The 103,354-nt window shown below is 44.7% G+C and overlaps 3 protein-coding genes, 1 long non-coding RNA gene and 1 pseudogene across 12 annotated transcripts; 4 read left to right on the top strand and 1 right to left on the bottom strand.

Moving 5' to 3' along the window:
* The first annotated feature begins 653 nt into the window (after nt 1-653).
* Nucleotides 654-2,132, top strand: LOC140851255 (chemocyanin-like; annotated as a pseudogene).
* A 15,480-nt stretch (nt 2,133-17,612) lies between these two features.
* On the top strand, nt 17,613-23,820 carry LOC105050350 (ATP synthase subunit epsilon, mitochondrial). The gene is made up of 2 exons (XM_010930322.4): nt 17,613-17,884; nt 23,545-23,820. The coding sequence occupies exons 1-2, from the start codon at nt 17,686-17,688 to the stop codon at nt 23,571-23,573; spliced, it is 228 nt and encodes a 75-aa protein (XP_010928624.1). The 5' UTR covers nt 17,613-17,685; the 3' UTR covers nt 23,574-23,820.
* Nucleotides 23,821-25,826: 2,006 nt separating this feature from the next.
* LOC105050351 (uncharacterized) lies at nt 25,827-32,216 on the top strand. 7 transcript variants are annotated; one of them, XR_012133921.1, is made up of 4 exons: nt 25,827-26,541; nt 27,856-27,977; nt 29,600-31,067; nt 31,859-32,216. It is a non-coding gene; the product is annotated as an uncharacterized lncRNA (long non-coding RNA). The 7 variants fall into 7 exon arrangements; XR_012133922.1 differs by lacking the exon at nt 31,859-32,216 and having other exon boundaries at nt 25,828-26,541; nt 29,600-30,876; nt 30,915-31,837; XR_012133924.1 differs by lacking the exon at nt 31,859-32,216 and having other exon boundaries at nt 25,829-26,541; nt 29,600-30,074; nt 30,633-31,838.
* Nucleotides 32,217-60,100: 27,884 nt separating this feature from the next.
* LOC105050352 (probable histidine kinase 1) lies at nt 60,101-75,840 on the top strand. Of its 2 annotated transcripts, none has more exons than XM_010930323.4 (13): nt 60,101-60,359; nt 61,397-62,339; nt 62,726-62,782; nt 64,107-64,334; nt 67,853-67,946; nt 68,042-68,248; nt 69,017-69,147; nt 69,772-69,821; nt 70,879-71,204; nt 71,359-71,462; nt 72,839-73,660; nt 75,006-75,185; nt 75,567-75,840. In XM_010930323.4, exons 2-13 carry the CDS (start codon nt 61,632-61,634, stop codon nt 75,690-75,692), a joined length of 3,033 nt encoding a protein of 1,010 aa, XP_010928625.1. In that variant the 5' UTR covers nt 60,101-60,359; nt 61,397-61,631; the 3' UTR covers nt 75,693-75,840. The 2 variants fall into 2 exon arrangements, with proteins under 2 accessions (XP_010928625.1, XP_029122001.1); XM_029266168.2 differs by having other exon boundaries at nt 61,394-62,339.
* Nucleotides 75,841-87,543: 11,703 nt separating this feature from the next.
* LOC105050353 (cell wall integrity protein scw1) lies at nt 87,544-101,800 on the bottom strand. Of its 2 annotated transcripts, none has more exons than XM_010930324.4 (9): nt 101,580-101,800; nt 101,302-101,481; nt 101,137-101,212; nt 98,950-99,079; nt 98,754-98,865; nt 90,746-90,837; nt 90,501-90,570; nt 90,305-90,387; nt 87,544-88,004 (listed from the first exon to the last, which is right to left on the bottom strand). In XM_010930324.4, exons 1-9 carry the CDS (start codon nt 101,697-101,699, stop codon nt 87,899-87,901), a joined length of 969 nt encoding a protein of 322 aa, XP_010928626.1. In that variant the 5' UTR covers nt 101,700-101,800; the 3' UTR covers nt 87,544-87,898. The 2 variants fall into 2 exon arrangements, with proteins under 2 accessions (XP_010928626.1, XP_010928627.1); XM_010930325.4 differs by having other exon boundaries at nt 98,950-99,073.
* Between the last annotated feature and the right edge of the window lie 1,554 nt (nt 101,801-103,354).

The following is a 103,354-nucleotide window of genomic DNA, read 5'->3' as shown; positions in this document are numbered from 1 at the left end:
GCCGCGTACATGCCATGTTGTAGGCAAGACGGGCCCCGACAAGAGAAATTATTGAAATCGCGTGCTCTGGTGCGTGCAACGCACCGCTGTACGCACTGCAATCCCGTTGGCCATCCATCTCACGATGGACGGCCAACAAACCATGGCCGTACATTTGCACGGCACCATATGCTGTGGTGCACTGCAGGATCCGCGCCCGAAAGTATTAGGTGGACCGGATACAGAGACCACGAGCGAGCCGGGTCGTGAGCTAGTGGACAAAAAGTAGAGGCCAGCTGCGGCGTTTGCTTCCACACGCGGCGCAGCATGCATCACCAGCTAGCCGCGAGAAAAAGAAACATTGTGGGTGGTGGCAGTCACACCCACCAGCCAAGGCCATGCCCCGAGGACGAACGCGTCCCGTCGGTGAGATGCGGCAGGTTAGGTTAGGTTCTGGTCAGCAACAACTAGCCGCGTGGACATTTTACGCCTCGGTTCACACAGCCAGTTTTAACCCATCGCCTAAACCTTCCTCCCACCTACGAAAAGGCAAACCCCACCCCGTTTTGGAAATATAAATAGCCTGGTAGGCATAGATCGAGAACCTCATCCTATCGGCTCATCTTTCTGTTAGAAATAGCACTCCCGCACACCACCCATCGCTTACATACATAATCTGAGAGCACCTAGCAACGCAGATCTGCAGGAAAGCGAGCACGCGGATTTGAAGGAGAAGGTGGGGTTGGAGGGGCGACCTGCAGAACACTAAACCCAACGAGCGAAAGGGGATGGGTGGATCAGGAGGCGGCAAAAGAGCGGACTGGGCCTGGATGATGGTCGCCGTGGTGGCGGCCAGCCTTTTGCTGGAGGGCTCAGTGGTCACAGCGGCCACGAGGCACGTGGTGGGCGGCAGCGGCACCGGATGGACCATCCCACCCAACGCCAGCTTCTACGACAAGTGGTCGTCCTCCCAGACCTTCGTCGTGGGCGACACCCTTGGTAAGTGCAGTACTCCTCGTCTCAACTCAACTATCAAAAATAGTTACCGACTGCTGAAACTACCATCGGTGCATAAAACTTTTTTCGCTCTCTCCCACCCTCCCCGGCCGTCAAGGTGATTGACGGAAAGAGGATTTTATAAGGCAGTACTGTCATACTCTGTGTGTGTGTGTGTGATTGATGACGATGATGATGATGGATGGGCCATCAAAGTCACCCAGTATTTTACATGTTTGATTTTGATTGGCCAAACTGATGAAGTGTGTCTTTTGATGACGATGATGGTGATCATAACGGCGGGTTTGTATATATCTGCAGTTTTCAATTTCCCAACGGGGATCCACAACGTGGTCCAACTGCCAAAGTCCAGCTACGATGCCTGCTCGACCAAGGACCAGATCGGCTCCACCCTGTCCACAGGTCCGGCACCGTCACCATCACCTCCTCCGGGGACCATTATTACATCTGCGGCGTCAGCGGCCACTGCTCCGCCGGCCAGAAGCTGGCCATCACCGTTGCCTCGTCGTCTCCGCCGGCCCGCGCCCGCCCCGACGACCAGCGGTCCCACGCCCTCCGGCGCCCCAGCGCCCGCCTCAGCCGGGCCCTCTGGCAGCCCAGTGCCCGCCTCAGCCGGGTCCTCCGGCAGCCCAGCGCCTGCCTCAGCCGGGTCCTCCGGCAACCCGCAGTCGCCGATGGCACCTGGGCCGTCCGGTGGATCTAGCTCCGCTCCACCGGCGCGCCCCTTCATTTTCTCCCTGGCGGTTGCTCTTCTGTCGGTCGCTTCCAGCTACTTGATATCTCTCTAGATACATGACGAGACGGCGGATGGATTAGATGAATAGGGACGAACAGTATACCATTCTTGTTCTGCTGTCGCTGTCGCAGCACGTGGTCTCCTTCCTTCTTCATTCTTCGTATTTACTTTTTCATTTTTTCCGATTTCCCTTTGTAATTCTTGTATTTGTCGTGCGTGTGTGAGACGACCGAATAATCCATACCTGACCTAACCTCTGGGGCATGAGATAATAATATGTGTACGGTGATAATGTTTTACATAACAATAAGCATATAGCTAGCCGCTGTTCCTTTCCTGCCGTCGCAATTGTCGTGGCACGATTTGTTTAGTCTTTATTTAACTAAAGGGCATTACCGCTGATAGCGTCGCCACATGGAGCCTGTTAGATCCGAGATGGGATCTCTGCTCCGATTTCTTATTATTCACAATTCTTTTCTTTCAGAGAGAGTTTTCTTGATGGATTAATCTTTAGGCGGAGAAGAGTACGTCCAATCAGACAGCTCATGAGGCCCCCGGTGAGCCTGCAATTGTTAAATCCCGACAGACCCATGTGGATGCTTTTCTGTGCTGTGTCTGTAGCGTCCGTTCACATGGCCTATCAATGTGGCCGGTGACGAAAAACAAGGGAAAACAGACATCAGTAACGAGCCAGTCCAGTCCAGCCGTCAAATGCGTTTTGCTGGGAAAAAACGATGGCCATCATAAAATCACAGCCATCGTTATCAGCTGCTACAACGGGACTGTGAATAATACACCGCAATAATGGCGTTATCAGACAGATGCTCACAATTAATTATTGTAGGGGGATACCCACCGACCCGACCATCGGAGGGCCCGACCGGCTGGCGGCCCGACCGACCGACCGACTATCGGAGGCCCGACCGGCTGGCGGCCCGACCGACGACCGACTATCGGAGGCCCGACCGGCTGGCAGCCCGACCGACTAAAACCCAACGGCCCGACGGACGACTCTGACTGGCCGATCGTAAGTCGGGCGACAGGCCACGGACGCCATCAGCGGCTAACCGCGGCCATTCCACGGTCCATTCCCGACCGACTAAACCCAGAGGTCCGGTAGCCGACCCACATGAAGCTCGCCGACCGACGGAGGAGTCCGACGCCACTCTGCTGGCCACCGACCTTGGGTCGGCCGACTCCACCAACCACCGTACGGCCGCCAGACGTTGTCAGCTCTGACACGGACATGCGGCACAGTTACCTAGGGGCATTGTCCCGCCGAGAGCCGGGTCAACCCTGGTGATTAGACGGCTACACGGCGACATGACGTTTTCACGGCGGCTCTGACAGCCTACAGTGAGTTGACAGTTCCTCACTTGTCCGCGCCATTAATGATGGCGCCATACCGCGCTCCACTATATATACCGGGGAAGGCAACAGTGCAAGGGTCGATCCGTCCGTCTCTCCCACATACGCAGGCTCGCTCCTCTCTCTCTCTCTCTCCTCTCAGAGCTCTCTGTCTGCATTTCACTGTTGCCCAGTCACCTCTCTGACTTGACCGTCGGAGGGTCCCCGCCGGAGCCGCCTCCGGTCAGTGCGGACTTCCTTTTGCAGGTGCACGCTTCCCGGCGATCGGGCGACGAGGCGATTGGCCGCAACAGATTGGCGCGCCAGGTAGGGGACAGCATGACAAAGACAAGAGCTCAACGATCGAGAGTCACTGGGTCGGCAAGGCGCTCTTCCCGCCGGGAAGAAGCCTCCCCGCCCCACCGGCGGCGGAGCCTAGCTCTCCGCGCCCTGCAGTGACCACGGAGGCCCAGATTGCGGCCATCGTACGGCAGATGACCGTACTGACCGACGCAGTCAAAAGCCTCCAGCAACAACCGGCGGCCCGACCTATGCCTTCCAGGAGCAGCCGCCGACGGCCGCGCCGACCCCTGTCGCCTCCATGCGAGCGCTCTCAACAGCGCTCCCACGGAGAGGAGGAGGGGCGACCACGGCGCGACGACCGACGGTCTCAGCGGCCCTCTCCTTCCCCGTTGGAACGGGCGAGGAAGGAAAAGCGGCCGCGCACACCGTCGGCCTCTCTTTCAGAATCCTCCGGAGGCTCCACTCCCGGGGTCTCCCAGCATCGACGAGCGGACGACTACGAGCGACGGTTCGAGGAGATCGACCGCCGGCTCGCCCAACTGCAGATGGACGGCCAGAAGTCTTCGAACGACGTCGACTTCCAGACCGCCCAGCCTCTCTCTCGACTGGTCCTCGATGAGCCGATTCCCAGTCGGTTCAAAATGCCGAACGTGGAGCCATACGACGGCTCCACCGACCCAGTCGACCACCTCGAGAGCTATAAAGCTCTCATGACATTCAAGGGGCAACCGACGCTCTTTTTTGCATCGGCTTCCCCGCCACACTTCGCAAGGCTGCCAGGGCTTGGTACTCCGGTCTTCGATCGGGCAGTATCCATTCCTTCGCGCAGCTCGAGCACTCGTTCGTGGCCCATTTCAGCACCAGCCGAAAGCCGCCGCGAACGTCGGATAGCCTTTTCTCCCTCAAGCAGGGGGAAAACGAGACGCTCCGACACTTCGTGGCGCGATTCAATGCGGCCACGCTCGAGGTCCGGGACCTCAACGAAGACATGGCGGTTTCAGCCATGAAGCGGGGCCTGAGGTCGTCCCGATTTACTTATTCTCTGGACAAGACCCTCCCCCGAACATACGCCGAGCTACTGGAGCGCGCATACAAGTATATGCGCGCGGACGAAGGAGCGTCCGACCGACGCTTGGTCGAGCCCAGGGGTCCGAAGGAGAAGCGAAGAAAAGGTCGGGAGCCCGCCGAACCAAGCAGGCCCCCGGCCGATAGTCGGCTTTCTCCACCCCGACAGATCCAAAAATCACCCCGCCGACAGACTCCGAGGTCGGTGCGTCCCAGGTATGACTCCTACACTCCTCTCTCCGCTCCCCGTGCGCAGATCTTGATGGAGATCGAAGGGGAAGAATACCTGCGACGGCCTCCGCCTCTGAAGGCAAAGGGCCTCGACCATCGGAAGTACTGCCGGTTCCATCGGAGCCACGGCCACGACACCGAGCGTGCATCCAGTTGAAGGATGAGATCGAAAATCTCATCCGCCGGGGGTATCTCGGCAAGTTTCGAAAGGGTCCGCCGACCCGACCGACTGCCGATCGACGCCCCCAGCCGACTGAAGAGGCACCGATTAACCAGCCGACGGCTGGAGTCATCAACATGATCTCCAAGCGGCTGGGATCGGGGACGTCTACAGGGGGGAGCCGACGAAAAAGCCGCGCCGGACGACGTGATTACCTTCTCAGAAGACGACGTTCGGGGCATCCAGACTCCCCACGACGACGCTGTTGTTGTGTCGGCGACAATAGCCAATTATGATGTAAAACGAATTTTTGTTGATAATGGAAGTTCGACAAATGTTTTGTTTTACTCGACCTTTTCCCGAATGCGACTACCGACTGATCGACTTAGTGGGTCTCCACGCCCTTGATCGGCTTTGCCGGAGACACCGTCACGACAGAAGGAGAAATCACCCTGCCCGTGACGGTCGGTACCGAACCACGGCAAAGCACAGTCTCCCTCATTTTCGCGGTCGTCCAAGTTCCTTCGGCCTACAATGCCATACTCGGGCGACCCGGACTGAACGCCCTCAGGGCGATCGTTTCGACGTACCATCTCCTTGTTCGATTCCCGACCAAAAAGCGGAGTCGGGGAGATGCGCGGAGATTAACAGCTCGCCCGACGATGCTTCCAAATCTCCGCCCAAAGCGACGAGACGAAGGATCCCCTGACAATCGACAAACTGGATCAACGGGAGGAGGAAGAGCGGGGTTCGCCGGCCGAGCAGCTCGAGGCGATCCCGATAGGAGAAAATCCCGACAGAAAAGTTTGGATCGGGTCTCAATTGCCCGACACCGAACGCCACCGACTGGCGGAGCTGCTGACGGCCAATGCCGACATATTCGCATGGTCGGCAGCAGATATGTCGGGCATCCCTCCAGAAACAATTACTCACCGACTCAACATCGACCCGACGATGAAGCCGGTGAGGCAGAAGAAAAGGTCCTTCGCCCCAGAAAGGCAGAAGGCCATTGACGAAGAAGTGGACAAGCTGCTCGAAGCAGGCTTCATTCGGAAATCCACGTATCCCGATTGACTTGCCAATGTCGTCATGGTCAAGAAAGCCAGCGGGAAATGGAGGATCTGCATCGACTATACCGACCTCAACCGAGCATGCCCGAAGGATAGTTTTCCACTCCCGAAGATCGACCAGCTGGTGGATGCGACGTCCGGATTTCGGCTGCTTAGCTTCATGGACGCCTTCGCCGGGTACAATCAGATCCGGATGGCGCCTGAAGACGAGGAGCACACCGCGTTCGTGACCCCCAAGGGCCTCTATTGTTATCGGGTGATGCCCTTTGGATTGAAGAATGCCGGCGCCACCTACCAGCGACTCGTCAATAAGGTCTTCAAAGACCAGATCGGGCGTAACATGGAGGTGTACGTGGACGACATGCTGGTAAAGAGCACGCAGATCCCGGACCATGTTCAGGATCTCGAGGAGACCTTCCGCACCCTTCGACGACACCGAATGAAGCTCAACCCGACCAAATGCGCCTTCGGGGTGACCTCGGGGAAGTTCCTCGGATTCCTCGTTTCTCAGAGAGGGATCGAGGCCAACCCTGAGAAGATAAAGGCGATCCTCGACATGCGTCATCCGAACACCAAGAAGGAGGTCCAACGACTGAACGGAAGAATCGTCGCTCTTAGCCGATTCATTTCCCGATCAGCTGAAAGGTGCCTCCCGTTCTTCAAGACCCTGCGCCAGGCGAACGGTTTCTCTTGGTCGGATGAGTGCGAACAGGCCTTTGAAGACCTGAAAAGGTACTTGGCTTCCCCGCCGCTGCTCGTGAAGCCGCAGGTCGGGGAGACCTTGTATCTCTACTTGGCCACATCTTCTGAGGCGATCAGCTCGGTGCTCGTTCGGGAAAACGAGTGCCGAACCCATCAGCCCATCTACTACACCAGCAAAGTGCTCCACGGCGCCGAAGCAAGATACTCGGAGATGGAAAAGATGGTTTTCGCCCTGACCGTCTCCGCGCAACGGCTCCGACCATACTTCCAGGCCCACGCCATCGTGGTACTCACCAACCAGCCCCTGAGGGCCGTACTGCGCCGACCCGACACATCCGGACGACTCGCTAAGTGGGCAATGAAGCTTAGCGAGTTCGACATTCAGTACCGACCGAGGCCTGCCTTGAAGGCTCAGGTCTTGGCCGACTTCATCGCTGAATGCCCGACGACCGACCGAAGGTCGGGAGCTGAAGGCCCGGGACGAGATTCGGTCTCTGAGCCAGACCCGATCTCCACCTGGGTACTTCACATCGATGGAGCCTCCAACGCTCAGGGAAGCGGGGCCGGGCTCCTGCTCACGAACTCGGATGGGGTAGTCACCGAATACGCCCTCCGGTTCGACTTCAAGGCCTCCAACAATCAAGCTGAATACGAGGCACTCCTCGCGGGCTTGAGGATGGCGAAGGAACTGGGCGTCGACAGCCTCCGGGCATTCTCCGACTCTCAGCTGATCGTGGGGCAGGTCAAGGGCGACTTCGAGGCGCGAGATCCGACCATGATCAAGTATCTTCAGAAGGTAAAGGATCTCGTGGCCCGCTTCGGGCATTTCGAGATCTCCCACATCCCCAGGACGGAGAACGCCCGTGCCGACGCTCTCTCCAGATTGGCAACGTCGGCCTATGATTCTTTGGGTCGGACGTTTGTCGAAAACCTCCAACAGCCGAGCATCGATCGGGTCGAAGAAGTACAGCAGCTAACGTCTGAACCAAGTTGGATGGACCCGATCATCCAGTACCTGTCCGAGGGGACCAGTCCCGAAGATCCCGCGGAGGCCAAGCGACTCCGATGGTCGGCGTCACAATATGTGATCATGGACGGCCGACTCTACAAGAGGTCGTTCTCCCTCCCTCTGCTCAGGTGCTTGGGACCGACCGACGCTGACTACGCCCTCCGAGAGGTTCACGAAGGAATTTGTGGGAATCACTTGGGGGGCAAGTCCTTAGCCTTCAAGGTCTTACGACAGGGCTACTACTGGCCGACCATGAGGAAGGATGCGGCAGAGTTGGTCCGAAGGTGCGAGCCATGTCAGAAGTATGCCAATATTCAGCACCAACCGGCCAGCCAAATCACTCCCATTGTCGCTCCATGGCCCTTCGCTCAGTGGGGAGTCGATATTCTCGGCCCCTTCCCACCGGCGTCGGGCCAAAGGAAGTTCATCGTTGTCGCCATCGACTACTTCACGAAGTGGGTCGAGGCCGAGCCCTTGGCGCAGATCATCGAGCGGAAGATGGAGGACTTCGTCCAAAAGTCCATCATCTTCAGGTTTGGATTGCCGCACACCATCATCACCGACAACGGACGGCAATTCGACAACCAAGACTTCAAGGACTTCTGCGCCAGGTTCCACATCCGTCATCGACTAACTTCAGTCGGGCACCCACAGTCCAACGGTGAGGTTGAGGTGACGAACCGAACCTTGCTCCATGGACTCAAGACCCGACTAAACGAAGCCAAAGGTCTCTGGGTCGACGAGCTGGGCTCCGTCCTGTGGGCTTACCGAACGACCCCCCGCGTCCCAACCGGAGAGTCGCCGTTCAGTTTGGCCTACGGGACAGAAGCCATGATCCCGCTCGAGATTGGCCTGCCCTCTTCAAGGGTCGAGCGGTACCGCGAGCCGGACAACTCCGAAAGCCGGAGGGCCGACCTAGATCTTCTCCCCGAACTGCGAGATGAGGCTCAAATTCGAATGGCCTCCTACCGACAGAGGGTCGCCCGGTACTACAACGCCAAGGTCAGACCAAAGCTCTTTAAACCTGGCGACCTAGTCTTGAGGAAGGCGGAGGTGTCGAAGCCCTTGGACCAAGGGAAGTTGGCTCCCAACTGGGAAGGACCCTACAAGGTTGCTGACACCTTCGGGCCGAGGGCCTACCGACTGGAGACCCTTGAGGGGAAACCCATTCCCCGGACTTGGAACGCCGACAACTTGAAGCTGTATTACCAGTGAATTCTGTAATTCAATTGTTGGAATACAAGTTCAGTTTGAAAAATCGGAGTTCTAACCCTTCGACTACTGATCGGCGCTCAGCCCCGACGCATCGACGCGGACCTGGCACCGACGACACATCGGCCCCTTACACGGACCGATGCATCTACGATGACGGGAGTTCATACTCCTTCTACGGTCGAATTTTCGGGCAGAATCCATCGGCCGACTGGCCGATCGGGCCCCGACCGAAGAAAGGCTAAAAGCCCACGCGGCTATTGCCGCGACTTCCGACCAGGCTACGGCCGGTCGAGGGATATTCGGCTTACCACCGTCTATCACATGATGCGACCTTAGTCGCACCCACTACTCGCCGACCGACCTACGGCCGGCTGAACGACACTCGGCTTGCCACCGTCTGTCGAAGGACATGAAACCCGACGCAAGAGCATGGGGACCCGACTTACTATCATGCCCCCGACACTGCGAAGGGTGGTGACCAACTAAGTGCATCTACGAAGGTCCGGCTGCCGAACCTTTACTAGGTTCGGTCGGCTCTCTACTTGACAGATGCGCCCGAATGGCGACTACAATTATTAGAGAAGTCGGGACACAAGCTACTTCGGAACTGTGCAAGCCGGTTAAGTCCTACCGACTTACCCGAGTTGGCGACTTCTCTAAGTTGGTGACTAGGGTTCGACATTACAGCGACAAGAAACATTACAAACAAGAAGGAAAAGAGAAGACAATTTCATTCATTGATTAAAAGAAATTACAAAGTCGGGCCGAAGCCGATTACATGTATTTTCAAGAAGAAACAAAAGGAAGACAGTCGGCTGGACCGATCATTCGTCCTGGATAATCTCTTCGACCGACGGAGGATCGGGAAGAATCGGCGTCTCGACCATGAGCGGCGCTGGGTCGACGGCAGAAGGATGTCCTTCAGTCGGCAAGGGACCTCCGGTCGGCTCCTGCTCCGGGACGGCTTCCTCCGCCGGGATGACGCCTCCCGACGGGTGGTCGGCCTCCTCTTCGGTTCCCTCCTCTTCGGCGAGTAGCGGGGCGACTCGGCTGACGTCCACCTTCGGGTACAAGGCATGGACGGCATCCCGACCGTCCTCGAACCCGACCCGGTAGGAGGCGAAGCCCGACTCGAGCATCTCCTCCTTGTACCGGTCGGAGGCCCAGAAGTCCTCAACCGCACGATCGGCCGACTCCCTCGTCGACCGTACCTCGTCCTCAGTATGGGCTAGCTCCTCCCTCGCCAACTCCGCCTCGGCCCTGGCAATTTCGGCGTCGATTTGGGCGATGGACAAATCCTCTTCGGTTTCCGCGAGCTTCCCCAGGCTGGCCCGAAGTTGCTCGCGTTCCCCTTGGAGTTCGGAGGTGGCACTGTCCCGTTCGCGTCGAAGACGACGCACGACCCGACCTTTGTGCTTGGCCTCCTTCTTGGCCGACTTCAGTTCGGCCATAAGCCGGGAGACCTCGTCCGTCAACTTGGCCTCCCGGTCGACCGACTCCTGCAGTTGGTCGACCAGCATCGCTCTTTCGGCCTCGGCCGCCGCCGACCTTTCCTTGAAGGCTGCCCGAACGTCGCCGAACCTTCGGTATCCGGCCTCCAACTCGGACATGGTGAAGATCAACTGCCGACGGAAAAAAGCTTTGTCAGAATTATGTGGCAAGCGAAAATTCTTCTAAGGAAAAAGGTGACGCGAAGCTTACCTCCACCATCGACGGGTAGAACCACGACAGCATCTCGGTCACCTGCCGAGACCGCAACGACTGAACGTCGGTAGGGAGGAGGATCCCCTGGCACAACCTCCTCGCAAGGTTGTGGTCGGCCAAGGCCGACGCACCCTCAGGGTAGTATGCGCTGGGGGGCATTGATCTCTCCTCCTCCGAGGGCTCCATCGGGGCTTTCCCCCGATCAGCTGCCCCGACCGACGGGGCTGGCAGCGATGGGACGCTGGAGTTCGACCCGGCGCCCCCTGTTGCGCCAGCGGACGCCTCCGGACGATGTTCGGCTTCCCGAACGACATCCGGCTCCACCCGCGGCGGCGAAACCGCCGACACTCCTTCGGCCACTTCCTCGGTCGGCCTCTCCTCGACTCGGACGGTCGGAGCCGCGAGGGCTATGATCGGCTCCGACCCCTCGGTCGCCGATGCCTCCACGATCGGCGGGACTGGGGCTGGTCTCTTGGAAGGGCGCGAAGGGCCAGCCCCCGACGCTGGCCTCTTCCTCGCGGCGGCAAACTGACGAATTTCGGCGTCGGTCGGCCTCATCCTCGGCGGTGTCCCTGCAAAACCTACCAATGTCAAAGGCCGGACCAGGACTACCCTAAAAGCCGAACAAGAAGAAAAGCTGGGGGATCGGGCGATACCTATTCGGGGGACCAGACTCAGGCCGGCGTCATAGAGAGCTTTCTCGGTAACAAGCTCCCTCTGCTTCGGGACCGACATGTCTTTGAGTCGGTGGAAGTCCTCCCGGTCGTCCACGTCGACCCGACTGTTGTCGTTGGCCTCAGTTCGGGGTACACCCCAGCGAGAAGGAAAGCCCCAAGAGGAGGAAGAGGAAACAAAGAAGAACTGGTTCTTCCATCCATGAATGGACGATGGAAGACCGGTTATGAAGGCCAGACCCTTCCGGGGGTTGAAGAGCCACCACCCTCGGGCTTTAGGGTGGGGTCGGAGCACAAAGAAGGCCCGGAAGAGGGAAACGCGGGGGTCGGTCGGCAGGAGCTGACACAACAGCGCGAAAGAAATGATTAGCCGGACAGAGTTCGGCGCCAGTTGCGCCGGACAGAGTCCGTAGTAATCAAGCAGATTCCGGACGAACTCCGGAATCGGAAGTCGAAGACCCGCACGAAGGTCCTCAACATACAGCGCCAGGTCGCCGGGCGGAGGGTTGTTGACCCGACCGCCGGCCCCTGGAGCAGAGAGCCGAAACTGCTCCGAGATGCGATAGTGCTCCCGAAGCTGATCGACGTTCGGCTCCGAAAGCGAGGAGGCCTCATCTTCCGGAGCCGATCGGGTGTCGTCGGTCGGGTTCCCCGACCGAGCTCCCTGAGTCGGTTTCCTGGTCATTGTGCAGGGACCGAAAGAAGAGAAAGAAGAAAAGAAAGGAAGAAGGGGAAGGAGGACCACGAACCCGATGGACCCTCCGGAAGTAGAGAAGAGCTCTGCCCGCGACGACCGAGAAATCGCCCGGACAGAGTTTCCCCAGCAAATGGCAAATGTGGGTCAGGGTCCGGGAGGTCCTATATATATAGGGCCGACCGACGGCCGAGATGCTCCCGCGCCGACCAAAGTCCTCCAGATGCGCGACGCGTGGCGCCCGCCGGTTGGCTGAGGATTCGGCGCGCTTCGCCCCGGGATGCCCGCACCGCCCTTATTAAATGCCGGAGCGGACGCCGGCCAACCACCATGACACGCGGCGCGCAGGGGTTGGCTCCGCTGTCGGCCGCCCGCGCCGGTCCGCATCCCCGATGGGACGCCTCACCCGCGATCGGCGCCGAATATCCGATCGACTGACGCCGTATCGTCCGGCGCCCGATCTTCTGACACCGACGTGATGACTGACGACGACAGGGCGTGGCGTCTGACACCTGACGCCGGCGCGACTTCTGGCATCGACTAGATGTTCGGATCACTTGGGATTCGTGAGATGTCTGACAACGGATCAGCCGGCGGTACGGTCGGATCTGCACATGCGACAAATCCACTCCCAGTCGCCCGGCCTTGCTACCCGAATGAAGGCATCGGCCAGCTCTCCACCCGACTTAGGAGTGGAGGGGGGCAACTGTTGGGGGATACCGACCGACCGACCGACCGACTATCGGAGGGCCCGACCGGCTGGCGGCCCGACCGACCGACCGACTATCGGAGGGCCCGACCGGCTGGCGGCCCGACCACCGACCGACCGACCGACTATCGGAGGGACCGACCGGCTGGCGGCCCGACCGACTAACCGACGGCCCGACGAACGACTCTGACTGGCCGATCGTAAGTCGGGCGACAGGCCAACGGACGCCATCAGCGGCTAACCGCGGCCATTCCACGGTCCATTCCCGACCGACTAAACCCAGAGGTCCGGTAGCCGACCCACTTGAAGCTCGCCGACCGACGGAGGAGTCCGACGCCACTCTGCTGGCCACCGACCTTGGGTCGGCCGACTCCACCAACCGCCGTACGGCCGCCAGACGTTGTCAGCTCTGACACGGACATGCGGCACAGTTACCTAGGGGCATTGTCCCGCCGAGAGCCGGGTCAACCCTGGTGATTAGACGGCTACACGGCGACATGACGTTTTCACGGCGGCTCTGACAGCCTACAGTGAGTTGACAGTTCCTCACTTGTCCGCGCCATTAATGATGGCGCCATACCGCGCTCCACTATATATACCGGGGAAGGCAACAGTGCAAGGGGTCGATCCGCTCGTCTCTCCCACATACGCAGGCTCGCTCCTCTCTCTCTCTCTCCCTCTCAGAGCTCTCTGTCTGCATTTCACTGTTGCCCAGTCACCTCTCTGACTTGACCGTCGGAGGGTCCCCGCCGGAGCCGCCTCCGGTCAGTGCGGACTTCCTTTTGCAGGTGCACGCTTCCCGGCGATCGGGCAACGAGGCGATTGGCCGCAACAATAGCTTTTTAAAAATCTTGCGTTATTATTGGAATTATTTCATGATCTTTTGAAATGGATATTATTTTCTCGATTATTTTTATTCTGTTGTTTGGAAGGATCCAGCTCATCCTGTACACCAAGCTTCTTAGAACCTTAGGAACCATCCACTTCTCAATTTGTTTTCCTAACATTTCAATAAAAGCCTCTTTTGAACTGGTAGCTCCATCTTTGGAGGATGAACTAGTCGAAGAAGATTTAGATAAAAAATTCATTTTAACTATTATTTAGGATAATCTCTAGACCATCGATGATTTATGCCAGCACCTCAACAACCTTCGCAATGGCTTAACTAGGTAAAATAGCTATGCAACTTGAGGTCATGCAGAGGTTATTCTAGACAATGAGTTTCAACAAAGTTTTTACCTATTTAATCTTATACGGTCTCCCCTCGGGCTCTGATACCACTTAGAATATATATATATATATATATATATATATATATATATATATATATATATATATATATATATATACAATTTGCCAAAAATTATAAATGCATTATTGTATTAAGTGCAAAGAGCAGTGTTCCTCAATGGTGAGCCCTCCTATGAGCAGAACAATTGGCAAAAGATAGAAAATTATAGCAGAGATTTTGAAGTTGGTTGTTATGATAACTCCAAATTTATATACAGAAAGAAATAATACAATAATAAAACTATATTACAAATAGTTGATGTTGCATAGACTTGACTGTGATTCAATTTGTCCAAACTTAAGATCAAGGAGAGTATCTTTGATCTATCCATTGGCATCTAAATGGGTTGAGCTTAGTTTTCCTTTTTGTCTGTTAATATAGTGCTAGAACATCAAATATTGGGGTCAATAAAGATGCTATCATTTGCACTTTATTATATATCTAGAATTAGAAAACATAATCTAAATTTTTAGAGTAATGGCCACTAAAAGTAGAGTTCATAACAAAACAATAGGACCACTATAAGAATCAATATATTTGCTTATATTCTTAATTCATGAAAATTGAGAATACATAAAAATTCTTCTTAGTGTATTTTAGGGATATATTTTATAGTATAATGCCATTGATCTTGGATTCTCATCATATACAAAATAAGTTACTTGTAGATCTCTGGGGATCTTTAGTCATTGGATTATAATCACTAAATATAGTGATCTTAGATCATTGGAATTTACATTACCCTAGAATGAGGATCACCGGTGGGCTTAAATCACCGTAGTAATACCATTTAGGTCACCAAATGCCCCCTTAGCATGGTGTTCTTGCTTAATCACGCTTCTTGCAAATATTTTGTTTGTATATTTTATTTTTTATTCAAATCATGAAATAAAAATTCACAATTTTTTTAGGATTATATAAATCCATATATTTCAATATCTTTTTTTTTTGGTAATATATATATCAATATCTTTTGAAATGTTGGAAGGAACACATAACCCTTTTTTTATTTTTTATTTTTTTAATGAGAGAGTGTAGTAAAATCGGGTGCTCAAATTATTGTAATGGTATTACAATTGAGTTTCCTGAAAATGAGGAAATAATGGAAGTGGAACCAGTTAATTGTTTAAGTTAGGAGTTCGAGGTATTGCAATATAGGGCCAAAGATTGATATGGAGCAACCATATACGTAATTCTGGTTTAAATGCTCTTAAAAATTATTAACTTCATAGTTGTAGTTGTTTAGTTACACTAAAACATTTAAAAAATTTCTTGCAATATGATCAAAAAGATATGTTGTCCAAGCTTTGTTACAACATCGTGCATAAATGCACAAATGCTAGTGAACATACTACCAACTTGTAGAAGCCTTGTATGGTTAAAGTATACATTGAACGTACAATGAATTAGCAAAGATTAACATCAAGGTTAATTTTCTAGAAAGATAAAGAATGCCGACCCTACCGATTAAGATTGTTAGCCGAAGAATAAGATCCTCGAGGATGAGGAATGCCGAGCCAGACTGGTAGAAGAGATCCACTTGTTATCGGTATCAACACAGTAAATAGTTTTAGGAAGAGAATTAACCAGTTGAATGCTTATTTGAGAGTAAATCTGTACAAAGGAACAGTTAATGCATTCTTAGTCAAAAAATCCACTTTATAGCAGACAATACAGAATCATCATTGATTCATTTATAAAAGTATTGTTCATTTTAAACTAAGGAAAAGACTATTTAGGAATTCTTTGATGCATTTGGCTAGTCAAGGGCTTCTGTTATTATTATTATTTTTTTAATGAAACTCATTTAAAGAACCTCAACAAACTGGCTCAAGTTGTGATGCTTGGAATAGACTGAGAAAGACTTATTTACAAGTCTCTAAATAGGCATTAAATTATATTTTGACTCATAAGCTCGCCAAGATGTGCTTGGATTGGAACTCCCTTGTCATCACCGTTGGTGGTTCAACTCGTTTTATCAGGATAGCGAGTGAATGGTATCACCATGAGGCCATTACCTTGTTGATGTTACTTCCAAATTATTAAAAGGAGAAGCAACAATGGTAATAGTTGATATGTAATTGAGACCCGATTAGCATGCTAATTGAATGATTAGATGGTCATCTTGATCATGCAACGATACAACAAACTGTGCTGTTCATGGCGAGCATGGGCTCTACTGGCAACAAGATTATTTGTGCTTGATTCGGCTAAGAAACAAGTTGAGCTCAAACATTCTTTTGATGCTTGATTCATGGATGGGTTCCGCTTGGAAATTTTAGACTTGCAAAAGTGAACAGGAGCTCTAGACTTGAGAATTTGGTTCGTGTGACAAATGATTCAAAATTGAACTTTTCATGTCCAGGGCAATATAAGCTCAAGCTTGATAATGTTTTTTATATGATGGCCAGAAATTAATCAACTTACTAAGCTTCAGCCGTCTACTTTGCACCCTTACAGGAAATACAAGATTTTGCAGCTAAAATTTTGAATTTGTAACTTCTCTTCTCATCACAATTACCTTCAAAAATATTGTTAATGCAGTTTGGGATCAAAATTTTAGGGGTTGTTTGGAATCCTGTGACTGTAGATGTATTGTGGCTCAAAACTACCTCCTTTGGAGGTGAATGTAAATTGTCGTGGGCCGGCCTGAGCTCTGGCCAGGCTTTGCTTAAAATCATCATATTTTCCTTAGGCCTGGGTCCTATTCAGCCAACCCCTCAAGACACCTCCCGCGTCCGAGTTTGGCTCTTGAGAAATTCTTTGTATACTGCCATACGGTCTTGTGGCTGGATTACATACTCATTACTTTTTAATATATAATTTATATTTATATTTTATATTTTTATTTAAAATTTTAAATAATATAAATATTTATTTTTTTTAAAAAAATTATGATATTTTGTATCAATATTATAACATTATGTCTTGAAATTATAATTTTTTATATAAAATATTATAATTTTTTCATAATAATTTTGATATAAATATTTTTATCATTTAAAAATTTTATAATTTTTTTAATAACTAAAATATTCTGTTCTTATGGTATCCTACGAAAAGATTATCACATTTTACGTAAAAAAATTATAATTTTAATACAAAATATTATAATTTTTTTTAAAAATATTTTAATCATTCAAAATTTAAAAAAAATAGAACTATGCGTATTAAATATGTATTGAAAAGTGGTGACTACGTGGCTCAATCAGATAAGACGGTGTACTCCACGTTCGATTTTTTACATCGCAGACGGTGTAGAAAAAATTTCTCTCGGCTCTTATCTCAGTTTTGGACTTCTTCACTATTTTTTAAATATTTTATAAAAATTCTAAACATATTAATTTTTTCAAAAAAAATATTTATATAAATAACTAAATATTATCAATAATCTATAATATATCAAGTTGGCATACCAATAATAATTATCAATTAAATCTATAAATATATAAAACATCAAAAAAAGATCATACAAAAATTCGTTTATTAAATGAATTTATTTTGCAGGCCGGGCTTGAACCAGCTCAGCGGGCGTAAACATTTGGCCGGAGCTTGTCCAAAAGGCAGCACGACAGGTGAACCATCCGGTCGGCGAATAGGTCCCGGTCCGGTCGGTCATGGGCATGAGCGATCACCTCCAACCGGTCGAGCCCTCGCACCAAAATTACGAAATTCCCCTCAGAACTCATCCCATTTTAACTTTTAAGCGACGACGCGAGGGCTTTCGGGAGAGGAAGAAGAGGAGGAGGATTCTTTTCGACGGCGGAGGGTTGACGGCGATGGCTTCAGCAGTGGCCGGATCGAGCGCTGCAGTCCCGTTCTGGAGGGCTGCGGGCATGACGTACATAACCTACTCCAACGTCTGCGCGTCCCTGGTTCGGGGCTGCCTCAAGGAGCCCTACAAGTCGGAGGCTGCAACCCGGGAGAAGGTCCACTTCGCCATCTCAAAGTGGGCCAACGGCAAGCCCGAGAAGCCTAGTGAGTCATCCCCTCCTTTCTCTTTCTTTTTCTGTGTCGTCAGTGATTGAATCTGCTTATATTGGTATTTTTCTACCAAAATTCGTGGAAATGATCCGATGCGTCTTTTTCTGTATATATTTATGTTGATTTATATCGTGTTATTTTTAGATTGTTTTGCTTTAATGTTGATTAGTTTGCTTAGATCGTGTAAATTCTAGGGTTTTGAACCTCAAGGTTAAATCCAGGGAAAGGTGAGGATTTGACGATTTTTAGAGAGTAGAAGAATTTTAGACCTCGGTGATGTTCTGTATTCCAACTCTGGGAGCCTTTCAACAAGTTCTATGTCCAGAGACTACATAGAGCAAGTTACATGTGTGGAATCTACACAATCGGAAGCATAGAGAAAATGAGTAGGTGGACTCATTATTAAATTCAGAATGCTTGGCAATCCACATTTAGCTGTATTCTCGTCCATAGCATGGTTGAGTTGAGGATGTCTATTTTTGGTTCCACACAAACTTGAAACTTTCAGAGGTTGGTTTAAATCATCATTACATACGTTTTTAAAAAGAAAATGCATTTTAAATGAAAAACTACTCCTTTACAATGACATAAACCAATTTAAAAAATGTTGTTTCTTAAAATTCGTTTGCCATACCGTGCCGAACCGGCCGGTACACCCCGTATCGTATCGGACTGACGGGGAACCGGCATGATTCGGCCGATAAATTCGATACACCGGCAGAAGAAAAAAAGAAAAAAAGTGAGAAAGAGAGAGAAAGAGGAGGAGAGGGAGGGAGGTGGGAGCCGTCGGAGGCCAGCTGCGGTCGTTGGAGGGCTTCTGAGCTCTGTATCGCCCGATAGGGCTTTCAAGAGAGTGAGAAAGAGAGAGCCGCTTGGGGGGGAGGAAGGGACCTACCGAACGGACGGTGCCTCCGTCGTGAGGCCTCCGGTGACCGACGAGCCGATGCCGACGGCTTGAGGGCGGTCGAGCGAGCAGAGCCTCTCCGCGGCTCTGCCCCCTTCTTTTTCGAAACAGATGGTCGTTTGTTTCGATTTTTTTTTTTTTTTTTTGGTTTTAAACTCATGCAGTCGGCAACTGGGTTGCCGACTTAAGAGATTTAAAAAAAAAAAAAAACAAAAATCATGAAGCCGGCAAATAGTTTGCCGGCTTCACTTAAAACTATCTTTTTTAAAAAAACTTGCAAAATAGGGGTGACGCCCTGTTTCACGCCCGCAACGCCGCGCGCGCGGACTGCACCCTCCGACGGCTAGTCGGAGGCCGTCCGGCGGCCCCGCTGGCTCCTTCCCCTCCCTCTTTTTCTTTCTTTCTCCTTCTCTCTCTATTTCTCTCTCTTTCTTCTTCCGGTTCGGCTCCGCTTGCCTTTGTCGGTTCGGTATGGTATGAAACTGTACCACCAGCTGGTCGATACGGCCGGCGGTACCGGTTCAGCATACCTTGCTTAAAATAGTTCAAATCAAACTCTGGTTATTTCTATTTACACGGTACATGACATAGTTGTTTGTCTATTTTTAAATGATCCAATAGGCAGATAAGAATTTAGCTTCAAGATTATGTGGTCGATGTAGAAGTATTAAGTGATCAAATTCATTTAGCAAATCATATCCTTTAGGTTGGTTGCTTGGTTTAAAAATACTGTGCGATTTTTGTCGAATTAAAATTTTTTTTTCACTCATGAACGTTTACCAAGGATATATAAGAAAGAAATCATCCATTGAAAGTTGATCTTGGTAAGAAGGAATGTTCATCCAAGTAGTTGCATTGAGATTGGCATTTCTAATTATGGTTGTAGGTAATTAGAAACTCCGAAAAATTTTACAATAATTGAATTTTTGATCTCCATTTCCTTCATATGCTGTCACAAATTAAAAACGTTGGCAATTTTGACGGGTCTCCAGAAAAAACATGGACTGCCAAGGAGGGCTGATATCGCGATAATTTTACACAGTGCATTTGATACTTTTATGAATCTCTCTAATTATTGATCATTCTATATCAATTGGTGGAATTGTGAAGAAAGCCCCTCATCTGATCTTACCATTTGTTTCACTGTCTAGAGGGAAAAACCTCTACATACTTAAAGATGCTGCGTCGATATTGTTCTTTTGAAACATCGAGCCCCATGTACATTTGATCTTTTGAAACACTTGACAGTCTTTAACTTTCTCATTTGGGTTGTACACAATGTCACAACGCTAGAATGACTGAGAAAACAAACTACACTTATTCTTATATAGCCAAACATCTTTTCAGAATATTACTGCTATAATGCCTGAAACTTTTCAATCTCGATCTCAACTCAAAAGGCTTTTGGTTGATAATATTTCCTAAGTTATTTTAATATGCTTGGTCTTGTTTCATAGTTTTAGACCTAGATCCAGCTCATTTAATAACTAAGTTGGACTTTGTATGGATCAATTAAAAATGAGGAACATGACTGGTTGTTTGGCTGGGACAGGGTCAGCCATGATTCTGACCTTGATTTTGGTCCATTTGCTTCAGGGTGCTGGTTGAGGATGGATTTTGGATAACAGATGTCTACCACAAGTGGACTAGGCTCTGGTGGTTAGGGGGGGGAGAGGAAGAGAGAAAGAGAAAGAGAGAAGGGGGCTATTGGAGAGTGGAGGAGCTGCTTTTCAGGTTTTTTGAACTGTTCAGGTTAGCTTGGTCAGATTGGGCTGCAAGCCTGCTACTAGCAGTCCTCATTCTGAGTGGGGTCAATTGTGTCATGTGGAAAATGAAATGACCAAATATAACACGATTAGTTACTTGGATAATTTTTGTACATGGACTTTGAGCTAAAATTCTTGAACGTTATATCCAATTGAGCCTAGTAAGGTCAGGACCTGCACTAGGTCATGTGTTGATCTGACATATATGCAGGTGGGGTTTTACTTAGTCTGGTCCAATTATTTAGATGAACTATCTTGCATCAGTACTCACTGCTTTGCTTGCATAAAAGTGTTCAGATTTGTAAGTCTAGAGAAACATGATTCGCACATTGAAAAAATGACATAGGGTAAATGTGAGAATGTTAAAAAAAAAAAAAAAGAAGAAGAATCATGATTAGCGAGTGTGATCCAGCAAACAAGATAACAGAATTCTCTGAATAGCAAATGAAAAATGGTTTCTATGTTTTCTACCTAACTTGAACTACGGGCACTTGCCTGTTCTCCATTAATCTCATCCCATCAGAGAGCTTTTGTTGAAATGCACACAGACTTGTTATCTTTTTTCTTTTTGTCCTTTTCTGTTGTTATTTGAAAGCAAGACACTTACTATATCCAATAACTTTGTTATCAGCACTATGAATGGGTTCAGGTCAAAAGACATTCAGACAATAAAGCCCCCAACTAACTCTCAGTTTTGCTTAATTTTGGTCAGCTTTCATCTTCATTATCTAGGGGAAAGGTGAGTTTAATTTTCCATTTGAAGGCCCTCACTACTACATAGAAAGCCTTCAGCAAAATTATTCACAAGGTTTGTTGATTGGAATATCATGGTACTTTTTCATCCACCAAATCCATCAACCACCAGATTTCATTTTCTCCATCACAAAAATTTTGCTTTCTTTGTTCCAGCTGTTGTTAGCCTTTAATAAACCCACCTCGAAATAAAATATTTGATTCCTCTCTATTATTGTATTTCAATACTCAGTTTTCACCATTGTTATAGAAATCTTACCTAGAGGTTTAACAAGCTTGCACTTTGAGGTGAGACTAGAAAAGAAAGCCTCTAGCTTTCAACTCAGGTTCACTTTTTTCACTTCTGCGAAACTTACTGCTTCAACTTATTTGCAAGACAAAGAAGCAGCCTTTTTTGCTATCATATCCCTTAAAAAAATTCAGCTTTTAACTTCACCAATTTTTAAATAATGACTATTCTCTTTTATGTCAACTCATTTAATGCATTTTCTGTCTCTACTCTTAGTTTCTCACCAAGTTTTAACACCCTAGCTCTGCTGGATACCTGTGGCATTTTGGCTCATTGATCCTAGATGGAGGCTATCAATCGCGTGGAGAAGCTTATGAGTTGTATAACTAACTACAAAAAACCTATCTTAAGTCATCTAAATTAAATTTTTGATGCTTATGCTTCCAACTACATCAAGGCTTATGCCACATGTTTTGAGGCTAGGGGTGAAAGTGGACTGGTTGTCATCTGTTTGGATCCGTTTTCGTATCTAAATCTATCTGGTTATAGATAGAAATTTTAGCATCCGACTAGTATTCGTATCTGTACTCATATCCATCATAGAAAAATGGTTATGGATAGACAACCACTCAATTTGTATCTGGATATTTGATTCTACTTGTAACCGTGTTTAATTTTATATAGCACTCATGAACTTTTAAGAGAAATATATAATTGTATTAATATGCTATTGACTTGATTTACCATCCATTAAGTAATATATTTGATTCTGTAGTCATAAAGTTCATTTATCTGATTTATATCTGCATTTATAGCTATATTTTTAATATCTGATTTGCATTCATATCCATTTAAAACAAATATGGATATGAATTTTTGCATCCGACTAATATCCGTATCTATATTTATCAAATAAAACAAATATGGATATGGATAAACTGATATTCGATTCGTATCTGATCTGATTTCAATCCTATTTTAGGTTGAACTGCATCTCCTCTGTTTTTCAGCCCTTTTATGTGATTCATATAGAATATGCTAGAAAAGTCGAGTAATTTACCTTCAAACCTGCAATCTCTAACCTTCAGTTTAATTTGTCATTTCCTAATTACTGACCTCCTCTAGCCTATCTTGCTTCTCTACATGATTCTAGACCTGTTCAAATATATACGAGCAATTTGTACAAAGTACCCCCCTATTCTCATAATTTCTTTGACAATCCAGTTGACATAACTTTTGCATTAATATCATAATGGATTCATCCTGTTTACCTCCAATGCATACTCTAGATAGGCCCACCTCATCTCAAAGGGCATGGTAATGGAAAGGCATGAAGTACATTCTCTCATTTTGGTTCTGTGTAGTGGTGGAAATTGCATCAGCCCAAATCCTGCATAGCTAAGTCATTATTATGATCACAACACTGAATGGATAGAAAACTAATGGTGGGGGAAATTCATGGGATATCTGTCAATGGGACTACTATATCCATCAAACTACTATCAGACCTGAACATCATGCATATTGCACAAGTCCCAGATAATTCGGTGTTTACTACATGCCATCTGAATTGCCAGGGAGTTTGCTTAACAAGAATTTATTTGTGCTTGCAACTCATTGCAGAAATCTCAGCACATTTTAAAATGTATTTTATAATTCTAATAGTATTTGTATTTGACTAGTAGTGTTGACAATTTGGACATTACAAATCTAAACCTACTAATTATGTGATATTTAGGTGTTCAAGAGACTGATATATCTCAAATAGTGTACGGGCAGTTTAAATATTACTGCTGTCTAAATGTTATTATACAATGCATGTTATTACTTTTTCCTTTTTTTCCTTAGTTACATAAGAAATTTGTTTAGTTACTGCCATATGATTTGTTTGTACAAGTTCCATATGGATTGACATCAACAGCTTGCACTGAAGTATTGCATGCTTTCAATTCTTTGTTTCGGTAAATCTCTCTCTTTGCTAATATGTCTGTCTGCTTGGTAGCCATCCGGTCGGATTCACCTGAAGAATGAGAGCTGCCCAACTGGGGCTCTGATGGCTTGGTTCTGCCTGTGGAGCTCTCTGTCTTGATTGTTTATGCACTTTTACGAAGCTTGGATATTGTAATCCGGAGTGGCCGTTAGCTGATGAGATGTTTCCAGCATGCAGGCAATAAAATTTTGATGTTGGTAGATATCGAACCAATATTTTTCTTGATGGTTTTTTGGGTTTGGTATGAATTTAGTTATCATTTTAAAATTCAAGTGACCCTTCTGTTTATATATTTACTTTCGTTCTGCCAACAAATGCATGAGCTATATGCACACCCTATAATTCGAATGTTGTAGTTGGCTAAACAGGTGAGCAAATTTTTTTCTCCGACACGGCCGTGCATATCTGATAGTTGGTGCTTCTTAATTTGTGGTGTATGCTCTTTGCTTGGGATCTTACGTTGATATAAATTTTGTGTACAGATAAAACGGAAATGTTCCTAGATTCAGGATTGTTACGGGATTATTGGTTCTGCCTACAGCTAAGTAGCATAACCACATCCCCCAGGAATGCATGCTGTCAAATTTTTGAGTTACTTTATGTATCTTTATGTGTACGCATGGCGGTTGGGACGGAGTGCCCATTTCGAGACATACATGCTGAGGGTTGACAACACTCAAGACAACAAATAGTGATCCATGGTTCCCTTTGAAAGGGAAGATGATGGATGCTAATGGGGACGGATGCTTACCCATGGTTTCCTCTGGAGGGAGATACCAGACACTTTGGAGGACCTGGATGCAAAATGTGGAAGTTTGAAGTTCATAAGATCTACCGGAGGGAAAGCAAGAGCTTTAAACTTATATGAATGCAGGTGCAAAAACAATATGAAATCTGGGCTCCACTGAAAAAAATGTCCCGTGGTGCAAGAAGGGAATGACCGAGTAAGGTCCATAAAATCGTAGCTCCGCTTTTAACCTCTCAGCTGCCCTAGCACTGGAGTTTACGGACAGAAAGTCGACAATAAAAAACGTTAGCAGACTTGAATCCTCTTTCGCTATGTGGGGTGCCAGTAGAAAAGAAAATATTTTGATTTGAGAGTTGGGCTCTGTACCCTTGCTTCAAGACATAGACTTCTGGCATTTTGAAAGTGGTGTAGGTGGCTAGATGGCAGTCCAGTATCGTGGTGTTTCAATGTTCATTAATTGTCTCTCGAGTCCCAACCGATCATAATCCAAAGGTAACGGAAATGTAAAAATCCAGTTTTTGCACTAAATCCTGATGCACCAATATGACTGGGTTGGGAAACAGGATTTGTCCATTCCCGGCAACCCAAAACAATCGAGTTGCTGTCTGAGAAGGATCGAAGTTTGCATTGATATTTCAGGATAGCCAACATTATATTTGAAGGCAAATCATTAACCGTGGTTAAATAACTTTTTAGACAATCAATAATCAACGGTAATTCTCCTCCAATTCTACGATTTTGCTTTAGAATAGCTGCTTCTCTTCTGCCTTGTGAGGTGAAATATCCATAAAAAAGCTAACAATATGGTTGGATCGCGGCATGTATAACTGTTGCAGCAAGACTTTGAGAGGATGTTAATGTGGATGTGGTGGAGCTGGACACCATCCGAGACTCAAGACGTCGAAGAAAACCTGTAATGGAAGTCTATGCTCATTAAGAATATTTTGACAGAAGATTCTCAGATGCTTAAGTTAGCTGGAGCTCTGGAAATATAGAAATAAAAAAAAGAGAGGTACGGGAGAGTAGAGTGCTATTTTTTTGATTTAGCTTGCTTATCTTGAGGTTTCTTTCATACTTTTTTTGTATAAAGATAGAGCTCGGAGGCTGTTAGCCCTCTAGACCGTTAAGTCAAGTTCTGACCATTTAATGGAAGACAAATTTCATCGATCAATCTTTAGATCAAGATTGTTAATCGTGATGTTTGTTACGGACTTCACCCGCATAAGTAGTCGAGTCGATGGTTCTGCATCCAATTTTGGTATGATTTCACTAAGTCGCTTTGGACACATCACAAAGAAATTGATCAACAGGTTACCTTCACAACAATAACTAATCATATAGGAACTACTATTTTGAAGTATGTAACTAATTTTTTTAAATTTTTTTATATATTTTATTTTTTTAATTCACATAGATATATTTTTATGAAATTGGTTTATTTTTTTATTATTTTTTTTAAAAGAGCATCTGTAACAAAAAAAAAAAAAAAAAAAAAAAAAAGGCATCCAGGTTTTTGTTTTTGGTGAACCATCCTGGTTTTTGTTAGAAAGATACTCACAAAAAATGGTAGCTAATCCGGACGATCAATGAGATACTTGGTAATTACCTCCCATCCCGAGCCCATCTTCCATGGCCTATCCATCGGGCGTCCGGCCTCCATTCACCACTCGGTGTGCCCGCGGGAAGACATCTCCCTCCGGCCAGCCGGTTTTCCTCCTTCGAATTAAAAAAAATCTTAAAGGTGAAGGAGAGGAGAGGGGATTCTAGTTCTTTGTAAGAAAAAAATGTAGTTAATCTTGGAAACTTTAATCCTTCCGTCCTGGAAATAATTTGATTTGATATTCTTCCTCCATTTGATCCATTTCTTGCTCGCTTTCCGGATGTCGCGATCGTCGTTCAACAAGCCGGAGTCGCCGGTGGCGGCGTCAGCGGAGGGGAGACGACGATGACGAGGATGTCGCTCGTGGAGTCGTTCCGGGCGTGCAGGATCACAGGGGCGAGGCTCGACAAGGAGTATCTCCGCCGGAGGATCACTATCCCCGACCGCCTCAGGGTCGCCATGGCCTAGGCCATCTGGTCCGGGGATCCTGCCGCCACCGCGGGCGGCGGCGTCGGTGGAGGAGGTGGGGGCGCACGGCCCGTGCCTCGGGGACGACGACGAGCCGGAGGAACCCATTATCGTGTTCCTTAACTCCCGCAGCGGCGGCCGCCACGGCCCCGTCCACAAGCGCCACCTCCAGGAGTTGATGGGCGAGGAGCAGGTCCCCGAAACGTATTCTCCTGCTCCTTCTCCTTCTCTCATTCATTCTTTGTTACAATGGATTTAGTATAGAAAGAATGCTGTTGCTCCGTTCTCAAGAAATGCAGTAGCTTCTCTTCGCTTTCCAAAAGCTCGAGATACCTTGTTGGATTTAATGTACTTCTCGTTTCTTTGAGTTAATTATTTCTAGGACGTAAAGCTGTAGAAATTATGCATGAAGTTATTAAATGCATGACTTAGCGGGGGAAGAGATTTCTCTTTTGTGGATTACAAGATATGGTCAGTTGAGGATCTAAACAAAGTAGTGATAGGAGAATGTTCAAATGGTTGACAAGAGAGAATCGTAGAGGAGCAATGTTAGATGATCTCATGGGGGAAGAATTAAAGAAAAATGATTTGTTTATTATTATAGATGGCAGAAGAATGAGATGTGGGCATTCAGTTATTCAAAGCTGAAGCGGTGAAAGGATGGAAATAATCTTGTCCATGATGAGAAACAACTTTTTGTAGACCATGTCTGCAGGCACAAGTGGGAGAAATTATCTTTTTGGATCTATTATTCTGAAAATGGAGAAACAAATGATACGTCTTTTTAAGAATTAGAATGGCCAAGTGAAGCATAGATATGTTTTGGAGTGTAGTTCAGTTGCATAAATTTAAAATTCATATGGCATACAAATTGCAAAGATGTAGGTGATGCTGTGGATGTCTTGTAATATCTTGAAATAAAGATTTAATATGAGTGTCTAGATCAACTTTAAAAGTGCATTCCTAAAGGATATATGGGATGGAGAATTGATTGACATGAAATTGTCACGTCCAACAGGGACAAAAGGGGGCTGTAGTAAGCGGTTGGTTTGGATTTGTATTTTCAAGGGTTAGAGGAGGGAAGGCCAGAAAACCCAGATGAAATGTCAGAGAAAGGCTGGAAAATGCTGAAATTGTTTTTTGGATAGGCATAAATTCAAAAGGCAATTTATAAATCTGACATTTAGTAAGTATATGAAAAATAGGTTTTTATATACGCTAGTTGTCATGCAATTCCTGGTATGATGTTCATAATTAGTTATAATAGGACTTTTCAAGTCTCTTATGTTCATTGATCATACACATGTTAATGTTAGCATTTAGTTGATCATAAATTGTACTTATCTTTGGCCTGCTTATTTGTGTAATGTTGAAAATTTATTTCCCTGCTCATTGGTTGGCTGGGCTGCAATGTCAACTAGATTATATACAAGAGGTTATTATTTTTTTAAGAATTTATATGCTAGGAGTTTTGCTCACAGCTGTTTCTTCATTATATGTAATGCAGGTTTTTGATCTTTCAATGGTGAAGCCTTCTGAATTTGTGTACTATGGCTTGGCTTGCTTGGAGAAGTTGGCTGCTCTTGGAGACCATTCCGCAAAGGAAACTTGGAGAAGTTGAGAATAATGGTATGTTTGATCAGGTTAATTATAGTTAACTATATGTGAGCTTTCTCTCTTAGGAGTTAGCTTGTGCATCACATTTTAATAGTAGTGAATTCTTTATCTGGCTGCTAGAGGTTAGCTATGGTATTATTTTTTGTACATTTATTTAAGTTACCATATGCAATAAACGTTTTCTGTTTTCCTAATCATATATTCACTTTTCCTAATCATGTAAACATGTGAAAGAGTTTGCACAAATGCTGATTTTTGTTGGAAGTATGTTGTGATCTGCCATTGGTGATAGTTTGCTTTTAAGTGAAGAACCAGGCAAGGAAACAATGTCGTTTGTGGTACTCCACTAAACCATTAAGCCTCAAGGTGTTTCTAAATTCTAATATGTATGTCCATTTATAGCTGATTGGGTTTGTACTAATTTGAAGGAAGTGGTCCTGGTACTCAGGATTTCTCGAGACATAAAAGTTTAACAATTTTTTATTTTAAATTTTATTTGGTGGATTTGGCAAGCTTTTATACAATGTCCACTGGACTATCCTATTACTTTCTGCACAAGCTTCCTAGTGCCTATCATGGTGGCTTATCCAGGGGCCAATACTAGGGCTGCAAATGATCCAAACTGCTCATGAGCAGCTTGAGATTGGCTTGGTTACAGCTTGGTCTTGGCTCAGTTAGAAAACAAGCTGAGCGCAAGCAGAATTTCAGGGCTTGGCCCAAAAGCAAGTTGAACCTGAACATAAAGGGTTGCAGAATATATCAGAGGCTTGGCTTGGCTTGGGTGGAAGCTCGGTCGAAGCCTTTTCAGAACTGAGCCTGCACACCTTCCTTCACACTCAGCTCAAGCTCAAGCAGAGCCCAAACAACTCTTCCATAAAATGAGCCTAGCCCAAAGTAGCCTATTACTTGGGTCGGCTTATTTTGTTTGCAGCCCTGGCCAATGCCAATTGTACAAAAATTTCTACCTTGTCCATACCTATACTTTGAGCTATTTCATCAGCGTGTAGTTGCTTGAGAAAACTAAAGAGATGATAGTTGCAAGAGTCAATGTTGCTGCATTATAACTTAGCGTGTATCCAAAATTTGTGTTAATTTTTTTACTTGGGTCGATTATTCTCAACTTTCTAGCAATTTTTTGTCATCTGTGGTAAAGTTGCTTGTAGAATTAATACAACAAACTGTCTGACATTTGGTTTTGGATAGTGCATTAATATTATTCTGGTCTGTTGGAAAACTTTGTCATGTTATTAGTTAATATGTCATGTTACAGTACAAATTGTCCTACAATAAACCATGAAGTGTTTCCTTAAATTTAATTCACCTTCTTTTCTTAATTTTTTTCATTTAATTCTGTTTTCCTGTTTATTTTATTAGATCAACAAATTTAAATTTATAGGATTTTAAAATGGAACTGCCTAGGTTCCTTCTTCTTCCTAAGCAAATATGGTCCCATTGCTGCACACATGCCGTGACCTTTTAGGTCTTTTGCTAGCTAGCTTTGTTTGAACTCAGGCATTTTCTCTGTATTCAATATTTGAACTTTTAAGTAATTGACTGTTTTAGTCTTCAAATATCATTTGTGTTCTCTTGATTATTTGATTCTGAAAATGCAAATTCTGATACTTGTTTTGCAGGAATGAGAACAAATGTGAATATGTCGTTCCGTAGTTGGCTTTCCTGCTTTTAAACTGCATGTTGTTAACTTGACAAAGTGCACAAACTTTTCAGGAGCCTCTTGCAGGGGTATACTATTTAGTGGGATATGTTGATCTCAAACTGGTAGTTTTGGATATGTTGATCTCAAATTCTGTTGTAACATATTTGTTAAATGGGGAAAATTAACTTTTGTTTAATATGTTGCATTGTCCTATGTATTCTGTGATTATGAAATCATATTATTTTACTGGGAGTTTTGTAATGACGTTCCACCATAACTTTGTGATTATAAGATATATAATATTTGAATCAATCTGATTACGTGTTTCAGGCTGCAGCATTAGATTGGAAATCAGAGGTGGGCAACGGAGAGATGCTTATATCCAAATGGATGGGGAGTCATGGAAACAACCAATGAGTATGAATTATTCAAGTTTTGTGGAAATAAAATGGGTAACATTTCAGTCACTCATAATAAGTGGCGAGTGATTCTAATGGTTTATTGGATAAGGGACATATCTTGAGGATGCAGTGACATAGAAAAAATGCAGGCATGGTTTGCTGTTACCTGATGGTCATTTTTTTTATGGCCTCATTACTGAATTACTGTCTAGGAAAGCTATTTGTGAAGCATGCTTACTGTTTTAAATTGGCTTAGGTTCAGAGTTTCTAGTTTCACATAGGGGGACTGTGATATCCAAATCTAGCATTTGGCATCATTGTTTGTTTGCCCTTCCACTAAAATAATTAAGTGGGATTCTCTTTTCCTTTTACATTTTACTCCTTTTGCTGAATCTTTAAGGAGACAATAACCATTTGACTAAAAGCCGATGTTCCACTCCTTGCATTTACTTGGTTTGATGATCCACTATCTTGCATTTACTTTGTTTATACTTTATAATATACCTGGAGAACACTGAAGTTTAGATCCTCAATTAGCTTAATTATCATATGTATTTGCCATTTCTTTAAATCAAGTTCGCAAAGACCTTTTTATTTTTCTTTTTGTAGGCACCTTTGCTCAGTGGGTGGCATCTTTAAAGCAGGGAAAGTGCATTTGGAGGAACATGCCCACATCCTGTTGCCCCTTGAGTTTGGACAACGAGGACTTGTCAATTTGCGGTGACTGGACGAGTAGATGCCTATCTGTCTGTCTGCAACTTTCTCCCCACCCATTCATATAGTTGATTTGGACCACGTTAAACCAAAGGGATTGAATATAATGGAGAATTGGCTTTTAAATTTCATTCTAAAGGTGAAATCTATTAAGACTTCCATGGTTATGGGACGCAGAGGATGTATGACATCTATTGAAGGGGATGTACTTTATAATCCTTGCAATGTAGCAGAAGCAGAATGAAGAGTTGGTCCTTGCGTTAGTTGAAGATTTAGCTGAGTACCATGAAACAGTGTGCCTGAAGGTTCAGAGTGTTTCTGGGTTGATTGGTAAATGTTTTGAGTCTTTTGACCTTTTGTTTGATTTTGCTAACCATTTATCTGCTTTGCCAATCAGATGAGCATAATTATGTAATTTCCTTAAAAAAAATTATAGCTTATGTAATCTTACCATGTTTGGATCAAAAAAACAATTGTACAATGTTACTGGAAGGATGTGGCCTCCTGGTTTTTGTTACCCCTATGCGTCAGTTGGAAAAGTATGGAAGATTTTCTATAGTTATCATCAATGCATTCTTATACATACGAAAGTTTCTATTGTAACCAATCACTAGTCTGTCTGTCTGTTGCCATGTAATTGTCATCCTGGGGACCCAAGCGTGGGGCTCCTTGTGAGTGGCTGTCAATACTCTCTTGCATCAGACATCTTCGGTGATTGCCAAATGCAGGTTTATATTGACCTACATTATATGGTGTTTGCTTGTTTGTGATTCGTTTTTAGGTGGCCGGTACAGGTCGCCCTGTATGTTATTATTCTTTATCTGGCATGTAAGAGCAAGATAGCACTGACAAGTTCCAGAAAGCCATCTCATCATTGAATAAACTCATCTAAGCTTTACAGTCTATCAGCTATTTTTCTAGACGTTCATTAGTGTGCTTATTTAAGTATTGTCATGTGATTGTCACTACTGGTGGCTTGAAGTTTATTTGGAGGAAGTGGATGGCTATTGGAAGCTCTCCTCTATTTATATGCTTTACTTTCTTTTGAAGGTAGCTGGTGATTTTGACCTGCTTGGAATTTACGATTTGTTTCCTTGGTTTACTTGGCTTTCTGTTGTCAGGACAGAGACAGGTTGGGCAAGAAACTGACCTATTCTTCCACTTTCTTTGGATGGGGCAGCTCAGCACCTATACAGCCTTGCCAATAGGAGCAACCCTGTTTAGATGGAGCAGGAAAGTATACGTGGTGGGGTGCACCATAATATAAAGACAGATCATATGTCATCATCGCATAGTCCTCCCTAAAGTAGTAGGTGTGTGATTTTTGAAACATTGAACAACTTTCATCCTAATATTATAATTAAAAGTTGTGTATATTTTTTCCATTACCAAATTATCATGACATTCTCATCGACATAGTTTTGTTTGGGATAATACTGATTAGGTGATTCTGATGTTGACCTCATGTAACAATCTGCAACTCAAACTATGTCTGGCTACTGATTTTTCTTTGAACTTGTAGCCACAATATCTGAACCAATTTAATATTTATATATCTCGGCTTTTGTGGACATCAGGTCCTGATATAAATCTGTAGATGAAAGAGGGGTGAACTGCAATGAATTGACCTATGATCTAAGGAAGTCCTTTCTTTTTTTTTTTGGTTTTTCTAATGAAAAATCCAACGAAGTCTTTAGGAACTTTTCTTTTCTTGTTATGTACATAGCCTTTAAGAACTTTTCTTGTCTAAGGCTGTGTAAGAGGTCGAGGTTTCGAAATTCCAATATCAAGAAAACCTGCTAAAGTGCCTTTTCAGACCTTAAACCAGGGGATGAAACCAATCATTATCTTTTACCATCCGATATTACTACTGAATATGAACCTGACATATGTTTTTGACATTGAGAAATTTGCAATTTAGTCTCTCAACGTCAAATCAAATGTCTAAATCTGTTTCTCCAGCATTTTCTAAGGCTTCATCTGGTTGCTATTAGAGACTGGAAAATGAAGTAAATCAATAGGATAGGAGAAAATTAAAAAAAAAAAAAAAACATAAAAATTAAGAAGCCGATCTTGTTTATTTGAATTGAATAGTCTATTGTGATCAAAATAATTGAATAAATAGTCGTTCAGACATGAGCAAATTATTTTTATTTACCTGTTTGTTTTATGTTCTCTCAAATTTATTTAGCCAAAGCAACGAAACATGTCTAGGTTTTAAATCTTCCAGATTTATTTATGAACTTCCATAGATGTCTCCAAAACTAGAATTCCTAAATTAAAAGTCCATGTACACATGATGGCTTTGTGGCGACTCTGTCATGTTCAAAGAAAAAAAAAAAAATCTGCACGATAGCTAAAAATTGTATTTGTTCCTTTTCCTACATCCATTCTCCAGACAACCTAACGTTAGTGTGTGACGTGACAGACTAGTGGTCGTCTAAACAACGAGACCCATGGTCATGTTTGTTTTCTCAAAGTACTCGTCCCACTTAATTGCCATCTGCGAGGTTGGTGGTGGCCACGGTGTCATCTATGATGGAGGCAACCAAAACCCGGAACGGTGCTGCCCACTTCCATGCCGTAAGCCAAGGCTATAATTCCTACGAGTGGTACCAGTACCACCACAAAACCATACCCAATTCCTAGATTCAACTTTGAACCTGAATGCTAGACCTAATTTGAGTAACATTACTTGGCAGTCCCTGGCTGTTTCTATCCTCAGCCAACACACAAACAGGAAATGGGCATCCACAGGTGCCAAGAAGGTCATGACAGGTCCAATTCTTTCGGTTTTTTTTTTTTTGGGTGGTGGTGGTGGTGGTGGGGTTTTGGTTAAGATTTTTCTGTTGTTTGTTGTTATGCTTTGAATCCATGATGATTCAAATGGAGCCCTCACCTGGTGGGCGCCTCCGCGCTTTGGGATTCCCCTTGTATCCACTTCCCTCGATCCCGTAAAAAGGTGGAATCTTTTCCTCCTGTTATGCAACAACCTTGGAACCTTGCCTGAGTGGAGACATCATGGGTCTTGCATGTATAGTTTTTTCTGAAATGGGGCATCCACTTTTCTCAGATATTGTTATTCTAATTGCCTGTATTTGGACATTATCACCTAATCCGGTCAAGAAAGGGAACATGTGTTGACATAATGCTTACATTATCGCATATTTTTGCACATCCAAGAGCTCCATTAAATAAAAGAGCGGAGTAAATCAATCACACACACACATTCCAAAATTTGGTAGACTAAATTTTAGATCAAATCTAATCGGTCTTTACTGGATCAGGAGACTCGTATCAATATACAAGCTATTGATACGATTTACTATTTTTAAATTACTTATAAATAAAAAATTATATGATTTAAAAATTTTTAATATATAATTCGATTAATCAGATATGGATAATTTAAAATAATATAAATAATATTTTTTAATCAATCAATACATGAATTGTGGACTTTCTAATTATATAGTTTTTTGCTGTATAAATAATTTATTTTTAGAAATAATAGATTTCATCTAACGACTCACATCATCTGGTCAAGGCTAATTGTATTTGAATCCAAACTTTAGCCCATCTCATTCTCTCTCTCTCTCTCTCTCTCTCACACACACACACACACACACACATATATATATATATATACACACCGGTTAAACCAGTTTCCATCAATACACACATTCATATTTTGTAAATGTATTCTATATCAGGACAATTGACCTATTGATGTGTCTTTATTAAGTGGGATGCAACTTAGGTAGACGAAGGGTGCAGGTGTTTTCGTTACCAGAGCTCGCAAATCCCTAGAGCTACCACTTGTTCCAAAGTAAAGGATCAGGAGCTGAGTTTTAACAAGAAAATACAAGGATTTTAAAGCTGATGGAGAATTCGAAGTCAAATATAGAGTACTTGAAACACATGGTATCCTTTACCCAAAAAAAAAGAAAAAAAATAAAGAGAAGCACACATGGTATCTTTTGATTGGGTATATTTGCTGTATTTTGTTTTGCAATCCATAAAATGCCTTCGCGAGTAAGGTCCTTCTACGGCTCTTTAATCAGCTACCAGAGCACCATCGTCAAGGAGGCTTAATTATTGTTGAATTATCACTTCTATCAGAGAAATCCAACCTAATTTGTTGTTTTATGGGACCTGTTCCATTTCATTGAACTCAACTTAAGCTGACACTAGCTGAGACCTATTAAAAAAAAAACAAAGTGCACGTTCTAAGATGCCAAAGTCTAATTAAATTAGTGTGGACGACCTCCCGGAAGACGACAAGTTCAAATTATGAAATAGTTCATGCAAACTCTGCACCTATTTTGTGGAGACCAAGATGCTTCATGTTATAGAATTAAAATAAAAAAAAAAAAAAAAAAGAAGAGAGATGCAAAGCAACCCACATGTACTTGTTCTCACAGTTGTACATGGCCCCATCCAGTTTGCAATCATCGTCCCCCTATCCAATCTCTTTCAGTCTGGCAAAAAGAGGAGGCCCCAAGGATAGGTGCAATCAGAGGTCGCTGTGTTAAATACTATCTATTAGGTTCGCCAATCTTAGCCGCCTCTGGAACTACTTTATCGGCATGGTGTCGCGTACTTTATCGGCCAGTGGCTCCCATTGCACGGGTTACGAGCGTGGCCAAATGTTTGTATACTCGGTTGCCAGTTTTGTAAATGCGTTCAAGCAAATGACCAAGCGTAGCCTCACCTTTTCCTCAGGTGCTATGGCTATTCAATAGCAATTATTGAGGGTTCCATTGCGTAAATTTCATAGAACTATGGGCCTTAGTGCATCCAATTTTTAGAGAATTATTACAAGTTGCTTTCTGATGTCCTCTCAAGTGTGCATAAACAAGCTTAGATGCCTTTACGGTTTTGCCTTTTGCAAGTGTGCTCCTCCAAGATTATAACATGAAAGAGAAGGGAATTAGTAATTTTTAAAGGCAAAAGGAAAGTTGTAATTCTTAAAGGCAAGTTGTTATATTTTACCAAAAAAGGCAAGTTGTTGCTCTTAAAGGCAAAAGGCAAGTTGTAATTTTTCTTTTTTTTTTTTTTTTTGGTGGCAAAGGCAAATTGTTGTTCTCAAAGGCAAAAGATAAGATTATAACATGTATCCAGTCTTGCCTTCGCAGTTTTGCCTTTTCATTGTATGCTCCTCCATCAGCCTTTAGAATGAAGTAATCGTTGGACCCCTTCTGATAAAATTTAACTAACTGCATGGATGTTTGTAGAATAAAGCTGTGGGCTAGGATGTAGTTTCATATTTACGGGAGCTTGAAAGGGAAATGAAAATACTTAAGGGTCTTAGAAGCCACTAATTTCAGTTGCTTGGTTGCCCACTCGACGACAGTAATGACGTGTTGCAAAATCTAGTCACTTTCTCGCAGTACTAATCATCTCTAATTTGCATAATTCAGTTGGACTCTATCATGCACTTTGTAAACAATGTAATTTTCTTATATACTCCTTGGATTTAACCTACCCTTCCCTGTACGGTTACTCTCCATGCTAGGAGCTTTACCCACCTACCCCTCCAAGGTAGGGTTGCTGAGCCAACTTTTAATATTATAATCCCGACCTGTGTGTAAATAACCCTGTCCTATATCTGTATACGTGCGGGTGCCAAATTCCCAGGATGAGAGCTTGATCTTTTTCTGAGCTACATGCGATGGATGCCAATAGATATGTTCGAGTCCGATTAGTGCTCAAGTGGTCCATGTCAAGTGCTGGTTCCTGAGTTGGTGGGCCCACCCTATGAGATGGCCATCCCGTCGACCCAAGAATTGGACCACACGGAGGTTAAGGAATGGCCTCCAAGCAAACAACCATGCTTTAATTAATTAATTACCCGGTCCTCCAAACTAATGCGCTGACGAGCTCACCCTACGTGCATGTGGACCCCAGAGGAGTCACTTAACGAATCAATTATATATTTTTTTGGTAAAAGAATCAATTATATTTATGTGGAGGGTACGGATTGCATCTTTGGCGTGAAAGAATGATCCATCTTTGGCAACACCGTTGGACAGCGTGATAGCAGTTTCCAAATGAAACGAAATCTTTTACGTACTCAAAAAAAATATCGTAGGATACCGTACGTACTTTGAAATATTTATTAAAAAATAAATAATTATATAATATTTATTTGAATTATTTAAATATTTTAAAATTTTATTTTTTTTTATTTTTTAAATATTTTAATATATATATGCACGATCATCAATTTTTTAATATACGTTTCGAAGCATGCACAATATCCAACGGTATTTTTTAAGTATCGCAGAGGATCTATTCTCTTTTAAGATTCATGTAGAGGGAAAGAAAAAAATCAAAGCGCTTTGAGATCCATACAATGCAGATTCAGATAAATGAAGAAAGGAAAAAGATTGGTGCGCTTTGAAATCCATGCAATGACAGTTAATACTGTGAGAAAAATATAACATATTTTCACACGAAAAATATAACTTGATCCTCTTCTTGTTTGCTCGATAGAAAAAAAAATCGGCCCCTCGACAGTGCGCATGATGCATTGCATCACACTAGCAATCTGTCATACAATGAATGGCCAGCAAATAACATACACGACATGTATTCACCGTCTCTATTCATGCTAATGTTATCCGTTGATCGTCTATCCTACGATGGACGGCTAGTGTAATGCACCGCATGCTACTGTGCACTGCAGAGGATCTATGCTTAAGAAAGATGTCATTTCTTCATCAAATTAATATTATTATAATAGTAAAATTATTCCGATCAAATACATCAAGGTCGTCGATAATTGGTGTTGGGTATAAAATACCCACAGCCGGAACCCACGGCGGAACCGCCATCAGCAAGCGCTGCTCCGCCCGGACTCCTACGGGAGCCGGGCTCCACCGCCACCAGCAAGTGCAGCTCCGCCCCGACTCCTACGGGAGCCGGGCTCCACCGCCATCAGCAAGTGCAGCTCCGCCCCGACTCCTACGGGAGCCGGGCTCCACCGCCATCAGCAAGCGCTGCTCCGCCCGGACTCCTACGGGAGCCGGGCTCCACCGCCATCAGCAAGTGCAGCTCCGCCCGGACTCCTACGGGAGCCGGGCTCCACCGCCGTCAGCAAGCGCTGCTCCGCCCGGAGCCGGACTCCGCCGCCAACATCAAAACAGCTCCACCCGGACTCCTACGGGAGCCGGGCTCCACCACCGACATCAGAATGGTTCCGCCCGGACTCCTACGGGAGCCGGGCTCCACCACTGACATCAGAATGGTTCCGCCCGGACTCCTACGGGAGCCGGGCTCCACCACCGACATCAGAATGGCTCCGCCCCGACTCCTACGGGAGCCGGGCTCCACCGCCATCAGCAAGCGCAGCTCCGCCCGGACTCCTACGGGAGCCGGGCTCCACTCTCAATATCAATTGCTGGTAAGCTCAGTCCGGACTCCTACGAGAGCCGGACTTCACCCTTGACTTTGTTTTCAGCACAGCTCCGCCCGGACTCCTACGGGAGCCGGGCTCCGCCGCCATCAGCAAGCGCAGCTCCGCCCGGACTCCTACGGGAGCCGGGCTCCGCTCTCAATATCAATCGCTGGTAAGCTCAATCCGGACTCCTATCAGAGCCGGACTTCACCCTTGACTTTGTTTGCAGCGCAGTCCCGCCCGGACTCCTACGGGAGCCGGGCTCCGCTCACGACGGCTCCGACCATTGCCGAGCTTCAATCGACAGATCCACGCCCCCTGACAGGCCCTCAAAACGGCCGCGACCCTGCTCCACCTCCTGTGGCGGACTCCACGTAGTATCATCATTCCCTGACAAGCCGCAGCAGCCATAGCCGCCCTGCTCCACTTCCTGTGGCGGACTCCGCACAGCTCCATTATCCCCCTGGCAGGCCACAGTAACGGCCACGAACCTGCTCCACCTCCTGCGACGGATACCATGCGATTCTCCTGACGACGGACGCTGCTCCACCCCTCATAACGGATTCCACGTGGCAAGTCGAGGTGATACCCACGTGTCTGCTCCATTATCTTTCGCAATCAATTCCCCTGACCAAGGGCGGCCCACTACCAGGCAGTTACACACGTCGCCATCAGTCTGTTGCCTCCCCCGCCTATAAAAGGGGGGACTCAGATACGTTATTTTTTAAGCTCATTTTTCTTATCTCAAAACTCTGCTAAATTCTCCGTTCGAGCACTCCATTCTTGTTGAGGCAGAGAACTGACTTGAGCGTCGGAGGGTCTTGCCGGAGCAACCCCACCTCCGGTTTAGACTTCCCTTGCAGGTCCCGGCGGCGACCGCGGCTTCCTCAACTCCAGCTTCTCCGGCGCAGGCGGATTTTTGCACCAATAGGATTGACGCTAGAGGAAGGGGCTGAACCTTCGCGGCACCCTTGTTCTTGAAGGAGCGCTCAACGGAGCCACCTCCGGCCATCTCTCCGTCATCTACTCCTAATCCTCCCCCGCGAGATCGACACCCGATGCCTCCGCGCAGGGCGTCCACCCGGCGGTCCACGGCCTCCGCGGCCAGATCTCAGGCTCCGGCCTCCCCTCCCGTTTCTCAGCCAGCTCCTCCTCCCCCTCCGGCGACGACGGTCGACGCGGAGCAGTTTGACTTACTGGCGCAGCAGGTCAAGGGCCTCGTCGAGGCCGTACAGGTGATGCAGCAGCAGCCGCCGCAGGCGTCAGCGCATCCGGAAGGGGCATCTCCGGAATGCCAGAACCCGACGGTGGGGCGGGCCACCTGGGCTAGCCGCCCCGTCCTTCCCGAGAAGGCGAATCCAAGGGTGGAGAGCCCTCAGTCGGACCACGACTCCACCCCTGGGAGATCCCTGCCCCCGTTCTGCCAACGGACCCTCGAGACTCGAAATCGAGAGGATTTCCTGGACCGGAGGCTCCAGGAGATGAACCGGCGGATCGAAGAACTCCGCCATGCGCCTCCCGCTTACGGTGAGGATATCTGCACTGACCCTCCCTTCTCCCAAATGATTATGCAGGAACCGATCCCGCCGAATTTCAAGCTCCCCCAGTTTGAAAGCTACGACGGGACCTCGGACCCGGTGGACCACCTGGAAGCCTTCCGAACGATGATGTTGCTTCATGGTGCCCCTGACGCCATCTTGTGCCGGACTTTCCCGTCTACTTTGAAGGGAGCAGCAAGAAACTGGTACTCGGCACTGAAGCCGGGTACCATCTTCTCCTTCGACCAAATGAGCCACCAATTCGTGGCCCATTTTGTCAGCAGCCGACGTCCCCGGAAAGGTTCGGAGTCCCTCATCAACATCAAGCAGAGGGAAGGGGAGTCCATACGGGCCTACATCAACCGCTTCAACATCGCGGCGTTGGAGGTCCGGAACTTGGACCAGTCGGTTGCCATGGCCGCCTTGAAAGGTGGCCTTCAGAAGAATGATCTCTTGTACTCCCTGGAGAAGAAGTACCCCAGGGATTTTGCTGATCTGCTGGCTCGGGCTGAAGGATACGCCCGAGCGGAAGAGGCCTTCAAAATGAAGGATGAAGAGACTGCGAGGGAGCGCCAGGCGGGAGATTCTGGCAAACCCGCAGTTGAGAAGAGGCCAAGGGAAGCCCGGCCTCGCTCCCGATCCCCTCCTGGGCACAAGCGCGCCCATACTCCACCCCGGGCACGCAGGCAGAGAAGCCCGGACAACAGGTTTCGGCGGGGTTCCCCGCCAGGGAAGTTCCGCAGCTACGCCCCCCTCAACGCCTCGAAGGCCCAAGTACTGATGGAGGTCAGGGAGCTGATTCCTAGGCCGGAGAGGATGCGCACGCACCCCGGGAAGCGCAACCCCAATAAGTTCTGCCTCTACCACCGCGACCACGGCCACGACACCGAAGAGTGCATCCAGCTCCAGGACGAGATCGAGGAGCTCATCCGGCGAGGTCGGCTCGACAGATTCATCTGCCGCAGGCCTGAGGGTAGAGGAGACCGGCCAAGAGCCCTCCCGCCGCCCGAACCACAGAAGAGGGAGGAGCAGCCCGGGGACCGGCCTCCTATTGGGACCATCGACTCCATCGCCGGAGGGCCTCAAGGAGGAGCGGGAGAACTGTAAATGTATTGCTTACTGTTTCGTTTTGAATCTACTTTTCTTTTTAGCTAACGCACTCCTCCTGCTTAACGCGGATGTACTATGACTGGATATGGCCTCTCCAAAAAACAACGGCCATGTCAGGAACAAGAGGAGAACCTCGTCCTGACATGAGCAAAGTCAAAGGCCCGGTTCTTTTAGACCGGATGGAGGGAGAGGCCTTACAACGCCCTAATGTGCCTCCACAGCCCTGTTAGGGACAGGAGGAAAACCTCGCCCTAACTTGAGCAAAGTCAAAGGCCCGGTTCTTTTAGACCGGATGGGGGGAGAGGCCTTACAACGCCCTAATGTGCCCCCACAGCCCTCTACCACCGCGACCACGGCCACGACACCGAAGAGTGCATCCAGCTCCAGGACGAGATCGAGGAGCTCATCCGGCGAGGTCGGCTCGACAGATTCATCCGCCGCAGGCCTGAGGGTAGAGGAGACCGGCCAAGAGCCCTCCCGCCGCCCGAACCACAGAAGAGGGAGGAGCAGCCCGGGGACCGGCCTCCTATTGGGACCATCGACTCCATCGCCGGAGGGCCTCAAGGAGGAGCGGGAGAACTGTAAATGTATTGCTTACTGTTTCGTTTTGAATCTACTTTTCTTTTTAGCTAACGCACTCCTCCTGCTTAACGCGGATGTACTATGACTGGATATGGCCTCTCCAAAAAACAACGGCCATGTCAGGAACAGGAGGAGAACCTCGTTCTGACATGAGCAAAGTCAAAGGCCCGATTCTTTTAGACCGGATGGGGGGAGAGGCCTTACAACGCCCTAATGTGCCCCCACAGCCCTGTTAGGGACAGGAGGAAAACCTCGCCCTAACTTGAGCAAAGTCAAAGGCCCGGTTCTTTTAGACCGGATGGGGGGAGAGGCCTTACAACACCCTAATGTGCCCCCACAGCCCTGTTAGGGACAAGAGGAAAACCTCGCCCTAACTTGAGCAAAGTCGAAGGCCCGGTTCTTTTAGACCGGATGGGGGGAGAGGCCTTACAATGCCCTAATGTGCCCCCACAGCCCTGTTAGGGACAGGAGAAAAACCTCGCCCTAACTTGAGCAAAGTCAAAGGCCCGATTCTTTTAGACCGGATGGGGGGAGAGGCCTTACAATGCCCTAATGTGCCCCCACAGCCCTGTTAGGGACAGGAGGAAAACCTCGCCCTAACTTGAGCAAAGTCGAAGGCCCGATTCTTTTAGACCGGATGGGGGGAGAGGCCTTGCAACGCCTTAATGTGCCCCCATAGCCATGTCAGGAACAGGAGGAGAACCTCGTCCTGACATGAGCAAAGTTGAAGGCCCGATTCTTTTAGACCGGAGGGGGGAGAGGCCTTACAGCGCCCTAACGCGCCCCCACAAGCCAGGCTGATGACGAGAACCTCGCCACCGGCTCAAGCAAAATGCAACACCCGGACTCCTACGTGAGCCGGGTTCCGCCGCCAAGGTAAAGCTTCACCCAGACTCCTACGGGAGCCGGGTTCCGCCGCCAGGTAAAGCAACACCCGGACTCCTACGTGAGCCGGGTTCCGCCGCCAAGGTAAAGCTTCACCCGGACTCCTACGGGAGCCGGGTTCCGCCGCCAGGTAAAGCAACACCCGAACTCCTACGGGAGCCGGGTTCTGCCGCCAAGGTAAAGCTTCACCCGGACTCCTACGGGAGCCGGGTTCCGCCGCCAGGTAAAGCAACACCCGGACTCCTACGTGAGCCGGGTTCCGCCGCCAAGGTAAAGCTTCACCCGGACTCCTACGGGAGCCGGGTTCCGCCGCCAGGTAAAGCAACACCCGGACTCCTACGGGAGCCGGGTTCCGCCGCCAAGGTAAAGCTTCACCCGGACTCCTACGGGAGCCGGGTTCCGTCGCCAGGTAAAGCAACACCCGGACTCCTACGGGAGCCGGGTTCCGCCGCCAAGGTAAAGCTTCACCCGGACTCCTACGGGAGCCGGGTTCCGCCGCCAGGTAAAGTTTCACCCGGACTCCTACGGGAGCCGGGTTCCGCCGCCAAGGTAAAGCTTCACCCGGACTCCTACGGGAGCCGGGTTCCGCCGCCAGGTAAAGCTTCACCCGGACTCCTACGGGAACCGGGTTCCGCCGCCAGATAAAGCTTCACCCGGACTCCTACGGGAGCCGGGTTCCGCCCCCAAGAAAGACTTCACCCGGGCTCCTAAGAAAGCCGGGCTCCATCCGCCACTTCGCCCGCAAGGGTTAAAAACGGTGGCGAGGCTCGGCCACATGACGAGATCGGATGGAAGGGAAGAGCCCTTTCCCACGGCGACCTCTAAGCCAAACAGGCCAAACAACGAGAAAGGGTCAACGAACGACAATATTAGTGCTACGTGCGGACAAGATAACACAAAATGCCTTTTTCTCACTTCCGATATATGTGCTACAGGGCCAGGACGGCCAGAAAAAGAGAGACAAAACGACAAGAAAAGGAAAGGGGGGGGGCAGCTACAAAAAGGGGGTGACTACTAAAGAATTCTAAGGAGGTCCTACTCCCTCTAACATAGGGCGATCACCTCCATCCCCCGACCAGGACTGCCTCAGGGTCTCCACCATTTCCTCTAGTTCTTCCTTCTTTTGCAGCATATCCTGGAGCGCCTGACGAAGTCGCCGACTCTCAGCCTCCGCTTCCCGATGCCACTTTCGCAAAACTTCGGACTCCGCCTCTGCGTCCGCGACGGCCCTCCGCTCAAGTCCCAGTTGAATTTTTACTTGTTGAAGCTCGGCCGTCTTCTCCCCAAGTGAGACAGAGATCCCCTCGACGGTGCCTCTCAAGGCTCGAAGCTCTTCGGTGTCTTGGGCGTTCGTAAGCTGCGCCCTGGTAACCAGCTGCTTCTGAAGACGGACTACCTCATCCGCCGCTCGACGGAATCTCCCCTTGTGCTCCTCTACCTGTCGGCGCCAGCTAGCCCGCTGCACGTCGTGGCTCATTTCGGCGTCTTGAAGCTGCTTCTGGAGGTCGGAGACCCTCTGCGACCATTTTTGGGCATCGTCAGCCCGCACTAGGGTCCGGGATGAGTTTCCTTCCAGCTGGCCAATCCTCCTCTGCGCAGCTGAAAGCTCCATCTTAAGGGCGCTGATCCTGGCTTCTTGAGCCCAAGTTCGGTCACTGGCGCTCTTCTTACATTCCTCAAGCTCTTTTATGAAGCTCGCCTTCCTCTGACTGTAGTCCATGATCGCCTTCACTTGGATACTCCTGAAGTGGACGGCCTCGGCAGCGGCCTTGGAGTAGCATTTTTTCGCCTGACGGAGCTCGCCTTCCGACTTCTTCAGCTTCCTCGTCAAGTGGAGGACCTCCTTTTTCAACCGTCGGATAGTGGACTTCAGCGGGACCCCTAGGGGCAAGGGGAGTGCTTCAGCGAGACACTGCCATTGGAAGAGGCAAGCGTCAAAGACCGATTCGTTGCAGGAAGAAAGGCCGGAAAGAAGGAGCAGAGGGAGGAGAAAATCATCCACAAAAAGAAATTCGGCTTTATTAATTGATCTTGAAGACAAATGAAAAGGAAGCATGACAACAAAAGAAAGATACAAGGTCGGAGGTCTCAGACCTCGGGAGCGGGGGGTGGAGAGTTCGGTGCGGGGGGTGCAACTGCTGTGGCGGCGGGCGAAGGGCCGGCCTCGTCGTCGGACTCCTCCAAGAATTCGAGGCCAAGATCGGGATATCTGCTGGCCACCTTCTCCCGGCAAAGCTCAAACCCTTTGGTAAATGCCTCCAGGCCGAACTGGACGTTCAGCTCCCTCATCTCCGCGGAGGCCTTGAACTCCTCCACCGCAAGGGTCCTGGCCTCCGAGACCAGAACCGGAGTTTGCTCGGCCAGATGGGCGACTTCGGCCTCCGCCTTCCTCACCGACTCCTCCAGGCTCCGTCTCTCCGCCTCCCGGGCTTGTCTTTCCTCTTCCCGGTCCTGTCTCTCTCTCTCCAGGGCCTCCCGGAGGGCGGCCACCTCGGCCGTCTTCGCTTGAAGATTGGCAGCCTCGTCCCGGCAGCGCTCCTCCGCTCGGAGAAGGTCCCTTCTCGCGCGGCCCGACGCCTCGACGTAGGCGAAGAGCTGGTGCCCGATCTGCAAGGACGGATAGAGAATTACAATAAAGACCGAACAACCATGCAAATAAACATCTGCTTACCTCAAGAAAGGATCCCAGAGTATCCCAGGCCCGCTGCTCGGGATCGACATGGTCGATCCTCTCCACGACATCGGGCAGAATGCAGCCGTCGAGCAGCCGCCTGATCAGAGCCTTGTCGTTGAAGGGGTTCTCCGATCCCCCCTCGGAGCAGACGGACTCGTCTGCGGCAGTTCGGTGGCCGCTCGCCCTGCGGGCCACCGATTTCCTTCTCCTCCCCACGACGGGCGCCTCCGCGGGGCGAACCTCCGGAATGGGGACCTCGGTCGGCGGGCTCCCTGGGAGAGCCCGGGGGGCCGCTGGCTCGGCATCCGAAGGAATGTCGATCGTCGGGGTCGCCTGGACGGGCGTGACCAAGCTCGTCTCTCCCACCTTGGCCCTCTTCGCTGAGCCGGAGGTCGTCGCGCCCTTCCTCTTCTGGGCTCTCATGGACTTGGCAAGCATCCGCGTGGCTTCGGCGTCCATTGCTAAAGAAAAAGGAGGGGGGGAGAGAAGAAGAAGAAAAAGAAGCAACATCGATCAGTCCGAAAAAAAAAAAAAAGAAAAGAAAAAAAAAAAGAGAGAGAAGAGAAAGAAGAGAGAGAAAAGGAAGAGGGGAGAAAAAATAAACGAAAAGAAGGCGAGAAAAGAGAAATACTTGCTGGATCCTGGGGGCTCAGGCCGATGTTGAAAAGAAGCTGCTCCCTCAGAAGGTTAGGAAGGGAAGGAGCGGGGTAACTCAGAAGCTTCTGGGCGGCCTGGAGGTCGTCCTCTCCCAGGCTGGGAGCCCGACGGACGGAATCCCTCAGAGCCCCCCAACGGGGCAGACCTAGTTCTAAAGTCGGACAGTAGACAAAGAGGAATTTCCCCTTCCAGTTGTGAATCGAAGAAGGGGCGCCCTTCAGCAACCCCTTCTTGCCGAACTGGGGGGAGAAGTACCACCAGTCCTTCGCTGAAGGATGGCGTTTGAAGGTGTAGAAATGTCTGAATAAGGAGAGGGATGGCTGGACCTCGGCTATATAGCAGAGAGAGAGAAACCCTATCAAAAATCTAAAGGAATTCGGGGCAACAGAAGCAAGTGAAATATCTAAAAAGCGAAAGAAGGCGGCGACGAAGTTTGGGAGCGGAAGCCGAAGCCCGGCACGAAAGGCCTCCTGGTACAAGCAAAAGCGGCCGGGAGGGGGAGCGCTGGCCCTATCAGAGGGGCCAGGAAGCTCCAGGTCGTACTCCGCAGGGACCCCGTATCGAGCCCTTATCAGGAGAAGTTCGTCCGGAGTCGACGAACACGAAATGGCGCCCGGCGTGAAAACCGGGCGAGGCCCTGCCCCGAGCGCGGGTTCATCCGCAGAAACGGGGGCCTGGGGGTTCGAAGCAGAAGAACTCCCAGAACTTACGGAGACAGAAGATTCAGAAGATATTTTTTCTCGGGGAAAAACCTAAAGGGCCCTAGAAAGGCAAATCGAGAGGGGAACGAAACGCCAAAGGTCAACCCGGAGGAAGACACGAAGAGAATGAAAAGACGAAAGATCCCTAGGCGGTGAAAAGAAGGTGGGCACTAACCTATCTTGCTTTGAGGACCCGGGGGGCGAGAGCCGGAAGGCGCCTACGGCTCGAGAGGGCGTTCGCTAGAGCAGACTCTCGGGGAGATGACAGACGCCAGCAAGAAATCAGAAGCGGAGTGGGGCGCCGGAAGGGGGGAGGACGGGTTTAAATAGACCCTGGGATCCGGCGCCATAATGATCTCGAATCCCCCCAGGCCGGTCCGCATCCGACACGTGTCCCACTCCCCGTGGAAGACGGCTGAAGGCGGCTGGCGGTTGGCAGGGCCATAATTGCGCCGTACCTAGGCCAGCGTACCTGCAGGGTCTTCGAAGCGTCCCCTCGTACCGCCCCAATTCGAAAAGACTCCGGCACGCGCTCATTTAATGTCAAAATATCTGGGAGCGGCAGGGCACGGGATTCGAAGGGACGGTTCCGGCTGTACTTCTGTGTACTTCCTTCGTTTGAAATTCAAAACTCGAATGTAGGGGGACTGGTGTTGGGTATAAAATACCCACAGTCGGAACCCACGGCGGAACCGCCATCAGCAAGCGCTGCTCCGCCCGGACTCCTACGGGAGCCGGGCTCCACCGCCATCAGCAAGTGCAGCTCCGCCCCGACTCCTACGGGAGCCGGGCTCCACCGCCATCAGCAAGTGCAGCTCCGCCCAGACTCCTACGGGAGCCGGGCTCCACCGCCATCAGCAAGTGCAGCTCCGCCCCGACTCCTACGGGAGCCGGGCTCCACCGCCATCAGCAAGTGCAGCTCCGCCCCGACTCCTACGGGAGCCGGGCTCCACCGCCATCAGCAAGCGCTGCTCCGCCCGGACTCCTACGGGAGCCGGGCTCCACCGCCATCAGCAAGTGCAGCTCCGCCCGGACTCCTACGGGAGCCGGGCTCCACCGCCGTCAGCAAGCGCTGCTCCGCCCGGAGCCGGACTCCGCCGCCAACATCAAAACAGCTCCACCCGGACTCCTACGGGAGCCGGGCTCCACCACCGACATCAGAATGGTTCCGTCCGGACTCCTACGGGAGCCGGGCTCCACCACCGACATCAGAATGGTTCCGCCCGGACTCCTACGGGAGCCGGGCTCCACCACCGACATCAGAATGGCTCCGCCCCGACTCCTACGGGAGCCGGGCTCCACCGCCATCAGCAAACGCAGCTCCGCCCGGACTCCTACGGGAGCCGGGCTCCACTCTCAATATCAATTGCTGGTAAGCTCAGTCCGGACTCCTACGAGAGCCGGACTTCACCCTTGACTTTGTTTTCAGCACAGCTCCGCCCGGACTCCTACGGGAGCCGGGCTCCGCCGCCATCAGCAAGCGCAGCTCCGCCCGGACTCCTACGGGAGCCGGGCTCCGCTCTCAATATCAATCGCTGGTAAGCTCAATCCGGACTCCTATCAGAGCCGGACTTCACCCTTGACTTTGTTTGCAGCGCAGTCCCGCCCGGACTCCTACGGGAGCCGGGCTCCGCTCACGATGGCTCCGACCATTGTCGAGCTTCAATCGACAGATCCACGCCCCCTGACAGGCCCTCAAAACGGTCGCGACCCTGCTCCACCTCCTGTGGCGGACTCCACGCAGTATCATCATTCCCTGACAAGCCGCAGCAGCCATAGCCGCCCTGCTCCACTTCCTGTGGCGGACTCCGCACAGCTCCATTATCCCCCTGGCAGGCCACAGTAACGGCCACGAACCTGCTCCACCTCCTGCGACGGATACCATGCGATTCTCCTGACGACGGACGCTGCTCCACCCCTCATAACGGATTCCACGTGGCAAGTCGAGGTGATACCCACGTGTCTGCTCCATTATCTTTCGCAATCAATTCCCCTGACCAAGGGCGGCCCACTACCAGGCAGTTACACACGTCGCCATCAGTCCGTTGCCTCCCCCGCCTATAAAAGGGGGGACTCAGATACGTTATTTTTTAAGCTCATTTTTCTTATCTCAAAACTCTGCTAAATTCTCCGTTCGAGCACTCCATTCTTGTTGAGGCAGAGAACTGACTTGAGCGTCGGAGGGTCTTGCCGGAGCAACCCCACCTCCGGTTTAGACTTCCCTTGCAGGTCCCGGCGGCGACCGCGGCTTCCTCAACTCCAGCTTCTCCGGCGCAGACGGATTTTTGCACCAACAATTGGAAATAGAATCTATTTTATAACTTTTAATAACTTTAAATCAATGCAGCTCCTGTATTTTATTTATTTAATATGAAAGAGTATTCGATGGTTGCTTGCCATTTTATCAATTAATTTTATCTTTTTTAAACAAGATGAATCATAACTTTATCTGAAATAGACCTAATAAATATAATTCTTGTTTTAGGTTATACACCATTCATTTTTAGAAAAGAAATGTTTCACTTTTTCATCGTTGTTTAATTACTAAAGGGTGCTCTTCCTCGAAGAATGCAAGAAAGCACAATAATCGTGCTAGATGTTTAGATTAGTATCGTCAGAAATGGAGATAAATATTTTCTGTCAGTTGTGTGGCACAATAATTTGTTAAACATTGTCCCCTTCCAACAAGAATTTTCAAATTAATCATAAGAAGCTTATCTTTAAATTTTATTGAGTGTTATATGAACGGAATGTATTTTGTTTCAAAAAAAGAAAAAGTCATGCTAAGAATATATCAAGCTTTTATTTCAGAAGAAGACCTTTTTTTTTTGGATAAATTGGATGAGTTAAATTAAATGAGAAAAATATGTCATGAGAGTAAGAAAATAGAATATCATAGAAGTGGAATAGAAGATCAGCTACAGGTACTCATGAAGTGGATCCTATTGATTCATCACACACATGACTATCCAATCAGTAATATTATTTATTTTTTTATAAATATGCCGGATCTCAACATATTAGAAAATTTACAACCATCTCCAACAGTCTTATAAAATAACATAATGTCTATGCTCAGCAAGCCATCTAATAACCAACTCTCTAAATAAATCTGTGCAGTTCGTAATATATATACAACATAAATGAAAGTCTCCTGTACCATCCTCAATTCTGCCATTATCATTTACAACGCTATCTGCAGCTATAAAAGCACTGCTATCACTCCAAATTACAAAACGTAATTCATTAAATTTATTTTTTTTAAATATTATCATCAAAATTGATTTTGAGAAAATAAGAGGATAATGACTCTCAAATAAAATAAATTATTCTAAAAAAAAGGCAAAAAACCTACGAAAAGAGAAATTTGCTCGTATTGTTAGAGATCCATCAATGGCTATTTGATGAGCCTGAGTGGAAGCTTTTAGAAGAATAAGCCTAGCATTTTATTGCATATCTTGAAAAATATGTTTATTTCTAACCAACAAAATATGATACACAGTGTAGCACGCGGTAGTCCCTTCGTCCTTTCTATCGTTACTTAAACATCTCTCTTGATCAGAGCATGCAACTTGTCGCAACCCCACAAGCTTGATGTTGACTGAATCCTCACAAACCCAATCATGCATTATCGCCCAAACCTTTCTCTAATCCTACGGCATCCCTCGAGCAAGATAGGCTTCTACGTGGGTCTCACCCCATGGCATCTTCTCCCCTTTTTTTTAATTTTCTTGCCTCCCTTATCATCGTAAAATAAAATAAAATAAAATAAAATATATCTATCTGATTGCAAATGTAGGGACTGCATGCCTTCTAGGTCAGTGGGTCGCCCTATTTTCTACGTCAAATTAAAGGACCATCTTCCAATATTTTAAATATCCCTCTTGATCTAAAGTTCCTATATATATGATTGCATCGAGTAGCATTCATCTTAAGCTCCAAAAATATCCAGATAATGTCAGGACGTACGTTCCAGTAATCTTTGGGTTTCCTGCCATATCGAGAAGCACACATGCTCAGCCTCCTTGTTAACATTTTCTAGTTAATATGACATATTTGCTAACCTCTGCGAAAGCCTATGGCTGCCAACCATGAAACTTTCTAGACTTTAGATTGCTACATTGTTGATCTTTTATCCCACCCTCCTCGCAAGATGTCATCCATGAAAGCTTGGTGAAATGGAGTGGGTCCTAATGGGCGAATTTGTGGTGGCTCGGTGGGTGCATGTCGAGCTTAAAGCCTTCCGCCTGCCTTGATCTTTGCCATTGAGGCAGTGCGAGGTTGACCTGAGATGTATTAGATACCCAATGGGCTCAGCTGACATATATAAATGACCCTCTAGATATGGGAGGGACCTCCTCCTTTCAACTTTAAATGTGAAGAGGCCGTCTTTGTTTCTATGAAATAAGATGGTCATTTGATTTGGTGCATGTCACTGAGGAGGTTGAATAATGCCCAACATCGGTGTCACGCCCCCGACCCGAGATTATGAATCGAGGGTCATGGCAACCACCGCATACTCATAGAAAATTCTTCCTATAAACATGCAAGGCATCTTATCATGCTATCCTAAAACAACAGCGGAATAATTATTCAATAATTTAAATCCAAAACATAACGACCTAAATTTTTTTCTTTAATATCTCAATAAATTCAACAACAATTCAAAAGCTTTGCATCAAATTCAATAAGCCTTTCAACCTAAAATAAAAGTATGAAGATACTGCTTCTGATCACTCTTCCATTCATATCTTGTATCATCTTAATTTCTCAACATCTGTAAAAACAGTAAAATAAGAGGTAATGAGCTAGACAGCCCAGTAAGCAATGATCACTTCTCAACAGATTTCATCAGGCATATAAGTAAATAATCATTTATAGAAAATAAGCATATAGAGTTCATCAATTCAAAATCAATTTCAATTATACAATATAATTCATGCCAAATCATTTCTTTTCCGAAAATTCAAGTTCCTTTCGAGATTTCAATTTCTTTTGTTCTTCAATTTCTTTTCGTCAACCATGAGCTATGACCATATTTTCCCTGTGGCAGGGTCATAATACCGCGTATCTGCTTGCGGTAGGCTGCGAATCATCTGACAGCCATATCCTTTGGAACCGCTGGTCTCGCTGGCGGTTTGTCGCTGGTCTCTCTGACGACATGTCGCTGGTCTCGCTGGCAACATAAACCCTCAGGACAATCAATTGCCAACGTATATGCCCCCATTGGCGGGGTCCTTTACATAGTCAGGTTGTCAATTCATAATGTTTCTTATATCATAATTCTTCATAAATCATATTTTATATTCTAATTTCGATAAAAAAATATATAATCATGTAGTATCAAAATCAATCAATATAATGCATCATAAAATCAATATGTTCAATCATGCTTCATCATAACATTTCAAATAAGATATTTTCATAGTAAAATACCATTCATCCAATTCATGCATCGTTTCACAAATCATGTCAGAAAAATACATTATAATTTATCGATAAATCTAGAAAAAGTGAAACATTACTTACCTCGAATGCATTCCAATAAATCCATATAATTCTATAAATTTTCTTCCAAAAATTCTATTCGTAGATCATATCGCGATATCCCATGATCAAACATCCACAATCCTATACAGAATCAATTTCAATAATTAGAAAGAATACGAATACCATATTTCAACGGTTTAGATTGGGTCCGATTATCTAAGTTCAACTAATCAAAATCTAATTAGGACCTAAACGATCCAAAGTTTGACTATCAGATCAAATCGGATTCGAAGTGATAGGATCGAGGTTTCTTCATCGATTGCATAAAATCAAGTAGAGAGAGAAAATCAGAGGAGAGAGAATTCATGAGGTACAATTCGAATTGATCAGGTGATACAATCAAACATTACGGTTGATCCAATATCTCAATTGGTGAAATCAACATGATCAAATCAAGTCATGGCTAGATCGAAATTATGGATAATCAAATCTAAAGATTCATGGTCTGATTAAGGTGGGTGCCAGTACGCTGTCTGACAATCATGGATCAGGATTCTTTATTAGAATCAGATCAGGACTATTGAAAGAATTTTCTCATTGATAAATCGATCAAGAGAGAGAAATCGATCGAGAGAGAGAAAATTTTAGAGAGAGAAAACTCATCTTGAACTCCTCAAACGATATGATTCAACAAATTCGATCGATCAGATCAAATCATGCTAAGATTATCATGTGGATAATTCAATAAGATCATGAGAAATAAAATCTAAAAATACCTGATCTGATCAAAGTGGATGTCGGTGTACCGTCCGACGATCACAGATCAAAAATCCATCACGAAGATCATTTAAATTCATCATCATTCTTCTCAAAATTCTAGAAATCTTAGGAGAGAGAAATAATCTAGAGAGAGGATTCTAGAGAGAGAAAGTAGAGAGAGAAAGTCTAATTCTAGAGAGAGAAAATACTAGTTCAGGTTGAAGAGAGAGAGGGAAGAGAGAGAAACTCTCTTTCTCATATTTTATTATTTATATCATTATTTATTAATTAATTTAATAATTTTTCTTTTCTTTTCTTTTCTCTCTCTTTTTTTTTTCTTTTTTTTTCCTTCATGGAAGAGAGAGGAGAAAATCTTATTTATTATTATTATATTATTATCATTTTATTTTTCTTCTTTCTTCTTTTTTTTTTTCTTTTTTTTTCTTTTTTTTTTCCTTCTTCTTTTCTTTTTCTTTTTCTTTTCCTTCTTCTTCTTCTTCTTTTTCTTTTCTTCTTCCCGTGGACTTGTTTTGGGCTGAAACAGGGGACCTTAAGGTCCCCTCGTTGGGTGGCCGACCGGCGGCACAGCCGATGTGGGGCAGCCATCGGCAGGAGGGGATGACTCGCCGATAAGAAGAGGGCCAAACCGGTGGTCGGCGGTGACCACCGGCGACGGCAAAACGGCAAAAAAAGAAAATTCTTCTGCAACAAAATTCGGCGACTCCGATCGCCGGCGAGCGTGTACATCGGCACGGAAAGGAAGGGGGAGAAGAGAGGAAGAGGAGGAGACTTACCTCCGTCGCCGGCGAAGCTTTTTCGGTGAGAAATTGGACGGCACAGCGACGGATCTCCGTGAGAAATTTCCGGCGATTGCCGCCGTTTTGCTCCGGGATTTCTCGATGAGAGGAGAGAGGAGGGTTCTCCTCCTTAAATAGAGCCGGAGGAAACTTGTTTTCGACTCCGATTAGGAGCCGGTGAATGGAGGAAGAAGACTCCCTTTGGGAGTTCTTCTCCTCTATTTTTTTTGTTTTTTTTTTTTTTTTTCGTTTGGACTGGCTGGATTATCACAGTGGGCGACCGGTATCCATGCTGCTTCCTTGTTCCTACCAGTAAAGGGAGGAGAACTGGCTCTTGATTCGGGTCTTTATAATTTGTTTTGCTTGGCAAAGGAAATTATATGCAATCAGATTTGCCCAAGTCCAACCACTCTGTTGGGGAATACCCACCGACCGACTTACGGTCGAAGGGGCCGACTCCGACTGGCCGACTCCGACTGGCCGACCGACCGACTGGCCGACCCCGACGGACGACCGGCCGACTCCGACTGGCCGACCCCGACGGCCGACCCTGACTGGCCGACCGCCCGACTTACCGCCGGAGGGCCTGACCGCCCGACTTACTGCTGGAGGAACCCGACGCCACTCTGCTGGCTGCCGACCTAGGGTCGGCTAACTCCTCCAACCGCCGTACGGCCGCCAGACGTTGTCAGCTCTGACACGGACATGCGGCACAATTACCTAGGGGCATTGTCCCACCGAGAGCCGGGTCAACCCTGGTGATTAGACGGCTACACGGCGACATGACATTTTCACGGCGGCTCTGACAGTCTACAGTGAGTTGACAGTTCCTCACTTGTCCGCGCCATTAATGATGGCGCCATACCGTGCTCCACTATATATACCGGGGAAGGCAACAGTGCAAGGGACCGATCCGCTCGTCTCTCCCACATACGCAGGCTCGCTCCTCTCTCCCTCTCCCTCTCTCCTTCTCAGAGCTCTCTGTCTGCATTTCACTGTTGCCCAGTCCCTCTCTGACTTGACCGTCGGAGGGTCCCCGCCGGAGCCGCCTCCGGTCAGTGCGGACTTCCTTTTGCAGGTGCACGCTCCCCGACGATCGGGCAACGAGGCGATTGGCCGCAACAGATTGGCGCGCCAGGTAGGGGACAGCATGACAAAGACAAGAGCTCAACGATCGAGAGTCACTGGGTCGGCGAGGCGTTCTTCCCGCCAGGAAGAGGCCTCCCCGCCACCACCGGCGGCGGAGCCTAGCTCTCCGCGCCCTGCAGTGACCACGGAGGCCCAGATTGCGGCCATCGTACGGCAGATGACCGTACTGACCGACGCAGTCAAAAGCCTCCAGCAGCAACCGGCGGCCCGACCTATGCCTTCCAGGAGCAGCCGCCGACGGCCGCGCCGACCCCTGTCGCCTCCATGCGAGCGCTCCCAACAGCGCTCCCACGGAGAGGAGGAAGGGCGACCACGGCGCGACGACCGACGGTCCCAGCGGCCCTCTCCTTCCCCGTTGGAACGGGCGAGGAAGGAAAAGCGGCCGCGCACACCGTCGGCCTCTCTTTCAGAATCCTCCGGAGGCTCCACTCCCGGGGTCTCCCAGCATCGACGAGCGGACGACTACGAGCGACGGTTCGAGGAGATCGACCGCCGACTCGCCCAACTGCAGATGGACGGCCAGAAGTCTTCGAACGACGTCGACTTCCAGACCGCCCAGCCTCTCTCTCGACTGGTCCTCGATGAGCCGATCCCCAGTCGGTTCAAAATGCCGAACGTGGAGCCATACGACGGCTCCACCGACCCAATCGACCATCTGGAAAGCTACAAAGCTCTCTTGACGATTCAAGGGGCAACCGACGCTCTCCTTTGCATCGGCTTCCCCGCCACACTCCGCAAGGCTGCCAGGGCCAGGTACTTCGGCCTCCGATCGGGAAGTATCCACTCCTTCGGACAGCTCGAGCACTCGTTCGTGGCCCATTTCAGCACCAGCCGAAAGCCGCCGCGAACGTCGGACAGCCTTTTCTCCCTCAAGCAGGGGGAAAATGAGACGCTCCGACACTTCGTGGCGCGATTCAACGCGGCCACGCTCGAGGTCCGGGACCTCAACGAAGACATGGCAATCTCAGCCATGAAGCGGGGGCTGAGGGCATCCCGATTCACCTACTCCCTGGACAAAACCCTCCCCCGAACATACGCCGAGCTACTGGAGCGCGCATATAAGTATATGCGCGCGGATGAAGGGGCGTCCGACCGACGTTTGGCCGAACCCAGAGGCCCGAAGGAGAAGCGGAGGAAAGGTCGGGAACCCGCCGAACCAAGCAGGCTCCCGACAGATAGTCGGGTCTCGCCACCCCGACGAATCCAAAAGTCACCCTGACGATGGAGTCCGAGACTGACGCATCGCAGGTATGACTCCTACGCCCCTCTCCCCGCTTCTCGTGCGCAGATCCTGATAGAGATCGAAGGAGCGGAGAATCTACGACGGCCTCGACCTTTGAAGGCAAAAGGCTTCGACCAACATGGCCGATCATCGATCGTCGAATCAACGGCTCGATCATCGATCGTCGAAATCGACGGCCTCGGCCTCTGAAGGCAAAAGGCTCCGACCAACATCGCCGAATCAACGGCTGGATCATCGATCGCCGAAATCGACGGCCTCGGCCTCTGAAGGTAAAAGGCTCCGACCAACATGGCCGATCGTCGATCGCCGAATCAACGGCTGGATCATCGATCGCCGAAACCGACGGCCTCGCCTCTGAAGGCAAAAGGCTCCGACCAACATGGCCGATCGTCGATCGCCGAATCAACGGCTGGATCACCGATCGCCGAAATCGACGGCCTCGGCCTCTGAAGGCAAAAGGCTCCGACCAACATGGCCGATCGTCGATCGCCGAATCAACGGCTGGATCATCGATCGCCGAAACCGACGGCCTCGCCTCTGAAGGCAAAAGGCTCCGACCAACATGGCCGATCGTCGATCGCCGAATCAACGGCTGGATCACCGATCGCCGAAATCGACGGCCTCGGCCTCTGAAGGCAAAAGGCTCCGACCAACATGGCCGATCGTCGATCGCCGAATCAACGGCTGGATCACCGATCGCCGAAACCGACGGCCTCGCCTCTGAAGGCAAAAGGCTTCGACCAACATGGCCGATCGTCGATCGCCGAATCAACGGCTCGATCATCGATCGCCGAAATCGACGGCCTCGGCCTCTGAAGGCAAAAGGCTCCGACCAACATGGCCGATCGTCGATCGTCGAATCAACGGCTGGATCATCGATCGCCGAAACCGACGGCCTCGCCTCTGAAGGCAAAAGGCTTCGACCAACATGGCCGATCGTCGATCGCCGAATCAATGGCTCGATCATCGATCGCCGAAATCGACGGCCTCAGCCTCTGAAGGCAAAAGGCTCCGACCAACATGGCCGATCGTCGATCGCCGACTCAACGGCTCGATCATCGATCGCCGGAACCGAAGGCCTCGGCCTCTGAAGGCAAAAGGCTCCGACCAACATGGCCGATCGTCGATCGCCGACTCAACGGCTGGATCATCGATCGCCGAAACCGACGGCCTCGGCCTCTGAAGGCAAAGGGCTTCGACTAATGCGGCTGGCTAACTTGCCGACTTAGCTTCGACTAAGAAGGGCAAAACGCCAAGATGACCGCAGTCGCATTCGCGACATACCGATCTGGTCACGACCGATCGAAGGATATTCGGCTTGCCACCGTTTATCATACATCCCGACGCATACGTCCGACCAAGGGCTGGACAATGGATATTCGACTTGCCATCGTTATCCTATCCGAATACGTCGGATGCTACTCGACTATCAGATTCTGCAGAATGATCGTGTCGACGAGCGACGTTCGGAGGTTGGCCGACCTCCGACCCGACGTGCATGCTCGACCTACAGTCGGGACGATCGATATTGGATCGTTCGTTGATATGATCGCCAGAGTCGGGGCAGGAAAAGATGGAACACCACTCCTTTCGTCCGAAGCCGTCGCCCACGTGTTCACGCGAGCCAACACGACATCGGGCTCAGGAGTGGAGGGGGGCAACTGTTGGGGAATACCCACCGACCGACTTACGGTCGAAGGGGCCGACTCCGACTGGCCGACCGACCGACTGGCCGACTCCGACTGGCCGACTCCGACTGGCCGACCGACCGACCGACTGGCCGACCCCGACGGACGACCGGCCGACTCCAACTGGCCAACCCCGACGGCCGACCCTGACTGGCCGACCGCCCGACTTACCGCCGGAGGGCCTGACCGCCCGACTTACTGCTGGAGGAACCCGACGCCACTCTGCTGGCTGCCGACCTAGGGTCGGCTGACTCCTCCAACCGCCGTACGGCCGCCAGACGTTGTCAGCTCTGACACGGACATGCGGCACAATTACCTAGGGGCATTGTCCCGCCGAGAGCCGGGTCAACCCTGGTGATTAGACGGCTACACGGCGACATGACATTTTCACGGCGGCTCTGACAGTCTACAGTGAGTTGACAGTTCCTCACTTGTCCGCGCCATTAATGATGGCGCCATACCGTGCTCCACTATATATACCGGGGAAGGCAACAGTACAAGGGACCGATCCGCTCGTCTCTCCCACATACGCAGGCTCGCTCCTCTCTCCCTCTCCCTCTCTCCTTCTCAGAGCTCTCTGTCTGCATTTCACTGTTGCCCAGTCCCTCTCTGACTTGACCGTCGGAGGGTCCCCGCCGAAGCCGCCTCCGATCAGTGCGGACTTCCTTTTGCAGGTGCACGCTCCCCGATGATCGGGCAACGAGGCGATTGGCCGCAACACACTCCAAGTTCCACTTCTGAAACTATGACCACATTTCAAACATGGTAATTCTTAAAGCAACTGCTCTACGAACGTACTATAGTTATTTGAGGGGATCTTATTTCAGGTAGATCACGTCACCTTAACATTCTAGTACTGCTGTTTTACCAAAAAAAACATTCCAGTACAGCGTTTAGCATTTATAGGTTTAATCATTGTACTAAGCTCAACCACTCCAACTTGCGCCCTGATAAGATGATGGGCTGTGTAATATAAGTGAGCTAATCATTCATGATAATAGTCATAAAGAAACCATGCATGCAGATTTAGACCCCACTGGAAGTGAAAACAAAAACTAAAATTAGTACAGTTCAAGGTCAGTCATATCATGATTTGTATTATTTTTATTTTTTGCACTCACTGGTGCAATACAAGCATCATAATCATTGAGTCCAAGGTCCGGTCATAGAAGTGATAAAGTTTGGTTATGATCTTGTTTCTACTTCAAGGCATAGAGAATTGATGGCTACAATTGTATGGCAATGCAATTGGTACATAACCATGCGGTGCACACTTTCCATCTCCACGACTTAATTTATATGATTATCATTTTTTGTTAATCTATGTCTATCATATATTTAAAAAAATATATATATTTTTATCCATACAAAAGATCATAAAATGTCCAAAATAAGACTGAAATCAGATTAGATATGGATCAGATACTAATATATCTATATGTATATATGTACCTTTTATTTCATTGATACACATATGGATATGGATATTAGTTGGATGAAAAATTTTATATTATTTTTTTATAAATGGATATGGATATAAGTCGAATATTTAAAGTATGGACATAAATATGAACATAAATCGAATAGCTAAATTTTATGGTTATAAAATTAAAAATATTACTAAATAGATAGTAAATCAAATTAATAATACGTTAATATGATTATATACTACTTCTAAAATTTATGAGTGTCATATAAAATTTAATAAAATTATAATAGAATCAGATATTCGAATATGAATCAATAATTCTTTATCTATATCCATATCTATTTTTTTTTGATATAGATGAATATTAATTGAATACTTAAATTTCTATCCATATATAAATAGATTTAAATATAAAAATAAATTTAGATGAATATTATCTTATACATTTTTATCTCCCAAAAACCCAAGCAACTTAGTTCTTCCGCTTGAGCAACATATGTCAAGGATTGTCCATCCTATTCAAGCCATTGTCACGTAAAGTACAACATCCCGACTTACTAGTTATTGAGAACATCTGTTATATCCTAATTGGAAAGAAATATCCAAGCCTCTTCAAAATTTTAATCACACTTTTCCCTTGTAAATGCCTTTTCTTCACCGAACTGAATCACATGGCTCCATGGAATTCATGTTAAATAGTATATACAGAAGAGAGTTAAATAGTATATACAGCAGAGAATTCTTAACATATATATATATATATATATATATATATATCAACATGAGATGATGGCCACACATGACACCATAAAGCATCATCAGGTATTAAGTGAGGAAAGCGGGAGACAAGGCAATAAGGAACACATCATGACATGACGCTTGACCTGTTTCTAATGCTTTCATGCAAACTCCATTTTCTTCCACGTGTCCCCGGGAGTAGATCTAGGCCGTCCAGATTAATTACAACCGTTGTCTTACAAAATTAATTAAATAGGATCCCTCAGCCGTCCAAGATAAAGTTGGATCACGTGTTTACTGGCGTGAGCTGGTAGGAGGACTTCCAATAAATAAATAAATATTTTATTTTATTTTTTTTGAAAAAGGGTCGTCACTCTCTGGCACGTCGTGTGACGGCGGGAAAGTCGCCAATCGACGAGCGCGGGGACGACGGAGGGAGGGGGTTTTTGCAAAAACTTCTCGTCGTCGTTTCTTGTAGTTGTAGCCCAAAGATAAATTATAAATTTTTAAAAAAAAATTTAAAAAAATTCCACCCATTTTCTCGCCGCACATGGCCTATTCTTTGAGCTTTCAATCCGTTTTCACCTCCCAATTTTAAATTATTTTCCTCACATGGTCGTCTCCTCCTCTGTTGTTAGATCCCTACCCCCCTTCCGTCCTCGATTCCTCCACTCTGGAAAGCTCCAAACCACATCCTTAGGGCTGCAGAAAGGGGAAATTTTCGCTCATTTTTCCGACGACAATATCTTTTCTCCCCTGGATTCGTGATCTACGCTCCAGGTATTTTTATATAAATATATATTTTGTCAAGGATCATGTTGCTATATGTTTCGATGTGAAAATGTTTCTAAGTGGTTTTGAGATGGGTTTTAATTCGATCGCATTGCTTCTGTTTTGGAATGTGTTCTTCTTAGAGTTCAAATCCTTTTGGCTGAGATTTTATTGGGTTGTGGTCTTGAGGAAGACTAGATTATAAAGAGAATGGTCTTCAGAAAAACCTTTCTGGTAGTGGTTTATAGGGAAAGCAAGAAATTGGGATTGGTAAAAGACAAATGGTGCTATGATCTTTCCTTGTCGTGTGCATATGTGGGTCCTTATAGACGGACCCTTTTTAGTTTGAATTTGCACAATTTCAATGGGTCTGTGGATGTTATTTGTTTTATGGACACATTTGCTGTTCGGTAAAACTTTTCCAATCCAAAGCAGATAATAATTGTGTCACAGTAATGCCCTATATAGTCGAGCTTCGTGTTTCTATTTGTAGCGAGGTAACCTCAACATTGTAAAACCCTTTTTTTTTTTTTTTTGAAATTTCGATAATAGACAAGAAGGGGCCAAGCCAAGTCTAAGATTTTTTTTTTTTTTAGAAATAGTTTCCTGTATCAATAGTGCTCTCCGATATGTTCAGGACAGAGGCAGACGTATATATTTGGTGGTGTAACCAATTTGTATTAGATTTTAATGCATGGTTCTGAAAGTGCTGAGTTTTCTCTTTTCTGTTCCGCTGCACTAGTGCTATTATGACGGGGTTTGTCATAGGAATTGTTGTTGATTTACTAACAGGCAATCTCATGTTCAGTAAATTTACCTGCTTGTCATACTGTGCTTTCCTTTCTTTAAATGCCATTGACAAATTTATTGCATCCACCATACTTCACTTGTTCATCGCAATCATCATTACATATTTGGTATGAATTATTTCGTTTCTTTCTTTATTTCTTTCATCATTGTTCATTCCATGTTGTATGAAACTTACTGATATCAATTCTAACAGTGAATTATGTTGGTTTTTGCCCTGTTTATGTACTTTTAAGAAGAGTCAAGACCAAGCTGTAGCCGAAATATTACTGCTCTGCTGTCCATTGAAAGCCCACTTGTAGTGCAACCGAATTTTGCTGAATATTGAGCATAATGTTCGGCTGAATGTTGCTTTACTTTCAGTGGCAATAGATTATGCTGATGAGATGATGCCTAGAACTATTTCTGCTTCGAGCTAATATGTTAAAGTGAGAACCTGATGTGACTGTGTAGTTGCCTTACACAATCTTTAAGATGGGAGGTGAGTTTATTGAAGAAGCAGACATGGAAGTCTTGCCTTCTATGTGGCCTGATGATATTGGGAATGAAACCAGAAAGCAGTTCAACATGGACAGACCTGGGGTGAATCGGGATATGCTGGAGGATGTTATGATCAAAGATGACCCTTCTGTTGTGGATTTCAAACGCCTCTTAGAACTAACCAGTTACAGTGAGAAGGGTTCTTCTCAGCTGGCATACCTTGTAAAACACTGGGAGTATAAGCACAATAATGCTGTTCGACTTCTCAATGAAGAGCTCAACATCCTCAGCAAACAAAGGCAGGAAGTTGAACTCAAGAAACTAGAGATCCTAGAGGAGCATCGTTTTGAGGAAGATAGATATGCTGGTTCCAAACGTTCAGTTTCTATTTTGGAGGATGCTTGTGACATTTGGGGAAGAGTTCCAAGGAGGAGAAATGGTATTCTTGGTTATAATAGAAAACTTGACATAGATGCCGGGTACGATACTGTCACCTACTGGAAGCAGCGGGCTATTGGACTAGATAAAATGCTGGAGGAAAGTATTGAAAGGGAGCACGTACTCACGCAAAAGTTGGAGGAGAACATCAAGAACCTGGAAACACAGCCGTCACCGGTTGAGGAATTGTCTCAGATCTTAAAAAGAGCTGATAATTTTTTACACTTTATTCTTCAGACTGCACCTGTTGTTATTGGTCATCAGGTATTCGACGAATTAGTCAAAACTCTATTCCAAACTATATATCTAAATTTCTCTTCAATATATGAGCCCATGTTATGATCACAAAACCAACTGGCTTCGTTTTTTAGCTTTCCAGTTTGATGATATAGAGCACTATTATGAAATCTCCAAAACTAACTATTAAGCAAATAACAGATATATTAAATATCATGTTTAAAAAGATGTGAACCATCTCCAACTTAGCACAGTTGTCCCAACAGTACCTTTTTATGGTATGATTTATGCAAATATAAATCATGTCAATCTTTCATAGTTGTATTAACAATATTGCTGATGGTCAGTCCTGTTTTTCTCATGGTTATTTTGGTAGTTCTTAGGAATAACCTTGTCATGTTATTTGGTTTCAGGACAAAGAGTTGCGGTACCGATTCATCTATAATCACTTTCCACGGCTCGAAGAGGAGGTATTTAGATTCCATTAACTAGAGTTTTCATCTGAAAAATAATGTGGTATATGAAATTCTCATAGTCTCAGGGTTTTAAAGAATGAAATAAAGAACTGGTAATGAAAGCTGTCAATAAGGCTGCCAAACTCAAATTCATATATGGGGACAGCCCAGTGACTTCTCAATTCATAAAGTTTACAGATATTGCATGTCCAAAATGCTAGCCACATTGATTGCATCTCTGTAGGAATTATCTGTCAAATATTTTATAAACATAAAAAAGGAAGTAAAGAAATGGAAAGATGTAGCAGTTAGAAGAAATGGGGAAAATGTAACAGATTTACCTGGGAAAAAAAATGAAGTTCCATCAAATGAAGAATCACATTTTTAATATGTTAAAGAACAAAAATCAGAAAAAAGACAATGTGATTTTGCAATATTCTGATTTGAACAAAATGGTGTTTGTGATAGTAAATAGCATCTACAAACTCTATTCCTCCAAATATTCTGGAAGGTTTTGTTCCATAGAGTGGCACGAAATTATTCCTTGTTTCAGTTAGAAGATGATCTACACTTTGAATGACAAACTTAATATCTGAAACTTTTGACATACTTGTCTTGTAGTGTTTTCTGCTAACTCATTGACTTGTTGACGGTTAGACACCCATTAAGTGGTTCCTTTTTTACAGTACTCTAGATGTCATTTGATCATTCATCTTTATATTACTTCAAAAACCACTCCCTTCAACCAAAAAAATAACTTTTATCTGTATCTTTCCACAACTATATCATGCTTTTAATGCAAGAAAGTAGCATTTGTAAGCTTGTTTCCAAAAAACATAATTTGCTTGCCATTTCTTCTTGCTTTTATGTATTATTGTAGCCTTCCCGTTGAACTATTGATGAAAAAAAAAGCTTTGACAGTGTTTTCCCTTTTTCATTTGAAAGACCAGAGAGTCTTAAATCCAGTTGCGTGGAACAAATTTGATCTTTTCCAACTGTGAATTTCCAGGATTCAAAATAATCAAAATATGCAAATAAAACTTTAGAAAATACCTTTCATTGTCTTGTTGACTACCTACTTCCAAAAGCTTTAACATTTTTGTCTGTGTGTGTGTGAGAGAGAGAGAGAGAGAGAGATAAAGCAGTAGAATAGGTAGGTATATTGTTTCCATTTATTAATGAAACATAACCACCTTATGACCGCGAAAAATAAAAGCATTCAATCTAGTTAGTGTCGAAGCTGTGGCTCCAATTTTCTTTCTTTAAAAAGTGCACAATGTTTTGACAGTTTATTTTCAAGCTTTCTCAAGCTTTGATGTGAATGTAACTGATTTTTCAGGACATTATAGGTAAAACTGATGAGGAAATATTCTCCGGTGCTGGTGTAAAAGAGATTCAGGATTTCAAGAGGGAAGTCTTGGAGCGAGGTTCACCTGCGAAGAGGGAAATCACATTTGATACCCCATTATTTGGATCAAAGACTTTTATGATATATGTAGAACCAGTATTTAGCAAGACAGGAGACAGAATTGGTGTAAATTATATGGGAATGGATGTTACTGATCAGGTATCCATCCTTTCAAAATATAAACTTTTCTGGTTTCTGGTTTTTGGTTTCTGCAATCCTCCTATGCTATATTGGTACTCATTTAATATTCAAAGGTTGTAGTCAATTTTTATGCACTTCAGTGCTTGAGAAGACATAAGCTTTCAGCGTTTGCAGATGCTAAATTGAAATAGAAGGATTTGGAGAAAAAGGCTTCCAAAAGATTCTTTGTGAAAACTATAGTGGTTAAAAATGCCCAATGACTGCATCATAATGTTCATGATTCTTAATTTTTGGATTGGGACTAAAAATTAGATTATGTTATTTTTTTTTCATATATACATGTTATATATATAGCATAAATAGATCTGTTGTTTCTTTATCCATCACAACCTACTTGACTCATATTTTTTTTTCTTAACGAATCATACTGAATCTATGTGTGTAATGAGAATGATTATAACTCTTTGTTATGGATACATGAAAGATGTCTTCTTTGGATGCATTTCAAGTAATAATGTGCTATATTATATAAGCCAAAGCTAGTTAAATTAAAGAATTAACCCCACAAAAACTTACTAGAAATATGTTTTTTTTTTTTTTAAAATAAAAAACTGATCCGAAGGAGAAGAAAGATTTTTCTTCAACCTGCTCAACACAAGTCTCTAGGAATACAATAATAAAAAAACTATCAAACGCATTTGTAAGCCCTTTACTTTTGTTAGAGATGAATAAAATTGTTACACAGATTCTCTACTTATAGTAGCGTGCTTTGAGTCCTGAAATGTGAGTTGAATTCCTCTTCTAGTTAAAAAAGGAATCAGATGAAGTAGGGTAAAACCCTTCTTACTTTCTTCCAATCAATATGTGCAAAATTGTGGTACAAGATCTTTGATTATGCTAGTGAAGTGTGTCCATCTAGAATCCAAGCAGGATTCCTACCCGAGTTGGAAAAAGTAAACAATTTTCAAAAATAGTAAAATTTTTATTGAGATGAAGTTTATCCTAGAGCTAGAGCCCTACATCAACTTTATCTCTTGATGCTTGCCGAACTCCTCCTGGATTGGAAAGTTATGGCTTTCCAAAGTTTCAGATCACGATGGATCCTGCCTGCGGCAGATCTTGCTCCCAAAACACTGTCCACACCTACCTGAATTGGCCAGAGTGGTCCACAGCAGGTCTAGTAATCCTCCTGGATCAGAGCTCCTCCTATTGAAGGATTTGGGTCCTGCTAATTCAAAATTAAAGATGGTGAAACTCTGGCTTCACTATTTAGATTTTGGATACATATGGATTGATCCGCCCCTTCATTGAAGCACAATCATCATACCCAACATCAGAGATGGCTCCATAATAGGAGCAAGTGTTGGAGCCAAAGGCATCAATTGAGTCACAGCTCCATGAGTTGTGCGTTTTTCCGTTCCAGTTGAGTGAGACATCCTTTCATATCATCATATGCTGAGATATAAGTCATATTTGTCTGTCTTTCAATATACTACAAGTGTGGAAAGCTTTTCTCCCATCTGCTTGTACAGCTCACAGACCATACATTAAAGCTCCACATTGATAGGATCCTAGGCTTTGATGCTAACTTGATCCAATGGGGGAGAAGAAAAGAAATTTTCTTCGACTTGCACAAGTTGAATCTCTCAAAACAAAATAATAAAGAATACTAAGAATTTCTGAAGACAGGGTTCTAGGCCGTTTACTTTTTTTTTTTTTTTTTTTTTTTTGTTTCCTGGTAAGGAGGCCCTTTACTTTCATTAAAGCTAAATATAACTGTTACGCATCTCCTCTATTTATACTAGTGAGGTTCGAGTGGACAAATTTGGGTCGAATTCTTCTTCTAGTTAAAAATGAAACCGGATGAAAGTATGGTAAAGCCCTTTTTACTTTCTTCCAATCAGTATGTACAAAATTGCTGTCCTAAGCTTCCATTTGTCCTAGGGAAATCTTCTCCTTTAGCATCCGTTTTAGATTCTCCTTCTAGTTAAAAGAGGTAGAAAGTTTCTAAAATCGCAACAAATTTACATTGTGATGAAATTCATCCTAGAGGCAGATCTCGACTCCTAGTTAACTGTCTCTTAATGCGTTGCCTAACTCTTCTTAGATTGGAAAGTTATGGCTTTCCAAAGTTTTTGTTTGCTATAGATTTCTGAGAGTGGTGGATCTTACTTTCAAGATCCTGTCCAAACCTAATCAGAGTGGCTGGAGTGGTCAACAATGGATTCGGTGATCCTCCTGCATCAAAATTTTCATTTTGCAGTTCACCTGGAGTTCTAACACCATAAAAAGCATCACAGAGATGGTTCATATTTGAAGAGAACCTATAAGAAGTGCTTATTTAATTATAAGTATGCAGCCTTCATTGTCTGTCTCCATAGAAATTATACATCACTGAATTCTTGAAAGTTATAATTTTTTTTCCTTATTAGGAGGTAATTATTTGGGTGTTACACCATTTTTTTTTTCTTTATATCTTTCTTTCATCCCTTCCACACAAGTATGAAGCCCTTCCTCTCATTATGGAGTCCTCTGGTTTTCTTTAGTCCATCTTACATAGATAATCAGCTTATTATCTACTGATGAAACCTGTAGTTTCTATATGGATGGGAATCGTTGCCCTATTGGAGACTTCTGTTATCATCATCATACCATCTTGATTGGAAGATATTTTTTAATCTATTGTTTCTAAATCTAGCTTCGTCTGACGCAATTATTTTCCAACTCCTGTTCCCAGTCCTTATTTAACTGAACCCTATTCTCGTTACAGCTGTGCTCATATTATGTGTTTGAAGACTCTTTCCTGCTAAATGATGCAACAATATATTGCTATTTACAATCTTCTAGAATTTTGCCTTAGATTTTGTTCTGCTTTTTGGGAAAGGAAGATCTTGATTAATATTATTTTTATCTCAATATGTAGTTTACATCTTCTAAAATGAAGTAAAAGTTTTCATATGCACCCTAGTTTAGTTTTATCTGATAATTTCGAGGCATTGGATCATGAAAGTGAGATGGGCATGTGAGAATAAAATGGGCATTTAAATATTCCGGGTCAACTAATGAACTTTATGCTATGTTTTATGGGAATCCAGAAAGTAGTTTTTAGTGTCATAGTTTTGGGGCTTTGTAATATCTTAGGACTTAGATGCTATGAGATGTTATTGTGATAATATAAAACAAAATATTTATTTTATATTAAATACTGGACTGCAAGAAAAAAAGAGAACATGATTATAGGCTATCGAGAGGTTACATCCCTTACCAAAACTGTTCATCAAATTAACTATTTCATGGGTATCCATCCCCATAAGACTTGCTAAAATTGTTCGACAACATATATCAGATGTTGTGATTTGTTGCATTATGCCAATTTCAAATGGTGAGTGGCCTTTTGTTTTCTTTTGGTTAAATAGCTAGTGGCTTTAAGCTATACACACTATTAATATTACATATAATGATCGTTTTTGGATTTTTTTTTTTTTTTTTGACTTCTATGATGATGAAAACTCACTTCCAGTTTGATTACATAACAGGTGGCAAAAAGGGAGAAAATGGCTAAGCTAAGGGAGGAGATTGCTGTCCAAAAGGCCAAAGAGACAGAACTTAACAAAACGATTCACATAACAGGTTTATCATTTTATTTTATTGGGATTCTATTATTGTTTTTCTTTTTAAAAATAATGGTTTTGTTAGGCATACTTACCCTGTATCCACACTTGTAGAGGAAACAATGCGGGCAAAGCAAATGCTAGCAACTATGTCTCATGAGATTAGGTCTCCTCTTACTGGGGTTGTGAGTATGGCTGAGATTCTGGCAACCACCAAATTGGATAAAGAACAAAGTCAGTTGCTGGATGTGATGATATCCTCTGGAGATCTGGTTCTCCAACTTATAAATGATATACTCGACCTTGCCAAGTTTGAATCAGGTATTGCTTTAGATTTTCTTGGAGATTTCTCACACTGGAAACTGCAGGAATACACAAATATATTTATGTCCGCTTTCAATTGATTTGTAACTGTTGTGATTTTTATTAGCTTTATCTTTTGATATTAAATTAGTCATAATGGTTTAAGTAGTCATTTAGGGGTTCATGGAGTTTGCATTTGTGGAGAAATATTTAGAAGTGAAGTACGAAAAAGGTGCCACAATGATGATGGTATTAATATAGGTGACAGTTGATTTTGATATGAGACAGTTGCTTATTCAACACGACCTGTTGTCATCAACTTAGTAGCTTTGCTTGTTCAAGAATAAAGAATGTGGTGTATTCAATGTGCTTCATACTGATTATATACGTTAATAGAAGTTCTGGGTACCCTTCAAAGTATTCCATGCGAGTAAAAACCATGCACCTGACTACTGAAATTTACATTGATATTGGATTTGACAGTTAACTTTTCTACCAAAATCATGGCCTACACTGATGACTATGTAATTATCATAAAAAAATGCCTTTACAAGTATCTGAAGTTCTGCAGTCTTCTTCGGCTTCTCCAACCATTTTTTATCATTTTCAACTTTGAAACACTTTTCCATTTGTTTATGTATATCAATTCTCTAATTAGAAAGGAGCACTGCATTTACTATGATGACCTCTGATGCGGTCATTTTCATTATTTAAGAAATACCAGTAATTGTTGAATATCAGTTCAACGTAAAGGAAGTTGAACATTGCTCTTTTTGTTTCTGTTAGGAGCTATGAAGTTGGAGGCTACAAGATTTAGACCAAGAGAGGTAGTTGGACACGTCCTCCAGACTGCAGCTGCATCTTTGAAGAAGGAATTGACATTGGAAGGACATGTAGATGATGATGTTCCTGTCGAGGTAGGAGTTTAATTAGTGCATACTTTCTATATTTATGGTTTTATTTTAATTCTTCAGTACAGTTCAAGAGGCAAGACTCTCAGGATTACAGCATCCACCTGCTCTACAGAAACTTCCGACTTAGTGAAATTGCAAAAGAATGGTGGTTATATTTATAATCATGGACTCAGAAAAATGGTGGAAATATTTTTAATGAGATAATAAATTTGATAGCCTGTGCAGGAACTCATTGTCAGATAATGGTAGAATTTTGGAACATTTTTAGAAAGCTTAGTCCATAAAGAGGTTAATGGTTAATTTTATTTGCTTAAACAAGTTACAAGAGTTTTTGCTCCAGAAGATCATCTAATTTTAAACCCATAATCATGTATATGGCTCGATACTTGTCTGTTATCATGCATACTTTTGTGCATTGTATTACACTGATAGTTATCCCCTTTTTAACTGATAACCTTTAATGTTTTCTTGTCTAATTATTCGAACCTAACTAGTGTCAGGAAACAGTAGATGTTTTGTAGTTATTAACCATATGCAACATGCCAAGTTCCTTTTTTAACAACAGCATGGCTAATCTGGCTTTCCTTTAGTTATTCTTATAATTATGGCCATCTGACATTCTTTCAGGTTATTGGTGATGTTTTAAGAATTCGGCAAATCCTGACCAACTTGATTAGGTGAGGATCTAAATTAGACTTGCATGCTTGGTTTGTAACGATTGAACTGAAATTGGTTTCATGCTTTCTAGTTCATTAAACTATTTGGAATGGAATGGTCATGCTTATTACTGAAATTGGTTCTCCACATTGAGTAGCATCTGCAGACACTTTAATTTTATACATTTTGTTGAATGAGATCAAACTTCTGTATAAAATTATTAGGAAAATTCTCTGACTATTGGATGCATCCATCACATTCATTCCAAAGCCTTCTCCTCAAGTCTATGCTTGGAAGTGAGGAATTTTCTTCATGAAAAACTTTCTAGCTCTATAAGTGAAATTGGAAAATCCATTGTTGAGCAACACTTTCTACTCAATTTTACTGTATCAAGTCAAGAAAGTGAAATCTTAGAATTTACCTTTATTGTCATGATGAAAAAGTAAATTAAGACACTAAAACAGGGAGGGAAACTAGGGAACATGAATATGACATCCAAGGAAGAAACCAAGGTTTGTTTGGGTGGTAACCATTTTATGCAAATGCTTATAGGGGAATAGTAGAGATACACGAACCATTCAGAGTGTTAAATTATAACATGCATGCATCATACATAGATACACTTCTTTGAGTATTTCAAGAGACTGCAATTGCTGATGGAGAGTACTCATGTTCATATTGGATAATTTTGGTAACTTGTACATGTATCAGACACTGAAGTAAATATCAAGGAGTAGAAAAAGGAAGTTTAGTCCATCTCTTGTATATGTAACATATGAATGATTATTCATTAGAATAGTTGATCAAAGACAAGTCTAATACATATCTTTACCTAAATCAAGGCTCTTACAAGGACAAAGGTTTTTCAGCTGACTATTAAAAATATTTGGGCAATCTGATGGGGGCAGTTTTTTTTTTTTTCTCCCGGTTCTTGGGTGAGGAAAGATATACAATGTGCCATGCAACAATATTGCAATTTTTGTCCGTTACTGATGGAAACTTTATATATATTTTCTCTTTTGTTCGATGCTAAACTAAAGTGAATATCTTGAACTTACATGCAAAATAATTTTGCAGCAATGCAATCAAGTTTACACATGAAGGGAAAGTTGGGATAAACCTTCATGTGGTTTCTGAGCAATACCCTGGATGTCAAGAACAACACCATCAAGATCTAACAGCTGTTTTACCATCAACAAGACTACCAAAAAAGAATTCTTCAGAAACTCAAAGTTATATTGACAGAGAAACTTCACATTGTTCAACTTGTCAAGAAGGTCCTGACCAAAACACTAGTGAGAAGCATCATTTGACCAATGAAGATCCTGAGAAGTATAATCAGAACTATGAAAAAATTGTGTGGTTACGCTGTGATGTGTATGACACTGGAATTGGAATACCAGGTTCTTTTTAACTCCACTTCAGACTGTAGAGCCTGCCATATTCATTTATGCTGTATAGAATGTACTTCTTCTTTTTTCTGAAAATAACCATCTTAAAATTCTTTTTCTTTGTTCTTGGATTACTTACCTACACATGATTGTTTCCATCTAACAGAGAAAGCACTACCTTCATTGTTCAAAAAGTATATGCAAGCAAGTGCAGATCATGCTCGAAAGTATGGAGGAACAGGGCTTGGTCTTGCAATCTGCAAACAGCTGGTGAGACAAATCAGCTTCTTTTATAATCATTCTTTTCCATTCACATTTCTTGGCTTGATCAACTTTTGTATCTGATGCGGCAAAGCAGTCTTTCAACCTCTTAAGTAGCCATTCTCTCTAGTTGCACCCTACAGGTTGTAGGCTTGCCCATAGTTTGTATGGACAATATTAGGTAATGGTGTGACTGTACCAAGCACCTCTTGATGAATGGTATATATTAAAGTTCTGACTTTCAGCATTCCTGCAGCTATCAAAAGCAATAGAAGTTTGAACCAAGCTTGTATTAGATGGTGTAGTGCAATGTAGTTTTCATGTAGTTCCACAATCAATTATTTGGGCTGGTGAATAATGTTGGATGACAATTTTGTGTTTTCTCTAGCACCAGATAGTCAAAACCATTTGAAAACCTGTTTTGAGCTTTTCTTACATTTCATTTTTATTTCCAACAGTATATAGCTCTGGGTTTGTTAATATCTTGATCATCTAGTTTCCAATTGAGCATTTTTTTTTTTTTTTTTTGATAAGGACCAATTGAGTGTTGGCTCCAATTTTAATTGGCATTCTGCTTTGACGTAACTCATTATCTCAGTTTCCACTCAAATATTGCATCTCACATCTTTTACTTCTTACGTCATGGGTTCTCAAGCTTAGAATTTTGCAGACCCTTTTTCCTACATAAGGTTTATGTTATCAATTCTTGGCCTACATTTCTCCCTTTTTCTTTTTTTTGGGCTTGATATGGGAGTTTATATTATCTCTCTCTACTTTTTTGGAGCATGAAACATTCCGAACATAGCTCCTTTGCTTTTGCTTCTCTTCCATAACGTCTCTAGTTAGGTCGCATGGACATACATCTTGAATCTCTTTAGAATCTTCTTTTGGGGCACCAATCTTTGGTTCTTTTTAGCTTAAGAAATTTATCAAAACGGTCTTGAAAATAAAGAAAAAATAGTTTCATATTTACCAAATATTTTGTCTTTTCTCCTATGAACGAATCCTCTTTTTTTTTTTTTTAACAGAAACTCTGCTTGCTCGAGGTTTTAGGAAGTTCATCTTGTTTGCTTAGTCAACACTTCAGGCTATTATTCTTATACAGATACTGACATTGTAGTGAGCATGGTTATTTACAAATAAGAAGTTGAATGCTGTTTGTTGTTTCTTGGAACCATCAAAGGTGAAAACCATGTTTGGTCCCATGGAGTAAAAGATTTCTGCTTAGAATTCTGCAATAAATACATTTTGGGAGATTTCGAAATATACATTGATTTGGCATTGGTATTGAGAATGACATAATAGATTTTCTTTCGTTTTCTTTTCCCTTCGTCTTATAAAAGTCACTCATAGTTCTTACGCTTTGTGAAATGCATCTGAGATAGGTGGAGCTGATGGGTGGAAATCTCACCGTGACCAGCAAAGAGCATTGTGGATCGACATTTACCTTTGTGTTGCCTTACAAGATTCCTTTAAAGAGGGAATGTCCTGATGATCATGATGAAGATGCAGCAACTTCAGTTGATTCCAGTACTGATGAAATAAATGGGTCATTTATCTTTAAGCCTCGGACTCGGGGTACTCTATTCTCATCCGATGAATCCACGGTTCGCAAGACAAAACCTTCTGGCAGTAGCATGCTTGGTACCTTGGATAGTTCAAATGGTTTGTCAGAGTCTGACTCATTCTCCTCTAGTGATGGCACATCAAGGACTTCTGTTGATGGGGCTTCTCAAATTTCTGATGCAACAAAGACGGTAGCTGAACCTAAAGGGCTTTTACAGCAAAGTCTAGGGCATAATGTTAATGATTTTGGGAGGATAAACAGAAGAGATGAAGGATGTCAAGATTCTAGTAATGGCTTTGTAATGCATAAATTTGACGGTTCTATTATGGATTCCAGCAGAACCCAGAGGACTTCAGGTTTGCAGCAAAGCCAAATGGCATTCTCAGAGGGAGCTAATATGGCTGCAAGTGGCAAGTGTGTACCAACTTGTCAAAGCCTGAGGCATGAGAAAGAAGATGATAAATCTAAGTGCACGTCAGACACAAGTTCTTTCAAAATTCTTCTTGTAGAAGATAACAAGATCAATGTAATGGTGGCACAGTCAATGATGAAGCAGCTGGGTCATAAAATAGATGTTGTGAATAATGGATTAGAAGCTATTCGGGCAGTTCAGCATTCTCATTATGACCTTATTTTGATGGTAATATTCCGAACTAATTTTTTTTCTTTCTAAATTTCAGGTTTGATAAAACATTTATAGTTTTGTTCATAGCTTATTTGATTCTGGTGAAAGTTTATATTGTGTATTTGCTTGCACTTTCATTACATTTTAGCTCTACCATGCATTAATCTTTTCAAATATTGATTTCAGTCTTGGAGAAGTTATTATCAGAATTTCTGCAGTGATAAATATATATATTCAAATCACAGACTTCTACATGCTTTCTTTAAGAAGACTGTGGTACTGTCCATTGTCTACCAGGTGTTATGAATATTGCAGTGCAATGGTGTCTTTCTCATAATTGGCTTGTTACTTCAAGTAGTTTTAGTTATATGTTACAGTTTGAAGCTTATTTTTGAACTCCTGAATAAATTTGAGATAACCACTTAACATCATCCAAGTCTCGTGCATATCTATTATCTCATCTTGTTTCCTATAAGTAGCAGTAATCAGTTTCAAGAAAACTAGAAAATAGTGGTAGCATGTCTATTTTTGTTCCGTTGGCACAAATTCTTGCCTTTTAGAAATCACGGTGCCATGGAAACTCTTTTACAAGCTAATAGCTTCTCATCTGTCTGTCTGTTAAATTAACCCAGAAGAAATGTCCATCTAATATTAGATTGTTTATAGTCAAAAGTATGGGAAACTATGAGTAAAGTTGTAAAAACCATTCCTCGGCCTTTAATGCCCATCCACATCTCATGGACATATATTTGTTGTGCAGTTGTTGATGCTGGAAGGACCTTGAAAATAAATTCCAAACTCTCTCCATGAATACTTGCTCTGGAAGTGCTGATGCCAATAAATCGTTGTCCCTGTTGTTTGAAATGCAACCAGAAATAGTCCATCTTGTTGATTTGTTTGTTGGCCAAGTGGATGGAATGCTATTGTCTGAATGACAAAGTGCCATAAAAAGCACAAATCAGCAAGTTATTAGCACAAAATTGGAAAGACAGCATGAATTTTAAACGTAGCAGCCACAGGTCATGCCAGAAATTATTTTTGCAAGTCAAGGTCTTGTTTGAACTTAAACTACATATGTCATGATCAATCATTAGAAGCATAGCATCTGTATGTGGAACCTGCAAGCATAAGGGTATTTCTGATCAACCAATATGAAGCATGACATGAAAAAGGTCTTCCTTAATAACATTATAACCTGAAAGGCAGTGAAGAGATTGGTTGTCATTTTTTATTATCTGAAATGTTGGCATTAGAACAGATTGACTGGAAGCAGAACTGCACAATAATTGTACACTAATACTTGCAGCTCACAGTATAAACTTTATGAGCCAGTAATATTGATCTCCATGGTACTTTACAGGATGTTTGCATGCCAGTAATGGATGGAATGCAAGCCACCAGATTAATTCGATCTTTTGAAGAACATGGTTGCTGGGATGCTTCCGTAGCAAATGGAGATGATCATGCTATAACCTGCCCAGATTCACCATCACATGGTCCAGAAGCAGGACGGTGCAGAAAAAGGATTCCTATCGTTGCAGTAAGTTTTCTAACAGAACAGGCCCATTACTTTCAGTCATGGTTATCACATGTTATTATCTTTTTACTATCAAGAAGATGGACATGTTTAAATATATTACCTTTCAATTTACATCCTTTTGTACAGCATGCTATGCTTCTTTTTCTTTTCAAAATTATTTGCACATAGCACATTATCTTGTGTTTAAGTTGTTGTGTCACTGAAGAATGAAAAGTGCGATATTTTGTGAGACTATAGAAATGTGGACATAGACATTAGCTCATTATATTATTCAGCTTTTACATATATGCCTTCTGTCAAGGCACAACCTACAGTCTGGACAAACTTGAACTGTAAGAGAAAAAATGAGGGTCATGCCTCATATCTATTGTTGTGTTGCAGATGACGGCAAATGCACTAGCTGAGAGCGCTGCTGATTGCCTTGCCAATGGGATGGATTCATTTGTATCTAAGCCTGTGACCTTTCAGAACTTGAAACAATGTCTCCAGCAGTACTTGCCGTGTTAAATATTGTAAAGTGGTTCTTGTAAAATAGAAAAAGAATAATGTAATGAAGAAAAATTTTGTAATTAATATATCTTGTCGTTGCTTGTAAATTGTCTCAATGTATCCTATTCAACCTTAAAGATTCTAAATTAAGGACTTCCCAGATCTAACACGGATGCCCCATACTTGAATGGGCGAGGGCAAAATGACAAAAATGACTTGTGAAGATAAGGCAAGAAGAAAAGGACTTTATCATCCATCTTGATGTTTCAAGAAAGCTTTTGCATATTGAATGGTCCTCTTTAAACTTGAACAAGGATGTGCAAATACTACCCTAGTTCAAAGTTCTGCACATGTATGGATGACTCAATGATGTGAACCTTTTCTCCTTGAGTTCTCCATCATTGTGTCCTAAATTGTCATGTTTCATTTACAAAATAAAATTTTTAGTAGAAGAGTAATCAGATTTATGTCTGCAACACTGTTTAAACATTATTTTGGTCCCGGAATAACAGTTCTCTTCATTATTCTTTTCAGTGTGTTCCGGTCGGTTCACCTAACCACGTGAATTAGACATACATCAACAGATGTTATTAAGTTTTCCTTCAGCTCCACATGCATGTGAGGATATTATTTCTTATTCTTGCACTGGTATTTAGGATTGGCAACAAGCAGGTATCGGAATCTAGGCTTTTATAGAATTGGTTATGACAGCTGAAGGAATCCTTTTTACCTATGCCCTATCAATTCATACTATTAAACATTTGAGTATATGAATAGTACAGATGCCACCTGAGATTGGCAGTCAATTGTGTTCCCTCTTATCCACAATCTTATCAACGTTTCCTTCCGGTACAAAATTGCAACCTTGGACCATCAAGTATACGTGCCTTTTGCGTATGGTACTATGATTATTTTCTGCATGCATTATCTTTTCAATGCAGGAATGATTACCACCATCACTTAAATCTTTTCCAAATTTTACTTTATATTTATAATTTTCATGTACGTACTGGACCTATTTTTTAATTTATCTAGCTTATAACAGCAGATGGCCGTGATTTCTACGTTAAACAGCATCTGTTATTGTTGCGGCCAATTTTCCCATCATCCGATCGTCCGGATCACGCACCTGAATAGAAAGTCCTCATTGACCGGAGATACCTTCGGCGGGGACCCTCCGACGGTCAAATCAGAGAGGAGACTAGGCAATAATGAAAAATCAGGGGCTTAGCGGGAGAGAGAGAGCTCAAGAGCTTAGAGGTGCTTCAGAGAGTTTACCCATGCCTGAAAAAGCTTGTGATAGCTTACCAAGACTGTTGTCTTATCCCGTTTTATAGTAGAATGCGGTATGATCCCACCATTAATGGTGCAGATAACTTGGGAGTAGTCAAATCGCCGGGGGCTGTCAAATCGACGTAGGTAGTCAGGTCATTAACCCATGTCCTTAGTAGGACAACGCCCCACGGCAGTCGTACAGCATGTCCTTGACAGGAGAACAGTCCATAGCGGTTGTACGGCATTTGGACTGGCTGGCCGACTGTATGTCAGTATTCGACTGCCGGATCGTCGGGTGGTGACTCGAAGACACCGTCCGCTGATCTGGTGCCTTGTGGAAGTTGGACATCGGCTGCCACCCCCGATAGTTAGTCGGTGATGTGGGTTCGGCCGTTCGATCGGTCGGGAACAATATGGATTTGTTCGGCCGGCATACCTTCGGTCGGATATTGTCGGCAGCCATTGTCGGCAGCCATTATCGGAGTCGTCCGTCGGTCCGGTCGGTAGAGTCGGGCGTCGGTCGGACCAGTCCGAGGGTACGTCGGCGTACAGGGGTCAGTCGGTATATCCCAACAGTTGCCCCCCCCACTCCTGAGTCCGATGTCGTGTTGGCCCGCGTGAACACGTGGGCGATGGCCTCGGATGAAAGAAGTGATTTTCTATCACGTCATGCTCCGACTCTGGCAACCATACCAATGGACGATCCGGTATCAGACGTCTCATTGGGAACGCAAACCGCCGTCTCATTGAGAACGCGAACTGCCGTCGGTTGGTTAATTCCGAGATGCAGTTTTTTCGCCACATGTCAGGGGCCTATTGGGCCAGAACCGCTCACACGGATGGAGACGACGTGGCTCGATCTGGGGGCAGGTGTGTCGAATCGTCGGATCGAGGAAGGGCCTAGACGCTGCCACGTGTCGACATCTGAGAAACCCTCTTCGGCGCGCTTTCATCTCGACCGTTGAAGGGTCTTATATATATGCGGCCACTTACATCCAAAACTTCACTTTTTGCTGCAAATCTATTCCTGACGCTGAGGCCCTGTCAAGTTATCCCCCAATTCCAGGTAGTTGTCTCCGTTCTCTTCCTTTGAAAGCTCTTCTCGAAGTTTTTTCCATTCTTGTCTCCTTGCATCCTTTCTCTTTTGGTATTTTTCTTTTTGTTCTCCTTTTTGGGGCTAGCGTTATGGCTAGAACCTCTCCTCGAGAAAGTCAGTCGGGGAACCCGACCGACGATTCCCGGTCGACCCCGAAGGTGGAGGCTTCTTCGCTTTTGGGACCGATCGTCGAACGGCTTAAGCAGCAGTACGGTATCTCGGAGCAGTTCGGGCTTTTCGCCCCTGGGGCTGAGGGTCGAGTTAACAACCCACCTCCGGGCCAGGTGACCTTTTATGTCGAGGACCTTCGGGCAGGTCTTCGCTTTCCGATTCCGAAGTTCGTCCGGAACGTCTTGGACTATTACAGGCTTTGTCCGACGCAACTGGTGCCGAACTTAGTCCGGTTGATAATCAGCTTCGCCTTGTTGTGTCGGCTTTTGCCGACCTTTCCCCGCATCTCCCTCTTCCGGGCGTTCTTCGTCCTCGACCCCACCCGAAAGCCCAAGAGTGGTGGTTCTTCAATCTCCAGAAGGGTCTTTCGTTCATCACCGATCTTTCATCGTCGATCTACGGGTGGAAGAACCAATTTTTCTTTGCTTCTTCTTCACTACCTTGGGAGTTTCCTTCTCGCTGGGGCGACCCTCGGACTCAGCCGAACGAAAACAATCGGGTGGAGGCTGGAGACCGAGAGGACTTTCACCGACTGAAAGATGTGTCGGTGCCGAAGCAGAGGGAGCTCGTCATCGAGCAAGCTCTGTACGACGCCGGCCTGAGTTCGGTTCCCCACTTAGGTACTGTTCGGTCTGTCGGTCGTCTTTTGGCTTTTTCATCCGTCTTCGGACTTACGCTAATCCTTTGTTGAAATTGCAGGCATGCCGCCGAGAGTAAGACTGACAGACGCCGACATTCAGCAATATGCGGCGAGGAAGAGATCAGTGCCCGGAGTCGGACCTTCGCGGCCCCCCAAGAGGCCTCAGACATCATCCCCGACCGGCGTTGCGACGGCGGCAGCGTAGCCCGACCCCAAACGGTCGTCGGGCTTTGAACCGGTCATCGCCCTGTCGGTGCCGGCGGTGCCACCCGAGGCGCCGTCCGAGGAAGGGGCGGCTGAGGGGGCAGCCGAAGGAGTGTCGGCTTCCCTGCCCATGGAAGAGGTTCGGGCAGAAGCACATGAGCCCGAACGACCTGCGGCGGCTCCCGTCGCACCCTCAGGAAGAACTCAGTCGAGTTCAAGTTTTTCGTCCCTCTCCGATCTCCGGGCCTAGGCGACTGATCGGGGGAAGGCTCCAATGGCGCCGACGGACGACTCGAGGTCGGCGGGTCGTGTCACATCGTCCGACATTCGGGTCCCCGAGGGAGCGTCGGCCCTGGCCAACCACGACTTGGCCAGGAGGTTGTGTCAGGCAATCATTCTCCCGGCCGACCGGGAGCTCTTGAGGAGTCGGCCGGTGATCGAGATGCTCTCCTCCTTTTACCCGACCATGATCCAGGTGAGCTCTTCTTCTTCTTCTTTCTTCATTATTATTTTCATCATTTCATTTTTCTGACGACCGACCTTCTACTTGTAGCTGATCTACAATATGTCCGAGCTGGCGGCCGGGTACCGGAGGTTCGGCGACATCCGGACGGCCTGGAAGAATAGGGCCGAAACTGTCGAAGTTGAGAAGGCGACGCTGGTGGACCAGCTGAAGTTGTCGGTCGACCGCGAGGCTAGGCTCGAGGAGGAGATCTCCCGACTCACCAACGGCCTAGACGCCTCGGAGGCCGAACTTCAGTCGGCTCGTGAGCAAGTCCAATGCAAGACCTGCTCCGTTCACCGACTGCGGCATGAGCGAGACAGCTGCGTCAGGGAGCTCGAGGCCGAGCGCGAACAACTTCGGGTTAGCCTGGAGAACCTGGCTAAGGCCGAGGAGAACTTGTCCTCCGCCCAAGCCGATGCTGACATAGCGAAGGCGGAGGTGGAGTCGGCCAAAGAGGCATTGAGCCAAACGGTGGAGGACTTCCGTGGCTCGGATGAGTATCGGGAGGAGCTTCTCGAGAGCGGCTTCGCCTCCTATCGGGTGGGGTACGAGGATGCCCGGGACGCGATTCAGAGTCTGCACCCGGAGCTCAACTTGAGCGGCGTCGTTCCTTCAGGGTCGGAAGACCAAGTCGCAGAGGAGGAGGCCGACCCACTGCCGGCAGGACGAGCTGCCGAAGGTGAGGCGGCTCCAACCTCCGATCCCACCCCGACCCGAGCGGGCACACCGGTTGCTCCCGAACTCTTCCCGATGCAGGAAGTCAACTCCGACGAATAGTCGGAGTGTCTGCTCTGTTATCTTTGTATTCTTTTGTTTCTGTTTCGTCTTTGATATTTGTAATCGGGCTTCGACCCAATTTTGTAATCGGGCTTCAGCCTAATTTTGTAATCGAACTTCGGTCCAATTTTATAAATCACTTCAACTAAATGAAATCAAAGACTTTTCAAATTTTTTTCCGCATGCGGTTCAAAGTGTTTGATTTGCTGAGCCATCCCCAAGAGTATAGGTCGTAGCTCCGACATACCTCGTTAGGATGTTCGGTAGGATTTAGCGTAGCCGATCAAAGTAGTCAGTGGCGTGCGTCATGCTAAAGACAGTGCAAGCCCCGATCGCAGGTCGGCGTCCTGACTGTTGTACAAGTTGCATAGGATCCGATGGTCGAGAGTCATCCCGACTGTAGGTCGAGCGTGCATGTCGGGTCGGATGTCGGCCAACCTCCAAACGTAGCATGTCGACACGATCATTTCGTAGAGTCCGATAGTCGAGTAGCATCCGACGTAGTCGGATAGAATAACGATGACAAGTCGAATATCCGTTGTCCGACCCTTGGTCGGACGTAGCACGTCGACACGATCATTCCGTAGAGTCTGATAGTCGAGTAGAGTCCGACGTATTCGGATAGGATAATGATGACAAGTCGAATATCCATTGTCCGATCCTTGGTCGGGTGTGATACGTTGGGACGTATGATAAATGGTGGCAAGCCGAATATCCTTCTACCGATCGTGACCAGGTCGGTATGTCGCGAGTGCGATCGCGATCGTCTTGGCATTTTGCCCTTCTTAGTTGAAGTTAAGTCGGCAAGTTAGCCAGCCGCATTGGTCGAGGCCCTTTGCCTTCAGAGGCGGAGGCCGTCGGTTCGGCGATCGAGCCGTAGATTCGACGATCGACGATCAAGTCGTAGGTTCGGCGATCGAGCTTTAGATTTGGTATAGATTCGACGATCGAGGTATAGATTCGACGATTGAGCCATAGATTCGACGACTGAGTCGTAGATTCGATATAGATTCGACGATCGAGGCATAGATTCGACATAGATTCAACGATCGAAATATAGATTTAGCGTAGATTCGGCGATCGAAACGTAGATTCGGCATAGATTCGGCGATCGACGATCAAGTCATAGATTCGACGATCGAGCCATAGATTCGACGATAGAGCTGTAGGTTCGACGATCGAGCCATAGATTCGACTATCGGAATGTGTTGGTCGAGGTCCTTTGCCTTCAGAGGCCGAGGCCGTCGTAGATATTTCACTCCTTCGATCTCCATCAGGATCTGCGCACGAGGAGCGGAGAGAGGGGTGTAGGAGTCATACCTGCGATACGTCGGTCTCAGACTCCATCATCGGGGAGAGACCCGTCTATCAGTGGGGCCTGCTGGGTTCAGCAGGAGCCCGATTTTTCTTCCGCTTCTCCTTTTGGCCCGTGCCCTCGGTCAGACGCCAGTCAGAAGCTCCTTCGTCCGCGCGCATGTATTTGTATGCGTGCTCCAGCAATTCGGCATACATCTGGGGGAGGGTCTTGTCCAAGGAATATGTGAACCGGGACCCCCTTAGCCCCTTCTTCATGGCCGAGATAGCCATGTCTTCGTTGAGATTCTGGACCTCAAGTGTGGCCGCATTGAATCGGACCACAAAGTGTCGGAGTGTCTCATTTTCTCCCTGCTTGAGGGAGAAAAGACTGTCCGAGGTTCGTAGCGGCTTCCGACTGGTGCTGAAACGGACCACGAAAGAATGCTCGAGCTATCCGAAGGAGTGGATACATCCTAAGCGAAGGTCGGAGTACCAGGCCCTGGTAGCTTTACGAGGCGTGGCGGGAAAGTCGATGCAGAGAAGGGCATCGGTTGCCTCTTGAATTATCATGAGAGTCTTGTAGCTCTCCAGATGTTCAACTGGGTCGGTGGAGCCGTCGTAAGGCTCCACATAAGGCATCTTGAACTGACTAGGGATCGGTTCGTCGAAGATAAATCGGGAGAGAGATTGGGTGGTCTGGAAGTCGACGTCATTCGAAGACTTCTGACCATCTGCCTGGAGCTGGGTAAGCCGACGGTCGATTTCTTCGAACTTGCGTTCGTAGTCGTCTAACCATCAGTGTTGAGAAATCCCAGGGGTCGAACCTCCCGACGAATTTGAAAGTGAGGCGGACGGTGTTCGTGGCCGCTTCTCCTTCCTCCCTCGTTCCAGTTGGAAAGGAGAGGGATGCCGAGACCGGTGGGTGTCGCACCGTGGCCGCCTCGCTCCTTCTCGGTGGGAGTGCTGAGACGGCTGCTCTTGAGAAGGAGACGGAAGTTGAAGCGGGCGTCGGCGGCTGCTTCTGGACGGCATAGGGTGCGCCGCCGGTTGTTCCGCCGGTGGTTGCGGCAACTGAGCCGGTTGTTGTTGGTGGTTTTTGACCGCATCCGTCAGAACGATCATTTGCCCACGATCGCCGTGATCTGTGCCTCCGTGGTCACCACCGGGTGTGGAGAGCTGGGTTCCGCTATGGAGGGTAAAGGAGGGGCCTCTTCCCGATGAGAAGAGTGCCTCGCCGACCCGGTAGCTCTCGATCGCTGAGTCCTGATTTTCGTCATCTCGAGAGATTTTTCAAGCTCTATGGAGCTTGTTGTCTTACCTCTGTCGGCCCCCTACCTGGCGCGCCAAATCTGTAGCGGCCAATCTCCCCATCGTCCGATCGCCGAGGTCGCGCACCTGCAAGGAAAGTCCTCACTGACCGGAGATGCCTCCGACAGGGACCCTCCGACGGTCAAGTCAGAGAGGAGACTAGGCAACAGTCAAAAATCAGGAGCTCAGCGGAAGAGGGAGAGAGAGCTCAAGAGCTTGGAGGCGCTTCAGAGAGCTTACCCATGCCTGAGAAAGCTTGAGATAGCTTACCAAGACTGTTGCCTTATCCCGTTTTATAGTAGAATGCGGTATGATCCCACCATTAATGGTGCAGACAACTGGAGAGTTGTCAAATCGTCGGGGGCTGTCAAATCGGCGTGGGTTGTCAGGTCATTAACCCATGTCCTTAGCAGGACAATGCCCCACGACGGTCGTACAGCATGTCTTTGACAGGAGAACAGCCCATAGCGGTTGTACGGCATTTGGACGGACTGGCCGACTGTATGTCGATATTCGACTGTCGGATCGTCGGGTGGTGACTCGAAGACACCATCGGCTGATCTGGTGCTTTGTGAAAGTCGGACATCGACTGCCACCCCTGACAGTTAGTCGGTGACGTGGATTCGGCCGTTCGATCGATCGAAAATAGTATGGATCTGTTCGGCCGACATACCTTCGATCGAATATTATCGGCAGTCATTGTCGGAGTCGTCCGTTGGTCTGGTCGGTAGAGTCGGACATCAGTCAGACCGGTCCGAGGATAAGTCGACGTACAGGGGTCAGTCGGTATATCCCAACAAGTATGAACATTGAAAGACTCATTGAACGCTTTGCTTGAATTTTCATCCGTAATTTGTTTGGTATACATTTCAAATATCATCGACCTGGCACTCAATTTTTAGCTTAGTTACTCCCTTTGTTATACCTTATATCTATGCCAAGAATAGAACATTGTATGACCCTTAACCACCTGGCTTTGCACAGTTTTTATCAAGTGTCTTTGCTTATCCTTTTCTATCTTGTTCTTCTATTGTTGGGTGTGATTCCTCATTGTGCCACGCTGAAAAGAAGTTCTGCCAATCACGAAAGGCACTGTTGGCCGTTGCATCATCTTCTGGTCATATTTCGTCATCTGCTTTCAGTTTTCTCGTCTTCTCGAAGGACAAGGCAACTGGCTCTAAAACCAACTCCTGGATTGTTACCATTTAAAGCAACTCTTCAAGAAAAAAGAAATTTTTTTTAAATCTTTCAGATGTTTCTCAACTTATAATCAATTGATCACAGGCATAATATGTTTCTTCGTGTTCACGGTCATGACACAAGCAACGCAAAATTTATTAGACTGGAATACAAATCTTAAAATGTATTGGGAAAAATACTATATCAAAAGAATGTAGCATCATAAATTAGAAGTAAATTAAGGATTAGATATTTTTGTACGGTATGGTCTTAGATTTTAATTAAATTTAAAAAACAATTCAAAACATGCCTATCATACATAGGTATACATCCATAAACATATCCTTCTAATTTTTTCTTATATTTTCTATTATATAAAATGAATTTTTATGTTTAAACTTAGACCGGGCAATGGAACATCAGCCTGATAAACATAATTGAACTGAATTTGGATTTCTCAGATCAATTTCATCAATGACGGTTTCAATATTAAAAGATCATTTAAATAGCCCGACCATACCCACCCCTAGAATAAAATAAACAAAGGGTGACTTGACCCAAAAAATAAACAAAGGGTGACTTAACCCAAAAAGGCATAGTTGGTCATATTAATAGTAAAAAGCTAATTGAGCAATTAAAATTAAGAAGGACAGAGATAAAAGTTCTAAAAAATTTAGATTACCAAAATATTTATACATTTAGTAGTAAAAACGTTCTCAATAGTTCAATGTCACTTAATACATTTGATAAAATAATGATAATATAATCAAAGAATATATTTCTTATTATGTTAGAAAATTATTTTCTATCAAGAGGCAGAGTACTGATCTAAAGATGGAGAAAAGGCATGTATAGGACTGGAACTGAGCTCGGACCGGCCTGAGGCCTGTCGGACCGGACTGACTTCGGATCGACTTCAGACTTATTCCGAAACAGTTCAAGCCGGGTTTGGATGTAAATATAGAACCCATCAATAGTTCGGGCCAAGCTCGGACTTATACTGGGCTCAACTCGGGGGCCAGCCCGAGCCTGGGCCCGAATGCTAGCTCGATCTCTCTCTCCTCCAAAGCTTTTCTAAGGCTTGGTCTCGCCATCCCTCGGGTTCGCCTTTGTTTTTCTCCATGGCATCGTCTTCGTTGATCCTCACCTCCACCGTAGATTGGGAGTGCTCCGACTGCTTGCCATCGACTGCCGCCTCGAGCCCTCGATGCCTGCCCCTATCCACTACCGCCCTCTTCAATGCCTTCAATGACCTAATAACCTCTATCCCAGTAATACTTCACTGACCAAGAAGGAGAAGACGCAGCAACGGCAAGCACTAGGGAGTGGTAGCGCGATGTTGGTGAGCTCCGCCATTCTTCCCCACTTCCCCCTCAATTTCGAAGGTTTTTCTTTCTTTGATTTTTTTTGCCTTCATTTCTTTGTAAACCCTAACCCTCTCCTCTTTGATTTGATCGAATTCAAGCGGTCGCCATCTCCTACCTGTCGTGCTACCGAAGAACGAGCACCCCACCCTAATTACAGCAATCACGATCGCGAGCACACCCTTTGCAACTCCATCATCGATCTCATGCTCGACATCATGGCCACTGCCCGATCCTTCAGTGCTTGAGAGCTTGCCTTGATCAATCGGACTTGAGTATAGGCTCGGACCGAGCTCAAATCTCATTTTTCTAAAATAATCGAGCCTAAGCTCGATCCGAAGCCAGAAAAAATTTTTCGAACCAGGGTCGAATTGGGATATAGCCTGGCCTAATCCGACTCAGATCCAGCCCTAGGCACGAAAAAAGCAAACGTGAGAAAAAAAGTTGAAATTTGAAATAAATGCAATACCTTCGGTAGAATGTTTCTTTGCCGAACTGTTAAGTTTTACACACGATCGCGATTTTTTGACAATTGTAGCAATGAAAGAAGGTACTGCAATTAATTCAGAGTCCAAACTCCACGGCTCCATCTTCATTGAAACTATTGCTATGTACCGCATACTTCGCATACACCCACGAGATTCCTCCTGCCATGTGGCATCTAGTCGTGACACACTATGGATAGTAGGATGCAAAATTGTAAAGCCAACACGAGAAGAACCAGATGAACCTTTCACATGCCCTCATTGGCACCCCAAAGCAATTTCCATGACCATGTTGTCTATGGAAAACTTCAGACCGAGACTGAGGACAGCTGGGGGGCCCGCTAGCAAAATGTTGGGAATCCACAGCCACCCTTTTAACAAGACTTCGTCACAAGACACAAGACATCAGCCACCACGCGTCGTATTATCTAAATACCATCTAATGGTATGTTTGCCCATGAACAAGTACAACTTACAAAGGATCGAGTGGATTAGACAATCCCCACTCGAAAATATGGATTGCAATTCTGGCATACCAGCACAGACCGTGGCAACGCCGCTAGCCAATCGGGTTTTCAAGAATATCTTCTGTTCGACAAATGTTTTCATACACGACACAATTCCTGTTTAAAGTAATAACCTCTTAGACATTGAACTATCTTTGCCTCAGCCTTACAACACCTCCCTCAAACCTCGTCTTTTTATCGTAAAACACTTCTATCGTGCTACCAAGGCATGGGCGCAGATATACACTTTCTAAGAGGCTATTCATCTACGAGGCAAAGACATCCAATTAGAACAGGAAAGCAAACCGCCGCCACTTCAAAGGCTGCAGCCTAATCTCCGAAAAAAAAAAAAAATCTTTCCTAGCATTCTACCAACATGGAATTTTTCTAATCCTTTTTCATTGGAGGTTTCAATTATCCAAAACTTTTTGAGCGTAACTAAGCTTCTATACTCCAAGAAATTCATGGATTAAAAATACAAACTACTATATATTATATTATAATAAAAATATTTTTATGCAAAAATCATTATTCTTGCACGTGCATCTCACATGCAGAATGCTAGTTTCATGTTAATCAGTTGTTGCTATTAGTGACACCACCTTGGAATCTGAGAAACAATCCATCATCTAAGGAGCGAGCCATACCTGAGCTAAAACTCCATCTGAGGGCATACATGCTTAGAGCAACTGGCACCTAAGTACATGAAATTATAACAGCAAGGTCTGACCGTCCCCACGTCCTACCATTTCCAAGGCGCTTCATCATCTGCAAAACAAATCCTGCATACAGATAACACCAGCAAATCTTTCCAATTTTGGCTTTATGCTTAGCCTGGAGGTAAGAGCATACCGATCAGTTTCATGCTAAACAGAAGAATGGATGGATGAACTGGTAAATATGAATTGATTATAATGCTCCACACTTTTGAGCTATAAATATGCCAAGAATTGGAGTGTGAGCATTATCTTCCAATGTAATGGAATTGAGAGGTTAAGGTGCTGGTGCAAGATTAAATTCTAAGGCTGATGCAAGCATGGCCAGTTTCCAAAGTATCATACGATGAATTAAGCAAAATGTGCATCCTTCAACTGCATGCATAGATAAAATTGAAAAGGTAATAATTATCCATGTCAATGATGTCAATGCACATCTAAATAACAGATCACTTTGTCCCCTTCAAGTTCACATAATTAAAGATAAGAAAACACTAGTTAACTATGCTGATGATGCCAATGCACATTTAATAACAGTTCATGATGCCCCAAGTGACTTCAACTCATGGAAGACGGTAATGACATTCATTACAACAGGTGCATTCAGTCAAGGATGCTGATGACAACTATTGATGTGGGATGCAACAGCATATTTTCCATGACGGGGCCCATTTCCTATTCCATTATCTTCACAAGGGAAGCTTACACCCCTTCAAGTTTCGGCTGGTAGGTAGTGGGAGCTACATTGTGCTCAGCTGCAGAGCCATTGACTGTATCCTTCCTTCTTCCAAAAGGGTTCTTCGAAAACATATGAACAGTCAAGAAAAAATACAATGTAACAATAATCAGAACTCATCTAATTAAAAAGGAAGAAATGTACAAATGCATTGGGCTGTAATCGCACAAAATGAATTTCAACAATTTGTTGAAAGGAGGCAATCAATATACGTTTTACAGAGATAAGAAAAGGCACAGACATGAATGTCAAGTCTAAAATGTCAAGTCCTATAAACTTGGGGAACAAAAATTAGCTCAAAAGATAAGGTCAGATGTGATAAAGTTATGAATGTGTTGCAACTAGCAATTGAGAATGAGGGATAAATTGTAGCTGATACACCTAAGCAAGGTATGCTAGCATGTCTTTTGAGAAACACTTTAAGAGTGCAGCAGGTTGTGTTCACCCAACTTGACCACGAATTATTTACTTGGTAACTAAATCTGAAAGGGCAAAACTTGGTCCACATTAGAACTCGCATACTTTTGGAACTCATATGGCTTAGTAAGAAATGAAGCAAACATATAAGAACAGTTTAAAGTGCAAGCAGGCATTTTTTTAAAGAGCACTCAGGGCAACAGCTAAAGCATGAAAGCACCCACCTTAAGCAAAGCATTAATCCAGAACTTCACCTGTAAAACGGATGGCCTATGCCAATATAAATGGCTCGATCCAGGTGTAGGTGCCTACGCAGCTCCTATGCTTACAGGTGCAACAGGCAGGCGAACCAGGTTGGACACCTCAGATGGGCCAAGCACCCAATAACCTGATACCTGCCCTGTTGTATTATATAATTTTAGCTTCCCTGCCACATGCCCCTCTTCTTGAAACAGACGCTGTCAGCCACAAGCTACTATGACCATCCCATCAGAAGCGATGCCAGCCACGGCTCCTATGGCCATTCCTATCAGAAGCAATGCCAATTCTGTTCACTTGTATACTGCCTACATTGTAATAAATCACTACAAGTGGGTATAACAGCTTAAGTAAACCTTCTAGGTTGATGGCAAGTGGAACAACCTGAGAACAGAATACAATGCAAAACCTTTCTTTTTGATGTCAACTGGACCAACCAGAGAACAAAATGAAGTGCAAAGTTTTCTCCATAATAATGTAAAAGTTAATAATTTACTCATATAAATCAGCAATGCTGAAACAGTTGGGACAAAACCCAAAAAGTGGCAAGTCCTAGGTCAGAATCATATCTTTCCTCATCAATCTAAAACTGAATGCAATTTCTTGTTCAAATGAAACAATCTTAAGCAATAAATTGTGCTTTCTCTACCACTGGTTCAACCTAATAAACCAAAGCAAACTCAGATATAAGGTGTTAAATGCAAGCCCTTCCAGTTCAAGTGGTGCAGATATGATCAGAATTCAGGACTGTAAGAATCAACAGTATTGTGGCGTCTGAAATTTATATTAGATAAAAACTCTGAAATTAAATAACTCAGATTGTCACAGAAAAATCAGTATGAGCAAAGCTATGACCACATAGGTGATAATATCCAGTTGGGGCCCAATCCTCAAGCCCAAATAGAAAACAAGAGAGCTAGAGAGACAAAGAATATATATAGGTACAAGAAGAAACATCCTTTATTCTTCACCAAGAACTAATTGCACCCTCTTCTTCTCCTTTCATAGTTTTCGACATAATAAGGCTTACTAAATAGGCCTTTTTTTACTAGGACCTCAGTTACCAAAAGCGGGTCCAGTGTAGGCAGGTGGAAGTGGTCTTAAAAAATTTGAATAACAAAACACTTGGGAAGCAGGTGACAGAACGAGTTTCCAAGGAGACTTGGAAGATCCGACCTTCCACCCTAAACAAAGGATTCCTGCTATAAAGATTAAGATACCATTAGCCTTTCTCCCTAAGAAAAGAAGAGAGAGAGAGAGAGAGAGAGAGAGAGAGAGAGAATCAAAATAAAACATTTTAAAGCCTTTCCTACTGGAACATATACAAGACATTCTAAGAACAGAAGAATTTGTATATTAAAGAACCCAATATATAAAGCCATTAAAAGCAATTCTAAGCATTACCTTAATTAAGTAAAACATTTCCTGATCAACACCATATGTATAATAGGGCACAGAAAATTATCCTCTTTAATAAGTCTTAGACCCCACTAGAGAAATAGCCAAAAGAGCCGTAAAAATTGCCAAGCGAATGACAGAAGACCTAATTGCTAATTCCCTCTAGAAACCATGTGGGCGACAGTAGTGCATAACTGATAGTTTATACTTTATGACCATCAAGGAGACAATGGAAGTTCAGATATCACCAGAAAGCATGAACAATGACAGGAAACATAATTAACTATGGAAAAGGATATTGTATTCGCATGCCACCGCGACCGGAGCTAGGAAGAACAGCACCCTGCAGATTCTGGTGAACAGTTATGGCGCTGTTCACATCCTGCACAGATAGTTCCATTTTTTTATGAATTAAATATAAAAGCATAATCACACTCAAAGCAATATACTGGCTTAAAATGCGAGCTTAGGAAGTGCAATTTGTTTGCTACTCACATCAAATTCAATGAAGCAAACAGTATTTCTTTCCTGACGCAAAATTTTCATTTGTTTATAACCAGGTTGCCTGCACAGTCAGCAAAAAAATTATAAAAGAACGATACGTGACAAAGAAATATGCAGCCTGATCTATAACAGGGAACTAAATACATATGGAGAAGATATCATTCTCAGTGTTAAAGATAAAGAGCCACCACTTTTGTTTGTGTGTGTGTGTGCAGCGGCAAGTTCAAGATTCGTACACACTAAGAAGGCCCCCAAGTTCTTCCTCATTTACATTCTCGCCAAGATTGCCAATAAAAAGAGTATTGCATGGAGGATTGTCTTTTGTATTCTGCAAAACAAAGACAAAAACAGCAAAAGGCATGTAAAATGTGAATGGACAAATTTGATGGGATAATTGAAGCAAGCCCTAGTGATACGCTCGCCAAGTGAAAATAAAAATAGTGACTAAAGGAAACTGCAACTGTAATATAAAGATCTAAGGCTGTGTCTGGTTGTGTGATCAGTTAACCCAGATAAATGGGTTAATTTGCTCCCAAAACACTATGATGCAAAAGCTCCACCACTTTACCCTCATAATGAATTGGTTACTTTCTTGTGTTTGGCAGGCTAAAGTGGAATCAGTAAAGGAGGCCTCTTTTTCTGTTTAACCCTCCTTTAACCCACAACCAACACAGTCTAAGTGGATCATGGTTGTATCCTCTGCACGAACGAAGGATTCACCTTCCTTCACACTACCACTGGATCCTCCACTGCTCACTTTGAGATCTTTGCAGGTGGAAGAATGACTGAGTTCAGAGTGCTTTCAGATTTGTATCCAATGGTGGATTCGCATGAAGGAAGGTGAATCCTTCTTTCGCATGCAGGATACAACTGCGATCCAGCCTAAGTCATTAAGTGGTGCTCTATCAGGCTGCAATTTCAGAATCAGTATTATGAGGCTTAAATAACCAGGAAAGCATAAGAAATTCCTATCAATGAAATCTGGGAAAACCTAATGTACTGTTAAATGCATTGATATGCAATTTATGTGTAGATTTTATATCACTCAATTTCTGTACTTACATCACATTAAATGTTATGCATGTCTACTGCCTTAACAAGTTATATTATTCTATGGACATTTATCGATACATTGACGTGTCTGAAGTAGGCTTAAGAGATTAACCAAACTCACAGAATTCCCAGAGTAAACTACAATCTTTATTCCTCTAATAAAGAGCTCGAAAGTTTCAAGTATTATTTTCTCATATAAACAATCTGCTTTATATGTAAGATCAAAATTTACGTGTTTGGCTTTCATGTCCCATGTGTTGTCCAAGAAATTTGAACCACTATGAAAATGGATCAAGTAACTATCATCTCAATACTTAGATCCCATGGACACCCACTACATTATCCTGTCTCTACATATAACTCTTACACCAACCACAAAGGCCCGTGCTATGATATGCAAACACAAATAGCAAGTTTTCAAATTTTTAGGACAACTTCAATTCTTGAGATCTCACGTGGGTCCCCATTGTCCTTTTCCATTACAAAGATGATAGTTGGCAAGTAAAAATATCCTTTTCTTGAGTAGGGCTTCAGATTTGTCAGGAAACAGATAAGTAGCATTTTTTCCTTGGAAAAGGCTTTTGAGATCTTTCCAGCATTTCTATGATCAGTTCCATCATCTATTTAGGCCCGGTAAATCATCCACAAGTCATCAAGTTCCTAGATCCGCCACCCTGACATTTTACTCAAGACTCGATATGTATTTAGCTTCCAGGAAGTATGAACTTCTAAAATTTCTACTTTTACACCAATTTAATGCAGCAAGAAAGACCATTAGGAACAACATTGAAAAAAGATGAAAATAATAAATTTAAAATGGACTAGATTATGGATTGGATGCACATGAACATAAAATTGTACACAAAAAATTAGCATGTTGTATATGTGGGGTCAGCTATGTGAATCCTACTTCACAGCTAAAGATAGTCTATATCCCTCAATCCAACTTGTACCAATCATGACCTCTGTTTCAATCTTTCAACAAATATATAGATATTATAATTCATAGAAGTCGTCCTTCACTCACAGTGCACATCAAGACCATCTCAAAAGTTTGCCCTTGCTTCATCCTCTGTAATTGAAATTCTAGACTTTCATCTAATATACTAAACTCACATATGACTGCAATCTCCCAATTTTATGACATCTTCATGTCTGGTGGCATAAGCTTATGCTCATTAGCTTTCTCATGGCCTAGATTTTGTTTCATAGAAGAAAAATGGCCATACTTTTGTATTACAAAGCTTCCTTTAACATCCAAATGGTATTATATGGTTGCATATCACAACTGTTGGGTGAATGTCTAGCTAGGACATCACCTCCCAGGACCTTTTCAGTACCACGCGATGCAGCAGAAAGAAAGAAAAAACAAAACAAACAACAATCAAAATATATGGATCAGCCATAAAAGAACTCGCCTCCACAGAGCATGCAAACTTCACTATGAAAAAAAAAATTACAAGAGGAGATCTCTCTCTCAACTCTTGTACACCCAATTTCTCTCTCACCTAAAATTCTCCTCACAAAAGCTCTCTCTTGGAAAACCCCCTGAACCCCTGAAATGCCTGGCGTCCGCTATCCAGGAGCCTCGTGCTCCTCTCTCAGCGATACACCCTTTTTTCTTCTCTCTGCGGGCTTCGTACGACGCTTCCTGCAGCAAAACAGCAGACCACACTCTCTGTTCATGTTCACAGCCCTTTTATAAGGCTTAAACCCACTTAGATTAGATTTAAGACTCCTTAATCAACCCAAATCAAGTTCCAAGCCGTTGAATCAAGATCGTGAGCCACCCACGCCGTCCGATCGCGCTCCGATCCACGAAATAGTGTTGTGGACCGCGAGAAACGCCTAAGAAATGCCCACGCAGTCCACAGACCCGCCCGTGGATCGGGGTACAGGCCCAGGCACAGCGCCTGGGCCGGCCCACGCGTGCGGGCCTGGGCCACGCCTGCGCCGGGCACCTGGGCCCAGGCCGCCCCGCGAACCCGCACGCCCCCCTGGGCCGCGCACCTGGGCCATGCTTCGCCGCCTGCGACCGCGCCGCCGTCGGCGGTCCTCCGTCACCTCGGGTCTCGTGCCGACTTCAAAAGCTCGTATCTCCATCCGAGCTCCGTTTGGAGTGATCTTGATCTCGTTGGATTCCGTTTTTCACTGCGGACCTCGCTGTAAGCTCAATGTGGGCTGAATCTCGAGGCATCAAATCCTAACAATCTCCATCTTGACTCGATATTCGACCTCCTCCTAACTCCGAGAGCTTCTGGATCTCCTCGCCCCCATGCCCTGAGGCAATCGCTTGCTGATCATGGATTGGCAAACATGGGAGTCGAGCCAGGTAGCTCGATCCCATCTCCGTTGTATGCTGTGCTCCTCCTGACCTGAGACCTGCTCGGGACATCATCCTGCGGCAATAGGAATCTTACCTTGCGACGTCGCCTCTCGTCCTCCCGAGTCTCCTGTCTCGTGCCCGATCCACCTCCTGGAGCTCCACCTCGCTCTGGGCTCCACCTGACTCCCAAAGCTCCACATCGCATTGGGCTTCTTGCTAGATAATAATATCCTCTGCTCCCCTTCTTTCCCTCCAGCACAATCCTATCGCCACATAGCACCCTCAGGATTTCTTCACCAGCTACCGTCTTGTAGCCTCTCGAATCCAGTCTGCTAAGTGAGATAAGATTCCGTCTGAAATCGGATATATATCGAACCTTCCCCAATCTCTTCACTGCACCATCATGTGTCTTCCAGCTGACCATCCCAATACTTCTGATCGCACAACTCGATCCATCCGACAGATATACAGTGCCCTCACTATTCTCCAGAGAGTCAAACTGCTCCTCTCTGCAACATACATGATAGAGACATGCAGAATCTAATATTCACTGTTGGGAAGAAGTAGATACCTCATCAGATATTTCTAAAACATCTCCATCTGAATTGCTGCCGACCGTCGCTACAGCAGCCACCGTTCGATTTTTAAGTTGAAGGCAATCTCTGACTAGATACCCCAACTTCTCACACCGGTAACAACTGATTTTGCTCAAGTCCCTCCTAGACTTGGACCGCCCTCATCGCGATCTTCTGTCGCTCCGTCTATCGCCTCCTACTCCTCCAGAAACCACCAAAGCTGAGCTACCGCCATCTGAATTCGAAGCCGGATTCTCCCTCCTGAGAACTTCGTTCTGGAGTATCGCCACGACGACCTCATCCATCTTGATAGTGCTTTTCCCCACTAGAAGAGCAGTCACCAAGGACTCATACGAAGGTGGAAGCGATGCTAGCAAAACCAGCACCCTGGTCTTCTCCTCGACATTCTCGTCAACGCTAAGGAGATCGGTGAAGATCTTCTGAAAGTGACTTAGATGCTCTGGTGAGAGACTTCGCCTTGTACAACTCCTCGAGCTTCGACCACAGCATCGTCGGAAAAGTCTCGCTCAACACATGGATCACCACCTCATCCGTCAGGTACATGCGGATGGTACTCACCGCCTGCATCTGTAGCCATTTCCAATCTCACACCTTCATGATGGTCGGCTTCTCATCGCACAAGAGAGCATCGATCAATCCATGTTGGATAAGCACATCCTTCATCCTTGCCTGCCACAAGGAGAAATTGCTCTTACTATTAAATTTGTTGATCTCCATCTTGATTGATCATGTCTTCTCCATCTTCAATCTTGCTCACCACCGCTGCAATCTGCGTCTTTATACCGCCTCGCTCTAATACCACTTGTTGGGTGAATGTCTGGCCAAGACACCATCTCCCAGGATCTTTTCAGTACCACGTGATGCAGCAGAAAGAAAGAAGAAACAAAATAAAAAACAATCAAAATACGTGGATCAACCACAAAAGGGCTCACCTCCACGGGGCATGCAAACTTCACTATGAAAAAAAAAATTTACAAAAGGAGATCTCTCCCTCAACCCTTGTACACCCAATTTCTCTCTCACCTGAAATTCTCCTCACAAAAGCTCTCTCTCTCGAAAGACCCCCTTAACCCCTGAAGTGCCTGTCGTCCACTGTCCAGGAGCCTCGTGCTCCTTCTCTCTCAGCGACGCACCCTTTTTTCTTCTCTGCAGGCTCCGTACGATGCTTCCTGCAGCAAAACGGCAGACCACACTCCCTGTTCACGTTCACAGCCCTTTTATAAGGCTTAAACCCACTTAAATTAGGTTTAAGACTTCTTAATCAACCCAAATCAAGTCCCAAGCTGTTGGATCAAGATCAGGAGCCACCCACGTCGTCCGATCGCGCTTCGATCCACGAAATAGTGTCGTGAACCGTGAGAAACGCCCAAGCGGTCCACAGACCCGCCCGTGGACCGTCCGATCCACCGTGGATCGGGGTACAGGCCCAAGCGCTGCACCTGGGCCTGGGCCGCGCCCGCGCCGGGGTCCTGAGCCCGGGCCGCGCCCCGTGGGCCCGCACGTGGGTTGGGCTGCACGCCCACCTGGGCCGCACTCCTCGCGCATTGGCCCCACCTGGGCCGCGCCGCCGCCGCTCCACCGGCCCCCACCAGCCGTCGGCGGTCCTTCATTGCTTCGGATCTCGTGCCGACTTCAAAAGCTCATATCTCCTCCATCCGAGCTCCGTTTGGGATGATCTTGATCTCGTTGAACTCCATTTTTCGCCGCGGACCTCGCTATAGGCTCAATGTGGGCTGAATCTCGAGCCATCAAATCCTAACAACAACAAAGAAGTATCTTCACTTCACCCACCCTGCTTTGATCTTGTTGCAAAATCATTTATATTCTCCATTCTGCATGATGATGCCAATGCTGCAAAACCAATTGATGGGGAAATTACTTGTCCCTTCAACATATCACATTAAATAGATACACTGGTGATTGCAGAAAAGTCTCTCATATGAACCACATGCCTAACTTTGAGCATTTCCTAGATATGTCCATATTGCATCAATTTCGGTTTTAAACTGAAGAATTTGACCAGTATTCCATGCAATCCAGCAACTTGGCTGATAGGAGCTTGAACAAACAATTTTGAGGGCTGATAAATATTATCCACTTTATTTCCTAATCTAGATAGCTCTTTGATAATCTGAATTGGATTTTTCTGTCAATGGCAACATCAACTAACATTACACCTAAGCCAAACGAGCATGTAGGCCTCCCAATGGATGTAAGCGAACTAGCGTTAACAATAACATCAACTAACATTACATCTAAAAGCCTACAACCACAAAAAAAGACCCAGAATTTCCATAAAATGTGTGGTCATTGTTATTCTCGCATGGTTGTCCTAAATATTCTCTCTCTCTCTCTCTCTGTGTGTGTGTGTGTGTGAAATAGAGTGGGGATGCCACCACTAGAAATTTAACCCTGGACCACTCACTTGTAAAGAGGAATTCACCCGGCTAAGGCTACTTGGCATCCTAAGCAATCTTGAAATACTCATGATAGCCTATTAAAAAAAAATGCATTCCACATTAACAAAATTATTCTATTTTCTTCCTCCACATTAAATGTTGTTGGAATTGAAAAGAAAGCATACCTACCTAACTGACCTTCCTAGAATGATGCCAAACTTGTCTTTTAAAAATCTATATTGCTCTAGCACTTTGCACCTTTCTCTAGTGACATTATTAAAATTGTTATATAGATGACTTCAACAAAAATGTAATCATGGACTACTACAATAAAATAGGCAAAAGACCAATATGGCAATAACTTAATCACCTACATCCAACAATTTAGAACTTCCAAAATGACCACCATCAACCCAATAACTTCATAGTCCTAAATCAAATGGTTGGATCATCAATTGATTGCAATGTCTGTATGGTATGTCCATCCACTTTGGTCTTTCATATGGTTTAAATATACATAGTTGGTTTTAATTTTATTCCCTAAGGTTGTGTTTGAAAACGGAACAAGTTTACAGAGAATAAATGGGTTAAATCACTCCTACTCCCCTTTACTCCAGAATAAATCACTCCACCCTATATGGCGAAGTAATTTATTCCTTGATTAAGTGGATAAAGGGGGCTGGAAGGCAAAAGGTTGTGTACCAACTTTTCACAAGTATAATTATTACCCTTTCGAAACAATGGTTTGACCTAAGTGCTGCAATGAGAGTTAGGCTAGAAAAGGGCGAAATAACAAGGTTAAATGACTTCTACTTTCTCTTATTATGTTTCCAAATGCAGCCTAATGATATTATATTCCCACCCTTGCATTTTGCATGTTCAACAATAGATTTCTACATTCTATGTTCTTCTCATGTTATCTTTCAGTCTTTCCTATATGGATTTCTATAGGAAGAAGAATACGTTCAGCATCAAATTAGGTTGGTCATGGTTCTCTAGCTTGTTGAAAACCACAAAGTTACCTTCTATGTAGGTTTTGTTCTACATCTGCTCGGCAAGAATATTGTTTGCACAAAAACATGGTGTAGTTTACTTCAGAGATTTTCTGGATGGAGGTCATAATCCATAACTCTAAACCAAAGAAACACTAAGAGTCCATAACATATTAAAAATGATTATATACAACAGTGACTATGCAATGGCATGGAATCTTAAGAGATGTCCAAGAACATCAAAGGAGTCCATTCATTGAATATTTTCTAGGATTACTATGGCAGTGAGAGGCTAACAAATTCGTATCAGCCAAATAAACCAAGTTCAACGATTTTGATTGCTTCTTCATCATTTTAAATGATATGGATTTAACAGGACCAACGCATGGACCATGCAACAAGGGAGTAAACTAAAGTTTAACCTAAGATTTCGAACTCAATTTTGTTTTCAATTTTCAAAGCAACAGCAAAACAGAATGTTCTCACAATAAAACAATATCAGGTTCTTTAGTATGGATGGTAAATCATTGTGCTTAGGCCATCTAGTACAAGCAGTTACTCATCCACATAAGACAGATAAATAGCAACGTTACATGTATGATGCAAGACAGTAATTAACATCATTTAGGCCAAGTTAAGAAAAGAATGTTGTGAAACAAAATTCAAGCTGCGAACTAAATGGCATCTAGCCAAACAACATATTAGCACAAACAAACATCAACTGATTTATCACTGTAAAGGAACTTTGAAAAATAAATGTTTAACATAACAAGAATGACTGATGTAAGACCATTTCTTTAAAATATATTAATATGTTGGAAAATAAGTTTTTAAAAAAAATAAATATTAGAAAATGGCAATTTATACATGGCAAATACCTGAATAGGAGAATAACCACTAGGTGCTGGCATAGGAGCAGGAGTAGGCATAGACACTTGAGGTACTGGATAACCTCCATATGGGTCATATGGAGCAGATGGAGCCATATATCTAAATTTCAAAGCCCAAAAAAAAAAATCAAAAAAAGGAAGATACAGATTGACGCAATATGATGCACAAGATTTGCTAATTTACCCTGGGGTTCCATAAACTGGAGGTGGTGGCGGAGGGTGAAAAGGAGGAGTTGGATAGCTTGCATAATTATAGTCCCCACCAGTTCGCAGGCGTTTACTCTGGTCAACGGAGCTTGAGTTGGCCACTACACCTTAAAATAAGAGAATCATATGCATACATGTTCTATAATTTATAACTCAACAAATATATTTTAGGTTAAGCACATCACAAGGACAGAAAACAGATGAAAGGTATGAATATACTACATTTGAATGTTCACAAGCAAGCATATACAGACAAGAACATATAAAAAAAATATAAATTTATGAGATGTTACAAGGTGCTTGGTATATGTGAAATGAAAAGACCAAGGTGCAAAGATAACAGTTTCACCATCACAACTCATAGAAAATGATGCCATCCAATTGGAAGTTGCTTACATAAACTATATGATACTCAATGAAATCAATAAATAATAAAATAACTAATAAGTAATTGATTGTTTAACTTAAGAGACCTTATTGAGTTTGGGTAAGCTTACTCTTTAAATATGTACACCGACATGCTCATCAGTTTACCAGGCAGTCATCAGCATACTGTTGGTGTTATGCTTGTGTATGCTGATCTGTTCACTTATGATATCAAAATAACAGAAGTGGATGACCAGATGAGGCATGCAAGAACCTACCTAGATCTGACCAAATTCCACATATAATCATGACCATCACCAAAAGCATTAACTATCTAAGGTCTGGTTAGCACATCCTCCTTCACCATTGATTTCTAAACAAATACGACATCCTCTACCACTACGAGCTCTGCCAAATACTTTTGCATAACTCCATCTACATCAGGGCTTCCAAAACTCCTTCCCAGAAGTCCAAACCACCATAATAGAGACCTCCTTCGAATTCTATAACCTATGCTGATACCATTTTTTTACATTCACCGCCAAAACTGTACAACTACTATGTTTCTTCTATGGTTTCTAAGACTACTAAACGTGCATCCCATTTATTTTGTTTTTATCTATCTAACCTTTGTACCTTTATTAATACAACTTTCCCCTAAACTGTAAAACTGAGAATCATAAGAAATAAAGTTTTTTTTTTAAAAAAAAAAAGAGTAAATGTCAGAAAAAGAGACAATGTGCCACCCATTTCTTGATAGATTTTAGCCTGTCATATGTAAATCCTTTAGCAAAGGATTTTAGTGTACATGATTTTATGCTCCTCCTACGTCAGTCTCATAACCATATGCAGGATCGGGATCCTGGGTATTGAAGCAAACAAAACAAAACTAAATGACATCAAGTCGTGTGTTGAAGCAAAAGAACCAAAACTAAATGTCATCAAGTCATGTGTGTTGAAGCAAAAGAACCAAACCAAAACGAAATCAATCCTAATAAAGAAAACGATGTAACGAAGTCAACCAAGCACAGATAAATTTCTCACAATATGATTGAACACCATAGTTCTAATTTATATTGTACTTCTAATTGCTACTTTTGGGAAATCGCATTAGCAATTGTCTACTTCACCTTTCAATTGTTGAACATGACATAGCAAAGCATAAATAGCAGCAATCTTGTTAAGAACTCCAAGCATAGTCCACCAAAGTTATAAAACATCTAAAACTGCTAAGATATGACCACTGGTAGACCATCGAGTAGGAATTGTGTCACAATCATCTTTAATCACTCCTTTAATGACCAAGATACCATTTCAGACCCACAGATTTTCATCCTTTGCTGCTTCAAGAAATTTTAGCCCTTTTACCATAAAATCATTACTCACATGTCCAATTTTCTTCTAGAAGTGTAACTGCATCTCAACTGCACGGGACCATCCAAAAAATACATGTCAGCAAGTCTACCTTCAAAGCCACAAAGCACAATTTCACATTCTTCTGTTTGTACAAACCAACCACACCATGACATAAATGTTCAAATTTTTTTCTTCACAGGCAGCATCTTGCTTGCCATTCCACTAAGCTATAACAATTTGATTTTGTCCATTCCAATAAGCAATTTCTTAACAATCTAGTAAGGAATTGATGCAGACACATTAGATAAATTAGCAGCTGAATAGATACCGAAATACACTAAAAAGTTTTGACATCAAACAGGTTTAGTTGATCTCTCCCTCCCCCTAGTGATTAGCAAACTCCTACCCAAAATGAGAAACCGTAGGCAACAGGGTTACGCACCTCTCTTGACAAAGAGATTCTTCTTTGCCATCTCCGTGTGCAAGACAGAATTTGTTTCGGCATCAAAGACCAAGTCCTGAACACCAGAGCCGACATTAGCTCTTTCGGGTCCAAATATCCAAGCCAGAAGAGCAATAGAAACGACGACGATAGAGGGGCAATCACCTGAAGAGCGTTTTTTGCTGCCACGGCGTGCTGAGGAGAAGAGAAAAGGGCGAAACCCATGGGCTGCTCCCCTTTGAAGTTGATCTGAGATGCCTCGAAGCCCGGCAACCACCTTAAGAGATTGTGGAGCTCCCTCTCCTTCACATCCCCCGGGAGACCCGAGATAAAGATCGTCCGAACCTTCGATAGGAAAGAAAACCAAGAAATCGTCGGTGATTTATAGGAGACAAAGTGGGTTAGCGCCAAGAACGAGAGACGCAAGAGAAGGGAGGCCGTACCTCGTCGGGGGCGGAGCGATTAGGGTTTTCGACGTGAATGGGAGGGGCCGCCGCCGCCGCCTGCGCCTGCGGCGGTGGCACCCACTGCTGGTGGTACGGGTGTATGCCAGCGCTGGCCATAGCGGCGGAACCCTAACCCTACGGATTCTCTTCTGCCTCTTGTCGCAGGAGCTGGGAGAAGACGCTCGGCCTTTCGCTTCGCTTGGAAGCTAAAGCGCGGTAGGAGCTTCCCCTTCCTCATCTCGTATTTAAATACCCAAAGCGTGAACGAAGTGCGGTCAGTTGCCCCGCGGTAAGACTTGAACTTAGCGGGTGCTTGTTTGGAGGAATCGAGATCTGAAGCAGCCATCGGAATGGATGTACTTCATTTCAACCATTTAATTGACTGAAGATAGTCTGATTTTAATTTCAATTTTAAAAAAAATAAAAATAATTTAATCCATCTAAAACTTAATTTTTTCTTTCTCCTATAAATTTAAATTTCAATTCTAATTTAAATCATAATTTCAATCATAAATCAAATATTTTATTAAAATGATCATAGAAAGTCATGATTTTTATTGGGATGAATAATAAACTGCAATATAACGATCGCTAAGTAGGATTTTTATTTAAAAAAATATAAAATTTATTCCCTTCCAAGAGGAAAACTCAATCTCATGAAATTGACTAAGCCCAAATATTGAGAATCACTTATTAGAAATTCAAGTTCAAGGATTGATGTACATGAGAAAAAAATTTTATATAACCAAGTTTGTGAAGGTTCCAAACCCAAACATTAGGATTGAGGTTGATTGGGAGGCATCTTTTATCTCTTCAATAGTTGTGCAACATAAATAGATGTTTAAAAAATATTTAAAATAATTTTAAATTGACATATTTATATTTTTCTATCTTTCATTTCTCTCTCATACTGGTCTATCGCACTACTTTTCTACAACTAGTTATTTTTGTTGAATAATTTGCATCTAATATATGCTTATATGTCTGTATACTATCATAATTGGATTCTCAATAAATCAAAAGTAAAATAAATCACCATAAATAGTGACTACTACCGAAAAAATAAATAAAGGATATAAAGCTCGAATTTCATTTGATGCCCTTATCCAATATATCTCATTAATTTTTACTATATATTGATTGGGCATGATACACACAAAAGGACATTGAGTGATACCTTCCTCACCATTTCAAAACTAGGTTGAACGATCTATATTTTTTTCCCAATTTACCATCCTTTCTTTTTACTTGCAATGAATTAAAGTGATCAGCTTTAAGCATGATAAAAATATGGTTGGATAATGTTTTTAAAAAAAAGGCAAGAAAAGTACATGGGTCAGGTGATCATAAATAATGATTAAGATAGTTCAATAGTTCAGTGTTCACATGATATCCAACGGGATTGAGTAATTAGACATTAATTTTGCATGGATAACCAATGCAAAATGTGACTTCAATAATACACACACACGGAGAGAGATACCCATCATTCTTCAAACAAGCAAATATAACTTGAAATATATATTTTACAATCAAAAAATGACTACCATTTAAAGGCAATAATTCACTGTCCATTTTTATCATTGCCCTCTTGTTTTCACCTTAGCACATGGGTTTTTATATTTTATTAATCTATTGCGAACAAAATTCAACCAAAGACCTGTTTTGTCCAAACTCCTTTGCTAGTATCATGAGACTAAGCAGGGTTGTGACTTTGTACTTCATTTTCCATTAGTCAGTAGAAATGTTCCTGGTTATGTAAATGCACTCCC

This window comes from Elaeis guineensis, chromosome 8 (assembly GCF_000442705.2).
Source record: "Elaeis guineensis isolate ETL-2024a chromosome 8, EG11, whole genome shotgun sequence".
Taxonomy (NCBI): domain Eukaryota; kingdom Viridiplantae; phylum Streptophyta; class Magnoliopsida; order Arecales; family Arecaceae; genus Elaeis; species Elaeis guineensis.
The sequence above is the reverse complement of the archived record's forward strand: the minus strand, read 5'-3'. Positions and strand labels throughout refer to the sequence as shown.

What these genes read in the sequence shown, in the direction of transcription:
- LOC105050352 (XM_010930323.4), top strand. Translation starts at nt 61,632, where the DNA reads ATGGGAGGTGAGTTTATTGAAGAAGCAGACATGGAAGTCTTGCCTTCT. An exon ending in CTGTTGTTATTGGTCATCAG is followed by an intron (nt 62,340 to 62,725) that starts GTATTCGACGAA and finishes ATTTGGTTTCAG; the next exon opens with GACAAAGAGTTGCGGTACCG. An exon ending in AAAGGATTCCTATCGTTGCA is followed by an intron (nt 75,186 to 75,566) that starts GTAAGTTTTCTA and finishes GTTGTGTTGCAG; the next exon opens with ATGACGGCAAATGCACTAGC.
- LOC105050353 (XM_010930324.4), bottom strand. Translation starts at nt 101,699, where the DNA reads ATGGCCAGCGCTGGCATACACCCGTACCACCAGCAGTGGGTGCCACCG. An exon ending in CCAGTTTATGGAACCCCAGG is followed by an intron (nt 98,866 to 98,949) that starts GTAAATTAGCAA and finishes TTTGAAATTTAG; the next exon opens with ATATATGGCTCCATCTGCTC. An exon ending in GTGGTTATTCTCCTATTCAG is followed by an intron (nt 90,838 to 98,753) that starts GTATTTGCCATG and finishes TTTGTTTTGCAG; the next exon opens with AATACAAAAGACAATCCTCC.
- LOC105050350 (XM_010930322.4), top strand. Translation starts at nt 17,686, where the DNA reads ATGGCTTCAGCAGTGGCCGGATCGAGCGCTGCAGTCCCGTTCTGGAGG. An exon ending in CGGCAAGCCCGAGAAGCCTA is followed by an intron (nt 17,885 to 23,544) that starts GTGAGTCATCCC and finishes TCTGCTTGGTAG; the next exon opens with CCATCCGGTCGGATTCACCT.